Source organism: Lampris incognitus, chromosome 4 (assembly GCF_029633865.1).
Source record: "Lampris incognitus isolate fLamInc1 chromosome 4, fLamInc1.hap2, whole genome shotgun sequence".
Taxonomy (NCBI): Eukaryota; Metazoa; Chordata; class Actinopteri; order Lampriformes; family Lampridae; genus Lampris; species Lampris incognitus.
In genome coordinates this window covers 51565757-51709935 of record NC_079214.1, presented here as the reverse complement: position 1 = coordinate 51709935, position 144179 = coordinate 51565757, and the positions used below count along the sequence as shown (strand labels likewise).

At 43.4% G+C, this 144179-nt stretch overlaps 2 protein-coding genes across 2 annotated transcripts; both read right to left on the bottom strand.

The window, feature by feature from the left end:
- Positions 1 to 604: 604 nt before the first annotated feature.
- LOC130111701 (cytochrome P450 1A1) lies at positions 605 to 4768 on the bottom strand. The gene is made up of 7 exons (XM_056278965.1): positions 4682 to 4768; positions 3418 to 4312; positions 3173 to 3299; positions 2859 to 2948; positions 2299 to 2422; positions 1882 to 1968; positions 605 to 1788 (listed from the first exon to the last, which is right to left on the bottom strand). The coding sequence occupies exons 2-7, from the start codon at positions 4255 to 4257 to the stop codon at positions 1491 to 1493; spliced, it is 1566 nt and encodes a 521-aa protein (XP_056134940.1). The 5' UTR covers positions 4258 to 4312; positions 4682 to 4768; the 3' UTR covers positions 605 to 1490.
- A 61375-nt stretch (positions 4769 to 66143) lies between these two features.
- Positions 66144 to 142601, bottom strand: LOC130111878 (collagen and calcium-binding EGF domain-containing protein 1-like). Its single transcript, XM_056279174.1, has 11 exons — positions 142489 to 142601; positions 140524 to 140604; positions 79550 to 79602; positions 73804 to 73938; positions 73184 to 73321; positions 71154 to 71278; positions 70412 to 70526; positions 69545 to 69684; positions 67589 to 67624; positions 66869 to 66904; positions 66144 to 66323 (listed from the first exon to the last, which is right to left on the bottom strand). Exons 1-11 carry the CDS (start codon positions 142599 to 142601, stop codon positions 66144 to 66146), a joined length of 1152 nt encoding a protein of 383 aa, XP_056135149.1.
- Between the last annotated feature and the right edge of the window lie 1578 nt (positions 142602 to 144179).

Sequence of the window (144179 nt, the reverse complement as noted above, 5' to 3'; positions counted from 1 at the left end):
ATATCCATGCATAGGTGAATGACAGGCGCAGACAATATTTGATAGTAATTTTGCATAAATGTACAGAATGTCACTAAAAAGACAGAAAGAGAGAAAAAAACATGCCTTGGTGAATGCACAAATTTCAAGAACCTCACATCGGTGAAATATGCAGTATCACCGACTACTTGACATAAAATGCAAATAATATTCCTGAAATGTCACATTAACTATTACACGCTATTGCCAACAGCTACACCACTACCAACTGGCCTATCATAGCAACTAGCCTGTATCTAATTTATTTTATTTTATTTATTTTTAATTTGTTTTGTTTATGCCTTCCCTATCTGGAAAGTTAGGACGGAGACACCGTCATGGGATTTCAAATACAAATGGGTACGCTGTATATCTATGTATGCATTGCATATGACCGAGATGCATAACTCTACTGGTAAGAAGTACTAGCCAAGATTCAATCCCTGTTTATGTCGTGCTAACCGGATCAGAAATTATTTTGTGATTGAGTGTTTTTTTGTTTTTTGTGAGATTGCATGACAAATTGTGTGAGAATTCCCTTAATTGAGGACAAACGGGAAGAGAAAAAAAAGTGTAACATTTTCTGTTATTTTATTTCTGCGGTCAACAAAAGTCCACAAGTCCTTCATTAGCTTACGCGTTAAAAAAATCATTACAACAGGTGACAGCTATACAACTCTTTCACAGACATAATGAAAGAATCAATCAAACTCTTTTGGTATCCTGATAAGCTGTATAACTGCACTGTGAAAAATATTTCACTGTGACAAACGATATGTACAAATCGTAGGCACCTTAAAAAATGCCCGAACAAGGTAGAATTATGCATACAAAATCACATTTTGGGATACAAATATAGCTTAAGTGTCTTACATATATGTACAATTCAATGGATTACAAAAAAAAATTATCTTAAAAGTGGAAACAATGTCAATGAAATATGATTATTTGTTCGAGGCACAACGCTGTACAAACATGCCCAAGCGAGGAAGTTCTGATAACAGAAATATCATTCAGCCAAAAAACATGGATCCTGTCACAGAATCAAGCCAATTTCGGCCCTCCTTGGATTACGAGTGATATTTTACAACTTGCAAATGGATTGAGTCAAAAGGATACAATCCTGGATTACGTCTGGATGGACAGTTTAGTCTACTGATGGATAAGAAGGCAAATCAGCGCCTTGTCTCATCGAGCACAAACACCAGCTAGTTGTAGGACCTGCAACGTTTTATCTCTTGGCAAACTAAAAAAAAAGTTTGCAAAGGCATTTTAAATCAAACTTTGACAACTGACTTTGTCATCATTTGACAATCAGCAACAAGCCCTTTTCAGATACTTATTTAAATACCATTAGCTCTGCGTATCAAATTTGGCATCCGCTGCCTTCCCCCTGAGAAGGTTGAATCCTCTTTCACAATGGTTTTCAACCATATGAACACATTCACCACCTATAGTGCCCGTAAATTGCATCACTCTTGATTCCTGGCTCGCAATGTGGCTCTGATATGGCAGCGTTTGTGCTTCATGGTTAGACCGTATTCTGGTGTCATGTCCAGCGGCTCTCCGGGCACAGCATTAAAGCAAAGTCTCTGGATGAGTATCGCCAAGAAGAGGTAGACTTCATGCCTTGCAATGACCTCACCAATGCAACGCCGCTTGCCCATGCCAAAGACCAAAACCTTCTCTCCTTCCAGTTTGTTGATCTCAGTGCCATCAGCACTCAGGAAACGGTCCGGGTTAAAGGATGACGGATCTTTCCACAGTTCACTAAAATGAGGGGAGAATGGAGAAACAAGATGAGATGTAGAAACGAAGCATGATAAAAATCCAATGCTACCACTGTGCAAACAATATACTCACGGGTCATGGTTGATCTGCCACTGATTTATGAAGACGCATGTGTCTTTGGGAATGAAGTAGCCATTGAGGGAGGTGTTTTTTGTGGTGCTACATGAAGGAAAAAAAAGCCATTTGTGGAGTTGGTCAATGGTACACATGAACATCATTTACACTCTTAACACATGTGATACCTGTTTTCTCGCTTTGTGGGTGGTGTGATTCAATGAGTAGATCATAAAACTAACACTGCCAACATTAGGGGTCTCTCTTTCTGTGTAAATTAGCAACAAACACTGCCGGAGACATGGTTTTGAGCACCACCGGGGCAATTGATGCAACAAAACAAAAAAAAATACACTTTTGTACAATAAAGTGCTTCAGATTGAGGCATGCGGAAAATTGCTCATATCACGTTATTCTCCCATAAATGAATCTTACCAGTGTGGGATGGTGAATGGCAGGAATGACGAGTGACGGAAGATCTCCATAATAAAGGCCTCCAGAAGAGGTAAATTGGACTTATCACAGAGAAGGGGAGTGCGATCCAGTCCTACTTTCTCCTCTGGAAGGAAACGAACATAATGAATAAAAGCATGGCAGTTTAATGGACAATGCAGTGTCTCTTTCAGTTGGGTTGTCTAGTTCTGTGTCTGATTAAAGAAACTTGCAGATTTTGCAAGAATCAAGCAGTCCATCTTACTGACGTACCTTTAAGATTAGTTCTGAATTATTGTCCTCATATTGGTATTTCCTTTTTCAGTATGAAAAGTCACATGTGCAAAAACCCTGTTTAGGTCCGGTTTTAATTTTAGGCAATGCATCTAGGTATTACTGCCATGCTGTAATATCAGAGATGTGTTTGCGGTATTCAAGGAAGTACTCCATGAAAGTGCACATAACATGACTAACTGACCACAATTGTTGTCCAGATTGACTCTTTTGTCAGGAAAGTTGATTTATTAAGATGGAGATCTATTGATTGCAGGAGATTTACTTACTTATTTCTTTGTACAGCCTCTCCTGGATCTCTGGGTAAGCCACCAAGTACATCACAGACCATGACAAGGCTGTGCTTATGGTGTCAAAACCTGGGAAAGGAGCATAATCCCTGTCACAACTCTTGTCTTTTATTTAAAGCTTTTACATTTACATATTATTGTTCCTTAGTTGTTCCTTATCCAATGCAAGGGTCTAAGGACAGGATGTTGTGTTGCTGTAAAGCCCCATGAGGCAAATTTGTAATTTGTGAGCTATACAAATAAAATTGACTTGACTTGACATTATAATTCTCAGGTGGAGAAATTAGACTTACCAGCTCCAAACAGGTCATTGACAATGCCTACAATCTTCTCATCCGACATCTGGACATTAGAATTCTCATCCAACTTCCTGTCATTGCAGTGATCAATCAGGGAGTCAGTGATGTCACGGATATTATCCTAAAAATAAAAATTGGATGTCAGACAATTATCGGTCTCAGTGAAGTTTATTAACAAAGTAAGGGTAATTTGTAATCTTGGACAGAATATTTGGTTGGTGATTCAGTGTGCTGTGTACCTTGTCATAAGTAGTATAGTGCTCACTGACGATCTTTTGCACAAATTTAGTGAAGCGTTCATTGATGCCCAAGAACTTCTTCATGGTGGCATTTGGCAGGAAACGGAGAATTGGTATGAAGTCTGCAGGGTTGCCACTACCAACAACCTTACCGAACTCATCACTGAGATTCACCAAGCCGAGCAGCTCCTCATCGTCATGGTTGTAGCGCCGGCCAAAGCACATTCCGCAGATCACATTAGCAACAGACACAACGATGTGACGGAAGGGGTCAAAGCTGCCGTCAGCCTTCATGACACCGTTCAGCTGTTTAATTAGGTAGTCTCCCTCTTTGCAGATGTGCTCCTCCAGCATACAGGAGTACTGAGGGGTTGTACCCTCCAAGCTGGAAAAAGACCGTAAGGCGCTCAAGGCCAGCTTGCGGCGAGCACGCCACACACCAGCCTGGTCCGTGCTGAATGCCAGACTCTTGCCACCACTGATGAACTGGAAGCTGTACAGGTCTGGTCTGCCGGAAAAGTCTTCCCCTTGTTTAATCAGAGCTTGTCGCAACGTTTCAATGCCACTCAGCACAACCACGGGACGCATGCCAATCTGGATCTGATAGACCGGGCCGTAGCGCTTGCTCATGGCAGTAAGGCTAAGGTAAGGTTTGCTGCCCATTTCCAGCACATTCCCGATAATAGGCAGTGGTTTTGGTCCTGGGAGCTGACGCAGTCCCTCGGGGATCTTGGTGTGGAAAAACTTGAGGATCAGGTAGACCAGGCATAGTGTTGTCATGGCCACCAAACTCTCAGACACAGACACTGAGCCAACGAGGGGTAGTATCATGAGCGCCATGTCAATTCTCTTTTCTGGCTTCAGCACAATTTTGGAAATTAACAGGAGACGTGCTCTAGAAGTACAAGTGACAGAGAAAACAACATGTTAACCACGTGCACCATTAATTAGAAATGTTTGAGTGTAAACATGATGCTATCAATTTGACTCTGCAGTGCATACTTGAATCATGCATGATAACATTTTACAACATCATAGATGCACCGGGAATCCCTTTACCACTATGACCACCACACCGTGACAGGCAAAAAGCCCAAATGAAATGCAATAATGAGGATAAACAAATATTAATAGCACTAAATGCAAGCAATGATCTACTGAAAATAAAATAAAGTTTGCACGATAAGTTTGATTCAACAAATGCCTATGCTATAAATCCCTCACAAATTATAAATCAGTGATTGTCAGCAGGATCACTGCCTACCTGAAGTGCAGGGTGGAGGAGAAGGCTGTAGAGGTAAAAGAACTTCACAGGGGGTAAAAATGTTGCACAGTTACTGTCCAAGTTAACTTTCTTTCTGTGTCTAAAGGGGAGAATCGACACTTGTTTTATAGTGCGCTCCACAGCTTCATTGGTTGTTGATCGTGACGTAACACCCCCCCTCCTCCTCCTCCCTCTCCTCTCCTCTCCTCTCCTCTCCCTCGCTCTCGTTGCCGCTTGTCGCTCGCTGGTGTAGCGACACTTTTTTTTTTTGGAGAGGCGCAACACCGATTTGTAAGCCAATAAATTGGTAATTTATGACCTGTTTTTCAAGTATAAGATGATATACTGGAAACGATGGTTAATATACAATAAATGAAATATAACTCACTATGTCGCAACCAGTAGCCTAATTAATGTCTGCAAATATTTTTAAAAAAAGTCGCCAGATTAAAAAAAAACAACAAAAAAAACCCACGATTTTTCCTTCAGTCCTATAGTTGTTTATTAATGGCTCCAAAAACTGTTTGTCGTCTGTTTGAGATCTGCGAGTTGAAGTTCACTCGGTCATATAAGATTAATTCATGCATTTATTTATTTATTGATTGATAGTGTTGTTCCGTGTTTTGCTGCTTCTGTGTCTACTTATATAAAATCTAGGCTATATTGGTTTTCTGTCATGACATGCTGAAACTTCGAACTGAACTGAACTAGAATAAAAGCAGAAATATATTTATATCATGTATATATATATATATATATATATATATATATAGATGTAGGAAAAAACTTTTAATGCATAGCAGTACAGGCTTGTTTCGTGTGTCGTGCACTCATCAGCTGCCAATGTATATATCTATATATAGATATAGATATATATCTATATAAAGAAAATGACCACACGCCTATGGCTTTATGGAGCATAACGCGTGTCATACGTGTTATGCTCCATGCCCTCTGTACCGCATCACAGAGCCATGCCTATCTTGCCCAGCTGGAGTATTTCATCAAACCTGATTTCATCAAAGTGCAGATCAAAGAACTGGAGACCCGCTCACTTACGACTCTGACCTTTAAAGCTGTGTGTCTTTGATGAAGACTTTCAGGGCTGCCAGTGATGATGAGCTCGGTCAGGGTATTTTTATTTTTATTTATTCTAACAACCAGTTGCCTTCTGCTGGTTTACGGACTAGTGCTGGACTCTTCAGAACAAGACACGGCAGCTCAGCAAAAGGTTTGGGTGAGACCAGCAGTTTCGGGGGCGAAGCGACCGCGGGAAGATTTACATCCTGATAAAACTGTCAGATGCCATCGCGTGCTAGTACCTGTGAGTTCTCCACTCCAGTTAAACATTGACCAGTTGCGTGAGAGCGCTGGGATCACAACTGCCCTCCCCTCCTCTCCCCCTCCCTTCGGAGAGGATGCTGGGTGGATGGGTGGGGGTGGGCAAGGGTAAGATGAGTTCATGACCATTCCGCTTCTACTTTTTCTTCTTCTCTTTCGCTGTGAATGATGTGTCATTTACTACCGATTGCGAGAGACTGTCGTTAAAATAAAGCGGAACTCAAAAGTGGAATTATATGGATACGTATATATACACACACACACACACACACACACACACACACACACACACACACACACACACACACACACACACACACACACACACACATATATATATCAGACTTGATTGATTGTATGCAGGAGAGACAACAGTCTGAATGGTCTGTTAAGTCATCCCCAGGCTACTGAAGCTTTACTGTATGCAAACCTTTGGAGAGGATTATTTCTTCTTCTTTTTTTTGTTATTATTGTAAAAACGGTAATTGGATATTATGTAACACACTAAATGAACAGGTGGTGTAATGTGAAACGTGACATTTGGATTATCATCTTCTTCAGCGCACAAGATCAAATCTGTTCGCTCAAACGAGATCAACCGCTCTTCATTTCAGGAAGACTGTTATTGATATATATAGTGAGGGACAGCTTCCTCAAAGCTTTCTCACTTCTCAGCTATGATGAGGTAAACATCATGTCCCTCATTCCACAGGTGTTGTCTGCAGGACAGTCCTGTCTGTGGACAGACTCAACACCACTGTCCATTTGGTTTGATAATGTAGATTAAACATATCGCTGAGGACCAATTGGTCACTTTGTCGGATGGGAACAAATTTGACATCCTGTCTAATCAGGCTTTGGTTTGACTGAATCAGGGCTGCATTGGGCAGTGATTGGCACACACATCCAGTATTCTTACGTCAATCAGGCTGTGGAAATACAAGAATCAAAGATGTAAATTCCCTACGATCATTTAAAGTAACATTGCCTTTTATAATTTCTCGCAATCTTTAATTTCAAATTCCCCTTTTCCCCCCAAATTGCAAAATCTCATATTTTGGAGGGAAAAAAAACAACAGCCAAAAAACAAAAAAAAACATTATTCAGAATTTCTCCAACTTAAGACACCAATTGTCCTTTTTTAAAATTCAAGTCTCACTGGGATTGTTTGCTGCTTGTTGTTTCGCCTCATCTTCCTAAATTCAGATAAAGAGCCAAGTGTGTAAGTGTCTCTAGGCTGTGTAACGCTTCCTATGTGGACCAGACGTGTATACGCGCGCGCGCACGCGCGTATAATTATAAACTGTTTGTTTGTGTGTGTCTCTTCCCTTCAGACACAACATTCTCCTGTTTTTGATAAGCAGCCAGGAGGAGGGCTGTTCTCATGCCCTGGTCGTAATAAATCGTACGAAAAGTAATGCACAAAAATTCGTATGCAACCCACGTAATCGTGGGCCAGGCTGTGATCATGTGACCTAACCCCAACCCTAGGGTTCTGCAGTGCGGGGTGGGTGCGCGCAGAACAACTTCCCCCTGCTGTTCTGCGCGGCAGAGGATTGCGCAGGCGCTCTGAATCGCTCGTGTCGTGGGACATTCGGAGGATCATCCACGAAAAATGGTGCATAACTTTTCGTACAATACCGCACGAACCGTTTCGTGAGAGTACGTTGAACATAAAGCCCTCTGACGGTGAAGTGTGGTTTATGCACATTGGGCCTAAAATCTGACTTGATTCGGTTAAATTCACGAGTTGTATATTCCAGAACAAAAGGCTATCGAGACATTTCAGCAATGTGAGTCGTATCAAGTCAAACGAAGGGCTCAAAGGCCACATTATGGGGAAGCGTTTGGCTGGTAGGCTTCTCTCATAAATTTTCTTTAAAAACAACAACACACAAAACAAAACAAAACAATAGACTCGCAAAAAAGTTTTGTTTTTTGCTGGGGGGGGCAGAGACCATCTCTTTCTGTTAGACTCTGGTATTTTGTTGCGCCTATTTTAAAGGGACGTACAATGCGGAGCTTTGGCGTGGACCGTTTAATCTTACTGTCCTCCGTAAACATTCTCCAGCAGTGGATCACACGCACCGGTCCGACATCCCGCTCCTCTCGCGTCATTCACTGATTTTTTTCATTTATTTATTTTTTTGTGTCGCGGAGGATGAAGATAATGATGAAGAGGATGGTGGTTGCTCTGTGAATCCATCCTGCTTGGTTTGTGTAACAACTCCCGAGGGAGTGCGGTGCTGCTGCTCCAGTTCGCGTGAGAAAGCGGAGATCCCTCCGGGGCTGGGTGGGGGGTTTTGGGGGTGGTGGTTGTTGGGTGGGTGCAGGAGGTGGGTGGGGGTGGGGGGGGTCTGTCTTCGGGACAATCCTAAATCTGCTTGGTCAGTCACGCGAAGGCAGCAGCCTCCGGAAAAAGACACGAGGGTCTTAAACTCGCAGAACAAAGAGCGCAGAACGGGAGACTCCCCCCCTCCCCCTCTTCCCCCCCCTTTTTTTTTCCAGCCGCACATATTTGCCGCTGCACGGGTGAGGATCTTGGGCTTTGGAGTCATGCAATCTGCCACTCAGGGTTCCGTGCAGGCATGCAAAGTGAAGTCAAAGTGAAACCCAGTGAACTTTTTGTTTTATTTAACTTTTTTTCTGCGAGGGGCAGCGTTCAGCTGGTTAAAGTCTATATGCAACCTACCTAAATAACTGTAGGTAAACTGAATGATACGGCTCGATTTCATGCAGGAGTTAGTAAGCTCACTCCGCTCTGAAACGTTGTTTTTTGCACTCTGCCACTAACCGTCACACGCTCCTGCCCAGATCTTTTGCAGGTGCAATACCACCGTATGCGTCTGAAATACACTGCATATGCAGTGATATACTAGTGCATACAATGTCCTCTATGCATCACTATGTAATGCCCTGTTGTCTTCACACCATGTGTCGATGTGTACTGCAAAGCTTTCAAGTTGTATCCGAAATCACTCCGGTTTGATTCCCAGTGAACACAAACCAACTTTGAATTCTCTCTGCAGCAACGACAGCCGTGTACGTTCATGTGCATGTAGGACACATCCCACTTTAAGTGTTTTTGACTCTCATTGAGGAACATAAAATGTATTAAATCTGCGGTTCTGAGGGGGGGACAGGGGCCCCAAAAAAGGGGCTTCAGGGAGCTGCTGGGGGGCCTCGAGGAAATTAGCAAACATATCAGTCACAAATCATCAATACGTAAGTGATTATTCAGCTGGATAAATAACAAAGAAAGCAATTAATGTTATATAAATTGTAATGGCACACTCCCGTGTTTGCCACGAATATGGAAAAAAAGAAACAAAGGATTTTCGCCTCGTCAATATTTGAGGAATACTTCGATGAGGAATGCTTTTCAATCAACCTTTACGCTTTTCTCGGGGTTAAATGAAATAAGCCCAACTAACCGCATTAGAGTGTGTACAGATGGAGCTGCAACGACGCGGACAGGCAGACGGGTCATCAGGTCTCCTGTGGAGGGCCCTGCCGTATTACTTTAGACACAGGGGAGCCTTGAGGGGACAAAAGGTTTATTATAAAGTGATGCTGTTTGTGAAACTCTATAGCTGATGCCAGGCTTTATCCCTGTAAAAGTGCACGTGCCGGCTCCAGGAGTCTGTGGTGACCTGTGTCAGATCACAGTAGGTGCGCAGCACTCCCGTTTAAAGAGCAAGAAACGAGAGACCAGCAATAAATGACACACAAAAGTGCTACGCACCATACTTCAGCTCGGCTGGAGCTATTCCCTGCTTTCATTTTAGGTATCCAACCACTTGTGAGGAGTGCATGGGTCGGAGCCGTGACATCCAGAAAGTCTTCTCATATGAGAGGTAGTGACAAGAGAAAGACATGATGAAGTGGAGGAGTGGGAGGTTATATATAGTAGTAAGGGAAGGAGGAAGATGTAGAAGAAAGAAAGAAAGAAAGCCACTTTATTTTGTCAATGTACAGTTGCTCAGTTACAATGAATTTTTCTTCTACATTTAACCCATCTTATTGTGTAGGAGCGGTGGGCAGCTGCAGCACCCAGGGACCAACTCCAGTTCTTCATTCCATTGCCATGCTAAGGGGCACAGGCAGGAGTATCAACCCTGCATGTCTTTTTGATGGTGGGAGGAAACCAGAGCACCCGGAGAAAACCCACACCAGCACGGGGAGAACATGCAAACTCCACACAGAAAGGACCTGGGACCGCCTGGGGTTCGAACCCAGGACCTTTTTTGCTGTGAGGCAACAGTGCTAACCACTGGGCCACCGTGTCATCCAAGAGAGGCTATGGTTGAGGGGAGAGAGTGTGACATATGTAGGACACTTCTCAAAGACGGCAGATTTTAGCACCTAACTGAAGACGAGGAGTAAATCTGCTGTTCCCGCTGAACATCACTCCATCATCAAGGAACCAGACGGAAAAGTTTACAGTCTGGATGGAGCGATGACCAAGACAGGGGAGAGAGAGCTCAGCAGCCGTTCGTGCCAGAGCTCAGAGCGTTAATTGATTTGGAGGTTTCTTTTGCCTGTGTCCCATCATCCTTGTCCATTTCACACAGAAAAGGGGGGGGGGGGAGAAAACCCTCCAGAAAGAGGTGTTTTCCCCACAGCCATATCTCTCCTAAAGAATCCCGTTCTCTGAGATAAAAGCAGGTTTAATGACCGTGAAGGCGCTCAGGTTGTATGCACATTAAGGTCTGTCACGCACACACACCTTCAGAGCAGGTGTGCGCCTCTGTTTCTGTCTGTCTTTGCATGTGTATCTGCTTATTGTGGCTTGCCTCGCGTGTCTGTCTGTGTTTTCGTCTGTGTGTCAGCACGTACTTATTAACACTGACCAAAAAAAAAAAGAAAAAAGAAAAACAAACAAATGGAAAAAAAGCCATCATTTTGTATTTTGTACAGGAGAAACCAGGGCTGGATTTCAAAGTCAAAACTTTTCCTGACTGTCACGCCGAAACTTTAAGAGAGAAACAGAAACGGATGCTTTCAGCCGATTAAGAATTTAGAAGAAGATGGTTGTTGGACTTTTCATGGTTGCTGTTGTATCTATGGGCTTTTGCCAGCACTTCAGGCGCAGTCTTTTGAAATTGTAAAACAAAATGCAAATTTGATTTGATTACAACAAGACACCGATTATAAGAATATGAACACAGTTACAAGGGACACTTATGCAGGAGTGACAGCCAAAATGAAGATTACACTCACTGGAAAAAAACCCCAAAACAAACAAACAAGGAAAAACAAAACAAAGAACCAGCATATCTGATGGGATATTGTCTGAATTATACCTAAAAATAGGGTAGAGGAGACAGGAGAAGATATCTGTTAAGCTAAAACTTTCCTTTTGTGCTCTCTTCTTCAGTATAGTGGAGGACACAAGTAAGGATTCTCTACAAACATCCTAAAGATGGTTTTCAGTCGTTTCATCCAGAAGGTTTTCCAACAATACATTTGCTAGCAAACAAAAAACAAAAAAAAAGGATTTACATTTCACATCAAAATTGTACTGGTTATCTCTTTGGAGGCCTTGCTGCTGCTCACTTGTAATGTCAGCTGGTGTTTCTACAAGTTGTCTTAATGACAGCAGCGGTTGCTAAAGTTTCGGTCTGTTAACAGGTGCATGTGTCTGTTGTTGTCGGAGGCGATGCCTTGATCAGTAGGACGTGAGTGAACAGGCTCCTGACCTTGTGCGTGTGTCCTGATCGGGCCAGCCTTAATAGGATTATGTTGGACTGCTGGTCATGACACCTCACGCGAATGTTGCCTGTGACCTCAGAAAAACTTACATCATGCCCAATTCACAACATTATGAAAGAGACATTTGCTGGAGTTGAATGGGTTTGACTGGGTTAGACACTTCAATCCAGGACATATAGGTTTTTGTTAATCGTTTACTGAATAAGCTACACATAGTGCTTGTATGCTGAAAGTATATACACTGAGGGCTATATGAATATGTATTGTGAATGGATTGTCCTCTTGAACTGAATATGAGGTCCTGTCACTGTGCATCCATCCATATATCGGACTACTTATTTCACTAATTGTTAAGGGTACAATCCTTAACTCAAATGTAAACAAAAGGGCAGCCCTGCTACCAAAATATACAACACAGGACTGGAACATGCTCTCGCTCCCAAATTGATTGACAGGTACCTGTTACCTGTTACCAGGTACCTGTTAACAGGACGGCACAGGTGTTCATCCAGGCTCTGGTCATCTCCCGGCTAGACTGCGGCAACTCCCTCCTTGCTGGCGCCCCGGTGTCAGCCATCAGACCTCTGGAGCTTGTTCAGAAAGCTGCAGCTCGTCTGGTGTTCAACCGCCCTAAGTTCTCCCACCCAACTCCCCTTCTCATGTCCCTACACTGACTCCCAGTAGCTGCTCGCATCCAGTTTAAGACTCTGGTGTTAGCCTACAGGGCAGTGAAAGGAACAGCTCCTTCCTATCTCCAGGCCATGGTCAAACCCTTCACTCCCGCCCGACCACTTCACTCTGCTGCCTTGGGACGCCTGGTTACCCCGTTGCTCAGAGGCCCCTGCTTCCGATCGACCCGGTCACGGCTCTTTTCTGTCCTGGCCCCACAGTGGTGGAATTAACTCCCCATTGATGTCAGGGCAGTGGAGTCGCTGCCCATCTTTCGGCACAGTTTCAAAACTCACCTCTTCAAGAACTATTACCCTGTTACTTGCTTGTAGCACTTATTGTATTCACTCATTTAAAAAAAAAACTCTTTCTCGCGCTTTTACTTTAGCACTGGTTTTGTTCTTAGATGCTTGTTTAGAGAGAAGATGCACTTATGACCTCTGATGACTAGTAGTTCTCCTTATTTCCTGTGTTAAATGCACCTACTGTAAGTCGCTTTGGATAAAAGCGTCGGCTAAATGACTGTAATGTAATGTAAATGTATTCCAATACATGATCTCTATCACGTTTGAGTAGGCAAGTGGTTTCTACAGGATCATGCTTTGGTTGCATGTCGCTGACAATCCATGTGGGGAGCGAAAGAGGCGGAACACATTGGCCCCAAATGTCTGGTCTGGGCCTAAAACACCTACAAAAAGTGTTGATATTTGTGTATTGTGTGGAAAAACGTTCGACTTGTGTCGACTACTTGTGAAACAATCCAGTCGTAGACGTCGTCTCTAAACTCTTAACTCCATTCTCGAGTCTCAAGTTGCTATTCCGACTGTAAACAATGACGGGCGCACGGAAGAGGAAGTCTTCATAGGAAACGGAAGCGAACAGCTAGCGGCTACACCAGAAGCCCCGAAATATTGGCCGGCGATTTAGCGTCTGGTTTCCGAAATCAAGAAGGGCTAACAGTAAACAACTCATACCAGTCAACCCTTCCGTTTTTCTCGGGATTCACCCACATTTTAACCTTCTCTCCCGCTGTCCTTCCGTTCAAATATTTCCCCGTAGATCTCCCATATTTTTAAACTTTCTAAAAAAAAAAAAAAAAGAAAAGAAAAAAAATTGGCGGTAACGTTGACGGTAGGCATAACCCAGAGCCCTAAAAAGAGAGAGTTGCGTCAATGAGGGGTCAGAACGCGAGAGGGTCACGTGGTTCATGTAGCCGCCGAATAGTTCCAAACGAAGCTTGGCGGGTCATTTAAATGAACTGCTAAACCGCGATTTCTGGTAACTGCCAACCAATATTTTCAGATTTTTACATTTATATATATAGATATAGATATATTCCAACGTGACACATATTCTATGCGCATGTGTAGGAACATTAAAACTAATATTTTGTTTGAAATTGACGAGCTATCTCGCTTTAAATTACATCTGTGGTGCAGTACACCCCGTATCGAATCCCGCACCGGGCAAAAAAATAACCGGTTACATTGGTGGCAGCGGTGGGATCCGGAAGTGTGCAAATCCTCAGAAGTCTCTTCGAAGCGCGGGAAGAACAAAGCGCCAGGGCGCGCTTCCGGGGAGGGTGACGACTGTAAACTACTAATAAGACACGTCAGTCCCTAGCTAACAGGTCTAACCCTTTAGCCGAGCGGTTAGTGATGTCGCCTTGTGGTGCAGTACATCCGTATCGAATCCCGCACCGGGCAAGAAAATAACCGGTTACACATCGTTAATTTGGTTCAAACGTGCTTGTAAAATCGTCATCATTAAAATGTCAACTGTAGCTTCTTACCTGTAAATTAACATTTGATTAATGCGAGAAACATACCTTCGCCATAGAAATCCTATTGCCCCGGGTCGCACTGTTTGGAATTATCCGGGGCTCCCATGATCCGCCATTGCTGTTAAATAATTGGCCCATTGACGTCTACGGAGTTGACGTAACTCTCTCTTTCTAGGGCTCTGGCATAACCTATCGAATGTGTTTGCTATATTCCTCTCCGGTGCAGCAGGTGGCAGTGTGCAGCACATGAGCTGTAATATGAAGTGACGAGAAGTCATTCAACTCACGACACTCGCCAATTAAACAAGGATCAGAGAGGAAGAAGAAGGTGGAAAAAGAACGGCCGCGCGAGGATTCAACGATGGACGTGAAAGGAGTGGACAAAAAGGCGAGAAGTTTTGCGCAAGTATATCACCAAATGGGAGGAGGCTTATCGGTACTTAATGAAGAGCAACCTCCACGACAAATGTGACGGTACCCTCCATCTATTCTCTCTCTCATCCTATTGTAATGACGTTTATGTTAACAATACATATGGATGACCTGTTGGTGTCATTATAACATAGATAATATGGATAGACAGGAAGTAAGAAGTAGATAACGTGTGCAAACCGGAACTGAGACGAATGAAACGGCTAGCCGAGCTAGCAATAAGCTCCCAACACTGTGTCTCTATCAATATAGGAAAAAATAAGAATATTACATAGTACCAGGAGTGGGGTATCTCCCATCTATCGCCCATCCATTTTTGTAATCATCCATCCATCCATCGATTATCCAAGCCGCGTATCCCAATCGGGATCGCGAGGATGTAGCCTCAAAATCACAACAGAAGCATAATGTGTAAGTGATGTGTACATATCCTAATTCAAGTAATGCATAAATATATATATTAAGTGCCGAATTTATATGTCCTTTTGTGTGATTTCATTTATATCTTTTTCAGCCTTTTCACTGTTTTTCGGGGGTCGCCACAGCGGGATTTTACAGTTTCCATCAGGTCCCTGTGAGGGCACAGCACCAATGCTGGCTGTTGTTAATGCAGGCCCCAACCGATCCGGCATGGTCTTGTCAATCCGCATGCTGATTTGGCAAAAAAATTTGTTACACCGGATGCCCTTCCTGACACAACCACTAACCGTATGGACAGGGGCACAGGTAAAGCGCTGGATGCCATCCCAGTATTCATGGACTTGCGCCCATGCCTGTCGCCATACATTTTAACTGCCGAATTTATATGTGCTTTCATCTATGTAATGCAGGATATTCACAGCATTTCACTTTCAAACAGGTATTTGATGATTCTGACCACGTAATTGTAGTCTCTTACTTAATGAGGGATCTAGTTAACCCAATCCTTGTTGCTCTGATATTTTAAAGCAAGTGGTTGCCTAGTGGTAATTTTAGGATTCACTGTGTACCTTTGTCTAAATGTAAGGAGTATGTGGACAGTGGTAGGGGTGGTGGGACAGCCTGGGGCAGGGTGATGAAAAATGTCCCTTATTTTCAAATCCCAATTTTGACTAGTATGCAACAACTAAATCTTAAGTTTCTAATGTTTTGTGATGCTGTAAAAAGGTTTGTTTACATCGGTTTTGTCTGTAAACATTGTAAAACTGATCAATTACAATCAGTTGAGAAAGATACACAAAACACTTATTTTCAGTCTATAACACAAATTCTTCAATCATGTGTGTAACTATACCCCAATTTTACGTGGTCAAATAAATCACATATTGACCTTTTAATGTTTTCCTTCAAACATGTCACTGAGATAAATTCCTATACATGGTGTTAGTGAGAGAACAAATCTTATGCACTGTGTAACATTGTTTTAGAAAAGTGCTATATAAATAAAGTTATTATTATTATTATGTTTCTACTAGGTGTCAAAATACGTGAAGTCCTTTTCCTTGATATCCTCTGTAAACCATTACAGTAAGCTAATACTGAAGAACAATTGTTGTTTTTTTTTCATTTCAAATCAACAGGAAATGGATTCAAAACATCAGCAAGAAGAAAAATGAAAAAAGCTCTACAGTTCATCAGTCCAGGTAAATATGTGCACAGTAAAGGGCAAGAAGGCCTGAAAACAATGTCTACTACTACTACTTTCGGCTGCTCCCGTTAGGGGTCGCCACAGCGGATCATCCGTTTCCATTTCTTCCTGTCTTCTGCGTCTTCCTCTGTCACACCAGCCACCTGCATGTCTTCCCTCACCACATCCATAAACCTCCTCTTTGGCCTTCCTCTTCTCCTCTTCCCTGGCAGCTCCATATTCAACATCCTTCTCCCAATATACTCGGCATCTCTCCTCCACACATGTCCAAGCCATCTCAATCTTGCCTCTCTTGCTTTGTCTCCAAACCGTCCAACTTGAGCGGTCCCTCTAATATAATCGTTCCTAATCCTGTCCTTCTTCGTTACTCCCAGTGAAAATCTTAGCATCTGCAACTCTGCCACCTCCAGCTCCGCCTCCTGTCTTTTCATCAGTGCCACTGTCTCCAAACCATATAACATAGCTGGTCTCACAACCATCTTGTAAACTTTCCCTTTAACTCTTGCTGGTACCCTTCTGTCGCAAATCACTCCTGACACACTTCTCCACCCACTCCAACCTGCCTGCACTCTCTTTTTCACCTCTCTACTGCACTCCCCGTTACTTTGGACAATTGACCCCAAGTATTTAAACTCAAATGCCTTTGTCACCTCCACTCCTTGCATCCTGACCATTCCACTGTCCTCTCTCTCATTCACGCATAGGTATTCCGTCTTGCTCCTACTGACTTTCATTCCTCTTCTCTCCAGTGCATACCTCCACCTCTCCAGGCTCTCCTCAACCTGCACCCTACTCTCGCTACAGATCACAATGTCATCCGCGAACATCATCGTCCATGGAGACTCCTGCCTGATCTTGTCCGTCAACCTGTCCATCACCATTGCAAACAAGAAAGGGCTCAGAGCCGATCCTTGATGTAATCCCACCAAAACCTTGAACCCATCTGTCATTCCAACCGCACACCTCACCATTGTCACACTTCCCTCATACGTATCCTGCACCACTCCTACATACTTCTCTGCAACTCCTGACTTCCTCATACAATACCACACCTCCTCTCTCAGCACTCTGTCATAAGCTTTCTCTTAATCTACAAAGACACAATGCAACTCTTTCTGGCCTTCTCTATACTTCTCAATCAACATTCTCAAAGCAAACATCGCATCTGTGGTGCTCTTTCGTGGCATGAAACCATACTGCTGCTCGCTGATCATCACCTCTCCTCTTAACCTAGCTTCTATTACTCTTTCCCAAATCTTCATGCTGTGGCTGATCAACTTTATACCTCTGTAGTTGTTACAGTTCTGCACATCGCCCTTGTTCTTGAAAATCGGTACCAGTATGCTTCTTCTCCACTCCTCAGGCATCCTCTCACTTTCTAGGATTGTGTTAAGCAATCTAGTTAAAAACTCCACTGCCATCTCTCCTAAACTTCTCCTTGCCTCCACAGGTATGTCATCAGGACCAACTGCCTTTCCACTCTTCATCCTCTTCATAGCTGCCCTCACTTCCTCCTTGCTAATCCGCTGAACTTCCTGATTCACTATCCCTACATCATCCAACCTTCTCTCTCATTTTCTTCATTCATCAGCCCCTCAAAGTATTCCTTCCACCTTCTTAGCACACTCTCCTCGCTTGTCAGCACATTTCCATCTCTATCCTTGATCGCCCTAACTTGCTGCACATCCTTTGCAGCTTGGTCCCTCTGTCTAGCCAATCGGTACAAGTCCTTTTCTCCTTCCTTAGTGTCTAATCTGTCATACAACTCACCATACGCCTTTTCCTTTGCCTTTGCCACCTCTCTCTTTGCTTTACGCTGCATCTCCTTGTACTCCTGTCTACTTTCTTCATCTCTCTTACTATCCCACTTCTTCTTTGCCAACCTTTTCCTCTGTATAATTTGCTGTACTTCCTCATTCCACCACCAAGTCTCCTTGTCTTCCTTCCTCTGTCCTGATGACACACCAAGTACCTTCCTAGCTGTCTCCCTCACTTTCTGCAGTGGTTGTCCAGCCATCTGGCAACTCTTCACTACCACCCAGTGCCTGTCTTAACTCCTGCCTGAACTCCACACATCAGTCTTACTTCTTCAACTTCCACCATTTGATCTTCGGCTGTGTCTTCACTAGCTTCCTCTTCTTGGTCTCCAAAGTCATCCTACAGACCACCATCCGATGCTGCCTAGCTACGTTCTCCCCTGTCACCACCTTGCAGTCTCCAATCCCTTTTAGATGGTGCCTTCTACATAAGATATAGTCCACCTGTGTGCACTTTCCTCCACTCTTGTATGTCACCCTGTGTTCCTCCCTCTTCTTGAAATATGTATTCACCACAGCCATTTCCATCCCTTTTCGCAAAATCGACCACCATCTGTCCTTCCACATTTCTCTTCTTGACTCCATACCTTCCCATCACCTCCTCATCACCTCTGTTCCCTTCACCAACATGTCCATTGAAGTCCGCTCCAATCACCACTCTCTCCACCTTGGGTACCCTCTCCACCATGTCGTCCAACTCACTCCAGAATTCTTCTTTTTCATCCATCTCACACCCAACTTGCGGGGCATATGCGCTGATAACATTCAGCAATAAACCTTCAATTTCCAGCTTCATACTCATCACTCTGTCTGACACTCTCTTCACCTCCAGCATGCTCTTGACATACTCTTCCTTCAGAATTACCCCTACCCCATTACTCCTCCCATTCACACCATGGTAGAAGAGTTTGAACCCACCTCCGATACTCCTGGCCTTACTCCCCTTACACCTGGTCTCTTGCACACACACTATGCCTACCTTTCCTCTTTCCATCATGTCAGCCAGCTCTCTCCCTTTACCAATCATAGTGCCAACATTCAAAGTTCCAACTCTCACCTCCACATGCCTACCCTTCCTCCTCTCTAGCTGCCTCTGGACATGCTTTCCCCCTCTCCTTCTCCTTCGCCCAACAGTAGCATAGTTTCCACCGACACCCTGCTGGTTAACAGTACCGGTGGCGGTCGTTGGTAACCCGGGTCTCGACCGATCCGGTATGTAAGTCTTATTTATGATTCGCATATTTGATTTGGCAAAGATTTTACGCCGGATGCCCTTCCTGACGCAACCCTCCCCATTTGTCCGGGCTTGGGACCGGCACTAAGGATGCACTGGCTTGTGCATCCTCAGTGGCTGGGTTGCCTGAAAACAATGTAAAGAGGAAAAAAAAAACAATTAAAAGGAACATCATTCAAATCTGTGAACTACTTGGACTCTCATATCACACACAGGTTGTTCTTCATGTGGTCCAAATCTCCTGCACCCTGAACACAAAAGATAAAATGTTTCAAATAATATTGTCAAAATCAGTGTTTGTAAAAAAAAGGAAAAGAAAAGGTGAGAGGTGTCACCTTTTATTTTTATTTCTACATTGAAAGGAAACATCTGCTTTACTTTGGTGGAAAAGTGCAACTTCAAGATGAGAATGAAAAAAAAAAAACAGGGCTGAAATTAATTAAAAAAAGGCTTTTGCAACAGGTGAAGGGGCTGTTTTAGGAAGAAGGGTCCTATGGGAGCGTGAGAATCAATAGATAATGGGGGTCACCACAAAGGCACCAGGATCAGGCACGACCAGTGCTGCTATCTCCTTCTAACACGCAATCATGTCGGCCGGCTGCCTCCCCATTTACTCCCCCTTTGGATGATGTGGGGGGAGGGGGGTGTACAACCCCCTCTCCCCACCATCACGGGTGGTGGTTGGGAGGGGGTTGTATCACCTTCCCCTCTTGACCTGGCGAGAATAGCAGATTAGTAACTGAGCTAACGCCCCCCTCCCCCCCTCCCCAAATCCCTCTGTCATTACGCAAGCCGTGTATTCGCGCTCCGCAGCAATAACAATAGTTGCGTGCGGAAATATCTCGGTCATCCATCTTTCTGTCACCTCTCTCTATTCGGGCACAAAGTTGTCATAGCTTTTTTTTCTTTTCTTTTCTTTTCATTTCATTTATTTTCTTTCCCGCTGACTCCAACAAAACTGCCAGGGAAAAAAAAAAAAAAACAGAAAAAACAAACAAACAAAACAAAACGCCGGGAGGGGTTGGTGTTGATCATGGCGAAAGAGCAAATGAAACGCCAGTTTAAAGAAAGGCACCGGCTGAAAGTAGATACGGATAAGCTTGACACGCAAAACGAGTCATGCGTTAAACAAATTAACCTCGCGCAGCTCCCCCCCTAACTCACTCACACTCACACACACACACACAGACACACACTGCTACCTTCATTCTTTTTGCAGGGGCCCATGGACAGGCCAACCACGGGTTAATCATTGTGCCACAGCCTCAGCATTGCGTGCAGACTGTGTTTGCTTGGACCGTGCCAAGGGTCGTGAGGTTGTGTACAGAAAGAGTCGAGTGAGGTATCGGTCACCCCTTTCTATCAAAACAATCGCCAGCCAGTTTTTAGTAGGCACGCTACAATGTGCACAATAGAAAAAAAAAAAAAAGGATGGTCGTTTTTACTGTGATTTCGACAGCCTACAGTAATATCTGTGGTAGGGGTGAACTTTGTGACCTACTTCAGAGGAATAACCTGCGAGAGAAAACAAACAGGTCTGTCGGCTGTGAGGTGAAAACATTTTATCGTTTAAAGAAAATTAAAATGCAAGCACTGATTACTTAATAGGCAGATATGACTCTCAGTGTTACCCAATTGTGCGCTCGGAGATTACTCAGAGGAAATATTTCATTCAGAAAGAGATCCACAAAAAGCAAGAGGTGAAATCACACTTAAAACAAGCAAGTGAGAAAATTAAGGAAAGCTGTAAATCTAAAAATTATTTTAAAACAGATAGCGGTGGTATAATAACCGTATACAACGGCGATGACATCTAATTCCTTTACACAATTCAGTATCACTCCGTTAGTAGGTTGCATAGCAACCGCCTTGCCCAATGTGCAGGCAGCCAGGAGGGCCTGTTTCTTTGTAAGGACTATGCTTTATCAATGCTGTATGAACATGTTGATACAAATGGTCTTTCCTGTTGCCGTACTTTGTAACTGCAGCTCACAACAGACCGTGATATACAGTGCATCCGGAAAGTATTCACACCCCTTCACTTTCCCCACATTTTGTTATGTTACAGCCTTATTCCAAAATGGATTAAATTCCTTTTTTTCTCTCATCAATCTTCATACCATACCCCATAATGACAAAGTGGAAAAGGTTTTGTAGAAATTTTTGCAAATTTGTTAAAAATAAAAAAACTGAAATATTGCATGTACATAAGTATTCACACCCTTTGCTATGACACTCAAAATTGAGCTCAGGTTCATCCTGTTTCCACTGATCATCTTTGAGATGTTTCTACATCTTGACTGGAGTCCACCTGTAGTAAATTCAATGGATTGGACATGATTTGGAAAGGCACACACCTGTCTATATAAGGTCCCACTGTTGACAGTGCATGTCAGAGCAGAAACCAAGCCATGAAGTCAAAGGAATTGTCTGTGGACCTCCGAGACAGGATTGTATCGAGGCACAGATCTGGAGAAGGGTACAAAAAAAATCTACAGCTTTGACGGTCTCGAAGAGCACAGTGGTCTCCATCATTCGTAAATGGAAGAAGTTTGGATCCACCAGAACTCTTCCTAGAGCTGGCTGCCCAGCCGAACTAAGCAAACGGGGGAGAAGGGCCTTGGTCAGGGAGGTGACCAAGAACCCGATGGTCACTCTGACAGAGCTACAGCGTTCCTCTGTGGAGATGGGAGAACCTTCCAGAAGGACAACCATCTCTGCAGCACTCCACCAATCAGGCCTTTATGGTAGTGTGGCCAGACGGAAGCCTCTGCTCAGTAAAAGGCACATGACAGCCCGCTTGGAGTTTGCCAGAAAGCACCTAAAGGACTCTGACCATGAGAAACAAAATTCTCTGGTCTGATGAAACCAAGATTGAACTCTTTGGCCTGAATGCCAAACGTCACGTCTGGAGGAAACCAGGCACCTCTCATCACCTTACTAATACCATCCCTACAGTGAAGCATGGTGGTGGTAGCATCATGCTGTGGGGATGTTTTTCAGTGGCAGGAACTGGGAGACTAGTCAGGATCGAGGGAAAGATGAATGGAGCAAAGTACAGAGAGATCCTTGATGAAAACCTGCTTCAGAGCCCTCAGGACCTCAGACTGGGACGAAGGTTTACCTTTCAACACGACAACGACCCTAAGCACACAGCTAAGACAACGAAGGAGTGGCTTCGGGACAAGTCTGTGAATGTCCTTGAGTGGCCTAGCCAGAGCCCAGACTTGAACCCCATTGAACATCTCTGGAAAGACCTGAAAATAGCTGTGCAGCGATGCTCACCATCTAACCTTACAGAGCTCAAGAGGATCTGCAGAGAAGAATGGGAGAAATACCCCAAATATAGGTGTGCCAAGCTTGTAGCTTCATACCCAAGAAGACTTGAGGCTGACATCGCAGCCAAGGGTGCCTCAACCAAGTACTGAGTAAAGGGTGTGACTACTTATGTACATGCAATATTTCAGTTTTTTATTTTTAATAAATTTGCAAAAATTTCTACAAAACCTTTTTCGCTTTATCATTATGGGGTATTGCATGTAGATTGATGAGAAAAAAATGGAATTTAAGCCATTTTGGAATAAGGCTGTAACATAACAAAATGTGGGGAAAGTGAAGGGGTGTGAATACTTTCCGGATGCACTGTATATACCATGATCTATCACGGCCTGGAGTGGGATATTACTTAAACATGATAGCTGATGGTGGATAGCTCATTACTGCAGCGTATAGAGTTAAATATTTTTATATATATAGCAAAAGGTGTGAATGACTGACCTGAAATGTTCTATATCTGTCTGTGTGTGTGTGTGCGTGCGTGCGTGTGTGCGTGCGTGCGTGCGTGCGTGCATGTGTGTGTTGCATATTTCAGTATTTGTTAAATCAACATTCAAAGCCATTCGCCACAAATCTAGCCATCCACTCAGGGGCAGTTTGAGCTGGTGCTGCTTTGGCCCGGCCTCCAAGTTTCTAAACTCAAGAGAAAAAGGAAAGTTAGCTGTTTGCTTGATCAGTACATAATATGATGCGGTGCCCCTTTGTAACACAACTTACCATTTTGCACTGATAAACTTTTTACTACTTTCCTATGCTGTCATCTCCTTCCCCTTCTTCTCTCACACCTACATATGATTCTCCAACCACTCCACTTGCTCCTCCTCGTCTTGGCTTTGTCCCATACCCTCACACCCTGCAGGCCTCCTGCACCCAAAACGAGCGTGCTAGGTCAAAACCGAGCTCTTCATCAGCGCGCCAGGTGTTTGATGTGGAAATCAGAGATGTTGCTTTTACATTATAATGAATGGCGCCTGCTTGGTGATGGTCTGATGTGTCACAAGGAGCGGATGCACTGTTGCTGTCACGGTACACCGAAATCCTGAACCCGACTTACAGTGTGCCCTTCAGTGTCACACTTTCCCATCTCATCAACTGCTGTTTGTCTGTATACAGTGTGGTAAAGTGTGTTTTCATTTGAAACACTCCTGGTTGATTTTCATTGAATTGCTGAAATAATGTTCATCATTAAGCTACATAAAGGTGCAATATGAAGTGAAGTGGGAATTCATATCTGTTTTGGGTTTGTTCTCAGGAAAAATGTCAGAATGTTTTCTCAATATGTTGAATTTTTGGGGGTGGTTGTCCTGTTGAAATCGTCCAGACCCACGGTGTACCTGTACTGCACGTGCAGATACAGCAAGGCAGTGTTCAATGTGAAAGGCGGCAACAGTAGACATCCCTCTCAGGTCGTCATGACTGAGTGAGTGACCACAATTTGCCATGCATAGCCTGTGGTGGCAGCTGCGTGCGCGCTGTGGGAAAAATAGCATAATATGGTGTATAGTTCCCCACCCTACAATAGAAAATGGCAGTCTTGACCTTTTGAGGTGTTTTAAAGATCAAACGTACAGCCAGGGTTTAGATTTCATCTCATCTCATCATCAGCCGCTTCTCTGGGGTTGGGTCGTGGTGGCAGCAAGCTAAGTAGGGCGCTCCAGATGTCCCTCTCCCCAGCAGTGCCCTCCAGCTCCTCCTGGGGGATCCCAAGGCGTTCCCAGCGCAGATTGGACATGTAGTCCCTCCAGCGAGTTCTGGGTCTACCCGGGGTCTCCTCCCAGTTGGACGTGCCCAGAAAACCTTCAAAGGAAGGCGCCCAGGAGGCATCCAAATCAGATGCCCGAACCGCCTCAACTGACTCCTTTTGATTCAAAGGAGCAGTGGCTCTACTCTGAGCTCCCTCCGGATGTCCGAGCTCCTCACCCTATCTCTAAAGCTGAGCCCAGACACCCTACGGAGGAAACTCATTTCAGTCACAAAAATACCAATATGTACATTGAAACAATATGCCGCGCAATCCACTTCTGAATCATTGCCTCTGGTATTTGTAGAAAAGTATTGATAAAGTAGTCAGCCAAGGCATTTTTGAATTTAAGTCGAAATAAGTTTGAAAGGGACATAAATGATATGTATCAGAGCTCGAAAATAAGCAGTGTGGATTCTGCATTGACCTCTCATGTGCTTGTGAGACTGACAGTGCTTTTGTGTGTTGTGGCTGGGAATCTATCTCCAGTGTGCAGTGTTTCTTTTGGACGCCACAGAAGGCCTATCCACAGGGGCTTGTTGAGTAATCGACTTAACTAGGTTCAAGCACAACAATACCCCCTCACCCCGTTGAGACAGGATGTCCGACACACTGGCTACTTTGTGCGTGCGTGCGTGCGTGCGTGCGTGCGTGCGCGCGTAAGTTTCTGTACACACCCACCCGGATAGTGACCACAGGGATCACAAACAGATATGTAGGAACAATAGTTAAATGTTCCCGATGATAAAATGATTAACTGTTGAGCATCATAGGGGCCACGAAGCAAGATGTTTCACGCAGTACAGATATTCCAGTGGAGTTGTTCAGTGGCCAGCAGTGGTAGCACTGGGCAACTTCTATGTTTGGATGCTGTTCACTATATTATTTTGTGGCAGGGCTGTGTTGAACCCCCCCCCCCCATCTCCACCATATAGAGGAATTACGTTCACAATATATGGCATCTGCCATTGTTTCAGAGTCTCATGATTTCAATACAGGCGCCAAAGCTTTCCTCTCTGGATCTCCCATCAACAGCATTCAGGAAGTGACATGAATGATGTGTGGGCTTCTGCAGATGTCAGTAGTGGAGCGCATGAATGGCCTAAATCTTTAGTGGTGGGGGGAATTGTTTATGGCACACTACAGTGAATTACTTGGCCTAACAAGAGGGTTTTATGGCTACTACTTTCCTTTTATGGCCCATAACATTCCAGATGGCTCTCTGTGCCTCCCATTTTCTCTCCTGAGTTGGTCATTACTTGAATCTGATCCAAATCTACTTGTAGTGATCACAAAGTGAGTTTGTTGTTGTTCTCCTCAAAAAAAAAAAGTCAAGTTGTTAGGGGACAAACAAAGCGGAGGTCCAAACTTTGACAGACTGAACATCTAGACTTGTCTCTGTTAGCACTCTGCACTCCTTTTCTCTCTTTTGCTCCAGTACACTTGGCCGATGCAGGTAAGTAGGGTGTGTGAGACCAACAATTCCCTTGCGTGAGGAAGCTCTGGTTATGCAGGTACACGTGTAGCACCAAGGCCATTGTGTGCCAAGCTTTATCTTCTTAATCAGTTCTCTTTGCCACCAGTTAATCATTTGTGCATACCAGGGCTTAGACATATTAGATTCATTACACACAGAGAGACAGCAGTGGCAGGATGACAACACAATGGGTGATAATGCTGGCTTAGCCCCTGGACAGTGGTGTAAGTTACACTACTATCGTGTCTATTTCTTGTACCACAGGGGTTGGAGTGGATTCTTCTGTCTCAATATACTATTTTTCACAACACTATGAGTAACACAGAAGCTGTTTGTGTGTAAGTGTGTATGTCAGTGTCTTTACGAGCATGTATGTGTGTGTGTGTGTGTGTGTGTGTGTGTGTGTGTGTGTATGAGCGAGAAAGCATGCATGTAAGTGTGCATGTATGTTTGTGTGCATGTGTATGTGTGTGTACTGTGCTGATATGTGTGTGTGTGCACACCCATGCATACACAGTCCTACATACCTACATATAACCTACATTTGTGCAGTTTCATAAATATTAAATAATATGAATTATTTCTTGGACTGTAATTTAGCAAGTTAGTCAATGATAAAACATAGAGGTAAAGTCCCGTGGAAAATGCTGATAGTGATAAGTAATTGTTAGCTTTTCATGTAAGTCAGCTGGAGGAAGGTAGAAATTGCAGTTGCAAGGGAATAGTGCGAGTTGTGGTGTGCTGTGCTGGCATGTGTGATAAGACAGACAGTAATCCAATGGCCTGTGTGCTCGCAGGGCTCCAGCAGGAGATTAAAGATGGTGGTCATGACAAGAAACTGCTAAGGAGACACGGCAGACCTGAAACTGCTGAGGTCACCGCCTCACCTGTGGCACGTATGTCGCAATGCCTGTCAATCGTGTGTGCGTGCATGTTTGCCACTGCAGGTATGAGGCTAGGTATGGATGTGTTTCAGAGGGAGTGACAAGCGTGTGTGAGAGAAAGACTCACGGATCAACAAACAAGGTGAGTCTTGTTGTTTGTTGCAAATGGGTGTAACATGGCCTAAATAAACTCTGATCCCTGCAGGGCAGCAGTGCACCTTCTCCACTTTCCTCCACTTCCACAATACACCAACGACAGCAACCCCCTCACCCTTTTCCTCTTCCTACTCTTCCACCTGCAGCTCCTTCTCCTTCTCTCTCACCTGCAGAAACCAAAGGACAGAAAACTTGATTCTGTAACCATTTTACTCACTCCTCTGGTCCTGGCTCTGTTCCATATCCTCACACCCTGCGGGCTTCCTGCGCCTTAAATGTGTGTGCCCAATAAAAAGCTGTGCTCCTCATCAGTGGGTGAACGGCGGCGGACCAGTTGATTGATGTGGAAATCAGGTGTGACACTTTTGCATTAATGCAAAGACTCTGGATCGTGAAAATTTAACATTTCACAAGGGTTGGAGGAACTGCTGCTGTGGCAGTACCACATGCAGTGTAAGTACACTTGAGCCCTGGACCCAGCGTTCACACCACGCACCCTCCAGGGTTACACCAGACCAAGCCACAGGTAGATCTGCCAACAGCCCATTAGCCTGTCTGTCAGGCGTTAACGACTTGTTCCGATTTGATCACAAGCAAGTTCTCATCCTTCAGCTGCCAAAAGAGCAACTGTATTTTTTTCAATATAATTTTAATTGTAATTCTAAGTTAACATCATTTAATTATTACGCTTTAGTGCAGTGTTATGCTGATTTCTACAGTGCACCTGTTCAGTCTCAGGTGATTGTATAGTTTATTCTGGTTGTGATAAGGTACATTATGTGCTTTATTCCAGATACTTCAGTGAGTTTGTGCATCTAAATACAATTTTTCTAAACTGAAGTTACAATTAGTTGGGTTGACCTTATGCAGAAATTTTCGGAAACGGGAATGTGATAGCTGTATGTTCAGATTAACTGGGACACTAAGGCACATTAGCACCTTATACACTTTATTCTTTGTTTTCGTTGTCCGTGAACGTGCTGCTTCCATGCTATTCAGAATTATCTGCTCATTCTTTACAAGCATATTGCATTGCTTAACTTCATATATACAATGAATTTCATGAACCCTATCTTGTATCAGCCCTAACTGGGTTATGAGCTAGAATCTAGTGCTCAGCTTGCGCACACACACACCACATACACACACACACACACACACACACACACACACATATATATATATATATATATATATATATATATATATATATATAATTATTCAGTAGAAGTGAGGAGAGTGGTCATAGCAGGGACAATAAGGGGATGAAAGATGCTGTAGACATGCATGGGTGTGGGCCTGCAATAATACCCTTGTCAGGCGGACAGCCCAGTATGTTGTATGTACACAGGGGGAAGTGTGGAGATTTATTAGGTATATGGAGGGACTCTGGGACCTCCTGGAACTCCTAAACCGGCTAAACATTATACCAACCTAGCCTGGGGTTATCTTGGTTTCCTAAATGAAACGCTAATGCTACTGAAAGTCATTTTCCATGCCAAACCAAAATCATTACCCCTTATTTGATGAATAAATTGATTTGCATTATAAGGGTTTACTCATCCTAAGTCACATTTCTTCCAGCGTGACAGCCTGCATGACTCAAAACAGATGCACACAGCCAGCAATTCACAACAGGTAATTAGTGTTTGCCGTAGATTGTATAACAACACATGGATCTGTCTTGACTTATATGTGGTAAAAATTGAACCTTAAGTTTGCCATAAGGACCTGCAGGCTAATAGTTTTACCAATACCCTTGTAGCAGGACTTGAAAGGAGCAATTTACTTTTTATTTATTTTTGATTTTGATATACTTTATTAATCCCCATGGGGAAATTCATGCTCTGCATTTAACCCATCCTAGCTGTGTAGCTATGAGCAGTGGGCAGCTGCGGCCCCGGGGGACCAACTCCAGTCCGTCTTGCCATGCCTTGCTCAGGGGCACAGACAGGAGTATAAACCCTAACATGTATGTCTTTTTGATGGTGGGGGAAACCGGAGCACCCGGAGAAAACCCACCGCAGACAGGGGGAGAACATGCAAACTCCACACAGAGGACGACCTGGTATGACCCCCAAGGTTGGACGACCCTGGGGTTCGAACCCAGGACCTTCTTGCTCTGAGATGACAGTGCTAACCACTGATCCACTGTGCCACCCATATAATAGAGTGTAATTATGTGTGCACTATTTAAGACTACATTCAACCTACATAAGTGGGGAAAATTCACATAATGTTTACACATACCCAACAGTAGGGAGTTCAGGGGTCAAAGCCAGAATCAAAGGGGTATCTCTGATAAAAGATGAGCAAAATATTTCTGTGACGGTCAGAAATATTTTGCCCTGTGATAGGGCATAAGTTAATTTCCACTAACTTTTACAATAATGATACCTAAACTTTTAAAGCACCTATGTAAACACAGTTCTGCAAAGGAAAAGGAAGGTTCATGCTGTTGTTTGAATTGGTTGCAGTTTCTGGTTCCCTACGTGACATATGCAGTGACATGTGATTCCGAGTCAACACTTAAGTAACCTTTGAGACACTCCCCTGCACTGATGAATGAAACATTTTTGTGAATGACAGTGGCTGTTAGATGGAAAAAAAAAATCTACCTCTCTTTCTCTCAGCCTACCTTTCTCTTTTTTCCCTCATGTCATTCTCTGAAGTTTTTCAAAGACCCTATGCTGAGGTGAGGAAGCAGGCAACACATTAATACATACACATACATACACAGAAGATACTCATGTTTCCGCGGTTGTGTGATTCATTTTTATAAATCTAATGCATCAGCATCGGCGTCGCCAGGTCATTTTGCTGGGGCCAAGATGGTCATTATAACCGTTTTGGACTTTCAAAGTTTAATAACTTTGGGAAAAAAAGACCTGCCACTCCCTGAATTCTCCTAAAATTGCATATATTTGCATTTAAAACGAGTTTTAGATCAACTGCACAAAAAAGTTACGATAAAATCAACCTAAAATGACTACGGGTAGTCATCATGACCGCTCGTAATTTGCGCGTGATTGTGCGCGTCATGTCACTAATTATGACGTGTTTTGGTCGCATCTTTTCCTTCGCGACGTTCATTGCTCTGTCATAGAAGAAAAAAAAACTAGTGTTCTCTAGTGCAGAGAAATAGTATAAATTTGATTTTTGATTATTGCCAACATGTCTGGTTACAGATGCCGTTACAAACACATCATGACTATCACCGACGCGTTGCAGTCGGTGGTAATCGCTGTTGGTCAGCGGCCATTTTAAATTGTTTGAAAGATAGTATTAAAAGTTTTTAAAATATTAATTTTGGTGTCAGTTAGTTTCTTAACAGACATACTAACATATGTAATGCATTATTATCTCAACTAGGTATTTATCTTGACAGAATATAGAGTTTAAAAACCAGAGCGGTCAAAATGACCGCCTGCGGTCCTAGTAGTTATTTTAAGTTCCGGTCATTGTTTGGGACTGTTTCAGTATTTATTTATCAGTTCTTTTTTTACAGGCCTTGTTACATTTGTTAGATTAGCAATATGTGTTTTCCATTTTGTTTTTCCGGTAATATTTTCACTTGTTCAACTTTGCTATTGTGATGGACTGGCGGCTGTGATGGCCTGGCGGCCTGTCCAGGGTGTCTCCCCGCCTGCCGCCCAATGACTGCTGCGATGGGCTCCAGCATCCCCGCGACCCTGAGCAGGATAAGCAGTTGGAATAATGGATGGAAGTTCAACCATGTCTCTCTGAAGTTTAAATTGTTTAGAAATAGTGTTATAATTAAAATGTTAATTTTAGTGTCAGTCATTTCCTAACAGACATACTAACATATGTAATGCATTAATATCTCAATTGAGTATTTATCTTGACAGAATATAGAGTTTAAAAACCGTCATTTTAGGTAGGAGTGAAATCCCGGTCATTAAGCCCCGAACGTTTTGAGTGTAGCCCCGAATATGGGGGGATATGTGAAGCCCAACAAAAAAACGTAACGTGTGAATGTCCGATATTCTTTGAAACATAACAGCCTGTCAAAATAAATGCAGGTCTCTAAACTAACGCCGCGCGCGCGTGTGTGGGAGGGTCTGATGGTCAGCACTGAATGTGACGTGACACAAGTTCAAGCGGGAAGAGACGAGTAGATGAGAAATGGCAGAGCATGCAGGAAAAATATAACTCGATCTTTTTGGATTTTCCCAAAAGAGAAGGAAGGGTAAGAATTTAGGCTATGTAGTAACTGTCCTGTGTCTACAGGATAACTGAATTATACAACGATCAAGGTGTATCTTGGTCTTCCTCTTTTATTTGCCAGACCGTGGTAACATTACAAAACGACTGCGTTAAGCAGGCACGAAAACACATGAGTGACCCTCTTGCTCTTTCTTCTTCCAAAGGGCATGCACCAGAGTGGTGCACATACATTTATACAACATACACAACCAATAGATATCGAGGGTGAGAGGTCAAACATAAAATACATATTAATGCAAATAAAATCATTTGCTTTCGTGTGTATCTCCATACACTACACTCCTCCCCTGAAATCTGAACCCAGTACATTTACAGTACAACAGCATTTCATTTTTTTTTCTTTTACATCTTTTCAACATTACATTGTTATAACAACAACTGGGTTCTCACAGATTTAATCTATCAGGTGGCTTCACATGCCACTGCGGCCTCTGGACACCCTCTGCAACTGAGGAGGGAGCAGCCTCACTGGATCCTTGCTGCACAACCCTCAGTGGATTCTGGAACGTTTACAGGCATTGCTACACATGCATGTGATACATTTGGAACAACCCTCAGATCATCATCGGATTCATCTGACACATTACAGTTCTCAATCTCAGTATTGATCATTTGATTGACATATCTCTTGTACACCTTTCCATACACTTTCCCAAGATATGTGACAGGACCAAGTGCCTTTACAATGCACTCAGGCACCCATTTAACACCTTCCCCTCCCCTGTGGTTTCGAACCAACACCTTCTGTTTTGGTAGGAAGTGTCTGACTTGTGCCAACTTATCTGCTTGCTTTGACTGTTGGCTGTCCTGTCTCTGTTGCATGGACTCTGTGAAATTAGGTTTGGTGAGAGACAACCTGGTTTTGAATTGACATCTGAGAAACAACGCTGCAGGTGTTTTCCCTGTAGCAGACTGTGGTGTACTCCTATAACAGAATAGGAAATTGTGTATGCAGTGCTGCAACGTCATATTGCTACTCTTTCCCTTTTCAAGAGCTGTTTTCAGGTTCTGCACCAAACGCTCTACAGCCCCATTAGAAACTGGGTGGTAAGGAGAACTCTTAATGTGTTTCACCCCATTGTTTTTCAGGAATGTTTCAAACTCAGCAGATACAAATTGTGGTCCATTATCAGACACAAGTTCGTCTGGAAGACCCAAAGTGGCAAAGTATCCCCTCAAAACTTCTATGGTCTTTTCAGATGTAGTGCTACTCATCAAAGCTACTTCTGGCCAACGTGAATAGCTATCAGTGACCACTGGGAAGTTGAACTTTCCCTTCTGAGCATAATCTATGTGTATCCTCTGCCAAGGACGGTTAGGCCAGCTCCAGTTGTGAACAGGAGTTGTGACAGGTCGTTGTCTGTTTAACTGGCATGTCTGGCAACTGTTTACCAGTGACTCTATGTCAGAATCAAGGTTTGGCCACCAAAAGTGACTACGGGCTAATGCCTTCATCTTTACCATTCCCTGGTGATTTTCATGCAATTCACGTAACATCTGTGGTCTTAACACCTCTGGTATGATTACCCGGAAACCCCACATCACACAGTCAGATTGAACAGTCAGTTCAGTGTTTCTTATGAAGTATGGCCTTAACTCATCTTCATTCAAATGCTTTGGCCAACCATTCAATGGGAAGCGCTTCACTCTCTGTAGTACTGCATCAGTCTTTGCCTGTTCTGCAATCTCTTGTGAGGACACTGGCACTTTATCCAAGAATGAGACCCTAAACACAGAACTATAATCTGAGTCTGCTTCTTGAGTCTGTAGTGGTAACCGCGATAATGCATCTGCATTTGCATGTTGTAAGGATGGCTTGTAATGTATGTCATACTGGTATGCTGCTAAAATTAATGACCACCTCTGTAGCCTAGCTGCTGCCAATGTAGGCATTGCAGTCTTGGGCCCTATTATCTTGAGGAGTGGTTTGTGGTCTGTAAGCAGAGTAAACTTTCGTCCATACAGATAGTCATTAAACTTGGTCACTCCAAAGATAATACTAAGTGCTTCTTTCTCTATCTGAGAATAGATGACTTCTGTTTTAGTGAGTGTCCTAGACACGTAGGCTATAGGTTTCTCACTGTTGTCTGGAAATTGGTGTGAAATCATGGCACCTATGCCGTAAGGCGAAGCATCACATGCCAAAATTACAGGCAATTTAGGATCATAATGTGTAAACACTGGCGCAGCTACAAGCTGTGCTTTAGTACGCTCAAACGCCTCGACATTTTCTTGTCCAATCCCACTCTTTATCTTTATGTAGGAGCTCAGTCATAGGCTTAATCTCGCTGGACAGGTTTGGTATAAATTGCCATAGTAATTGAGCATGGCTAAGTACGACCTCAATTCTGTCACATTTTTCGGCACAGGAGCTTTGTCAATAGCCCCAGTTTTCTCTTTAATTGGGCGCACACCCTCGGCATCAATTACATGCCCTAGGTAGGCCACACTGTTCTGAAAGAAGGCACGTTTCTCTTTGTTAAGCCTAAGCCCATGTCCTTCCAGTCTCTGTAACTCTTGTTTAAGATTGCGCAGATGTGCGGTGGTATCTGTTCCTGTTATCAAAGTATCGTCTAAGTAGCATACCACGCCATCAAGCCCTTGTAATACTTCATCCACAGTGCGCTGGAAAATAGCGGGCGCGCTAGCGACCCCATATGGCAAGCGGTTGCATACATAGAGACCTCTGTGTGTACTGATGGTGAGAAATGGCTTACTTTTCTCATCCATGTTGAGCTGAGTGTAGGCCTACGTCAAGTCAAGTTTAGTGAAATGCTTTCCATCTGCTAAAGTGGAGAATAAATCCTGCGGTTTTGGAATTGGGTACTGATATACATCAAGCCACATGCACACTGATCCATCTTTTTTGGGAATGCACACTAGCGGCGCAGCCCATTCACTATGCTGCACAGGAGAGATAATTCCCTGTTGTTCGAGTTCAATTAACTTTTTATCCACGGCTTCACGCAGTGCATAAGGCACTGGCCTCGCTTTGCAAAATTTTGGTATAGCATCCGGTGATACACGCAAGGATGCAGTGATGCCTTTTGCACGGCCTAGCTCTGCGCTGAAAACTGCTCTGCGCTCTGAGCACACTTGCTCCACTGGGTCAGATGCGGCAACGCGATTCACTTTTGACCAATCTAAGTTGAGCACCCGAATCCAATCACGCCCCATCAGCACCGGTGCTTTACAACGGGCCACTAGCAAGGGCAGTTGTAAATGCTGCTTCCCACATTGCACATTCACTAGGATTTTACCCAACAAAGCTAACGGTTGGTCTGTGTATGTTCTCAATGTAACGTCACATGAATGCAATTTCGACCCTTTCAGTTTCGATTTGTACAGGCTCTCTGAGATAACTGACATTGCTGCCCCGGTATCTACCTCCATGTACATCCTAACACCATTGTATTTTACCATCAGTTCGCTGTTCAGAATCAGTCCCTGAGCCCGGTTCGCGAGTTGCGTCTGCCTGGTCCACAAAGTTCACCTCCGGGCCACCTTTGGTCTGAGGCGGGCGGGCAGACGAATGTCCAGCAGACCGCATCCCTTGGACCCTACCGGCGTCGATGCGCTTGTTCCAACAGGCTCGCTCCAGATGACCGTTCTTTCCACATCCGCGACACTGGGAGTCTTTGAAGCGGCATCTACCCAGTCCGTGTCCTTTCCCAAGGCACCTGTAGCATTCCTGATGGCTGTCGTTGACCTCCCTCTGGTTCCACGCAGATAATCCTTGCTGTGAAAATGGTCATCGTCGTTGGCGTCTCTCGTAGCCGAGGATCCATTCCAAGACATTAAGGTGTGTGCTTGAAACGAAGATGGTTTGACAGTCCAAGGTGAGAATAGAAGAGACTGGAACAGCGTGGACAGGGGATAGTAGGGGTGTGGACCTGTTCCTGCGGCTCTCTGTTCTTGGCGGATTTTACGACAGCGACGCTTTTTTTCCACATGTGTTCGTTTGCCAGTGTCAGCCTTGATGGAACCAGCCAGGCAGGCAGCTCTCCAGTGTTTTCGATTTTCCGCTACTTTTTCCCCGTTCTTAAGGGTCGATGTTGAAGGTGATCAGCGTTCCCTTGATACGGTCCTTGTAGCGTTGTTTGGGAAAATGGGTACCATCGACAAATTGGTATCACCATTGTACCCATAATCGCACATTAAAATCCCGAGGTGTAATTTATGCAGCAGTTACCCATTCACCCTCCACCACCACCACCACCAGTTTTTTTTTCCCCCAATACCGGCCAATTACCCCGATCTTCTGAGCCGTCCCGGTCGCTGCTCCATCCCCTCTGCCGATCCTGGGGGGGCTGCAGACTACCACATGCTTCCTCCAATACAGACAAGGCCAAGTGTGTCTGTAGAGACGCCCAGCCAAGCCGGAGGTAACACGGGAATTTGAACTGGCGATCCCTGTGTTGGTAGGCAGCGGAATAGACAGCCATACTACCTGGATGCCGCAGTTACCCATTCATGTGTAGGCCTGGAAAGTGAAGGTTTTTGACAAAGCAGTACAAACACAAGGCAAAAAACAGGAAAACAAGCAAGTGTGGAAATTGCAGGAAAGTAGAGACAGACAACTTCTCTCATTGACCACATGAATGCATGTATAATTTATTCTTCTGTACAAAATCACCATAAACAACAGCCTGAGCAACATTGCGCTGCTCCAACCAATCATCGCCGTAGCCGCACCCTGTCAACCCGGAAACACTTTTTCTTAAAGCGATCAGAACCCATTATGGTGAATTATGTCCATAGAGTCCGCTGCATACATCCCCCCAGAATTCACTATAATAGAAAAAGTCAGTGTGGAGGGGGGTGGATGGCCCGGCCGCAATGGCTTCACCGAACAGGTATGGAGGCCGGGGGGCCCACAGGAGAAGCCTGAGGGACCCTGCGGTGGCATGGGGGGTGATGGAACCTTCAGGGCCTTGTTGGGGGGTGGGGGCAGGGTAGGGGGGCGCCCCTGCCGTGGGGGCTGGGCAAGTCCAACAGGTCGGTCCAAGTCCAGGTGAGGCGGTTTTAGGCAATCCACTGAAATATGCTCTGGCTTGTTGCCGACTTCCACCACAAACTGCTTGTTTCCGGTCTCCGGGATGCGGAATGGCCCATCGTAGGGAGGTTGCAGGGGTCCATGGTGGGCCTCATGGTGGATGAAAACATATTCTGCCAACTGCAGACTTCCGTGGATGGGAGACTGTGGGAGGCCGTGTTGTGAAGTGGAGACCGGTGCGAAAGCTCTGGCGTTATCCAGGAGCGTGGTCCGTTGATGGGCTGCAGACCAGGGAACTGTGGAGTTGGGGATGAAATCCCCTGGGATCTGCGGCTGTCCGTAAACCAGTTCAGTGGACGAGGACTGGAGGTCCTTCTTAGGGGCGGTCCTGATGCCCAGCATAACCCACGGGAGCCTGTCGACCCAGCTGCTATCCTTGAGACTGACCCGGAGAGCGACCTTCATAGAACGATTAAACCGCTTGCACAACCCGTTGGCCTGTGGGTGGTACACGGTGGTGCAGTGGAGCTTCAGCAGTTATCCCACCAGTTATCACAACACATTGCATAGCAACCATCAAAGAAAAGTTAGCCATGTTTTACCACAACGAATAGAACACATGGGTACATGTTTGATTGTAAGACATAACATAAAACATAAAATAACTTAAAATACAGCCAAAACAAAACGCTTGATTACACCTCTAAATCAATTGGCACTACATTTCATCAGGTCATTTCATGTCGTCACATTCTCTGTCTTCTCTTGCTGTCTCTTTTTCGCCTTCAAGCACACACACACACACACACACACACACATCTGGTTTACAATACGCAAACCAGCTGTCATTGACAAGAATCTTAAAGACTTTTAAAGCAGCTTGTCACGACAACAGACTTCTTGTCCACCACACACACAAACCTCAGGAGACCAGATATATCATGCATGAGAAAGAGAGAGAGAGAGAGAGAGAGAGAGAGAGGTGTTTTGTGTGTGTGTGTGTGTGTGTGTGTGTGAGAGAGAGAGAGAGAGAGAGAGAGAGAGAGAGAAATTGAGAATTCACATTCAACATCTTCCATAACTGAAATCGTATAGCCTCAGTGATTTTTGTTACATTGACTGAGCACAGCACAATTGGTTTTAGACTTTGCCATTTTAGCAAATTGACTGATTGGCAGCCTTTCCCTGTGTGTGTGTGTGTGTGTGTGGGTGTGGGTGTGGGTGTGGGTGTGTGGGTGCGCCGTGTTGGGTTTTGTTGTCCAGGATTGGTTTACTGAGCACACGAGCCCAGCAACACTCTGCCAATCTCACAAACCTGGGGGTGGAGCACTCCCATAGGTCACTGAAAAGTTTCCCCAAAGCAGAAAGAAGGTAAATGCTTTGTTCAAAAACACCTACGGGACAAAGCTATTACCTTTCAGTGGTCCATTTTCCAAAACTATATTGACCTGACAGGTGTAGGGATTTGAACCAGACACCCTCTAGTCATGAGCCTCATTTCCAACCTTCAGGCTATGCCTGTCGCAATGTGTGCTAATCAATGATTAGTTCTGCTGGGGTGATTTAGATAAAAGGTGTACTTATCTCGTGGGGTACATCACTGTTTGGAAGTGATCAACCTGTTTCATTTAGCAGTTCTGTTGCATGCAAATAAATAGCAAAATGTGTGTGTGTGTATGCTTGCTTGTTTGGGTGCCTTTGTGTAACTGTTTATGAGTGGGTCTATGAACAAAATTGAGTGGGTTTAAGTGTGGGTGCAAAATCTGTCGGTATGTGACAGATAAATGTGTACACAATGAAACATGCAACCTATGCATTCTAAGAGAGGGAGCTGCAGCATGAAAAAAGATGGATGGATGGATGGATGGATGGATAGAAAGATGATTGATAGAGAGAAACAGACAGATCAGTCAATTGATCAGTCCACAGACGGGCAGAGAGACAGATACATAGAGTTGCTCATGGAATCGGCAGAACTTCCCACTCCTCCCCTGCTGCGGCAAAACGATTACCGTCGGATCAGAATGGCAGTTTGATGATTATATATATAAGTCTTTGGCACTTCAGTTTTGTCATTCAGAGTCCATAGATCAAAACACTGAGGCAATGTCACCGTGCCTGCAGGGGAAGATCTATTGGAGACACACGATGAAATGCCAACACAGACTACTTGTGTTGCCAACCTTCTGTGATGGATTGTAAATCAAAACTCCTTTCAACTGTCTGTAAAATATTTTTATAAGGAGAGAGATATCCGCCCGTGTTTCCACCCCGACAAGCTGGGTTCCATCCCCAGCCGGTGCACCTGCTGCTGATAGCACATAAATGTTGAGACCAACACACACACACACACACACACACACACACACACACACACACACACACACACACACACACACACACACACACACACACACACACACAGTTATCTTCCAGCTTCAATGGAGGATCAAATGCTGGCTCTATTTTCCCTAGAACAAAACGACCATGAGGCAGGCACACACACACTCTCACACACACACACACACACACACACACACACTTCCAGCTTCATTGGAGGATCAAATGCTGGCTCTATTTTCTCCAGAACAAAACAACCGTAAGGCTTTCGTCTGACTTGTATTTCTGTATTTTAACCCTCTGAACCCCAAATACCGCCAGTGGGTTCGAGAGGCATGCTTTCTTTAAAATAACCACCAAAACACCATTTATCATAGCCAGAAACAGTAAAAATAATAATAAAATAATAAAAATGATTGTTGAATTGTCAAATATCCGACAGTCCCTGAATGCACCATGTGCGGTGAACGGTTCTGTCGTTTAGAATAACCAGATCTAAGCTTAAAATAGTGATATTTTATCAAAACCTCTTGATTCTACATGTCTCGTTTAAAATTTCGTCATAAATAAACCGTTTGCACGAGCCAGAATTCTGTGCTCTGGGAAGCTTTGATGACTTGGCTGAGTTCAAACAGTTATGTAACAAATATTTAGCGAATCGGAGGGGAATGAACTGCAGGCTGGCTGTAAGTTTGTAGAGGTTGTAAAAATGTTAATAGTTCAATATTTACAGCATGTGGACCCCCCTTTTCCCAATATCTGTATCACTTGTGAGCACTTGGAAAAATTTTGTATACATAGATTTTTTTTTCAAAAAATGTCCCCCCTTTTTTTTCCTCCCCAATTGTACTTAGCCAACTACCCCGCTTATCCGAGCTGTCCCTGTCGCTGCTCCACCCCTCTGCTGATCCAGGGAGGGCTGCAGACTACCACATACCTCCTCCGATACTTGTGTTGCCAGCCGCTTCTTTTCACCTGACAGTGAGGAGTTTCGCCGGGGGGAGCGTAGCGCAAGGGAGGATCACATTATTCCCCCCAGTTCCCCCCCCAAACAGGCGCCCTGACCAACCAGAGGAGGCGCTAGTGCACCGACCAGGACATATACCCACATCCAGCTTCCCACCTACAGACACGGCCAATTGTGTCTGTAGGGACACCCGAACAAGCCGGCAGTAACACAGGTGTTCGAACTGGCGATCCCCGTGTTGGTAGGCAATGGAATAGACCACCACGCCAATTGGATGCCCAATTCAATTTTTGTAAAATAAATTCAATTTGCGTTTTTACTTTTTTATGATTTAGGGCATTATAGCTTTGTTATATACAAAATACATTTTTGAGAGTTTCCTTACTTATAGCCCTGATTGTGCTGTTTCCATAGAGGTGCAGGACTTCAATATTGCAGTTAAAAAGGAGCCCACAGTGAGTAAAAATATGGCAGGAGCAAAAAATGCCCAGAAACTGCTTCGGTCTCAGAGGGTTAACTGCACAAGGTCTTGGGTTCAACCTCAGGCCGTCCCAAGACCTTTCTGTGTGGAGTTTGTATGTTCTCCCTGTGTCTGCGTGGTTTTCCTCCCACCATCAAAAATAAATTAATGTTAGGGTTAATACTTCTGTGCCCCTGCCCAAGGCAATGGAAAGAAGAACTGGAGTTGGTCCCCGGGTGCTGCAGCTGCCCATGGCTCCTAGACAATAGGATGGGTTGAATGCAGAAGGCAAATTTCATTGTAACTGAACAGCTGTACAATGACAAAAATAAAGTAAGTGACTTTCTTATTAGAATATATACTTATCCATCCCCTGTAATCCCTCTTGTTGCTGCATGTTTACACTGTTTTTAAAAAATAAATCAAAATATTCATTTTGTTTATTTTAGCTTCATGTTAGCCTTGTCGTCTAAAACCCACAACTACTTCTCTACTCTGCAATTGCCAGCACAGCCTATGTGGATTTATGACTACATTCACTTGTTGCTTGGATGCAACTTCTGCCATTCAGAGATGCATGCATGTGGTCTTAAGGACGCCATGCAACTTCTGTGGAAAACCTGAGAAATCTGGGTAGGTCAGGTGAAATGAGCAATACCCTACCACATTCCAAATGATGTAATCCATATGCCACTGTAATTTTGGGATATGCTACTGCATACTACTGTATGCAAAAATATTTTTACTATCAGCCCCAGTTTTCACATTTTTTTTTCTTGCAACTTAGTAGCCAGTGATTTATTTTTAAGTTTCAGGTTAAGTAATAATGTAATATATTGTAATTTGTCAAGTTTATTGTAATTTTACTTCTTCTACACAAGGTTAAGTTAAAAGACAATATTTGCATTGTTTAAAACTTTGCTTTATTTTATTTAGAGTTCCAGTAGTGCATATACAACTGAAACATTTGGCTCAGATCAGTTATAATTTTAAGCTAAAATCAGCACATTTAGTAGCACTAAATACACTTTTTTTTTTCTTCTTTTTGTTTTGTTTGTTCTTATCTAGTGTAAAGCGTCCTTGGGTTCTTTGAAAGGCGCTATACAAAACTTAAGTTGTTGTTAGGTCCTAAGCAAACTGTGTACAATATATACTGTTTAATGTCCCCCGGCTCAAACAGAGCGATATAGTGTACGCTATTGGGTGCCGGGAGGATTGCCATGACTTTTACATCAGGGAAACCACACATACAGTGGCCAAGAGGATGGCACAACACAGAAGAGATAACGGCCTGCAATTGTCATACATGTCATACATGGCCTTGTGATGCTGTCTTAAATGCTGGAATAGATTTGTAGTGTTGCCCCGTGTTGTAGCTATGGTAACAAGGCACATTCAGCACAATACTCCGTGCAGCATCTTCTTGCTTATTCCAAAATAGGTCCAGATAACTGACATACCTGTACTGCTCCTCTTTGACACTAAAGTCACCTCTTCAGTGTTTGGTTCTGCCGAGGCCATTTTCACAAGATAGTAACGTTAATTCTCGAATCAAAGCCTAGCATGGCAAGTTGTTTTCATCATTTACTATTCTCACTCACATGTCACGTTAGTGTAGGGTAACACAAATGTACTTGAACCCCACATGGCCAGGTGTTTGTGACCTTCCAATTGGTTAGATTGTGTAACATTTAAAAAATGAATAAATAAATAAATCACAGCTTTTGCGGATGAAAATTGCGTCCTATTACATTGCAGTGTCGGTTTTAATTCGATTAATCTTTCAGCCCTATGTAACACAGACGCAGTCAGTGCCGTGTTTGTTCAGAACACAAAGTTGAATTAATGAATTGTAAAGCGCTTTGAGTGGCTGTTGCAGCTAGAAAAGTGCTATAAAAAATGCAACTTGATTGATTGATTATTGTAACCAAAGTTAGATATGTAAAATATGAACAAATGCCCATGAACTAATATCTTTACCTACACTGAATCGTACATTAAAAGAAAAAATATATATATCACCAAAGCTACAATATTCAAACATCCATGAGGACTTTTGTCTTTTCAGAGAGAAAAAAAAATAGATTGCTGTAATAAAAAAGCCGAAGAAATCAAGACATATTGCTAGCTAACACATGCTAACTAGCTCCATGTTAGCTATCACAAAAGAAGTGTAACGATCACGGATGAATAGACTCGTTAGCCCTTGGCTAATGGGTGGGACCCTTTAGTTGACTGGTTAGCGCAGTCGCCTGTGGTGTGGACGACTGGGGTTCACGTCCTGGGTGCGGCGGTTCCTGGCTGCTCTCTGAGAGCAGGATAAGCGGTTTGGATAATGGATAGGTGGATGGTGTCGAAAGTGGGATGGTGAGACCGTGAGGCCATCGGAAGCGTGTGCGCCCAGAAGCGTGAGGGAGCTGATGCTTCCCAAAGGAGGAGGGTAGTGTTAACGATCGCAGATCAATAGACTCGCTGGCCCTTGGCTAGCGGGTCGGACCCTTTAGTCGACTGGTTAATGTTGTCGCCCATGGTGCTGGGAATTCGTGTTCGCATCCTGGTTTGTGGCGGTACCCAGGCTGCCCTTCGAATTTGCTACATTGGTATCAGAAGTGGGATGGTGAGATCGTGAGGCCATCGGAAGCGTGTGCGCCCAGAAGTGTGAGGGAGTTGGTATGCTGAAGTGCGGGGACGCACTTCATGAAGGAGGGGGTAGTGTAACGTGCATGGATAAATAGACTCGCTAGCCCTTCGCTAACGGGTCGGACCCTTTAGTCGACTGGTTAACATTGTCGCCTGTGGTGCGGGAGATCCGGGTTCGCATCCTGGCTGCAGCAGTTCCCAGGCTTCCCCCTTGAATTCACTACATTGGTGTCAGAAATGGGATTGTGAGGCCATCGAAAGTGATCAATGTACCAATTTGGCAAATTTGGGGGGCAACCGGGAACTGCCACAGCTGGGACGCGAACCCGGATCTCCCACACCACAGGCGACAATGTTAACCAGTCGAGTAAGGGCCCGACCCGTTAGCCAAGGGCTAGTGAGTCTATTCATCCATGATCATTACACTATTCTCCTCCTTCAGCAAACACATCCCTGCACTTCAGCACACTGACTCTCTCACACCTCTGGGCACACGCACTTCCGATATCCTCACGGTCTCACCATCCCACTTCTTACACCAATGTAGTGAATTCAGGGGGGAAGCCAGGAACCGCCATAGCCAGGACATGAACTCAGCTCTCTCGTGGTGCGGGGGACACAGGTTCCCATCCCAGCTGTGGCGGTTCCCGCGCTGTCTCCCAAATTTGCTGCATTGGTGTTGGAGGTGGGATGGTGGGGCTGTGGGGCCATCGGAGGTGTGGGGGAACTGATGTGCTGGGGTGCAGGGCGCGCTTCCCGAGGGAGCGGGGTAGTGTGGTTTGTACGGATGGGTGGACTCGCTGGCCCTTGGCTAATTGGTCGGACCCTTTAGTCGACTGGTTAACATAGTTGCCTGTGGTGCGGGACACCCGGGTTCACGTCCCAGCTGGCCTCCGAATTCCCTCCATTGGTGTCAGAAGTGGGATGGTGAGACCCTGAGGCCATCGGAAGCATGTGTGACCAGAGGCGTGAGGGAGCTGGTATGCTGAACCGCGGGGACACATTTCCCGAGGGAGGGGTTAGTAAGCGTTCGACCCGTTAGCTAAGGGCTAGCGAGTCCAGTTATCCGTGGTCATTACATTACCCCTCCCCTTCAGGAAACGCGTCCCCGCACTTCAGCATACCAGCTCCCTCATGCCTGTAGGAGCAAACGCGAGCACGCACTTCCGATGGCCTCACTGTTTCACTATTCCACTTCTGACACCAATGTAGCAAATCTGGGGGCAGCCGGGAACTGCCACAGCCGGGACACGAACCTGGGTCGCCTGCGTCAACCACTCGACTAAAGGGTCCGACCCATTAGTCAAGGGCTAGCGAGTCTATTCATCCGTGATCGTTACAGAAGCATAACCTTTGGTAATGGAGCAAAAAAAAAAATCAAAATCAACAAAATGACTAAAATCAACAGTTGTAAAAATTAATATAATTAAAGGAATTGAAAATTTAAAGTCAATACATGTATGGGTTGCTTATTTGAGAACCATAAGAACAGTTTCAGACGCGTTTGGCTTTGTCTTTGACCAGTTTTTTATTGTTGCTCTAATGTCACTAGGAGGCAACATTCACCCTGCTGGAATAACAATGCTCGGTGTCACAGAGGCACATTGCTTACAAACTTCAAATTTATAAGCTGGTTTTGCTAGTTATCACACGTGATATCACAGTGACATGGAAGGCATCAGGTACAAATTAAACTTAACAGTATCCTTTAGCCCAGGACGATGTTGTTGTAAAACAGTAGAAATAATGGCCTGCAGTCCCAATGCTTCAAGTGATTAAGTGCCTGTGATGCGGGGACTTCTCTTGATTGGTTAAAATGGTTATGATGGCAACATTCATATGAAATTGTGATGAGGCAATTCTGCTTCTTTCAGATATCTTAGTGTGTGAGCTCTTTATTTTCAATCATTTGCAGCAATCGTTGGTTTACATCATAATCTGTCGTCCTAACTGTATTTTTACTATGTATTTACTTTTCCTTTAAATTTAGAAATACCTCGCAATTTATAAAACGATTGACAGGAGTATATCTGACATACTTCTTCTCTCATCCATTCTGTTTTCATGGAAAACTCAAATTTCAGAGCAGACATCCCTTACAAATGTTCAAATTTACATTCATTCATTCATTCATTCATTCATTCATTCATCTTCATCCGCTTCTCCGGGGTCGGGTCGCGGTGGCAGCAAGCTAAGTAGGGCACTCCAGATGTCCCTCTCCCCAGCAACACCCTCCAGCTCCTCCTGGGGGATCCCAAGGCATTCCCAGGCCAAATTAGACATGTATTCCCTCCAGCGAGTTCTGGGTCTACCCTGGGGTCTCCTCCCAGTTGGCCGTGCCTGATAAACCTCCAAAGGAAGGTACCCAGGAGGCATCCTAATCAGATGTCTGAACCACCTCAACTGGCTCCTTTCGATGCGAGGGAGCAGCAGCTCTACTCCGAGCTCCCTCCGGATGTCTGAGCTCCTCACCCTATCTCTAAGGCTGAGCCCAGACACCCTGCGGAGGAAACTCATTTCAGCTGCTTGTATCCGCGATCTCACCCTTTCGGTCCCTACCCAAAGCTTATGACCATAGGTGAGGGTTAGAACGAAGATTGACTGGTAAATTTAGAGCTTTGCTTTTCGGCTCAGCTCACTCTTCACCACAACGGTCCGGTACAATGTCCGCATTACTGCTGATGCTGCACCAATCTGCCTGTCAATCTCCCGCTCCATCCTGACCTCACTTGTGAACAAGACCCCAAGATACTTGAACTCCTTCACTTGAGGCAACAACTCATCCCCAACCCGGAGCGAGCAATCCACCATTTCCCTGCAGAGAATCATGGTCTCAGACTTGGAGTTGCTGACTCTCACCCTGGCCATTTCACACTCAGCTGCAAACTGCCCCAGTGCGTGCTGGAGGTCACATTCTGTTGAAGCCAACAAAACCACAACATCTGCAAAGAGCAGAGATGCAATTCTGAGGTTCCCCAAAACGGACACACTCCTCACCTTGGCTATGCCTTGAGATCCTGTCCATGAATATCACTAACAGAGTTGGAGACAAGGGACAACCTTGGTGGAGTCCAACACCCACCGAAAACATGTTTGACTTTGTGCCGAGAATGCGGACACAGCACTCACTTTGGTTATACAAGGACCGGATGGCTTGTAGCAACTGCCCTGGTACCCCATACTCCCGCAGTACCCCCCACAGAGTGCCCCGGGGTACATGGTCATAAGCCTTCTCCAAGTCCACAAAACACATTTAGACTGGCTGGTCAAACTCACATGCCCCCCTCAGCACTTCCACAAGGGTAAAGAGTTAAAGAGTTGGTCCGTTGTTCCACGGCCAGGACGGAATCTGCATTGTTCCTCCAGGATCCGAGGTTCAACAATTGGTCAGAGCCTCCTTTCCAGCCTCCTAGAGTAGACTTTCCCAGGGAGACTGAGCAATGTGATGCCCCGATAATTGAAGCACACACCCCAGTCCCCCTTTTTAAATATGGGAACCACCACTCCATTATACCACTCCACAGGTACTGTCCCCAACCTCCACACAACACTGAAGAGGTGTGTCAGCCAAGACAGTCCAACAATGTCCAGAGCCTTCAGCATCTCAGAGCGAATCTCATCCACACACGGCGCCTTGCCACCGAGGAGCTTCTTAACTACCTCAGAGACCTCTGCCAGGGATATGGGTGGGGCTTCCCCCAAGTCTTCAGACGCTACCTCCTCCACTGAGGATGTGTTAGCCGGGTTCAGGAGCACCTCAAAGTGTTCTTTCCACCGCTCGACAACATCCCCAGTCCTGGTCAACAGTTCCCCTCCCCGGCTGAACAGAGCCTGAGTCGAGCCCTGCTTCCCTTTCCTGAGCCGCCGGATGGTTTGCCAGAACTTCCTTGAGGCCAACCGAAAGTCTTCCACCATAGCCTCACTGAACTCCTCCCACACCTGAGTTTTTGCTTCTGTGACCACCGAAGCCACAGCCCTTCTGGCCTGCCGGTACCTGTCTGCTGCTTCAAGACACTTCTGGGCCAACCAAGCCCCAAAGGCCTCCTTCTTCAGCCTGACAGCTTCCCTCACTGCCAGTGTCCACCAGTGATTTCTTAGGTTGCCACCTCGACAGGCACCGATGACCTTATGACCACAGTTCATCCCTGCTGCATCTGCAATAGAGGCTTTGAACATGGCCCACTCAGACTCTGTGTCCTCAGCCTCCCTCGGGATACACAAAAACCTCTGCTGGAGTTGGGAGTTGAAGACCTCATGGACAGGAGCCTCCGCCAGACGTTCCCAGTTCACCCTCACTACTGTTCAAATTTACAGCAGCACTGAAATGCTTCATACCCAGGGTGCATTGCATTTCACAACATAACACGAATACAATAACTTACTGAGGGATTTTAGATTGTGAAGTTATTGAGATTGGGTATTGGAGATAATTGGCATTTAAGTAAATTCTACTTATTTACCGAGTGTCCGACTGTTTGACTTTGGTTCCGCCAAACCGCACCCAGGTATTTATGAATGATGAATGTGTGTAATAATAATAAGGTATAAAAACTATTTCTGTAAAACAGTACATATGTTCAACAAACTGCTGGCCATTAAAACCACCGTTTAATAAAATGAGACAAAGCTAAACGTCTCCATAGTTCTCTCCTGCTAGTTGGTTGGACCCCTATAATAAGTCTACTGGTGCATGCACATTGGCTGCCAGTAGCTAATTGAATTATCAACTTGTTTTGAAAACCAGATGAAGGCCTGATGCCAAAAAGCTCAGTCTGTCCATGCCACCAATAAAATGTCTGTTCCATTTGTATAAGTGTGCTTGCGTATGCATGTACATTTGTGTGTGTGTGAGAGAGAGAGAGAGTACCTGAGATAGCCATAAATGCATAATTTTCTGCAAAATTAATTAGAGCTCAAAACCATTTTTCCTGGAAAGTGACTTCTGTATGTGACTTGCATATGGCTACCTTAGAATCCAGAATTAGAATAACTTCCATGGAGAACAACACATTTTCAAAAGTTTTTCCTGGCGATGCTTGTCAATTATGCAGGACAATTTCCTGTTCCAAAATAGGCCATTTTCCAAAGGCACGCACATTTTGTTCATACCCCAATTATGTCAAAGATGTTGCCTACCTCTTACAGTCTGCCTCTTTGTCTTGGCCCATTCATCTCTGTAAGCTGTCAATATGTCTCCAATGTGACACCATTACAAATGTCTTATGCAGTTATTGTACTTGGCATTAACAATGTTTTTGATTGTGATTAAACAAACATAGGACCTAAACCTGGTTTCTGCAGGCATGTAACACAGTAATTTTATATCAGTCACATTGGCTGATCTAGTGATTCTCAGGCATGCCATTGCTGTCATCCAGCTGTGGTTTGGCTCAAAAATATCAACAGCTCGTTGGTTTCACACGACAGGTAATTGGACAGCAGGTGTGCAAGATTAACTGTCACTGCAAAGCTGTGCTGGAGCTGTGTGAGGTGCGAACACTATTGACAGGACGCGTTACAACTTGTGTTTGTTTTGAAGAATCTCAAGACTGTAAGAACAGACGTCACCAAAGTGCTTTATTTATAGTCAAACTGTTCGGGTCGTATAAATGTTCCTATTATTTCCCTGACAGGGAAGCAAGTGATGGGGTAATGTTGTGCAAGTTAATTCTTTGAGGGCCTGCTGTGGGAAAACAATCAATTTCCTAACCTGGTAAATGCTAAATCAGGACTCTTTTTGAATAAGCAGTGCCATTTAGAAATTCTTTTGGTGACTTGAGATGCAAGCTTTGTGTCTCATGTAATGGAATTTTAGGAATTTCACAATGCCCAAGTCACTGTGTTACATAGGGTAGTAGGAATTAGTATCAATCAGATTTTATTTGTATAGCACTTTTCATACAAACAAATGTAACACAAAGTGCTTCACACAATAAAACAATGAAATCAATAAAATCTCCCTCCCGCACAAAAAATAAATAAATAAAAGTACAGGCAAATTCTAGAAAAGTACAAACAAGTTTAAAACTGAGTTAGTGAAAAAAATAAGTAAAAGTGCCATAAACACTGATTAATTAAAAGTAACAACAGAGCAGAATATATAAAAATAGCAAAATATATAAAACACACACACACACACACGCACACTATGAATTCAGCTATAGGCTGTTTTGAAAAGTAAGGTTTTTAACCTGCTTTTAAATGTGTCCAGTGTGGGGGCCTCTCTCAGGTCCTCACTCACTTATCCCTCTGACACATGCATATTGACCTCTGACCCCCTATTGACCAAGGGGGTCAGAGTACAACCCTGGAGTAGGTTGATGTTCGGCGTCTTCAACATCTGCCTTCCAGGGCCTTAGCCAGGAATTCAAAGAAGGTTGAATCAGTTGATCAGGATTCCAGATTACATATCTGTTTTATCCAGATGAACTGATTCAACCTTCTTTGAATTTCTTACCTGGATTATTGAGCATGCATCAAGACACTTAGCCAAGAATGTTTTTTGTCTAGCCCCAATCTTTCTGATAGAGGAATCTATAGGCTAATAATGAAATGTAAATAATTTAATTCCTGACCACCCCCAACACTTGCTGCCTATGATACAGGGGAGTGGGAAGGATCCTCTTGTATACAAGCTCAGTCAGCCCATCTGCAGCCCTCTTTTGGCATGGACACACAGCATGCAATGCTGCCTCTGCTTGGCTGTCAGGCTCTCACAGCAGCAGTAACACTACACCAAAAAGGTAAGGTATAAACAAAAGTCCCTGCAGCCTGTACGGCCTCTAGATTTGGCTAATGTAGCTAAGCAAACCCTAAATATATATCTGAGACACTTATCCTGCTTTTAGACCACTGAACTACCAGCTTACAGTGTTTTAGTCAACATGTCTATTTTTCAATGGATTTGAGAGGGCTTTGGCTTCATATTATGTATCCAGACAATTTGAGGACCTGTTTTAATCTCCCCATGACCCATGTGAAAAACTGCTTCAGCTTGTACATGCACTAAATGGTAGTATGAATTTACCTACGAGCCTACATATAGTAGATTTTTGTTTAGTCTAAATTGGTTTGATGGGTAATCTATGAAAGTAATTGTTTGTTTATATTCATTTTATGGTTGCTCAAACACTTGGTAAAAAAAACAAAAAAAAAAAAAACAAAGCAATTTAAATTAAAATTTTAATAATTTCAACCAACCTGCATCATTGTGTTAAACAATCTTAAATAGCCTGTATTGGCCACCCACTCGATGGCAGTGTATGCACCCATTGCTTAACACAGGCTTCCTTCCCAAAGTGATCCAAAAGATATGCATGCTATATCTTGGAAATATCCCAGTACACATTATAAGATTGAATGTTTTGTAAATATGAAAAACCTGTTATGGGAACAATGTTTAAGGCAATACATAATTTGTTATGTAGGCATAGATGATGTGAGTTAAAAGATATAGGCTACTTGGGGAGTTGGTAACACAATTTGGGGAAAAGTGAGGTGGTCAAAAACCTGATATACCCTAAATGGCTGTACAAATAAATAATAATAAAATAATAATAGTACATTTTATTCATAGAGCGCTTTTCAGAGTGCTCAAAAACACTTTAAATGCAACTTGATTGATTGATTGATTGAAGTTAAAATGAACATAAAAGCAACACACCAAAAACATAAAACATAAAACATGAAAAGTAATTCTGAAAAGGTGAGTTTTAATTAATGATATGAACGTGGACAGATTGGTGCAGTCTCTGATGTGTTTGTGGAGAGTGCCAGAGGGAGGGGGCAGCTATGGAGAAGGCTCTATCCCTCCTTGTCCAGTGCTTGGTCCTGTGTGGTGGAGACAGGAGGTTAGCATTGGAGGAGTGAAGGCTGCAGGAAGGAATATGGTAGTGGAGCAGGTCAGTGAGGCAGGAGGAGGTCTAGTTATGGAGGGCTTTGTGAGTGAAGAGAAGGACTTTGAATTGGATCTGTTGTGGGACGGGGAGCCAATGGAGGTGCTGGACGACAGGGATGATGTGTTCACGGAGCAGGAGTGGGTGAGCAGGCAAGCAGCAGAGTTCTGGTTGTACTGGAGTTTGTTTAGGACTTTAGGCGATAAGCCATAAAGAGTGCTGTTGCAGTAGTCCATTCTGAATGTGATGAAGGCATGGATCAGAGTTTCAGTAAAAGAGAGGAAGAGTGGTGAGCAGAGACGAGCTATATTTTTTAGGTGAAAAAAAGGCAGTTCTGGTGAATTGATTGACGTGGTGTTCAAAGGAGACTTTGCTGTCGAAAATGACTCCGAGGTTGCAGATGTATGAGGAGGGAGACAGAGTGGAGTTATCAATGGTGAGGCAGAAGTTGTGAGTGGGACCGATGATGATCATGTCAAATTTATCATATGAAGAAGAAGAAGTTGGCTTGCATCCATAATATATTTTCAGTTGTAGTGGGGATGTAGAGCTGGCATAGCAGTGGAAGTGGAGACCATGACAATGTATGATGTTATCAAGGGGGAGCATGTGAAGGATGAACAGGAGAGGACCAAGCACTGAACCCTGGAGGACACCTTGGGAGAGAGGAGCGGTGAAGGAGGTGTAGTTGTTGATGCTGATTAACTGTTGTCTGTTTGTGAGATATTACTTTAGCCAGGAGAGGGCAGTACCGGTGATGTTGAGGGAGGATTCAAGGTGGGAGAGAAGAATTGTGTGGTTGATGGTGTCGAAAGCTGCAGTGAGGTCAAGGAGGATAAGAATGCTGAGGTGGCCAGATCTGAGGAGAGGAGGAGTTCGTTGTTGACTTTAAGGAGGGCTGTTTCTGTGCTGTGCTGTGAGTGGAGACCAGATTGAAATGGTTCAAACAGGTCGTTGGGGATGAGGTGAGCTTTGATTTGGGAGGCAACAAAACGTCCCAGTATTTTTGACAGAAATGGAAGATGGGAGATGGGCCAGAAATTGCTCATGATACTATCAGGGTTGAGACCAGGTTTTTTGAGGATGGAGGTAACCGCAGCTAGTTTAAGTATATGGGAGAATGAACCAGAGGTGAAGGAGGAGTTAATTATTTCTGTAATCAGTGAGGAGATCGCTGGGAGACAGGTCTAAACAAGATTGGATGAGATGGGATCCAGAAAACAACTCTAGCTTCTCATTCCTACCATAAAGTTAGACAGATCCATTTGGGGAAAACTTTGACAGGAGCTTAGTGGGAAAGGGGGGTGGGGAGGGGGGGGTCAAGTTGCTGTAGATGGTGTCAATTTTAGTTTGGAAAATTGAAAGGAAAGCGTTCCACAAGTTAACCGTTTGTCACTGGGTTTAGGAAGTTTTACTGTGGAAAAGAGGGCCTTGGGGTTGGTGGATCGCCACCTTGATGTGGTGGAGAAGCTTGCATGTACCAATGATCTAAAGAGCTGTGCCGTCTGGAGCTTGGCTCCTGGTAGGGTCATCCAAGGCGGATTGGTCGAGGGGGAGGTTCCAGATGAAGCGCGATCCAACAAAGACCTCAATGGCAGAACTGGCGGAAGATGTCTCGAAGTCACAACAGCAATGAAGGCAGATGAAGGCTGCAACAGAAGGTGGGCCCCAATCGTCTTGGTTCTCCATGCCATTGGACTCTGGCCAACCCATGCCAAGAACCTTGTGCTGGCTGAAGGCGTGTCAGCCACTCCACGTGAAAACCTGTCACGTGTGGGCATCCTCCCATTTTGTGGCTCCAGGGTCGGCCTCTACGCCCACCTGAGGACCTGGGAGGACGGTCATACTCGACCCCAAGTGACCACTGATGATGATGATGGAGCCAGAGTGTATGAGGTGTGAGTAGTAGGTACACCAGGCTGTGATGAGAGCATCTTTGTATTGTTGAAGGTGGTTTGTGTAGGCTTGGAGATGCATTTTTAAGACAGTTTCCTTGAAGTCTTTCGAGATGGCACTTAATGGATTTCATTTGATTGAATTAAGGAGTATACAAGGCATACCAAGGAGCCGAGTGTGTGAATAAGATTATTTTGGTTTTGATGGGGGCCAGCTGATCACAATGGGAGGAGAGTGTATCATTATAATAATTGACAAGATCAGAAGGATTGTCAGACAGCGGGGGAAGGGAGGCAGATGTTTCACTGGCAAGAGAGGCAGAAAGAACAGAGGGGGAGGTATATTTGACATTTCTGAAGGATATTATGCGTTTGACTCTTGGGATGGGGATAGGGAGGTCAGTGTTCATGGGGATTGTCAGTGGGTCAGAGACATATAGGTTGGGGCTGGAGAATTGATGCATTGTGAGACCAGTGGTGCAGACCAAGTCCAGGATGTGACCAATAGTAAACAAGTGTTTCAATTTCAATCTACTGTCATCAAGCTGCTGGTGCTTTCTATCTGTACAACACAAAGTGAAAAACATTACAGCACTCAAATGAAAATTTAAAAGCAGGATAAAGAAGTAAAGTAGCAATTAAAACCCTGGTGCTATAGGTTTGAAGGTGGATTGATCAAGGGGGATGTTCCAGATGAAATGTGATCCAACAAAGACCTCAACAGCGGAACTGGCAGAATATGTCTCCAGGTCACAATGGCAGTGACGGTGGATGAGGGCTGCAACAGAGGGTGGACCCAATCGTCTTGGTTTCCACGCCATTGGACTCTGGCCACCCCCTGCTAATAACCATGTGGTGACTGCAGGTGCATCAGCCACTCCATGTAAAAAGCTGTCACACACAGGTTTTCTCTCATTTTGTGGCTCCAGGATTGGCCTCTATGCCCACCTGAAGACCCAGAGGGACCCAAAGGGAGGACAGTCATACTTGGCCCTGAGTAACCGCCAATGATGATGGTGAAGCCAGAGTATATGAGGTGTGAGTAGTAGGTAGACCAGGCTGTGATGAGAGCATCTTTGTAATGTTGAAGGTGGTCTGTGTGGGCTTGGAGATGCATTTTTAAACCAGTTTTCTTGCAGTCTTTTGAGCTGGCACTTAGGAGATTTCATTTGATGGAATTCAGGAGTATACCAGACATACCTAGGAGCTGAGTGTGTGAATGAGACTATTTTGGTTTTGATGCGGGCCAGCTGATCAAGATAGGAGTGGAGTGTGTCATTATAATAATTGACAAGATCGGAGGGATTGTCAGACAGCGGGGGAAGGGAGGCAGATGTTTTACTGGCAAGAGAGGCAGAAAGAGCAGAAGGGTAGATAGATCTTTAGATTTCTGAAGGATTTTATGTGTTTGACTTTTGGGATGGGGATAGAGATGTGTTCATGGTGATTGTCAGGTGGTCAGAGCTATTGAGGTTGAGGCTGGATAATTGATTTATTGATGTATTGTGAGACCAGCCAGTGGAGCAGACCAAGTCCAAGATGTGACCAATAATAAATGAGTGTTTCAATTCAATCTACTGTCATCAGGCTGCTGGTGTATTTTATTTGTACAACACAAAGTGGTAAAAAAATTACAGCACTCAAATAAAAATTTAAAAACAGGATAAAAAAGTAAAGTAGCAATTAAACACTGGTGCCATAGGTTTGAAGGTGGATTGGTCAAGAGGGAGGTTCCAGACGAAGCGTGATCCAACAAAGACCTCAACAGTGGAACTGGCGGAAGATGTCTCCAGGTCACAATGGCAGTGAAGGCAGATGAAGGCTGCCACAGAGGGTGGTCCCCAATCATCTTGATTCTCTATGCCATTGGACTCTGGCCACCCCCTGCCAAGAACTGTGTGCTGGCTGCAGGCGCATCAGCCACTCCATGTAAAAAGCTGTCATGCACAGGTGTCCTCCCATTATGCGGCTCCAGGATCAGCCTCTATGCCCACCTGAGGACCCAGAGGGAGGACAGTCATACTCGACCCCACATGACCGCCGATGATGATGATGGAGCCAGAGTGTATGAGGTGTGAGTAGTAGGTAGACCAGGCTGTGATGAGAGCATCTTTGTATTGTTGAAGGTGGTCTGTGTAGGCTTGGAGATGCATTTTTAAACCAGTTTTCTTGCAGTCTTTTGAGCTGGCACTTACGGGATTTCATTTGATGGAATTCAGGCGTATACCAGATATATACCAAGGAGCTGAGTGTGGGAATGAGACTATTTTGGTTTTGATGGGGGCCAGCTGATCGATAGGAGGAGAGTGAGTCATTATGATAATTGACAAGATCGGAGGGATTATCAGACAGCGGTGTAAGGGAGGCAGATGTTTTACTGGCAAGAGAGCCAGAAAGAACGGGGGGGGGGGGTAGATTTGAGCTTTCTGAAAAATATTATGCATTTGACTTTTGGGATGAGGATGGGGAGGTCAGTGTTCATGGTGATTGCCAGGTGGTCAGAGATATTGAGGTTGAGGCTGGAGAATTAATGTATTGTGAGACCAGTCGAGCAGACCAAGTCCAGGATGTGACCAATAATAAACAAATGTTTCAATTCAATCTACTGTCATCAGGCTGCTGGTGTATTTTATTTGTTCAACACAAAGTGACAAACATTACAGCACTCAAACAAAAATATAAAAACAGGATAAAAAAATGTAAAGTAGCAATTAAACACTGGTGCCATAGGTTTAAGAATTCTCAGCTGCCCTGAAGATGTCCATTTTGTCCAGATGAGTTATCTGAACATTACTATTAAAAATTGGATTTCAAATGAAATGTAATCTTTGCAGTAGTCATACAATGCAGTAAAATTAAATGATATTTAGGCAGTATTGTTCCAGGCAGAACAGCAGGGACCACCCAAAAAAATGTTGGCACTCGCTTCCTTCCACACACACACACACACACACTCTAACCTCACCCCCAGATGGTCTCGGCTTACCCCCAGACCTTGTCAACTCTTAGAAACGTGCCTGAAAAATCAAGCCTGTGATTGCACACAACAGCTTCTTAAACCTCAAATCCACTGTGCCGCTCAGTTCACAACGCAGCAGCTGTGCTATTCATGGTGTTTGTGTCTTGCTCAAGGACGCTGCAATGGAGCTGAGTATCATCAGTATGCAAGTAGAATAGCCCCACACTCAAATCCAAATAAATTATCTTTTAATCACCAATGTTTCGGGCTTGGCCTTTTTAATCATCACCAGGCTATCCATAGATCAACTCCAACTTATGCAAAATTCAGCTGCCTGTGTATTGAACAGGACCAGAGGGAGAGCACACATTACACCTGCTTTAAGCCCTGGCTACTGGTCAGGTTTAGAAATGATTTTGAGGTTCTTTTATTGGTCTAAAAATCATTAAATGGTCTTGCTACTCGTCTGACATGGTTTTAAGTTATGTACCCACTAGATACGTCAGGTCCTCTGGTAGTTGTCTCTTGGTTGTTCCTAGGGTCCGGTCTAACACCCATGGTGAGGCTGCTTTTAACCACTATGGCCCCAGCCTGTAGAACAGCCTGCTGGAGGACCTGAGGGTGGCAGATAGTATGGATATCTTTAAAAGGACATTTTAAAACACACCTATTTAGCCTGGCTTTTATCTAGTATGTGTTTATTTTGACTTGTACTTTTACTCTGATTTCCTATTTCTTATTCTTATTTCACTCATGGCACGGTGGCCCAGTGGTTAGCATTGTTGCCTCACAGCAAGAAGGTCCAGGGTTCAAACCCCAGGCCATCCGAGGTCCTTTCTGTGTGGCGTTTGCATGTCCTCTCTGTGTCTTCGTGGGTTTCCGTTGGGGCCTCTGGTTTCCTCCCACCATCAAAAAGACATGCATGTTAGGGTTAATACGCCTACCTCTGCCCCTGAGCAAGGCAATGGAAAGAAGAACTAGAGTTGGCCCCCGTTTGCTGTAGCTGCCCACTGCTCCTATTGTATAGGAGGAAGACAAATTCATCGTAAAAATACAATGTCATGGGGCATCAAAGTGGCGTGGCAGTCCATTCTGTTACCTACCAACACTGGGATCCCGTTTCGAATCCCTTGTTACCGCCGGCTTGGTCGGGCGTCCCTACAGACAGAATTGGCTGTGTCTGCGGGTGGGAAGCCGGGTGTACGTAGATATGTGTCTTGGTCACTGCACTAACGCCTCCTCTGATCAGTCGGGGTACTTGTTCAGGGAGAAGGGGGAACTGGGGGGAATAGTGTGATCCTCCGATGTGCTATGTCCCCCTGGCAAAACTTTTCACTGTCAGGTGAAAAGAAGCAGCTAGCGACACCACATGTATTAGAGGAGGCATGTAGTAGTCTGCAGCCCTCCCCAGATCAGCAGAGGGGGTGGAGCAGCGACCGGGACAGCTTGGAAGAATGAGGCAATTGGCCGGATACAATTGGGGAGAAAAGGGGGGGGGGGGTCAAAAAAAAAAGAAGAATACAATGTCAGGCTTTCATTTTCATGTTCTTGTCGACTTACTCATTCATTTTTATGCATTTTATTCAAATGCATGTTCTTTTCTAACTTACTCTTATTTCCACGTTTTCTATTCAACACTTGGGAGTTGCATTTGATGCATGACTTGTGCAATATAAATAAAGTTTGGATGGATTGTTTTGTTTTAGCAGTGTTATTCTAAGTTAAGTACACCGAGAGAGCCACAAAACCAGAGTCAAATTCCATGTGTGCGCAAACCTACATGGCCAATAAACACGATTCTGATTCTGATTCTGATTGATCCTGCCAAACCTATATGTCGCCTTTCACAGTCATGAATGATTTCTCCATGTGATAATGAGCCCATAACTGCTGAACATATGAAGGCGGATCGGACAGTAACTTCCATATGAAATAATCTCCTTGTGTAGCTCAACGGGCAGAGCATGACAGTAACAGTGCCAGGGTCAGGGTTTCTATTGCCTGTATGGCTCATAGGCCACAGCATGGCACGAACACAGTCAGGGTCAGAGGAATCTATCACATTCAGAAATGCTGTTCTGTCATAGTCCTGTCAGGCATTTCAGGTAAAAGTACTCACTCAGTACCATAAGTGTACTTTTTACCTGTCATGGAGCCATTTACATGGCTCTAAAGAGGGTGAAAAGCAGAAGATAGTGAAATTGCATGTGTGCCACTGCCACAGGCCAGGTGAAGAGGTCAGCAAGACTAAAGAAGATAAAGTCGTTGTCAGCACGCAAGGCAACTCTGCAACCGGAGGCAATACTCTTCTTTTTCTTTTTTTCTCAAAAAAGAGTAGAAAACTGCGGACTTGCCCGTCCAGTTTTTTCACACTCCGCTCTGTCTTGTGTATATGAACAGGTTGTAAACGACAGAGGAAGCTGTGGTGTAGAGACGAAATGCCCCGGGCCAGGAGAGTTTACACAGCGCCTTACCATTAATCCACCCTCTCAAATTTATCTATCCAACCCTGCCATAATGATGCCAATGAAGCGCAGCCCTGTGAAAATAGGTAAAGGTGTTTGGCAGCGGTGACCTTTCCCTCTGATAAATGCTCTTGACAGATTAGTGATATACTGTAGAGGTGCGACGCCTGCCAAATGCTGCAGGAGGTATCTATCGTCTGCATGGCGAATTAAACATGATCTCAAACATTTTTAGAAAAGAAATGTAATTCTGTCACTTTCGTCACAAAACCGGCCAACCTTGGCTCTCGAGTGCCCTCTTCTCCGTATCTGTCTCTGCCTGGCTGCCCAAAATATTGTGGGGCGGGCGGGGGGGGGGTGGTGATTGGTTTCAAGGTGGCCTTGTAGTAAGTGAGACTGTTAAACAGCCTGAGGATGACAGGGTCAATACTTGTAGTTTCCGTGTGTCAGACACCGAGTCCTATCCTGTCTCTCCTGCAAGCCCCTGAGCATTGAAGACCTGCACTTTGTGTATCTCGAATGGATACGCAAAATTAAAAAAAACAAATAATAATCCTTTCTTTTTTTTTAATACTAGGAGGATAAATACCCAGTAAGTGTGCAGCATGCCTGTTCAAAATGTCTGCATATTAAGATTTGTTATGCAAGGCCTTTACTGAGGGAATCGGTGAAAGAGCTGTACATGTTGTCGCTCACACAGACACCCTTCAGGACAACAGATAATACATAGTGTTCATGGGATTGGTGGCATGCTTTTGGCACAGTTAATAGGTCCATTACTCATCAGCCAAGCTCAGATTCTCACAACTCTTAGCAGCCCCATTATCAACAGAATGACACAAGTTGGTCTACAATCGGAAGAGGGTGTGTCCAGAGACGGGGACTGGAAGAGGCACAGCCTTTAGAGAGTAAACTAGGTGCTTAGCTCCCAGCCTCAGGCATGTAGCTCAGATTTAAGAATGAGTTAGCGTGTCAAGATAGCGTGTCTTGCTACAGACCACGCCTGCACCTGTCAGGTGTTCAGTGGCATGCCTGTGTTTCGTGCGGGAGCCTGCATGTGTGTGTGTGTGTGTGTGTGTGTGTGTGTGTGTGTGTGTGTGTGTGTGTGTGTGTGTGTGTGTGTGTGTGTGAGTGTGAGTGTGAGTGTGTGTGAGCTTGAAAGATAGTAAGAGCCATCCTCTGTGTGTGTGTGTGTGTGTGTGTGTGTGTGTGTGTGTGTGTGTGTGTGTGTGTGTGTGTGTGTGTACTCTCTCTCCTGTTGCACGCAGCTGCATACCCCAGCGATGATGGACAGCTGTGATTTACTTTAATGCCTGCGATGGCCGTGAAGCCCTGGAAACACCTAAATATTTATCAAGCCATGATGTATGGGCTGAGAAGTTGGTTCGTGCAACTCTTCCCCCTTGCGTGAATGACTGCACGTCGACACCAGTTATGTAAACAACACGGGCTAAGATTGCAATGTCATCTCCATGCATCTCCTCTCTACTTACCCATCCTTGTGGAGTTTGATTCATTGACTATGGCTGGAGGACATTCCAAAGTTGTTTGGTAGTACTTGTACACACTTCTTTTCTCTGTGCCTTGGGTTGCCTTTCAGTCACCGCCAGGCAGGCGACTTGAGAGGGTAAATGTCCAAAGAGATGAAAGATGAACAGATTGCCAGCCATCTTAGTCTGTCATCCTTTACTTTCACAGCAAGACAATCTGCAGGTGTAATGTTTTCTAAGCTGATGTGGGATACTGATCTTGGACAAGGGTCTCTTTTTTATTTATTCATTATATTGAACATAATAGGCCACCAGACAAAAGAGTCGCCCCTACAAGACAGTTATTTTTAGAGTCTCTGCTGTACACCTATGACTGAGTGTCCTTGTCAGCAGTCTGTTAAAACTGGTCCTTGGTTCGATGCAAGCAGACTTGGAAATAAGTTTTTTGTTGATTATCTAACTGTTTGCGTGTGACTCTGGATTGGCTGGGAGAGCTTGGTCTGCTGCGTCCCATGGGCCCAGGGACCATGACCTACATGGAGCTGAGCCCAAAGAGGAAACACTGAGGGCGGTTTGATAGGATGAAGAAGTGGGGCAGGCTAAGCTAACTGCTAGCTCATGCAGACCAGCAGTTCCGATAACACCGAGGGCGATCTGGTGGCGGCCTCGCTGAGCGTTGACTGTGTTTTTGGTGTCGTGGTGTGGAGTGTGGGGAGATGTGTCAAGGGTGTCTGGCTAGGAGAGCTGTCATTGGATCATGCTGGGGGAGCCTGGTCTGCTGCATTCGGTGGGCTCAAGGACCACGACCCTGCCTGGACTTGTGCCTGAAGAGGAAACACCGAGGGCGGTCTGACAGGATGCGGAAGCGGGGCAGGCTAAGCTAACTGCTAGCCCATGCAGACCAGCAGTTCTGACAGTCATTCTGGCTGGCGTTTGTTCTCTTGGACAGTGAATTTTTTTGTTTGTTTTTTTTGTTTTTGTTTTTTTTTTGCTTAGTTTGCATATATGTGTTTATTTTGGATATATGTGTTAGTTTGAATATATGTGTTCTTAGTTTGAATATATGCATTCTTTGTTTGGATATATGTGTTCTTAGTTTGAATATACGTATGTGTTCTTAGTTTGAATATATGCATTGTTAGTTTGAATATATGTGTTCTTAGTTTGAATATATATGTTCTTAGTTTGAATATATGCGTTCTTAGTTTGAATGTATATGTTGTTAGTTTGAATATATGCGTTCTTAGTTTGAATATATGTGTTCTTAGTTTGAATATATGTGTTCTTAGTTTGAATATATGCGTTCTTAGTTTGAATGTATATGTTGTTAGTTTGAATATATGTGTTCTTAGTTTGAATATATGCATTCTTTGTTTGGATATATGTGTTCTTAGTTTGAATATACGTATGTGTTCTTAGTTTGAATATATGCATTGTTAGTTTGAATATATGTGTTCTTAGTTTGAATATATGTGTTCTTAGTTTGAATATATATGTTCTTAGTTTGAATATATATGTTCTTAGTTTGAATATATATGTTCTTAGTTTGAATATATGCATTCTTAGTTTGAATATATGTGTTCTTAGTTTGAATATATGTGTTCTTAGTTTGAATATATGCGTTCTTAGTTTGAATGTATATGTTGTTAGTTTGAATATATGTTCTTAGTTTGAATATATGCATTCTTTGTTTGGATATATGTGTTCTTAGTTTGAATATACGTATGTGTTCTTAGTTTGAATATATGCATTCTTAGTTTGAATATATATATGTTCTTAGTTTGAATATATGCGTTCTTAGTTTGGATATATGTGTTTTTGTCTTTGTGTTGCACTGCCGTGGGCTGGGGCAAACAATATTTCCTTTCAAGTGAAAGGACAAATAAAGTGTTCCCGATTCCTGAATTGACCACTCTTATGCTCTCAGTGTGCAGCCGGCCTCCTAACCGTCCCCCACCTCCACAGCAGGCCTTCAGGACTAAAGCTTACCTGTGATGTTTTTAGAAGGAAAGAAATTAAAACAAACCCCCAGTATGTTTTCATTGGGCAGAAAACAGTTGTCAGCATACAAAACAGACAATGCCATTTAATGAACTGAAATGTGCCAGGCCTTTTGAGGAACCCCACATACTGATAAAAAATACTTTGAAAGGTCCTCAGATTTTGTCATGGAAGGCAGATAAGATGAGGATTCGCTGATGTTCCTCATGGGTTTGTAATAAGGGCTGGGATTGAGAGAGTCAGTGAGCGCAGGGCCCATAGTTCACAGTGTGCACACATGTACAGTGTCCATCCCTGACTCGGTGGCGGTTGCTGGCAAGGTCTGCACCCATGTCTATGGCCTTGCTACCTGATACCACGCTTCTAGCTCAGCGCATGAACATCCCTCCGTTCACCCGGCTAATCAGCAGTTCGCTGACCTAAATAAGACATATAGGGGAATCTGCCTCCCTGTGGGAAGATTGCAAAGGCCTCCCTGTAGCCTCACAAGATTAATAACCACAATAGTTATGGACCGGTACATTTTTTTTTGTTTTTGTTTTTTTTGTATTTGTTTTTTTGTGATGTCCGGGAGGATAATGTGTGGGATGTAGATCAAGGTGACTGTGAGTGAGGAATGGGTTGCGTTGTTGCTTTAGGAAGATATCTCATGAGTTGAAGTATACGCAGGTTGTATCCCCAGCAGGGATATCCATTCTTGTTGCAGTACTGTGGAGCCAGAAATCTTATTTCCACCTGCTTCAGAGGATGCTGCACCTTGCTGCCCCTACCATGTGCTCCTTTCTGGTAAAATTTGTATATGTACTCAATTAATTAATTAAGTTTCCTTTATTAATCCCCTTGGGGAAATTCAGTTACTGCAAATTAACCCATCCTAGCTGTGATCTGTGTAGCTAGGAGCAGTGGGCTTCTGCCTTTATGCTGCGCCCGGGGACCCACTCCAGTTTTCCCATTGCTTGGTCAGGGGCACAGACATGAGTATAAACCCTAAAATGCATGTTTCTTTTGATGGTGGGGGAATCCGGCGCACCTGGAGAAAACCCACCACAAACATGGAGAGAACATGCAAACGCCACATAGAAGTAGACCTGGGATGACCCCCAAGGTTGGACAACCCTGGAGTTCGAACCCAGGATCTTCTTGCTGTGAGGCAACAGTGCTAACCACTAGGGCCACCATGCCGCCTATACCTGGGGCAAATCAAAATTATACTCAGTGTGGTATGGGGATTGAGGTACACTCTAAATTCCTTATATATCACATTTTATCACTTCAAATTCAAAGAATATCATTCGATTAGAACAAGACCTAAAACATGGTCACCAGCTGCAAAAGGGCTATTGTCAGAGTCAAGTCACTGCACCTAGCAGGTGCCAGTCACCATGGCCCACTTTTACCCTCCGTGTCAGCAAAAATTAAACCTGCAGAAATGTCACTGAGCAAGTCACTGAATCCCTACAATTTGCAGAGATGCTGTTGTGTTGTCTTTCCTGCACCTGTGCTCTGATCTCCATGCAAAAGGGGAGCAGACAAAACAACATATCTTAAATAAAGACCGAAACAGAGATTGCATTCTATTACATCAATAAATCTGAATCTGGTGGGGGGTTGAAATGCATACATTGTGCTGCCCATCGTGCAGGGCCATTGTGCTGCCCGTATGCACGGGCAGCACAACGGCCCAGTGGTTAGCGTTGTTGCCTCACAGCTCGAAGGTCCTAGGTTTGAATCCCAGGCCGTCCCAAGTCCTTTCTGTGTGGAATTTGTATGTTCTCCCCGTGTCTGTATGGGTTTCCTCTGGGTGCTTCAGTTTCCTCCCACCATCAAACACATGTATGTTAGGGTACTCCTGTCTGTGCCCCTGACCAAGGCAATAGAAAAGAAGAACTGGAGTTGGTCCAGTGGGCAGCTGCTGATAGTGCTCCAAGTAACCATCCTATGTTGTATGACATGTATTTATGGATGGCCGTCGTGTGTCAGAAAGGAAATTCCTGTCATACTAGGAAACATCTGGCACAAGTTTATCTGCTACATCTTCATTCTCATCTATAAATGCTAGCGAATAGTTTAGCCTGGGTGGCGACAACACAGATATCCACAATTCCTACAACAATGCTGTCCAACAATTTAACAAGCTGAACGAAAATGTTTCTGAAATAATTATGCAACGATAGGGTTTATGTAAAAAAGAAAAAGGCTTTTTATCGTTCAATATCATTCATCTGTTGAGGTTCTGTTCTCAGTTTGTCAGCCTGAGAATTTAAGCTATTTTGCTCTTTAAAATGCTATTTAGTGCTATCTTTTGATTTCAATTTAGACAGACCGTTCAGTTTAAAGGTATGACTTTATTTTTATACATTTGGCATTTTAATTTGAGACAGAAATCTTTGTATCAAAAACACTTCACTTCAATCTAAACAATGATAAGAAATGACAAAAATACACAAAAGCTCATCTCATTTCCTCTCCCTTCCTGTGAGCGCCATGATTTACAAAAACATGGAATTTATCTCAAATCGCAGTTCAGAGACTGACAGACAGACTGACTGACTGACTGACTGACTGACAGACAGACAGGTGTGAGTGATTACAGTTGGGAGCAGTGTTGTCAGTCCATCGTGCACTCTGTTGACCTGTCTGGCGCCCTCTACAGGCTGTGAAGAGAACACTCAATTGCATGACAAGTGGGGAGGAAATGAGCTAATCTCTCTCGCCTTTCTTTCACCGACATACTTCTTAAATTGTTTCATGTTGTTTTTCCTGATCCCGGTTGCCTGGCGACGTCTGTACTGTGAGCAGGGCTGCACGGCAGGGGGCGGAGCTGTTAGTTGAGAAGCTTGTCACTCACTCACTCACACACACAAACACACACACAGAAATGGAACCTCACCTGTGCAATTTGCAGCACAGCAGGTGAGTCGACAAGTGTACAACAGCATCCAGATCAAACATCGGAAAGCCAGACAAAGTAAATCAGACCCCAGTGGATCAAACAGGTGCTGTGCTATTTTTTTTCAGAGGGAACCAATTTCTGGATTTATCCATGCGGCAGCATTGGGTGCGAGCCTGGACAGGCCACTTTCACGAGTCCTGTGGTCTTTAATCATCTTTCCAGCTGTGTTATACTCAGGCATTTGACCTCTGACCTTCCACCTCTCATTACTATACTCCGCCACACGTCGCCACACATTGCTAAGGACTGTGGCCAGGGGCCTGCATTTTACATATAACGTCTCCGGTGATTTATGACTTCTTTTTTCAACTTGTGTGTTTCGGAGACTGCCAGTATGTTCAGATTGTAACTATAAAAGGGAATGGGGCTGTGAAAAACCTCCTGGACGTCTGAGCTGCTGTACCTGGTTTGTTGTCAAAGCAGTGTGATGACGAGAGTCTACTCTATGTGCTCATTATCTGTGAGCTAACTCCCTCTATTGGTGGAGCAGCAAAGCTCAAGAGGCAGATGTGCTAGTCAAGATGTCGCCGAACAAAGAAACACAGACGGGGGGGGGGGGGAGGGTGTAGTCATAAGGTTGTGTTGAAATCCCACATATCACCTTGGAAAAACCTGGACAGGTGAAGTAAGGAGTTTAATTCTCTCCAATTTCCAGCTAGCAGCAGTACCTTGCTGCCCAACGCTGAAGCCACATCAGGATCAGTGGAGATGGTCCAAGGTGTTATTGTGAGAATGTGTGTAGCCTTGATTCATGGAATTTTTTTTTTTTTTTACAGTCTTCATACCTGATAATGGTTAGATTGAATAATTAAAGTAACTAGGCTACTGGGAGAGCAAGGGGGATGCATATCTTTGTCATCTTCTTTGCCTCTCTGGGTCAAAGATTGTCCCCATCCCATTGCGTAAATACAATCACCTGCTTTTATTCAAAGTTTGTGGGCCCGGCAATCTCCAATATTTTTACTCAATCAAGACCAAGATTAGTTTTCCTATGCATGCCGGTGGATGTACTCAGCCGTTCTAGACACCCTATACATGAATAGGAAGGAAACAGTTGTCAAAGCGCAGTCTGATTATTTCTTAACAAACATTATAGTACTCAGAAATCAGCGGTTAATACATTTAGCACATGTAAAGTTTTACAGTATGTAAAGTTTTACAGGAGCTTTGGCTCTGCTCAAATACAAAAATATATAACAGATTGATGAGAAAATCTACTTTTCTTTACATAAAAAAACATAAAAAATATGCTACAAAGATTTTTTTTCTTTCTTTTTTTTTTTTTTTTTTTTTGGTCTTAGAACAGTGTCATTGTTTACATTCATGGGTTAGTCTCTGAGGATGCCTCAGAACGGCAAATTCAGGCTTTACTGACAGTGGAAGCTCGGCGCATGGTTCCTAGGTCCTTGTGTCGGATGGGGCCCGGCAGGCAATGGGCAAAAATATTAGCAGCAGCAGAACTTCCGTGGACAGACTCAGGAAGAGGAAGAGATGTAGACGATAAGGTCGACCGTTTGAAGTGGTTCAGCTTCACAAAGATGCATGGCCACAACCCGCCACGCCGTCCCCGTCCCTCCCTCCAACCCACGGCATAGGAAACCAGACAGTGAGACAATGCTTGCGGTGCGCTGTAGTTCACTTTTTGTTTTGCCTCGTTTAGCTTTTTCGAATCACACCCCTCTGCTTCTATCTGTTCGTCTGTTCTGCTGTCTGGGGCAGTCTAGAGGGTACTCCACTCCTGGTTGTCCTCGCTCCCCTCTCATACCAGCTGTGAGGTAAGGAGTTGTAAGCGTTTTGGCAAGTTTGATACCATTCTCCATTGCGATCAACATAACAATAACAATAATGGTGATAACAAATGTCATCCTCTCTTTGTTCTGAACACACTGATTGAGATCCATACGGTTTGACTGACAGTTGCTGTGGCTGCGGGGTCGAGGGTCAGGTATTGTGCATGAGCTCTCCTTGTCCAGAGCCCCAGTTCGCCCCTCCACTGGACTGGGGTGGGCTGTCCAGAGAGCTGCCCTGTTTCTCCCCAAACACCTTCTCCTGCAGTTCGATGATGTCATTGCGAAATTCGGCCATCATGATCAAGAGGAAGTCGAAGGAGCCAGGTGGTCCCTATAGAGAGGGATGGGAAAGGAAGTTAGCGGTAATCATGCCTTGGTATACCTTCTTGAATTGTGTTTGACCGTCAGCAAACAAATCACGTGAATTGTTTAATTAAAAAAACAACAACTATCTTTCAGTAGCCCCTGCTGATATTCGTTAGTCATGTCGTATTTCAGGAAAGTCGGAATGTTACATAATGCAACTTTATTTATTTATTTATTTATTTATTTTTATTTTTTTTACTTTTTGTACTAATCATATTGAGTTTTTGATGTCTAACCTCATTTAATCTTATCTGGCTGTGTACATGTGTATACGCTATGTGCTATGTGTAACTGAAAGCATCGTACCGAGTCAAATTCCTTCTGTGACCATACTTGGCTAATAAAAATCAACTTGGCTTTAAAGAGAGATTTTTAAAACTTATAACAATAAAGATAAACCAAAGATTGTGCAACTTCACACACTAGTAAGTGCTTGTATTTGGAACAAATAAGAGCATATTAGAAATATGCCACTCAAACTCTTTTTGTTGAATAGATAAATAGACTTACAGGTGGACCTCTGGGACCGGGCGCTCCTCTTTCTCCCTGCATATGAGACACAACCCAGACCAAATCAGTCTTTCTACCAGGGGAAGCTACCCAAAGAACTTTGCACTATGTCCAGAAAAAAAAATAAAAATAAAATACAGTGAACTGTGTTGCAAGCGGTACAAAACCAGAGCGAAGTAGTACATTTCTAGCACATGGTCACATATTTGCGAATTACCACACTGCTGGAGTTTATCACTTCGAGACATTTCAGTTTGGGTCAAGTATGTCACCAATCACACATCAGTTTAACTGTTTTGATTTGAAATGCTTTCTTGTAAGGTTTCTAGGACAAATCATGAGGAACATCTGATGGAAGTATTGCGTTCTAGTCATGCAATATGCAGGATTGTGAAGATGATAAAAATCTACGGTTTACCCATACAAACTGAATTTTAGGCATTTTTTCAGTGATAGACACAAAGTGTGACACTAATGCAGTGTGGCAGGTTCAGTGGACTTTACACCACTTCCTGGATGGCTAAGTGCCATGCAGGCAGCTCAGCTGGGACTTAGCAGTACAGTGAAACAGGGACTCTCTTCCAATGGTGTCGTTGATTGAGAATGTGAATGTGAAAGTATATTGTGTTAAACCCTTGTAGGACAGGAGTTATGTGTTCTCAGCAGCTACGCATAAGTCTAAAGTCCTCTCTAGGAAATAGAAAAGTCAAAATAACAAACCTTAAGTCCATCTCTTCCTGGTGCCCCTGGAGGTCCCTTATTAAATGAAAAGAGAATTAGAGAATCCGGCTGTCATTTAATAATAAGCCTCGAGAAAGAGCAATCAAATGAGTAGCCTGTCATGGAAGTTTTTTGTTTTTTTTAGGTGTATTTTGCTGGGGATCGAACCTGTGCCTTAGGTTCCTTCTTCCTATAGACCTACCTTCTCCATGAGGCTGGTGTAGATTTGTTCTTAGGTTTAATAGACGGTAATAAATTTCCCACCCGCTAACTTTCTACTACCACCCCTACATAATATAACTACCCTAGAGGGAACTTTCCCCCATAGCTACACTCCACTCTGTTTCTGTGCCAAGACTTGCCTGTGTGTGGAAGACGTATGTTTGATGCTGGAAGGTTTTAGGGGTGGGAGGACCCCGAGCTCCAGCAGATGAGTTATTTTATGTTGCAGAAAATGACTGTTTATGTTGAATACAGGGTACAAGAACTAATGAAAGATAAACATTTATCACTTAGAGGTTTATCTTTTCACCATTTCCTGACACCTTGTAAGAGGATTGTAGGCTGCTATATCTTAAAGTGAAAATTTTACATGTACTGTAACTTTTTAGGTGATGCTTCCCGTCTGAGCTGCAATGGCACACTTGTGCCTGTCACTTTGTATTATGACCCCCATCCCCCTTTTACCCTGAGCTCTTATGATGACGAGAGACAGATTGCATCTCTAATACATAATGCCTTGTTTAGGGTGACAATGTGCCCACAGTAAGATGCAGGACAGAGCACTCTCTCAACATTCCCTTAAAATTGCTGTTACAAGAAGTGCATCAATATAAAGACAAAAAGGAGATTAAAGGGCGTCCGGGTAGCATAGCGGTCTATTCCATTGCCTACCAACATGGGGACCCCGGTTCGAATCCCCGTGTTACCTCCGGCTTGGTCAGGCGTCCCTACAGACATAATTGGCCGTGTGTGCAGGTGGGAAGCTGGATGTGGGTATGTATCCTGGTTGCTGCACTAGCGCCTCCTTTGGTTGGTTGGGGCGCTTGTTTGAGGGGGAGGGGGAACTGGGGGGAATAGTGTGATCCTCCCACGCGCTGTGTCCCCCTGGTGAAACTCCTCACTGTCAGGTGAAAAGAAGCGGCTGGTGACTCCACATGTATCGGAGGAGGCATGTGGTAGTCTGCAGCCCTCCCCGGATCGGCAGAGGGGGTGGAGCAGCGACCAGGACAGCTCGGAAGAGTGGGGTAATTGGCCAAGTACAATCGGGGGGGGTCAAAAAATAAAAAAAAAGGAGATTAATTAGGATGCAGAGCAGGGTCGTACTGGTTTCAATTCAATAGCACTTCTGCCCTAACATATATTGTTTCATTTCCAAATGCAATATATCCAAATATATTTTGAATTAGATCATATAACATTTATGGGTAGGCCTATGACATTTCTATTAATTTAGGCCTAAATGTAGTTTTTTCATGTTCTCCGACATCAAAATCTCGTCTTTCATTAGACTAATGATATGTGCACTTCCTTCTCTTCAAAATATGAGGTTGGCCAACAGGATCTTTGGATGTATTCATGCGTACGACAAGACTCCACTGCTGTTACATTTGTGCAAACAAACAAGTTCAGGACAGCCCTCCTCCTAATACTTTTATCCATTCATTTGTTTATTTTGCGAAAAAATACTCAGTATTTTCTGTGGGATTCAGCACCCTGGCCACGATATGATCGACCACATGGAGCCAGCGTGTTTCTTTTCATGGTGTCCTAGTTGTACCAACAGACAAAATGGGGGTTGGATACACATCAGACGTATATCAATTCAACAGGACGGTGGGTCGTTCATCTGCCCTGCCGCTGTGATTCCTCTGTGTCTCTGCAGGTATACCCCAAGGCCTTCTGCATGCATTGCCCACATTGTAACTGGTTGACAGAGCCATACGAATAACTCACCACTGCCCCCCTGCGGCCTCTTTTGATGTGCCTCAGGTCAGGTTCCGGTCCCATGGGCCCCATGTCCCCTCGTGGTCCTTGAGGACCCGGTGGGCCCCTCACCCCTGGCTCCCCTCGCTCCCCCGGCTGCCCCGGGTGTCCTGGAACACACAGTAGGTACTACTATATAATGATTTATTAACACAGAAAAACTATAATAGCATAATAGGCATAATAATAATAATAATGATAGTAACAGAAAAAATATTTCTAGAGAGGGATTTTTTACAGATAGAGATGGTAGCTGTTGTTGGAAGACAGAACATTTATTGCTGAAACCTCCAATGAACAGTCAGTGGGGAATTTAATGCTATCACAAGTCCATTTCTCTGACGTAAGGCAAAAACAACAAACCAACACCGTTACCACGAAACACACGGTCCTAACCAAACCAAGCCCCTCATATCTTTACTCACAGCTTGGAAAGTCAATTGCATGACTTAGATGAGGTGAGCATTCAGGAACAATTCATTTTAGGTTAAAGGTGCAAATTCAGGCCGTAACATAAATTCAGGTAGAAATGGTTTTAAATAGCCTTTGTTTGATAATCTTTGAACAAATCAGGAACATCCTTTAAAAATCTTAATATAGAGCTCAACCCTTTATCTTGAAATGAAGGGTGTAAGTATAGGTATGTGAACTATTAAAGGTGTACTTTGTTCAGAAGAGTGCCCCCCCCCCGAATCCTCATATGTACAGTTAAATAAGGACTCTAAATCAGCTTGCCTCAGCCACAATTTCCCTTAAAAACCAATGATATTTTAAAGTTTTCATAGGGTGCAAATTAAGGCCAAGAGCGGTGTAAAATTAAGACGGTTTAATAGTTACCTGGGACCCCAGGGGCTCCTGAAGGGCCTGGGAGACCACGAAGAGATGAACTGTCAGCACCTTTCCCTGCCCTCCCTTGAGATGGCTTATCACTGCTGTTGGCTAGTCCAGGCATCTATACACACACACACACACACACACACACACACACACACACACACACACACACACACACACACACACACACACACACACACACACACACACACAGATGTTGTTGAGTTTGTAGTGGATCAAATATGTATTTCTATTTTGGTATATGTTTGGCTGGCCACATTGGCCTTTGGATGTCTTTGGGAATAATGGTAACTGCAGGGCCAAAAAGCATAAAGAGAGGCTGCTAGCGCAACTGTGGTCTGTAAGTACCCCGCCCCGGCTGATCACATAGAGTTTTATTCCTTACTGCATTCATACAGACCCCCTTTGGTTCTGCCAAGGTAACTAGTTGTCTAAGAGACAACAGCATTTTCTGGCTTTCATCTTAAGTGACAAAAACCACCTACTAGTACTAAAGCCAAATCTGTGTTTTGTTTTTGTTTTTGTTTTTTTTTACCGTTTATCTTACATGTAAACGATTTCTACAGCATTTGGCTTATCGAGAGTGGTTTAGCGCGAGTGAGCTGTTTGACTCACTGACAAGACACAGCTGCTGACAGACAGACCTATCGAAGGATAAATGCAAAAGTCCTTTTGGCTCAGATCTAGCGGCGTGTTAGACGTCTCAGCAGTGAACACTGTGTACCAGGTTGGGCGACTGCAGCCGTAGTTTGAGCTGCAGCAGGCTGCTCTTCATGTTAACGAAGTCCTGACAGGTGAAGGAGCAGGAGCCAGCGCTCATCAGGGTATTCAACTTCCCCGATGAACTCACTACAGGAAAGGCAGAAAACAAGTTTTATGTACAAGAGGTGTAAAGACAACCCCCCCCCAAAAAAAGAAAACTAAATTGAACAGTATATTTACAAGTTGGCTGCAGAATCTCTCGTGATATATATATGCCACTGTCTAAGTGTTTGACTCTAAACCATGTTTAAATACCATGACATACATACAGTATAATTCATCCAGGAGGGAGGTGAACTCCTGACCTTAGCGGTGTCTGCGTGCCTCTATGTTTTAGGATAGAATGTGCAGTTGTCAATTTTTGCTTCAACCTATACCACCCGGACCATTTCCTCATCATAATTTTTTTTGAAAGAGGCATTATTTTTAACCCCCTGAAATCACGTGAAGACATTACGTTAGTATTAACTATTTCCAGTGATGTGTTCTATGAACTTACAGCATAATCATTCATGGCAGACTAAAAACATTGCTATAATGAAGCTCTTAGCATAACTTCAAGCAGGACGGTACAAAGTAGGTGTTCATTTTAATTATCTTCATTCACTGCCTTTCTAAGGCCTGGCGATAGCAGAGTCTCGGCTGAGACACAGGGCTTTGGTGGGCACGGTGGCAACTGGAGGGGACGGGCCGGGGGCCATACCACAACCACGCTATGATAAGGCCCATGACAAGGACAGGTGCCATCTAGTCCTGGAGGAGGTGTGGGCAGGTGTCAAGGAGGAAAGGACCAGCAGAATGGTAGGCATGCGGCAGCAGGGAGCATGGACAAGGGAGGGTGCGCTGGAAAGGATGATGTCACGGGCAGATATCTGGCAGGCAGATATCTGGCAAGCAGAACTGCAGCGGATCAAGTTCATGGTACAAGCCGTGTATCATGTTCTTCCTAGCCAGCAAATCTCCATCTCTGGGGCAAAATTGATTGTCCATCATGCCCTCTGTGCCCTGGAAAAGGTTAACTCGAGCACATCCTCAGCAGCTGCCCATCTGCCCTGGTGGAGGGCCAATACCGCTGGTGACATGACCAGGTGCTGAAGATAGTCACAGAGGCCATCTCCAAAGTCATGGCCAACAACAAGCAGGCCTGCGGACAGAGGAACATTGCCTTTGTCAGGGCTGGTAAGCAGCCTCAGTCACAGCCCAGATCAACAGCTGGTCTCCTCACCTCTGCATCAGACTGGGAGCTGTGAGTCGAGTTGGGGGGGCAGCTCAGGTTACCAGACCACATCATGAGAGCTTTGTTGAGGCCAGACGTAATGCTATCATCAGCCTCTTCAAAGCAGGTGCTCCTTACAGTTCGCTGGGAGGACTGGAAGGAGGAGGCAAATGAGCAGAAGCAGTCCAAGTACCAGGAGCTGGTGAATCAGTGCTGGAGGAGAGGCTGGAAGGTGCGTTGTGAGCCCATTGAAGTGGGGTGTAAAGGCTTTGCTTGCTGCTCACTGTGCAAGGTCTACACTCTACTTGGCATCACTGGGGCTGCAAAAAGGAAAGCCATCAAGTCTACCTTGGAGGCTGCAGAGACAGCCTACAGATGGCTTTGTGTCAGAAGGAGTGGTCTATGGGCCAATGCTGCTGGGACTCAAGCCATGGCCTGATCAACCCTGGCTGGGTCACCTGAGCGAGGGTGTATGATGTTGAAAGATCCAAAATACCGGAGGACCTCAGGAAACATCACTGATGATGTGTCCCAGTGCATCCTAGGATGTATCTTTGAATCTATTATTATCCAGTGATCACTGTCAGTGAGGTGTGTGGGCTTTTCTGTCAGCCAATGGCCAGCTTGCTAATAGTATTTGAATATCCTAACTGATTCCTCTCTTTGCTGCCATTACAGTCTATGCCAAATTCATTGAGTTCTTTCCAATATTGTATCAAACATTGTTCCTACCCCCCCCCCCCAGCCGCATCCCTGGTTATCGTGCAGAGACTTACAGTTGTGTCTGGGGATGCAGGAGCGCTGGTCTGGTGCTAGGATATAACCACTATGACAACGGCACTGGAAGCTTCCCGGTGTGTTCACACACTCATGGTCACACACACTGCTGCTGGACTGCTCACACTCATCAATGTCTGTGTGTGTGTGTGTGTGTGTGTGTGTGTGTGTGTGTGTGTGTGTGTGTGTGTGTGTGTGTGTGTGTGTGTGTGTGTGTGTGTGTGTGTGTGTGTGTGTGTGTGTGTGTGTGTTTGTGAGAGAGAGAGAGAGAGAGAGAGAGAGAGAGAGAGAGAGAGAGAGTAAATCAGGGTAATGTAAATCAACACTTCCCAAGTTAACTGTGTCTAAAAATCCTAAATTAAGTTCATATCCTGTGGATCATTGTGGAATAGAAAATCTTTGCTGTGACATTTCATTTTCATCTTCCACACAAGTGTATAGATGGACCCAGAAAGACTGGAGAAGAAAAAAAAAGTAATGAGTTGTACAAGAGATCAAGCTGCTGCTCACTGAAGTACCTGATTTCATACACTTACAGACGTGTGCAATACATTTGATAAACTTGACGTTATAGTATGTTAGGTTGTTCAGGCAATAGAAGGAGAAGAAGTTAACTGACCCAGACAGTAAGGAGACTTGTGGTTGCGGTGTCTCTCCCTGTCAAAACGGTAACCGGGATAACAAGTGCAGATGACCCGCCCAAAGTTGTCGGTACACTGCTGCTCACAGGGCGATCCAGCACACACATCTACATCTACAGAGAGAGGGAGAGGGAGACTAAACTCAGACTGCTCTCAAGATTTTTGTCTATGATCATTTTGTTTATCAGTTTTTCATACAGCTTTCCACATTTGCACTTGGAAGTTGTCCAGAGTAAACATGGCTGTCATGATGAGCAGCTGCAATGGAGCTGTTGGAGGCTAAGTGCCTCCGTCACAAGCCACCTTCTCTAACCTTCTCCAAGAAGACACACTGCTGCGAACAGGAAAAACTCAATATGTGCTTCACATAAATAACTGAACATCAGAATTTGCTGGCACATTGGTTGTTATGAAACAATAATATTGTAAATCTAAAATCTAAAATAACCCAGCCACCGAGGCTGCACAAGCCAGTGCATTCTTAGTGCCGGTCCCAAGCCCGGATAAATGGGGAGAGTTGCATCAGGAAGGGCATCCGGTGTAAAATCTTTGCCAAATCAAATATACAGATGATGATAAGATTTCCATACTGGTCCAGTCGAGGCCCAGGTTATCAACGACCACCACCGATACTGTTGGCCAGCAGGGTGCCAATGGAAACTATGCTATTGTTGGTTGGGCAAAGGAGAAAGAGAGGGGAAGGCATGTCTAGAGATAGCGGGAGAGGAGGAAGGGTAGGAGTGTGGAGGTGAGAGTCAGAACTTTAAATGTTGGCACTATGACTGGTAAAGGGAGAGAGCTGGCTGATATGATGGAAAGAAGAAAGGTAGGTATACTGTGTGTGCAAGAGACCAGGTGGAAGGGGAGTAAGGCCAGGAGCATCGGAGGTGGGTTCAAACTCTTCTACCATGGTGTGAATGGGAGGAGAAAAGGGGTAGGGGTAATTCTGAAGGAGAAGTATGTCAAGAGTGCTGGAGGTGAAGAGAGTGTCAGACAGAGTGATGAGTATGAAGCTGGAAATCGAAGGTGTATTGATGAATGTTATCAGCGCATATACCCCGGAAGTTGGGTGTGAGATGGAGGAAAAATAATTCCGCAGTGAGTTGGATGAAGTGGTGGAAAGTGTACCCAAGGAGGAGGGAGTGGTGATTGGCGCAGACTTCAATGGGCATGTTGATGAAGGGAATAGAGGTGATGAGGAGGTGAGGGGTAGGTATGGTGTCAAGGAGAGAAATGTGGAAGGGAAGAAAGGGATAGGGCACTTCTCTCGCTGGATGCAGAGAAGGCCTTTGATGGAGTTGAGTGGACCTACCTTTTGACGTTATCGCTCGGTTTGGATTTGGAGATACTTTTCATAATTGGATTAAATTATTACATCTCAACCCTATAACTGAGGTACTAACAAATGAGGTGGGGCCTGAGCCCTTTAATATCACAAGAGGCTTTTCACAAGGATGACCTTTGACACTGTTTCTGTTTATTCTAGCTATAGAGCCATTAGCAATAGCAATTAGAGCTAGCAGGCAAATACAGGGGGTTTTAATTGGTAACAGAACTCACAGGATCGCGCTCCTCGCAGATGATGTAATTTTGGTCCTACAAAAATTAGACACCGCCATACCTGCACTGTTAGATCTGATCGGCCTGTTCAGTAAAATCTCTGGGTATAAAATGAATGCTTCAAAATCATCACTTATGTTGCTTAACAAAGATGAGAGACAAGATCCTGACCAACATATATCTACTTTTATGCTCCCAAACAATTTTACTTATTTGGGCCTAAAAATAAGACCTCAATTAGAAAATATAGCCTCGATAATTATGAACCTGTAATGGAGTCAGCATCTAAATCAATAGAAGGATGGATGCCTTTGCCTATTTCTCTGATAGGGAGAATAAACATATTAAATATGAACATTTTGCCTAAAATTTATATATTTGTTTCAAAATATCCTTTTAGCACCGCCTGAAGAAATGTTTGTGAGAATGACATCACTCATTACTGAATTTATATGTAATAAGAAGTGTGCTAGAGTTCACCTGTCTCTTTTATTCACCCCCCCCCTCTTTTTCTCCCCAACTGTACTTACAATTACCCTATTTTCTTCGCTGGTCGCTGCTCCACCCCCACTGCTGATCCGGGGAGGGCTGCAGAACCACATGCTTCCTTCAATACATGTGGAGTCGCCAGCTGCTTCTTTTCACCAGACAGGCGTTTCGCCAGGGGGGTGTAGCGCGTGGGAGGATCATGCTATTCCCCCCAGTTACCCCTCCACCTTGAAGCGACACCTCGACCGACCAGAGGAGGCGCTAGTGCAGTGACCAGTACACATACCCACATCCGACTTCCCACCCGCAGACACGTCCAATTGTGTCTGTAGGGATGCCTGACATAGCCGCAGTTAACATGGGGATTCAAACCAGTGATCCCCATGTTGGTAGGCAGCGGAATAGACTGCTACGCTACCTGGACATGCTTATCTCTTTTATATCTTCTATTCGGTTGAAGTGTCCACATCTTCACTGGTGCTACTGGGCAGCACGGTTGAGAACGATAATGTTCTAGTTTTCTATTGAAGATACTCCGTATGGAGGGTTACAGAGTCATGCTTCATTCAGCTACCATTACATTTGTATGTTTATTCAGCCAAGCTAAAATATCTAAGAGCGCGCACTGCCCACAATATAGTGGCTGATATGGTTAATGCATGGGATGAGGTAAAGAAATATATCAGTATATCTAAACGCCTTGTTACAACTTTAGTCCAATTTGGGGTAATGTTTCATTAAAACCAAGCAAGCTGGATTCTGGATTCCAGCTATGGATGAAGAAGGGGCTAAGTAAAATATCTAATCTTTATAAAGAAGAGGCTCTGATGACTTCTGAGGAAATCAATTTAATGTATAACATCCAAGGAAGCATTTCTTTCAATACCTGCAACTGAGGAGTTTTATCTCTGAAATGCAAAACCAGTCATCGGTAATTCTTGCACTTTCATCCTTACAAGAAATTATTACCAAGAATTGCAACAGTAATGCGTTGATTTCATTAATATACTACAACTGGCATGTTGCATCTGGCTGTAATGAAATCTCAGTATCCAAACTTGATGCATGGAGGTAGATTTAAAAGAGGACATCTCAAATAATAATCAGCTCATAGCCTGTGAGAAGGCTCACATACAAACAACCAACACCAATTTAGAGCTACTTCAATACAACTGGATGATGTGGACTTATGTAACCTCCGTCAAATTGAATGAATATAATAGTAATATACCTGACACTTGTTTTAAATGTAATGAAGCTCAGGGAACATTCATACGTTGTATTTGAGAGTGTGACAAAATTCAGAAATTCTGGAAGAGGTGATCAATAAAATCATAATCATTCTGTCTGTGAATATTCCAGTATGATATTGCTACACTCGTATCCAACAGGTCCCAATTTGAAAACCAAAGAATATAAAATTGTTGATTTTGTTATACTGCAGGCAAAATGAATGATAGCTTTTAACTGGAAGAAAACTGTGGCACCTACAATTAGGGATTGGATAAAAAAATATGGCACAATGCATGTCAATGGAGAGTATAACAATATACTTTGAAAAACAAATTGAGTGTTTATGAGGGAATCTGGAAACCATTTAATGATTTTATAAAATCAAAGAGTCAAAGTAGTGGTAAAGCCCAGAAGGGGATAGAAACATGTTTGAAAATTTGTTGCGATGGTGTAACTTTTTACTTATGTATATCCTTAGTTAGCTAGAGGTGCCATTGAATTGTATGATTGTTATTGTCATATGCTTTATACTGACTTTGGCTCTAAAAGAAAAGGAGATATCAAGAACCGGAATGAGTGGGTGTATGTACACTACCGTTCAAAAGTTTGGGATCACCCAAACAATTTTGTGTTTTCCATGAAAAGTCACACTTATTCACCACCATATGTTGTGAAATGAATAGAAAATAGAGTCAAGACATTGACAAGGTTAGAAATAATGATTTGTATTTGAAATAAGATTTTTTTTACATCAAACTTTGCTTTCGTCAAAGAATCCTCCATTTGCAGCAATTACAGCATTGCAGACCTTTGGCATTCTAGCTGTTAATTTGTTGAGGTAATCTGGAGAAATTGCACCCCACGCTTCCAGAAGCAGCTCCCACAAGTTGGATTGGTTGGATGGGCACTTCTTTGAGCAGATTGAGTTTCTGGAGCATCACATTTGTGGGGTCAATTAAACGCTCAAAATGGCCAGAAAAAGAGAACTTTCATCTGAAACTCGACAGTCTATTCTTGTTCTTAGAAATGAAGGCTATTCCATGCGAGAAATTGCTAAGAAATTGAAGATTTCCTACACCGGTGTGTACTACTCCCTTCAGAGGACAGCACAAACAGGCTCTAACCAGAGTAGAAAACGAAGTGGGAGGCCGCGTTGCACAACTGAGCAAGAAGATAAGTACATTAGAGTCTCTAGTTTGAGAAACAGACGCCTCACAGGTCCCCAACTGGCATCTTCATTAAATAGTACCTGTTAGAGCCTGTTTGTGCTGTCCTCTGAAGGGAGTAGTACACACCGGTGTAGGAAATCTTCAATTTCTTAGCAATTTCTCGCATGGAATAGCCTTCATTTCTAAGAACAAGAATAGACTGTCGAGTTTCAGATGAAAGTTCTCTTTTTCTGGCCATTTTGAGCGTTTAATTGACCCCACAAATGTGATGCTCCAGAAACTCAATCTGCTCAAAGAAGTGCCCATCCAACCAATCCAACTTGTGGGAGCTGCTTCTGGAAGCGTGGGATGCAATTTCTCCAGATTACCTCAACAAATTAACAGCTAGAATGCCAAAGGTCTGCAATGCTGTAATTGCTGCAAATGGAGGATTCTTTGACGAAAGCAAAGTTTGATGTAAAAAAAATCTTATTTCAAATACAAATCATTATTTCTAACCTTGTCAATGTCTTGACTCTATTTTCTATTCATTTCACAACATATGGTGGTGAATAAGTGTGACTTTTCATGGAAAACACGAAATTGTTTGGGTGATCCCAAACTTTTGAACGGTAGTGTATGTGTGTGTGTGTGTGTGGGGGGGGGGGTGTATTTGTTAATGTTAAAACTTGCAGTGTAATGCATAATGATGCAGAAGCTTGCATAATGAAAACTCAATAAAGACATTGTTTGAAAAAATCTGAAATTCCTACTTGCAAGTTAGGAGGAGGTAAGGCAAAAATAAAAAAAATATGTTTTTAAGCACAAAATACACAGCAAAGTGATTTATCTTTATGGGGATTCATCCCTACTATTAAACAGTATTGCTGAACTGCACAGGAGGTATACTTGCCCCCTCTAGCGGGTGATATAGCTCACTGTTGAGATTTTACGGAGGGAAAAACCCAGGATTACTCATGCAATTTGTGAATACAATCCTAAAATGCCTAGACTTTTTTTTACACGTGCAACCAGGGACAAATCTGTCTGAGTTCAATTACAGCAATGGAGCCCAAACATATTTCTCTCTGGACCTCTTTGGCTGAACAAGCAGTTTTGTGAAGGGGCCATATTTGGTCTGTGAGCCCTATCCTGGGAGGAAGTGTGTTCCAATCTACAAACTAATGACAATTAATGAGTTGTATCAGAGGTAATGTCCTTATGCATTTGCTATTTGTTATACAACTTCATCAGGGGTGAACAAGTAAGAAGAGAAATTGCAAGGTTGACTTACTTTCAGGTATGCACTGGCCCATCACAAACCTGAAGCCCTCGCAACATTTCCTCCTGGGAAAAAAAAAGACAGAGTAGCATCAGCCAGCTTTTACTCCACGTTTGCATCATCGTTGCTGCACTTTTGGTTTTTTTCCGAGCTGCTGAATGTGCTGTTTTAAGCAAAAAGGCACAGCTGTCCCACTACATTGTTGAGATGGATGTTGAGGTTGAGTGCTATTGTGTGCAATGCGGTGGACTATTATAGCGGTACAACAAGTGCTTGATTTGTAAATCGTGAGGTGCGACGGGATGGTGATCCGGCTGTACAGGGAGCATTTCCTTACATTGGTGAGGCAAACAATGCTGGACACCACGGTGGTCTTATATTGCCATGATTTAGGCATATATTTAGCGTTATTTATTGGCAGTCAAAGACCAATTAAATTTGTTTTTGCAAACCTATGCTACGGCCCCTCAAATAGTCAACTTATTACAAGCGTGCAGCAAATATGCCCAGACTGTTGGCACACTGCAAATGAAATTCCCAATATAACTGCAGTCAGAATGTGGTCTACCAGACCATTTAGATGCAAATTCGTACGTATTTGGACAGAATGAGATGAAAAGCGTTCACAATCCCAATTGCCTTTTAGCCATCACAACACTCCCAATGAATCTCAGCTGCCTCACATTCACTTTGAACCTTTGTTAACATCATGTTAGCTATTACGTATTAGCTAATATCTTTAATCTTGAAACTATTAAGCTTTATTTTATCGTTTGCCCACACTTTGGGATGGAAACATTTTGTGTTGGCGTTATCGTTGTTTGTCTAATATTGTGCGATCAATACCAGTCAGCAATCTTTCTTTTAAAGGATCCCTGGTGTGTTGGAATAAAATGTATCATCACACAACAATCCACCACATGTTACACACATCACAGTTGGGGGGGGGGGGGAGGAAATGGCTCGGAAAGTGGGGCAGCAGAAGAGTCACGCAACAAATATCACAAACACGCAAGCACGCGCGCACATGCACACACACGTACACACACCTATACACACACACAACACACACACAAACACATGTACACACACATACACACACACGCGCGCACAAATACACACAAAAACATGCACACAAGACACAACAATCACACAGGCAGGAGAAGCAGGAAGGAAGAACACGCGGCCCCGGTCCCAAAAACTGCATGCTCTTGTCAGTGGGAATTTAGCATGCCAGCTCATTCACGGCCCCTTGAAAATGACAAGTTGCTTTTATTCTCCTCCAGCCTCCATGCAACACGACCCAGAATTGCTCCGTGATGCGCCTGCCTCTCTCCTCCTTTTCTCAATGAAAAATAACCTATGAAATGATGAGGCGGGCCGGCGCCTGATGAAATCCAGATGACAGCTTTAAACCGTGGCTGGAGGTGTTGAGAGGTTTAGATCGTGCAGGGGAATGGGCTTCAGATGGAGATGGGAAGGGGACGGCTGGTCCGGCGCTACTGTGATCAGAGCTCATTTAGCTTTTGTAATTATAGCCCTATGACCCATACAGAAGACAACCAGAAACGTCGCTTTAGGCTACACAGGCTGTGGCAAAAAAAAACAAAAAAAAATTCCTCGAGAAGAATAATGAAGAATCTATCTGTCTGTCTAGATATATGCAGGACTGCCTCAGTAATGCTGGTGGAGAGATGGTGATAAAATGTAAAATAAGACAATGTATTACATGCATATCATACACCTAAAAACTGGCACAGAGACAACAGGATCTCAATTCAAGTGACATCCACAGTGACCTCACCACAGTGGAAATCAATTAACCAATTCATGAATGAATGAATCAATCAATCAATCAATCAATCAATCAATCAGTCAGTCAATCAATCAATCAATTAATCAATCTGACCAGTAAGTCAGGCTGATTATTTGCAGCTTGTGTGCACTCCCCTCTTGGGAAATGTCCTTACAAGAGCAAAATTGACTTTGATTTCAGTGCATTTTTTTAATTGAGTCCAGACTGGCGAAGGCTAAGTCGTTGTTCGCGGCGTGGTCCTGAACCTAATGTGAGGAGTCACCTCCCCTTTGATCTTCCTACAACACAGATCCCATGTTTAAGAAAATGTGCCTCAAACATCAACAGCCTGTCAGTCATTCAGGAAGCAACCTCAACTCTGCAATGATCCCCGTGGTCAGGGACCAAGCGGGTCCCTGTCAGTGTGTGTGTGTGTGTGTGTGTGTGTGGAAGTTGGGGGGGGTGAGGCTGGTTAGTTCTGACAGGTGAGAATAGGAAGAATGGGAAGGCAACGTCTGGATGAGCAGAGACGGGAGTGGTGCAGGGTGATGTGTGTGTTTGTGAGTGTGAGTGTGCGTGTGGGTTAGTTGGAGAGAGAAAAGAACAACAGACCTCCGAGCCTTTCTTTCCAGCATGTCCTCTAAACACGGCCCCAGCTGGCCTGTGTATATTTATGTGCATTTGCGCTTGTGCACATGTTTATTTATGTGTGTGTTTGTGTGCCAACCATGTGCCTAGTATGAGTGCTTTTTTGTGTGTATATGCATGTGTTTTGTGGGGTCTATTTGTGTATAGGTAGGTGTGTTTGTGTGTGTGAATGTTTGTGTGTATGTGCATATGCATGTGCGGTGGTGTGCCTAAGTGTGTGTGTGTGTGACTGCATATGTGTATGTTAATGCGTGTTTGAGTGGGCTTCAAGTATGTGTTTATGTGTGTGTGTGTGTGTGTGCGTTTTTATGTGAGGCACGAGATATCATGTAGTAATTGGGTGCAGCCCTCATGTCAGTCAGAGGCTGTTAGGGAGATGAATCCATGACGCTGGCGAGCCTCCTTTTCTCCTCGTCCCGTTCCTTTCTTCCTGTACTCCGCGTGCCCTTCATCACCGGCCCATGCTGTGAGGAGACGGTGGTTTGAAGTGTGATGATTTATATTCATGCCAATTGCTACGCCTCCTGCTTTAAAGTGCGCTCCAGAGCCTCGTAGGATGTTAACATAATCCCTCTCTTGCTCCCTCTGTCTTGCTTTAGACTGACGTATCGTTGGCCTCCTACTGCCCTCCTTTCATGAAACTCGATGAGGTGTCCATCTTTTCCATCTTTGTTTCATTCTGAGGATCATTACTCGGTTCTCATGAGGCTCCCCGAGGCCCGGAAACGTCTCCACGGACCCTCCACCATCCGCGCTGGCTCCGAGCCCCAAACAGTCACTTTCACACAGCCGTGCCGAGCGGGACTTATCAGAAACAGAACAGTGGAAATGTCTGATTGCTGGGAAGTTCTGTTTCAGGACTTCGACTCCAGAACATGATTTTGGATTCTCGTCGCCTCAGTGCTGACCCGCGATAAGTGCATCAGAAGAACACACATCAGATTCTTTAGTGGTTAACATTGCAGGTCATACAGGTAAATCATGAGTGTGAACCGTTTTTGTTTCAGTGAGAGACTTCTGATTTTGTTTGTTTGTTTTTTTATTGTTTCTGTGGTTCATGCACGTGTTACTTGATAGCAGATGTGACCTTTTTCAGATGGCAGATTGTGCATTTAGGAATGGCTCCCTCGGTGTGTTTATCTGAAATGATGAGTCAACACAGAAACCTTCTCACTGGACAACATGCGGTGCAAAGAATCCCAGAGATGTTGCTTAGCAAAACGTTTAAGCAACACAGACAACGGTGGACTCCTGACGAGTCTGGCCCCAGCGGTGATGCGTAGACATGTCCAACTCCGAAATCTCACAGGGCATCTTAAAATGTAAAATTACACTTGGGCGATGGACAGGAAATACAGAGGACCTTATGTGTAGAAGGGTCAAGAAGAGCAGGACATTTATATTTATTGTCAAATGAGCTCAAAAGAATGCATTTTATCAGCAGTTTGGTATTTTTTAGTTTTTAATAAGTGGATTAAAAAAAAGGGGGGGGAGTGTTAACATATTTTGTAAATGCAACCTGGCGCGTCTGTCTTCCTCATTTCACACTGTCTATATGAAAGTATGAAAAACAGGTGGGGGGTGGACCCCTCTACAAATGTTTGACAGTGATTGTGAGTAAAAGCCATATATGCTGCTGTAATATGTTAAAAGTTTTACATTTTCTTCTTTTAAAAAAAAAAATTCATGTTATAATCCTCACTGGTAAGAATATTGGCAAAATGTGTATTTTTTGGCACCTCCACCACTATTCTCCCCACCCCACCCCCTTTTCCTCCCCAGTTGTATTCTGCCAATTACCCCACTCTTCCGAGCCTTCCCGTTCGCTGCCCCACCCACTCTGTCAATCCGGGGAGGTCTGCAGACTACCACATGCCTCCTCCGATACATGTGGAGTCGCCAGCCGCTTCTTTTCACCTGACAGTGAGGAGTTTCGCCAGGGGGACATCGCGCATAGGAGGATCACATTACCCCCACCCCCCGAGCAGGCACTCCGACCGACCAGAGGAGGTGCTAGTGCAGTGACCAGGACACATACCCACAACCGGCTTCCCACCCAATTGTGTCTGTAGGGACGCCCAACTGGGCGGCACGGTGGCACAGTGGTTAGCGCTGTCGCCTCACAGCAAGAAGGTCCTGGGTTCAAGCCCCAGGGTAGTCCAACCTTGGTGGGTCGTCCCAGGTCATCCTCTATGTCGAGTTTACATGTTCTCCCCTTGTCTGCGTGGGTTTCCTCCGGGGTCTCCGGTTTCCTCCCAAAGTCCAAAGACATGTAAGTCAGGTGAATCGGCCGTACTAAATTGCCCCTAGGTGTGAATGTGTGTATGTGTGTGTGTGTGCGCAGGGGTGTAACTACCATACATGCAGGGTAAGCAGCTGCAAAGGGGCCCACGATGATTTGGGGCCCACCCTGCACGGCCGAATATGACCTTCCGAGACTGGTTTGAGGATGCCAAACAGACAGCGCACGCTCTTGCAGAGAAATGGGGGGTGAGCAAAACCTTCAAGGATCCTCGACGGAGGACAGTGAAAGGGCATTTTGATGAAATTTGTCAAGACGAACATTTAGCAGACGCAGAGTCCTGTTTTCGCGTGGCTGTGTTCAATGCCTCTCTCTACATTGTGATCTCTCAGCTGACACAGCGATTCACAGGTTTGAGGACAACAGCGGATACATTGAAAGTTGTGCAGCCTAAAACACTGTGCACCGCAACAGATGATGAACTTTTTCAGCAAGCAAGCAAGTTGTGTGGTATTTACAAAAATGACCCCACTTCAGCATTTCCAATGCAACTCATGTCATTCTGTGCTTGTTTAAGAGAAAATATCTCAAACGTCGAAACAATCCAACAACTAGCCAACATGTTGATCGTGGACAATGACAGCTTTGCTGCAAGCTTTGGGGAAGTCTCTACAGTTGTACTACTTTTCTTAACACTTCCACTGACTGTTGCAACTGCAGAACGATCATTTTCAAAACTGGAGCTCATCAAGTCGTATCTGAGGAGCGCAGTGGGACAGGCCCATTTGTCTGGACTCGCCACCCTCTCAACTGAGAATGCTGGTGCCCGCCAGCTGGGTCTTAATGGTTTAATTGACGACTTCACACAGCAAAAAGCCAGGAGAGTGCACCTATGATGTAAGTAGATCTTATTTATTATTTATTTGACTTGTCAATGTGCAGTGCTTATATACGTGTTGGTGCGCTGTCACCGTAATGTTTATGTAGGCCTATGTGTTGGTGTGCCATCACCGTTATGTTTTCATCTGTGTTTAGAGGTGTGCGTTATGGTGATCCAACCTATTACTATAGGGCCCGCTTTGACCATCTTGCATTAGGGCCCGATGCTGATTCGTTATGCCCCTGTGTTGTGTGTGTGTGTGGGCACTGTGATGGCCTGGCGGCCTGTTCAGGGTGTCTCCCCGCCTGCCGCCCAATGACTGCTGGGATAGGCTCCAGCATCCCCGCGACCCTGAGAGCAGGATAAGCGGTTCAGATAATGAATGGATGGATGGATGGATGAGACGCCCATCCAAGCCGGAGGTAACACAGGGATTCGAACCGGCGACCCCCCGTGTTGGTAGGCAACAGAATAGACCGCTACGCTATCCAGACCCCCCACTATTCTCTTAACCTCTCCCTCGTATGTTTTCACTGTTTTTCCCAAGTGATAGCGTACGATGCCGCCCATGTCCCAGTTGGCAGAGATGCAAGTAAGATGTGCTGCATGACTTCAGCATCCCCAAACTAATCAGTCTGGATGACAGTTTTTCAGTGTTTCTGAGCTTTTCTGGGTTGCTGGTTAAAGAGAAACACGGTTCAGATGAGCTAACTTTAGCTCTGTTGAACCGGTGCAAAATTATGTATTGTACAATGTCCGTGTCCAGTCAGAACATTTTGTAAATAATATGCAACGTTATACCTACTCAACTAAAAATGTACAGTCAATACTGGGCCCATCTCCAATTTCAAACTTAAGACAATGATCCTGTATCATTCGGTTAACAAAGAAATGTCCCATAACCGTTGAGGCTTCATATCTATGACATTACAAGTCCCTGTTTGGACAAAAAATAAAAAAGGGACCTACTGTACTATGACATCTGCTAAGATAAAACTGGGATGGGTTGGATCTTGCTATGCCTCCAACATCCCATGGCTCAGCCTGAAATGAGTTGGTGTCCAACCTCAACCAACTCCCATTCTGAGCATCTTTGAGTACCAGCCTTCTCCTTTCAGTCTCTGGTGTTGGTGCCAACTACCCCAGAAGCATCCTCACCGGTGAGAGCTGCAGAAAAGCCCATACGGGACCCCCAGACTGCAGCTGCTACTGCTGCCAAAAGCAGCAAGGCAACCTCTGGGAGACAAACTGAGACAGGACCCAGGCGAGCAGACCGGCAGGTCTGGCTCTGGATCACTTTACACTGTAGATTATGTACTCTAGCAAGGGGTCATGCTCATTGTTATTGTTTCCAATCCAGTATTGGTGTGATTTATTTGTGTGTTCAAAGGCAAGAATGCACCACAAAGAGGATATTTATTACAACGTGGTCATAGAGCCCCCTACTCTCACCCAAGCCCCCCGGGCAGATGTCTGCAGCCCTAAAAGAGCAGAGGTAGAGCGATATGTGGTAATACTTTGGATAAATAATGTGGAAGTCACTACACATTAAGAGTCTCATCCACATTGCAGAAGGTTGCATGCAAGTCAGTGGGTAGAGTTTCTAGATGTGAGGGAGACAACGCGGAGAGGCAGCAGCATCAAGTCTTCTATGATGCACCTGGACTAGAGTCACGTCTCCTGCATACTCCCTCCAACTCCTGAGAGACAGCCGATGACTTGCGCGGGGTTGTAATGGCAATACGAGAGGAAACATGGGAGAAGGACGCTGACAAGGCTCGCAGGAGGTGAAGGAGGAAGAGCAGAAAGTTAAATGAGAGGAATGAAGTTTGTTGTCAGCTGAGGGTTGGCTCTCCTCCACATGGAGCTCTGGAGGGAGCAACTCAGGAAGCAGAGTTCAACGGCCTCTTGGCACCTCAGGACAGCAGAATGACCACATGACACACACACTGTGTGTGTATGTGTGTGTGTGTGTGTGCATGTTCCTTTGTCAGTTTGATGGTTTAGTGTTATATAACCCCTCCCCCTCTCTCTCTCTCTCTCTCTCTCTCTCTCTCTCTCTCTCTCTATATATATATATATATATATATATATATATATATACCTCAATTTAAAGAGGTACATATATATTTTAATTTAAGATTTGTGTCACAACCTTTTTTTTCCTGATAGTATAATAAGTTTTCTCACTACACATGTTCAATCTACATGCTATTCCTCCCAGCGGGCTCCGATGTCATTTTTAAACAACTGTAATCTATCTTGCTCATGTTGTTGCTGGTGCAAATGATTTGTATTGGTTGTAACGGTGTTAGGGTAATATAAGATTATTCATGAGCATTAAAAAATCTTGACTATGTCCCATGAGTGGTATCTGTACAAATTGTGAATGTACAAATTGCGTTACTGTGATGTGGCCATAATAAAAAAAAAAAGGAAAAAAATTTTGTCAGGGGTCGCCACTTTCCATTTTGTCGTAGAATTTTTTATAAGTTAATGTTTTTAAACTTTGTTAAAAGAAACACTCAATGGTAGGGAACGTGCTCAACAAATAAGGAGCAAAATAATCCAGTGGGTCAAGTAAATTCTCTATGAGACAGTACAAGCCTGTTTCATGCCATAAGCAATCATCAGCTGTCATGTTACATATATATATATATATATATATATATATATGTGTATATATATATATATATATATATATATATATATATATATATTTCTTAAATTCTTATATTAGTTTATTATTTTATCATCATTATATCCCCGGAAATGAAGTGATGCCCCTACTTGTGATTGCTCATTGCACAATAGCAAACTTAAGCACCAATTGATTAAACGTGTTCTCAGATTACAGATTGTTTTTCCTCCATTAAGTTGATGAAACCCAGAGACTACAAGTATTGTTTATATCACAAGAAATATGTTCATTTTCAAGATGAAAAAGATGGCAATAAAGCTGCATAAACAACAAAATAAATCATCTTGCAACCTTTCGGGGGATGGTGACTCTCAAGCTGAGAACCACTGATCTAATCCTCGTTTGCCTGCTCATGTAAACTGGAGCAAGCACAAAAAAATAAAGAGGATGCATTGGCCTCAAGTGTGCGTCCTTCCATACAATGGAGTCGAGGTGTTGCACAAAGCAGTAGGTAAAAGTTAGAGGCATTTGTATGGGAGTGTGTCCATTTTAAGTCTGTGTGAGTATACATATGTGGAGGTGTTAGTGTGGTGAGCGTGAGTGCCTCCTCCCTCTGTTTATTTACTCTGCCAGTCCACTTCCAGGGCCCAGGCCTCTGGGGACACATCAGAGCCCTGGTCTAACAGAGGAGGCTTTGACAGGGAGCAACGGAGGTCTGCACCACTTCCACCGGCCAAGCCCCAGTTAATGCTCTCCCAAAACAAAGGCCGGTCTGGGCGCCTCCTCTGCTCCTTACCCCTCACTTTCCTTTTACCCCTCTACTCACTGTCTTCACCCCTCGTCTTACTACAGCTTCCTTTCCCAGTCCTCCATCTCAATCTTCAGCTTCTTCAAACAGACAAAAAAAGAACGAAATCCCTTTAACATGTTTGCCTAGGAACATACCGAGGATGCTGACAGGACCCAAACAAACTGATATGGAAAACCATGCCAACTTTTTTGTAAGGAAATTCACCATTGGCAGACCCAAAAGTCATTAGTTTTTTCTTGACTGCTTGCACACTATAACTTGAACCTATTAACTGAACATCCCAAACCTATAAACACTCTCCCCCTGTTTTCACACATGATTTGTTGAACCTGTTATGAAAAACTCTACATACAAACCCCTTTATATATATATATATATATATATATATATATATATATATATATAGTATGTGCTCATTTAGAAAGCACTGGCATTCAAAATCATTAACTCAAGGCATCACAGCTCGAACCCAATTAACACACAATTCCCTTTTAATTTTGCCTAAAGAAGGAGAAGGGAGAAGAATATAATTGGCCACGGGGCCGTGCCTATAGTCCCCGGGTCCTATATTCCCCGGGTCCTATGTTCCCCGATTGGGGAACATAGGACCCTTTCGAGAAAAAAAAAGGGTCCCATATTCCCCGTTTTCCCCTAAAAAGGTCCTATAATCCCGGTTGCAATAGACACCGGGGAACATAGAACCCTCTTTTGGAAAAAGGGTCCTATATTCCCCGCTGTTTCCAGGGGAACATAGGACCTTTTTCCAAATAAAGGGTCCTATATTCCCCGCTATTGCCAATCGAGGAACAAACCGGGGAACTTAGAACCCTTTTTGCAAATTATTTCCTTAACGGGTCCAAAATAATAAAAACTGGGGTCATGGCTGAGTTGTAGGCTACGACAATCTATTCCTCCACTGATTAAATTAGGCCGTATTACCATTGTTGGCTGTTGTATATCGCAGGCCACCTTGAGTGCGTATCCAAATTCGGCCTAGAGGAGGCTGTAATTTGCTTTATTGTTATTTCTTACCAATATTTACTGCAGTAGGCCTAGTTAGTTGGCTCTCCGGCTCAGCATGGACAGTCGGCAATCAACGCAAGTTTGTCTTGCAGTAGGCCCGCCTACCAGTATAACCTAGCCATTTCCACCTTCGCTCAAAGTTCAATTTGCACAGCACTGGACACTTCAGCCACTTTCTTGTTACTTTGCAGTTCGTTTTCCATATTAAATCACTTGGCAGACTTTCTTTCAAAAAGACTTTAATGATGAACTTTTTAGGCAGAGAACTTAGACCAGGACTTGGAATTTAGGACCAGCACAAAGTATCCATCAACGGGGGCCGCCTACCTTACACAATAGGCTAATTGCCTAATAATAATAATATGTGCTTCTCAAAAAACTAAAGGCTTGTGGAGGTGCTAAACCAAAAACATGAATCAAAGACGAACATCAAAGGATGTAAGGTAACACTCACCAAATGGTAAAAAAATAACAGAGGCAGTCCTCTATTTCACCATTTTATTGTTTGGCATCAGTCATTAAGGTTTCTGAAGAAGACCACCCGGCCAAGTTAATGTCTGATGCCAAACAATGAAATGGTAAAATAGAGAATTGTGTCTTTTTTTTTCATTTGATGAGTGCTACCTTACATCCTTTGATGTTCTTCTTTAATAATAATAATAATAATAATAGTAATAGTAATATTAATAATATCGATAATAATAATAATAAATAATAATAATAATAACAACAGCCTAATAATAATAATAATAATGATGATAATAATAATAATAGCCTAATTATAAAAGGGCTTGACTGAAATGGAAGTAGCATCCACTCACTTGTGCCCTTGGAAGTTCTGTTTCCAGCGCATTGATAAGCGCCTGTTCAAAGTCGCATATGACCTTTTGAGGTGCGCAGTGGTGCTGCGTAATCCTCCTGGTTTCCCATTTGATGCAATCGAGCACCTGCCGGTAGTGCCCAATTGTGCGCTGGCCCATCAGTGCATGCACCAGAGGGATAACGAAGCCATGCATGTTTCCAAGTACTGTAAAAACTTGGCTGAAGGGGCGGGGGCACGTTCTGAACGTTGCATCCATGTATTGGTTCCACAGCCTCGCAGCTTCCTGATGTTTCCCTATGTGGCAAACACAGCGATAGCCCACTCGTTGTCTTGGTGCAGGAGGAACTGTTCCCTGTCCCATGTTTCAGCCCATGCACCTTCGATGACGACATCCTCAAGTGTAGCTGGAATCGGGGGCATGACTGCTGCGCGTGCTCTGGCCATAACAGTCCTTACAGACTGGAATCCTTGTGGTGGTGGTCTGTCGCCGCCACCCTGGATTTGACGTTGCCGACGCTGCAGGACCCTTTGCGCATTATAGATCCTTCTGATTGGGACTGTTGGCTGCCTCGCAACTTCTGCAATCACCCCCTGTCGGAATTCTGCACGGTGCACCATTTCTCCGTCAGGGGGATGCACGTGTTCCCCAACATCGTGCATAATAATGTTAGCATCCACGTCCTCCACTTCAAATCTATTTGTGATCAGTGGCACTCTACAGTTCCACCTCCAGCACCTCCATCTAATGGTGTCTTGATTGGTGCGGTGCTTCTGATATCTGAAGTTCTCATGTACCAACACTTTGCCCCCTCGATCACCATCCATAACTATCGCCATTGTTTGTCTTCTTGTAGGCTAGTAAGCACATGACAGTGAGTCCACGAGTTATCACCGATAACAACCGATTGTTGCAAATTGTTGCAAGTTGGCGGGCGGTTTAGACATTGGTGAATTTTGATCATGTGGTTTAGAACGCCAGGAAACTTGCGTGCAGATGACCACACATCCACGACAAGTCTTAATATTTCCAAACTCGAAATCATGTGTGCATTTGGCTATTCATAAATTATTTTTCGAGCAATATATGTTTTGTGATTCAGCTTTAGCGTTGTTGATTAGCCTTTCATTCATATTTTGTCAAAAAGGCGTATTCATTAGCCTAGGCCTATGTCCCGTTATTTCTGTAGCATACAGCATCTTAGAATCTTAAGAGACCAGGCAGATATTGTAATTATTTTATTGTTATTACCATGCTATATTAGCCTACTTTATAATTATAAATATTTCAATTATCCAATGTTTAGCATTTCTAATATAAGGCTATATTGTTATTATTATTATCATCATCATTATTATTATTATTATTGTCATTATTATTATGTTATTATTATTATTATTATTATTATTACAATTATGATGCTTAAAGGGCCTTACTGAGCAGATGGTTTCTATCTAATATTTGTCAGATGCTTTTCCCAATAAGCTGGTGTAGTTATGATGGGAACGACGGCTTTCTAGGGAACATAGAAGAAGTGGGTCGGAATTGGCCTATTGTCGGTATCAGCCAGCTTACGCAGGAGTTTATCCCTGGTACAATGCACTAGACCTCTGGGAGATGGACTGCTGAGGACGGAACACAACACCTATCCTCAGCTCCCAGCACTTCTCGCACAATGTGCTACTCATACACTGAGTTGGCGGCACCCGGGATCGAACTCACGACCTTGCGATCCATAGGCGAGAGCTCTACCGACTGAGCTATGCCCGGATACAATTGCCCAAAGAACATAGGCTTACTATATTACATTCAGACACAGACGAGCCAGCTCACCTACTCGGCGAGGCGCATTTTCCTCGATAAGTGACACATTTTATCAGAGAACTACCGGGGACGGGTTATGCGCCCAAATATAGGCTATAGCCTAATAAATTGAAATTGGTTTAGTGTCGAAAGTTTCCACATACTTTAGCCAACCTGGACTTTGTGAATTCGTTTTTGTGATATAAAAATAGAAATCGTATGATTCATTGTCTTCTTAATAATCTGCCCTAAATAATGCATTATTGAAATGCACTTTTTTGCGCCAAACAGTGTCAAACCTGCTGACCGGGGAACATAGGACCTTTCTTTATAAATAGGGTCCTATGTTCCCCGGGGGCCCTAGGGGAACATAGGACCCTTTTTATAAAGAAAGGTCCCATGTTCCCCTGCACATACAAAACGGGGAACATAGGACCCTTTTGGGGAAAAGTGGGGAATATAGGGCCCTCTGTATACAAAAAGGTCCGATATTCCCCGGTCTCATACAAAGCAGGGAACATAGGACCCGGGGACTATAGGGAGGACCCCATTGGCCACCAGGCCATTGTGAATGTCCCTGGCGAGCGAGAAAGTAACATAATCTTCAATACTTCAATAACATGACGTAACAGCACACATGTGCTGCCGTCAGCCACCGAGGGGTCCTCCAAAGCCATGCCACCCGTGGTCCATACAACACTATGCATGCTGGCTTTCCCCAATGGTCTGCAAGATCATGTATACCAACTAGACCAGAGGGAGCCGGCACAGCCGGAGCAGCCATCCTACGATGTCATTTGGAACAATATCAGTTTCCACCGGTCTGCTCTGGGAATCTTGGGTCATTCGTGACTGGTTCACGAACAACCCAAGATTCAGCAACATCTTTCTACCTGCATGTTGTTCCTTGCTAAACCTCATAGAAGAGGGTTTTTTTTTCCAGCATGGCGGTGGAAGGTCTATGACCAAGACCCCTACATCCGTGTTCACCTCCTCCAGGCCATAAAGGAGGCTTGTTTATATATTACGGTGATGCTTGCTAGGGGTAGATAAGGTATGCAAGGGGTTTTTCCACCGCTGCTTGGCTAGGGCTAATATTGCATGTGACGTTGATGAGAATCCTGACCCAGACCACAGATGGGGCATTATTCTACTGTATTCTACATTGTTTTTCAGTTGCATATTTTTTACAGAACATTCACTTTTTGCACTCAATTTCAGCTTATTTTAATATTTTACTATTTTATTTAATAGCAAATTGAGGAATTAAAATATTTTTTTTGCAAATGCATACATGTGGTGTGTCTTTATATTGTGTTCATCATGTAAAAAGGTCATTCTGGGGGAAAACCATAAGTGCCATTATTCATTGCAGTAACAGGTTTTTATGGTAGTGTTTTGAATTGATTTCACCATTGTGTAATGGCTATTTTGTAGTGTATGTGTATTTGATGGCTTTTGTGTGACGTCTGAAGGCAAAGTTTGGTTTAGATGTAAGATTACATGGTTTTGAGTGGAGAGTTTGGTTTTGATATAGAAGTTTGAAGTTCGTGATGATAAGTGCACAGTTATGGGTTTGTGTTTAGAGTTTTGGGAAATGGGACTTAATTTGAAGAAATGTGTCTTAGCAATAAAAGAAACGAATACTTGCTAGATGACATCATCAGCTATTTGCATACAATCTGCATATAAATTATATTGCATACAAGAGAAAACGCTGCAGTGGCAAAAAAAACCGAATGAAAAAAAGTCCATTGCAAAAATTATACATCACAATGATAAACTATTTATGTATTTAGAAGAACTTTATTCACTTTGGCATTTAAGGGAGGGAGGGAGACAAAAAGTAACACCAAAGTTAATGACAACAAAACTAGCCTTCATATAGTAGCTAAAGAAAGCATAGACATCAGTCAAGATGACAACAGTCTACTACGACTTTCAGCTAGTGCCATCAGGGGATGCCACAGCGGAGCATCCGTTTCCATCTTTTCCTGTCCTCTGCATCTTCCTCTGTCACACCAGCCACCTCACCACATCCATAAACCTCCTCTTTGGCCTTCCTCTTTTCCTCTGCCTTGGCAGCTCCATATTCAGCATCCTTCTTCCCATATACCCAGCATCTCTCCTCCGCACATGTCCAAACCCTCTCAATCTTGCCTCTCTTGCATTGTCTCCAAACCATCCAACCTGCGCTGTCCCTGTAACATACTCGTTCCTAATCCTGTCCTTCTTCATCACTCCCAATGAAAATCTTAGCATCTTCAACTCTGCCACCTCCAGCTCCGCCTCCTGTCTTTTCATCAGCACCACTGTCTCCAAACCATACAACATAGCTGGTCTCACTCTCACAAATCACTCCTGACAGTCTTCTCCACCTACTCCACCCTGCCTGCACTCTCTTCTTCACTTCTCTTCCGCACTCCCCGTTACTCTGAATAGTTGAACCCAAGTATTTAAAATCATATGCCTTCATCACCTCTGCTCCTTATATTCTCACCAGTGTCCTCCCTCTCGTTCATGCATACGTATTCTGTCTTGCTCCTACTGACTTTCATTCCTCTTCTCTCCAGTGCACACCTCCACCTCTCCAGGCTCACCTTAACCTGCACCCTACTCTCGCTACAGATCACAATGTCATCCACAAACATCATAGTCCACAGAGACTCCTGCCTGATCTCGTCCATCAACCTGTCCATCACCACTGCAAACAAGAAAGGGCTCAGAGCCAATCCTTGATGTAATCTCACCTCCACCTTGAACCCATCTGTCATTCCAACCGCACACCTCACCATTGTCACACTGCCCTCATACATTTCCTGCACCACTCCTACATACTTCTCTGCCACTCCCAACTTCCTAATACAAGACCACGCCTCCTCTCTTGGCACCCTGCCATATACTTTCTCTAAATACACAATGTAACTCCTTCTTACCTTCTCTAGAAGTCAAGATGACGACCGTATTAAAGGAAATTTTACCAATGGTTTTGTGTATGTGCAATCAGTACTGATGATGAGTCCTCACTGTGTACTATATTGACGGAGAAATTTGTGTTTTTCATGTTGTTCTGCTGAGTCTTTCCCACAATGCCTGCAACCTCACGATGATATGTGATATGATATGTATTACGATACAGAGGCCACGATATGATACAATATGTTCACAATACACATTGATTTTGAATAATGACCGAGTCCTACACAGAACTTACTACAATAGCTGTTCTTTATTATTCTGTATAACGGCGAAGGCAAAGAAGCCTTAAGCATCGCACAACTTAAAACACTTAAAATTCAGGCCCACAGGGCTCTTGAAACCAAAATGAAATATTTTGTTTCTAATCCAAGTCATTAATAAATGCAAATAGAGAATAGAGAATAGAACTTTGTCATTGTACAAGTACAATGAAATTTGACAGTGCAGTTCTTATCAGTGCAAAGATCAATATGAAAAGAATTAAAAACATAAAACACACACATTCATTTCTACATTCTATTGGACATAACATTAAAATATTTTTAATTTCATGTCCAGTAGAATGTAGACATAAAAATGAAATATTCTTTCAAATTTTAACTTAAAATGGCCTTTTCTGTTGTCTCTTATGCTTTTAGTTTTTTGATGAAACAATAATATTCTGGTTTCACTTAACTCTAAGTGCACTTCTATTTGCTGTAAGAATGTCCACCGTCTTTTATAGAAAATAATAATAAGATGATATTAAAATGTGTTTTAACAAACTTAAAAGTGGCTTTCTACTTGCAGCTAAGGCTCAACATCTTTACAGATTTTTAACAAACTTAAAAGTGGCCTTGTACTTGCAGCTAAGGCTTAACATCTTTACAGATTTTTGTGCAAAAACAACAGCTGATCAACATGCTCAGGTTTCAGAGCACTTCTGAGCTGTAGCTATGTCTCCAGCAGCGGAGAACACCCTCTCTGCAGCTACATTTGTACCTGGGGGAAGAGGATATTTCTAGCTAAGTTAAACAGTGAGGGGAAAGCAGCCTGGTGCTGCCTCCATCAACTGAGTGGATCCCCAGTAAGAGCAAATGGTTCTGCCTCTTTGTATTTCTTGATTTCATCCAGTGCTTGATCATGTAGTGACATACATAAGTCCTGTCTTTTGGGAAGAGAAAATGTCTCTCCAAATAAATCTGCTTGAGCACAGGTAGAGCCCTTCTCTTGCAGGGTGGAGAAGAACCAGTTTCAGCCTTTTCTTCTTCTGTTACACAGTTCTGGCTCTTCTGAAATCAGAACATAAGATTCTACTTATAACCAAGCCCACATAACATAAATGTTAAGTGCCATAAATACACAAGACAAGTCACAGTTGTATAGTTATGCCATTATGTTACACTACACAACCTGCTGTACCAAGGTCAAGTGAAAAGGTAGTTTTGTTTTACGGGTGAAAACACATGTCGTAAACTAAACATAAACACGTTTTCTAATTAGGGCTAATTTACCCTCACCTGAGAAATCCACACTGTCTCTTCTGCCACAGTAGTGTAGGTGTCCCGTCTTTTCTCTTCTTCCAAGAAGGGTAACGCTTTAAAGCATGGATCTAGTGTTGAGGCCATTCACAGAGAGGGTTTGTCACACACATATCTCTTCCCAAGATCCCCACATATGGCATTTTAATGCCCCTTGTAACTGCCGAGCCTGTTGCTTGGACATGAGTGCTGTGACACAACTGTGCATGCAGCAGTGCTATAACAGACAGCGTAGCGGTCTTTTCTTCTGACATTACTTGTGTTGCAACCTTTAGCGGTTTCAGGGCTTTAGCCATCTCTTCGGCACAGGCTAGGTCCGCTTCAGTTAAGGTCCACAACTTTTTGGCATTCTTCTGCATCTCAGTAGAGAGTAATGCTGCGCAAATTGCAGGCTGCTGCTATAAGAAGCCCTCCAACATATCACAGGATCTGTTCCATCTTGTAGCTACATCTGTCACAAGCTTGTACTCAGACAGATTAAGTAGCTTTTTTTTTCATTCAAGGCAAGGCTTGCAATTGTGCTTTTCCTAAAAAAAAGAAAAGAAAGAAAGAACAAACAAAACAAAAAAACCAGCGAATTCTTCCTAGTAGATGAGAAACAGAGGGAGCCTTGAGTGCACATTGAGCAGCCAAATTCAAACTGTGTGCAAAGCATTTCACATACACTACTAACTTCACCAGCTGTGCAGCGGTTGTCATATCGGCGGCATTATCTGTCAGCAACGCAGGGTCCTTGTCAAGAAGCCTCCATTCATCCACAGTGTCCAGTAGCAATTTTGCACTATTTGACCCAGCGTGGCTGTCAAACATAGCTCTGGTCTGCAGAACATGAGACCATTTCCCATTCTGACGAAATATGGTAGCATGTGACATTTACATATGACTGGATTGTTCCTGGGAAGCAAGGTAAGCAGTGCTTACCCAATGAAAAAAAAATGAAAAAAAACACTGAAATATTAAAATAAAAGTGTTAATAAAAACAGTTTGTTGTCTTCATTAAAAGAGTCGTCATATTTGGTTCCAGTGCAGCAGGAGTCATTAATTTTGTCTTAGCTTTTTGGTGCCACCCGCAGTTGTAAGCACCCTCTCTCTCTCTCTGCTTTCTCTAGCGTCTATTGCAACGCATTAGAAGAATGCGTTATCCACCACGGGCGTTGAACTTGTTCCCTCAGCCCACCACTAATATGCCCTGGTTTACAAACCAATCAGTAGCGCTTTCGTTATCAACGTCATCACGTCCACGCAACGGACCTGTACGCTAGCTCCTAGCTAACCACTGTCGACTAATTTTAACGTTACAGTGAAAATGGGCAGTGGTGCTGTAAACATCAGCGACCTTCGGGGGGTTTCGCAAATTGGGTTTCACGGGAAAAACTGAGTTACTTTCTAAAGGCCGCGTTGAAAGACCTTCACACTAAAAAGGGAAGGATCGTGAGGGGATTCCACCCAGCCTGGTACGAACCTAAGAAATGGCTATGTGGCTGTGCAGCGACTAGCCGCCTCTTTTGCTGCTCCTGTACGTTGTTTTCAACGGGTGATTATAGTACGTGGACTCAGGCGGGCTACGGGGACCTTAATTACCTGACAAACGCGCTCAGTAAACACGAGAGGACCGCAGTCCACATCAGAAGCCAAGTAGCACTGAAAACATTTGGCACCAGCCGTATCGATTTAGCTGTCGATGGGCAAACGAGATTATCAATCGATCTTCACAATCGAAAAGTTTGGGAGAATAGAGATATTCTAAACAAACTGCTTGATGCGATGCCACCTGTTATTTAGCCAAGCAAGAAATAGCATTTCGGGGCGATGAGGAAGGCAAGGACTGAACCGTGGCAACTACGTGGACCTCGTTCGTCTCATTGCAAAGTATGATGCGTGTGTGGCTCATTCAGCATGATTTGGTTGAAACCGTTCCCGAGGCAACAAAGTTGCTAAAATTAGTCTTAACTTTACCAGCAACAGCGGTATCTGTTGAGAGGTCATTTTCAACGATGAAGAGAGTGAAGACCCTCAGTCGAAATCACACCGGACAAGGACGCCTTTCATCGTTGGCCCTGATTTAAATTGAGGAGATACTTTCGAAACTCAAACCGTCGTGTATTGATTACGTCATTACGTCGCGCTTTGATGCGGAATGCGGAGGAAGAATAAATATGGAGTAAAGTAAAGTGATGTGAAACGTGGCTCTCTGTGTGCGTATGATTTAATTCGGTTCTACTTGGCATAATATGCACGTTAGAAGTGTAACACAAACAAGCGGGAGACTTTTACAGTAAAGTCATGGAAGTGTTCATTCGCAAGGAGAGACGGATGGATTTCGTGTTCAAGTAAAGTAAGATAACATATTTCTATAACTTTGTTATGGCTGCTGGTTCATACTGTTCGCTAGCCCGATAAGCTGATGGCGATCTGATTTAACTGCTGTGCTGCACTGAATACTTTACTGATTGAAGATGTCTAATTTACATTTGAATGTACGCTTTGTGCTATGAAGTGGCGATCTGAGTTGAGTGCTGTGCTGGACTGGTTATACTTTATTCAAGACCGCCTTCTTTACCCTTTTGAATGTAGGCCTATGCGTTGTGCATTGATGTTGGGAACGTTGTGTTTGGAGAGAGATTAGTTAGGCCAGAGCAGATTGTCTATCAACGGCTCTGAGTTAGACTAATTGTCGCGGTCCATCCCGGTTGTTCTGAATCAATCGATGAGCGAAGGGCGACGTGTGTGGCCCTTGATTTGAAACGTATGGCGGCTGGCAATTTTTTCTTTCTTTCTTTTTTTTTTTTTTTTTTTTGGTGATCTGATCATAAAGCCCGCCACTGTAACACCCTGCTTACTGTTTTATTGGCGGGTTCTAGGGCATACATTTATCTGAATGGCATTTCCTTGACACTGCACTCACCCATAACATTTGTGCTTGGCACAATGTGTAATTAAGTGTATTAACATATTTTATGCTTACGCAATCTCAAAGCTCGCGTCACGTGCCTGGATTGTTCTGACATCCAGGCATAACATGAAATGGCAACTCTGTTTGCAGAAGATATTGCATCGGTGACTTTTTGCTTCACATCTGCATACAACTGGGGAACTGCAGTTAAAACACTGCGGTTAATGAACCGATGAGTGGGGATTATATAAGCATGGCTCGCACTCATTAAGCAGTTGTCTGAAGCCTTGGTTATTAGCAATGCTGTACAGGTGCAAGTCTTTACATATAAAGCATAAAAGTACTTTTGTGATCTTCTGAGCCCATTGAGATGTTGAGGGACATTTTGAGTTGAAAGCTTAATTCACGGTAGGTTGAGACGGCGCACGTTGGCCCTGTGTAGTACTTGTTGCTAGCGGCTGATTAGCATGGTCACTTGTCATGTGAACATGGCGGTTGGTCGTTGCAGTATTTTACTTTATTTTTGCATAGCTTGCATATTGCATGACTCATGTCCAGCTCCCAACTTCCAAATTCCTGGTGTTTGCAAAAATCAAAAATGCTCCAATATCTTTGTTTTCAGGTTTGCCGGGTGTGGGTAGAGTTTTTCATCCATATTTGAATGCTTGTTTTGAATTGAGACATACACTGTGTCACGTGGCTTGGCCTTTGCTGCCACCAATTTGCTTTATTGTGCACTGCACCATAGGTGCTGTTTTTTTCCAAACTGTTATCACAGCATTTGCTACCATATCGATACAGTAGCATCTACATCGATGCGCACATCAGTATGTCACAATATATCACCATATCGATTTTTTTAGCACATTTCTACTACGAATACCAAAATGCATTGCATGTAAGCCTCTGTATTGTTGCTCATAAAATCCTCTGCGCTAGTGCTGTGGGACATCATTTCCACCATTGGAAACATAGTTGGCTGCAACCGAAATCGCATACTAACAAACTATTTAGTACACCAAAGTAGTATATGAGTGTTTTTAGTATGTCAGAAACCATAATATGCACCAATACTATGTGAAAATACAAGGATGTCATACTACATCTGGAAAAAATAGTGTGTAAACTGATGTTATATGCAGATGATATACTTTGCTTTGTATCAGACCCAACAACATCTATTCCAACGCTTCTTAACACCATTAACCAGTTCTCAAAGCCCTCTAGCTACAGAGTTAACTGGAGCAAGTCAGAGGCTCTACCTCTGACTGCATTCTGTCCAAAAACCCTTTTCCAAGCTGGATCCTTTCAATTGCCTCCAGGAGGCATCAGGTATTCTCTACCCCCCAAAAATGAGATTGTGGAAAAGAACTTTGATCCCCTACTGAGGAAAATATGTGATGTAAATAGATGGTCATCCTTATTTCTATCACTATAGGGCAAGGTGAATTTTCTCAAAGTGTACTGTTTTCCTACACTTACCTATCTCATTCAGTCGCTTCCTATCCATATCCATAGCCCTATGAAACACTTAAAGCGTTTTGACCACATATGCAACAAATTTCTCTGTAATGGGAAACATCCAACGATGTGTTTGGAAAAATTACAACTACCAGTGGACAAAGGGGGCTTGGGACTTCCCAAACAGCTATTTTATGCATTCAGTTTGAGACATATTGCACAGTGGTCCCTACCACCAGAGAGAGCTCCCCCGTGGTCATATATGGAATGGAATGTGTGCCTCCTTCTTGCCCCTCTGGCATGTTTGACCATCAGAACGTCACCTGATACGCAGTTCCACCCAATCCTCTCTCACCTACAGAGCATATGGAAAAAGTTATTTAAGATTCATAACCTAGACCCTCACCTCAACTCAGAATCAAAACTTTTGTTGAACCCGAAGCTGTGTGTTGGTAGAACCCCCTTTTATGGAAACTATGGCTAGATAATGGGATTCGGACACTTGGAGATTTGTTTGAAAACGATTTACTGAAATCCTTTGAGGAGTTAGTCCAGGAGTTTGGTCTCCCTAGATCCAGTATGTAGCATTACTTACAACTGAGGCATTTACTGTCTACATTTCTAGGTTCTCCAACAATACTCCTTCAGCAATCGGAATTGCTCTTCCACAACATTAAAATATTTGGAACGAGTCATGAGCCATAATGGTGGGTAGACAGACTTGAATGAGAGGATGGGAAAAAAAAGAAGCTCCTTCTTATCGGGAGTGGTTCATAGAACTGGGAAAGGTGGCCTTGTATTAACAACTCTTCTATAGGAAGGCTGACAGATGTGAAGATTATATTTTAAATGGGGAAAATATAATATTATGTAATATATATTATATTTCTAGTAATACATAATGTATTTTTATCTCATAACAAAATATTGTACTCCGCACTTTTTAAAATTTTATTTCTTTTAAGGGCCTTTGCTACTTTGCACAGTATTTTTTTAGAGTGGTGTTTTTTTGTCATCTCTGGCGGGCGGTAGCCTGGAGGGGGTTATGTGTTTGGTCGTCGTGTGTGTGTGTGGCCGTGGTCTTTCTCCTGGATCGCCACCTTGCCATGGTGGTGAAGCTTGTGTGTACCAATGATGCCGAGACCTATGCTGTTTGGAGCTTGGCTCCTGGTATGGTTACCCAAGGCAGATAGGTCGGAGGCGGGGGTACTAGACGAAGTGCGATCCAACAAAGACCTCAATGGCGGAACTGGCGGAAGATGTCTCTGGGTCACAACGCCAATGAAGGTGGATGAAGGCTGCAATATAGGGTGGTCCCCAATCGTCTTTGTTCTCCATGCCATTGGACTCTGCTCACCCCTTGCCAAGGACCGTGTGGTGGCTGCAGGCGCATCAGCCTCTCCATGTAAAAATAGATGTCATGCACAGGCATCCTCCTATTATGCGGCTCCAGGATCGGCCTCTTCGCCCACCTGAAGACCCAGAAGGACCTAGGAGGAGGACAGTCATTCTGTCCAGAGTCATACTGGCCCTGAGTGAACACTGATGATGATGGTGTCCACGGCTCATCTTGCAAACTACTGGACCTATCAGCCTAAAAAGCAATTGTGCACAGTTAAGAGTGTATAATGAAGAACCTCTCGTGGTTCCAAAAACGTTTGGTCTTGCTATCACCGCTCCCTCTCCTCATTCACTCTCTAGCTTGCTCGACCAATGCTGCTTTCTGCCACTGCCCAATCTGAGTCAACCATTCGCATGCACAACTCACCGCCATACGGAGGGGCCGTAGTCTCCACTGTTAAAACTCCGCTATAAAAATATAATTTCAAGAGTAGGATTAATCACAGTCACAGCTGGAAATCATCTTAGTAGCAACAATAAAACATTTCCCACGGCTGATAAATGTTCTCTTACAATTGCCATGCCATGCGCGACTCACATCTACAGTTGAGTAGATTAGCCTGTTATGTATAATGTATTTTGAAATGAGTCTTGAAAGTAAACGAGAATTTAATCGTGTTTCGCAAGCCAGCAAATCATTCACTGCTGATCTCATCACAGGAAAACTGGATGAACCAAAAATAATTCGCCTTATCCACCTCGCCACCACGCGGAAGTGCTGTAGCCTCCTTTTTCAAAACTGCTATAAAAAAAATACAATTTCAAGAGTAGAACTAATAACAGTCACAGCTGGAAATCATCTCAGTAGCAACAATAAAACATTTCCCATGGCTGATTTTTTTTGTAATTGAACACATTTCAAGAATTACAAAATATTAGAGAAATACATCAGTCAATTTAACACAGAGTTATGGTCGGTTTTAACATCTTGTTACGTAAGACAGTAACATCAAATATATTAAAAGAAGAAAAAAAGAAAAAAAATACTGACAACATCAGACAGTACGAGGAAGATGCAAACTTAAATATATTCATTCACTCATTATCCAAACCGCTTATCCTTATTCACGGTCGCGGGGATGCTGGAGCCTATCCCCGCAGTCATTGGGCGGCAGACAGGGAGACACCTTGGACAGGCCGCCAGACCATCACAGGTCAAGTCATCAAGGTCAAGTCAAGGTTGAGGAAAGTAATTAAATCATTGAGGATACAAGACTTATTTAACATGCAAACTTATTTTATTTTAAATGCCCAGCTTAAATGTATATTATGCAGTTTATATACTTTGACTAGAAAGTATATAAGTCAAAGAGATGTTGTTTTCAACACAAAACAACCGGATATTAGGGGTGGTCTGAAACACTTTAGCCTTACGTATGTGATATTTGCCAATAAGACAGATAAGCTTGATACCATTGTTAGAGGGTGCGAGGGTCTAAGGACAGGATGCTGTGTTGCTGTAAAGCCCCTTGAGGCAAATTTGTAATTTGTGATATTGGGCTATACAAATACATTGACTTGGCTTGACTGTGAGTCTGTATTACAGTTCAGAGACAAGACCATGTCTTTTACAATTGGTGTCAATCTGTTAAAGCTTAGGAAAATTGACAGAGCAACTTCAACCCAGAATTCTTGAAAGAGCATACTGGAAAAATATCTTCTTTAAATCTATGCAATTTTTTTTATTATTAATATTATTATGTTAATAACGATTAAATAATATATTTATTTATTTATTGTTACATAACAGATTATTAAATAGCAGATATTATCATATATTATAGGAATTGTCTGACAAGACTTCCTGATATGGCGATTATTACACATGGGATCTGATAGGTCTTTCCCATCAATTAAGAGCTTGGGAATTTCTCCACTCAAGGGGCCATACACTCACTAGCCACTTTATTAGGTACACCTTGCTAGTACACCATTACACCACCACCACCAGCCTGAACCGTTGATACAAGGCAGGATGGATCCATGCTTTCATGTTGTTGACGCCGAATTCTGACCCTACCATCCGAATGTCGCAGCAGAAATCGAGACTCATCAGACCAGGCAACGTTTTTCCAATATTCTATTGTCCAATTTTGGTGAGCCTGTGCGAATTGTAGCCTCAGTCTCCTGTTCTTAGCTGACAGGAGTGGCACCCGGTGTGGTCTTCTGCTGCTGTAGCCCATCTGCCTCAAGGTTCGACGTGTTGTGCGTTCAGAGATGCTCTTCTGCATACCTTGGTTGTAATGAGTAGTTAGTTGAGTTACTGTTGCCTTTCTATCAGCTCGAACCAGTCTGGCCATTCTCCTCTGACCTCTGGCATCAACAAGGCATTTTCGCCCACAGAACTGCCGCTCACTGGATATTTTCTCTTTTTCGGGCCATTCTCTGTAAACCCTAGAGATGGTTGCGCGTGAAAATCAGATCAGAGATCAGCAGTTTCTGAAATACTCAGACCAGCCCGTCTGGCACCAACAACCATGCCATGTTCAAAGTCACTTAAATCACCTTTCTTCCCCATTCTGATGCTCGGTTTAAACTGCAGCAGATCGTCTTGACCATGTCTACATGCCTAAATGCGTTGAGTTGCTGCCATGTGATTGGCTGATTAGAAATTTGCGTTAACGAGCAGTTGGACAGGTTTGTCTAATAAAGTGGCCAGTGAATGTATATTAATGCACTTTTGATGAGAAACAGTCACTTTGGTGATATACTTTTTCTAAAATTGTTATATTCTTTTCGAGAAATATTAATATCCTTAATCTGAACAAAATCTTCATATCCGTAGAGGTTGCCTCTTTCAGTGAGTACATCTAAAACAAAGACTTCACCCTTAGCCACCCATTCTTTTATATATCTGGTCTTGTTTCTAGTCAATACATGCTGATGTTCCATATTATGTGTGAATGTGGGAAAGATTATGCTTGAAAGCAATGATCCAAGCTTCAAGAGCTTGTTTGTGAAAATTTGAGTTTGAGGGGCAATTTATTACACTTACACTCACAAGATAACAGATATCTTAGGCCACCACACTTATCAAATAATAAATTGGGAATATAAAACCACTGACAATTATTTTTACATAAACATTCCTTAATCCAACTGACCATGAAAATCTGATTGATTGTTTGAAAGTATAATGCATTAAAGCCCCCTTCAGTGTTTTTCTTTTAACATACTGTTTTGTTTTTCCATATATGTAAAGTTAAATAGGAGAGAAGCAATGGCTGCACATGTCTCTGGATCAACATAAAGTGGGATGGCAGGGTATATATTCTTGAGGTACCGTCTGCCTTTGACAGCAGTACACGGCCCTATATGGTAAGGTCTCTTTGCAACCAACAGACTTTTTTTTGCTTTTTCTATCTTAGGTGAGACATTGGCAGATACTCTATCAGATGCTGACTTATTTATTAAGCTACCAAGATATCTTACTGATTTTTTTTTTCAACTATACCGCTTATTGATGTCTTATCAGAATTATGTACTGTTAAAATTTCCCACTTACTCTGATTAATAGTAAGTCCTGAGGCCTTAGAGAATTTCTTTAAAGCCTCCAATATGACCGGCACTTGATCTTCATTCTTTAAAAAGAGACAGGTGTAATCAGCCAGTTGTACAATGTACAGTGTATAGGTTAATAAGTTCGGCAGCAATTAAAAATAAAAACAGATATCAGACACCCCTATCTGATACCTCATTTAACATCAAAATGAGGTGAAGTACCATTAACTAAAGAGACACTGCTTTGATATTTTTATAGAGCGTGAACCATTTTTCAGAAATTTTCCCCAAAGCCAAAATGAAGTAAAGCTTCACTTATGAATAGGTGTTCCACTGTGCCGAAGGCTTTGTAAAAAAAAAAATATATATATATATATATATATATATATATATATATATAACTGCTTCTTCATAATCAAATAAATCTACAGTTAAATTAATGTTAATACTTATGTGTCTATCCTTCATAAACCCAGATTGAGTTGGTGATATAATTTCGTACAGACAGGGTTTCAGTCTTTTAGCATACAGTGAAGTGAACAATTTATAATCCAAGTTTAATAATGATATGGGACACCAATTATCTAAATATAAATTATCTTGGTGTGGCTTAGGGATTAGAACAATAAGGCCTTGTTTCATTGATTTGGTTAGGTTTCCGTTCTCAATAGATTCCTCAAAGATTCCCAAAATCATACCTTTAATGTCCTCCCAGAAAGTTTTGTAAAATTCAAATGGTAACCCATCAGGTGCAGGGCTTTTGTTGGAGGGGGCATTCTTGATAACAGCATCAAGTTCATCATCAGTTAAAGGACTTTCACAAAGTTCAATACTTTCTTGAGTTACTTTACGAATAAATGAGCAAGCTTTATCAAAGTAGGAGCTGCAAGATTGAGGGTCAAATTAAGTAATTAGAAATAAAAGTAGGGATTGTTTTCTCATCAGTAGTAAGAGTGTTATTGACATATAATGAAGAAATCTTTTTAGTTTCCCCACGTCTTTTTCCGAACTAAAAAAGTACGATGAGTTTTTTTTCCCTTTTAAATACCAGCCATTTTGACCTTGATCTGATAAATGCTCCTTTTGATTTTTCAATATAAAGCATATTCAGCTCCTCTTGTAAAGAATGCAATTTTATTGTATTTTCATCATTAGGAAGTGGTATATTTAAAATATAATTTATTTCCCTTAAAATGTTAGCATTTCTTGTCATTTTAGTTTTTGAATATTGTTTGCGAATTTGAAGGAAAGTTTCCTGCTTTCAAATTTAAACCACTCCCATTTGGAAGAGATATTCCTGCTAATGAAGCTATATATATATGTGTGTGTGTGTGTGTGTGTGTGTATGTATGTATATATATATATATATATATATATATATATTTAATGCCTAAACAGTAGGACTGTTGAAGGAAATAAAATTTAAGTTTCCAGTATCCTTGAAACTTAATCTTTGTTTACTGGATTTTGCATTGCATAGGACAAGATCAATTCCAGCATGGTCCGTTAGGGGAGCAGGAGAGATATTGCTTGAGCATAAGGAGGGTGCAAGAGAACAAGAGATAAGCCAAAGATCGATGTGAGATTTCTGAGATAAGTCAGCCTTGAACCATGTAAATGAATCAGGTGAGTTTACATATGGCAGCACGGTGGCGCAGTGGTTAGCGCAGTTGCCTCACAGCAAGAAGGTCCTGGGTTCGACCTCCGGGGTAGTCCATCTTTGGCGGTCGTCCCAGGGCGTCCTCTGTGTGGAGTTTGCATGTTCTCCCCGTGTCTGCGTGGGTTTCCTCCAGGAGCTCCAGTTTCCTCCCACAGTCCAAAGACATGTAAGTCAGGTGAATCAGCCATACTAAATTGTCCGTAGGTAAGAATGGGTGTGTGTATGTTGGCCCTGTGTGATGGCCTGGCAGCCTGTCCAGGGTGTCTCCCCACCTGCCGCCCAATGACTGCTGGGATAGGCTCCAGCATCCCCGCGACCCTGAGAGCAGGATAAGCGGTTCAGATAATGATGGGTGGATGGAGTTTGCATGTACAAATCTAAAAGCATCTAATAATGATAGATGACTACAAAAATCATTAATAGCTAAGTTTAAGTTACTTTTTCTGCCTCTTGGGGGGAGATCTGTCAACATACAAATCTGGGCCCTCATTGAAGTCACCGCCAGTAATGAGTGTGGATGAAGGAAATCTATTTTTAGAGTGAATATATTGGTAGACAATTCATGAAGGAGTACGTCATTTAACCATAAACCTTGGCTAAAATAATCAATGAATCACCAATTTGAATGACCGTTAAAATCCTCAATCAATCAACAACTCATACGCCTTTGTCACCTCTACTCCTTGCATCCTCACCATTCCACTGTCCTCTCTCTCATTCACGCACATGTGTTCCGTCTTGCTTTGACCCTTTCAAATACACATGTGAAAGGAGTAACAATAATCAATGACAATACATTTAGAAAGGTCTGAGGTACTTTTTTCGAGTTCACTTCTTCACCGATGGTCATGTTCTCTTTTTTATTGGCAAATTCTGGTTTTTCACTCTTGCTGTTCTGGTTTTCAACTTTGCAGTGTTGGCACCTCTGTGTTATATCATAAAAGCCATGACGGTTAAACACATTTGAAGTCTTTTAATAGGGCCTTGAAATTATGATTGCCTGATCTGTTATTTCATTTTAGACTTGGTTGCTTTGCGAGGGTCCGCCTAGGAAGCTGCACATCCTGACTGACAGGCAAACTGACAGGCAGACTAAAAGGCAAAACATTTTTATTAGGTAGATTTTTTTAGCTTGAGAGCTGTATGTTAAACCTTGTTTTTTTCATTTTCCATTCAGTCGACGTGGGCGCTGTGCAAGTCTGATAGTGGCAGGAAAAACACCCGGTCGCCAAGTTAGAGCACCAGAGAAGGGGAGAAACACAGTGACGATTCTAGCTTGTATGATACCCTGAGCAAACCCCCCTTCAACCCCCCCAACATAAAGTTATGTGTCTACCCCCGCCCACCCCTCCCCCCTGGCGAAAAAAAAGGCTTTTGCACTAAGTTTTTATACAGACTTTTGGAAAAACAGAAGTAAATATAGCCGCAAGCGGCGATTAACGGGGTCCAAGGAGTATTGCAGCTGCCTACCAACCAACATAATTTCACAGTCTAGTCAGTTGTAGCGCCCCCTATGGACGAAATTTCACAAAATGTGGTGTGCTTCCAAAGAATGTTGTGATGATTGTGCGTGACAAGTTTCGTCAAGTTTGGATAATCATATCACTAAATATAGGAAATAGAATCACTATGGGCCACACTTAAATTTTGATTGACATGTTACTTCGAAATGGAATGACATATCAAAATTCTTTCGACAACTTTTTATCAGCATTGTCAGGAAATGACGCGTACTAAATTTCATGCGAATCGGATGAACAGCCTCAAACTAGTTCATATTACTTTCACTTTCGGTTTTTTTTAAAATTTGGCAGGTGGAAATTGGCGGGAATGTGTGTGTTAGGTCCCTTTCACACTTGAAAGTCCAAACCAAGGTCTGAACCAGAGTCTGGTTCTGGTGCTTTCACATCTGTTATTTTATAGTCATTAGGTTCAGGACTTTTGCTTTCATACCAGCGGACCTTGACTTGAACTTTTGGCTCGTTGTTGCCGCCAGGTGCGCTCGTTGTTGCCAGGTGCGCTCGTTGTTGCTAGGTGTTACTGTTTGTGTTTGTTTTATCACTTCCTATGATTGATCCGAAAGTCCGAACCTTTGATTTCACATTAGACATTCATGAACCTTGGTCTGAACCGAGACTACCTCCTGAGCTTGGACCAAAGACCGAGTCTTTGATCCCTGTACCCTGGTCCAAGAGGTTTCACACCTTGCAATCTGGTTCGGACTTTTCTGGAAAGTCTGAAAGTCCGGACTAAACAACATAAGTGTGAAAGGGCCCTTAGATTCGGGAGCTTCCAAGGAATTAGAGGAAAAAAATAATTCATGTCAAAAATCCCATACAGAGCACGAGATATGACCCAAAACTTAAATGTGCTTATTGTAGCGCCCCCTAGAGGTTTGTCGAGGTAATCTCTCTTCTGTAAGATCGTTGACAGATCTGGAACCTACCTATGAAGTTTGGTGTCTGTGCAATGTATAGTTTTTCTGCCCAGACACTTCTAGGGAAGAATTTTGCAGAAACAACAACAATAATAATCCTTAGATACGCAATAGGGTTCCAGCAGCTATCACTGCTTGGACCCCTAAATTGTCATACTATATAAATAGAAATAAAAAAACAGAATCGAATTATTATATTATTACCCTATTACTTGCAAAAACACGCAAACAAAACTAAATTGCACAAATCCTATATCACATAAATACACAAATAGGATAGCACGATTATAAAGAGGAAGACCTGATTATTACACTATTCAGGAACACTTTGTCATTTCATTTCCCCCAGCCCACAGCAGTGCAACACAAAGACAAAAACACATCCAGAACCTACAAGAACTACAAGAACAAACATATTCAAACTAACACATATATCCAAACTGAACCTGGGTAACCCCTGAATTTAGAAACCAGTTGTCTAACACTGATGTCTTTGCAAGCCTGGGCGATTTCTCGTTGCAAGAGTTAGACAATAGATGTTAGAAGAAGAAAGAAGAAAGCCGCTTTATTTTGTCATTGTACAGGTTACAACCCATCCTGTTGTATAGGAGCAGTGGGCAGCTGCAGCGCCCAGGGACCAACTCCAATTCTTCCATTGCCTAGGGGCACAGGCAGGAGAATTAACCCTAACATGCCTGTCTTTGAAGGTGGGAGGAAACCGGAGCGCCCAGAGGAAACACATGCAGACACAGGGAGAACATGCAAACTCCACACAGAAAGGACCAGGGACGGTCTGGGGTTCGAACCCGGAACCTTCTTGCTGTGAGGCAACAGTGTTATACACTGGTTCACTGTGCTGCCTAAGGGGGAAGGAATTACAAATAGCCATAAGGCTTTACTTCTGACTGTCAGACAATCTTGAGAGCTAAAAAAAAATTCTATGGTTGTATAAGGACAAATTTGTAACAGAGATGGGGAGCTGGGGACTCGAGTTTGTGACTTGGACTCGAGTCGCACGTAAGTCACACCCAGCGACTTGAGACTTGACTTGAAACTCATCCTCAAAAGACTTGAGACTCGACTCGGACTCAAGATTTGGGACTCGTGAATAATCTGTATTTATTTATTTATTTTGGAGCAAGGAAATGTCTGACGAGCTGAATGTCACTCCCTCCCTTATTATCATAACCAATCACAACCAATAACCTCACAACTATATTTAACCTCTCATGGTCCCAATCCATAGTCCCGGCATGTTTTAAGACCACCTCTATCATTCCTGTCACCAAGAAATCAACATCCACATATCTGAATGACTACCGGCCCATATCACTAACCCCCATTGCCATGAAGTGCTTTGAGGGACTGGTTCTGGCTCACATCAAAAACAATTTACAGTAGATTAGAAGCTGTCATTAGTTGGAGACCCAGTGTAATTATACAATACGGTTGTCCTCTAAACTGTTATTGAAAAATAGGTTAGTTATTATTGCATGCCTAATAATATGAGCAATATTTTCCAGTTACCCTGTAAAATCAATTTTTAGCCACCTTCTATATTCAGGAAAAAAAAAAAGATTGATATAGTCTGCAGCATTGGCTTAGAACCAGTTCTTCTCTCAGAACCCTGTGGCTCCAAATGGATTTCGCTACATCATCCAGATCTTAGTACTACGATTAGTAACCTAATTAGTTTTCCGTGTTGTTCATCTGCAGGTTTACTGAATTCATTAAAGCAAGAAAAAAAGAGTGCCAGCGCAAAGGGAAAGCAGCATTGATTCTTTCTTGATTCAGACAAAAGGTGTGCAAGTATACAATCAGGGCCATCCCAGACAGGAGGCCATTACTGAATCCATAATACAGTACCTCATCATTTGATGCAACCTGCCTCTGTCTTTGCCTAGCTTCAAGAATTGCATGTCAGTGGTAGAGGAGAGATACTACCCAGTAAGTCAAATCACCATAACCAGACATCTAAGTGAGCTAGCAATAGACAAAGAGTCCAAGATAAAATGCAAACTAGAAAATACAGACACCGTGTCTGTGACTGGCTATTTGGACTGACAGGAGCATGTGTGGCTTTTTAGGGATAACAGCCCACTTCATGGAAATGCAGAAAAACAGCCCAAGACTGCAGACTCTTAAATTGCGAACGATTCACAGGGTCACACACTGGAGAAAGAGTAAGTGAGAAATTCGAGGAGATATGTGACAACTTTAATATGAATCACAAATTAGATTACATTATCTGTGATAATGCCTCAAACATGAAGAAAGCCTTCACAGTTTGTTTCCTTTTGGCTACAACTGAGAGTGAAGATGGTGAAGATGACCTGGAAAACAGCAACTTATGGGAGGAAATAAGTGAGGATTACCAGGATGATGTAGCAACAGTGGCTACATTGCTTTGCACATTCATTGCAGCTTGTTATGTGAGATGGACTGAAGGAGACAACAATTCTCAACAATGCAATGGCAAAAGTGACAAAATTCTGCAGTTTACTTCATTCTACTTGTGGGCTGAAGGAAGCATTTGAGGCAGAGTATAGAGCCAATCGCATCATCCCCTCTGCTGTATCAACATGATGGGAGTACAACTTTCCGTCTTGTGGAGGCAATCACTGACCTGGATCCCCAAAGCCTAAATACTCTTCTGGAAGCCTAAGATCATAAAGGCCTGCGCTTATCAGTCCAGAGAATTGTGTCAGCTGCAGGAGCTTGAGGAAATTTTGGCCCCATTTCTTTAAGCAACAGACCTCACACAAGGGGAGAAAGTGGTGACTCTCAGTGCGGCTCTCCCTTACGTACTCTCACTCAACAGCCACCTCATCAGTATGCTGAATACAATTCGTCACCTGGTCGGTTTAGTGAAAGCACTGCAGAAGTCCTTCCAACACCGTTTTCAGGGGATCTTTGCAAATGTCAGAATGGATGACTCAACTCGCAGTAGATCTTCCATTTGGAGATATGGTCTACATGATGTCTGCACTACTAGACCCATCATTGTACCTCTTTTGGCTAGAGCAAGATGTCCTTGAAGTCAAGAGTGAGGTGAAGGAGATGATAATAGGTGGGTATAAATGCACACTATTTCCAAACACATTATTGTCACATTATGCATCACTAACATCGATAAAATCTTATTTAGGCTTACTTATCATTGATTCATTAACTTACACACACACACAGTGGTGATGGTTGTGTGTGTGTGTGTGTGTGTGTGTGTGTGTGTGTGTGTGTGTGTGTGTGTGTGTGTGTGTGTGTGTGTGGTGTATATCAACGTCATAATAATATTGTAACTAACCATTATTTTACCATGCTTTTTGTGGAACTTTTTCAGACCTTGTGTTGGCTGAGGTTCAGAAAGTCACCATACCCTGAGAGCAGTAGTGGGGAAGATGATCAGGAGGAGCCACCACCTGCTAAAACTCCATGCCTTTTCTCTGGCTACTGGAAGAAAAGCAACAAGAAGAATGTAGACCATGGCTCATCTGTCAAGGCTGAGCTCATTCGCTACATCCAGGTGTCCTCTGATGAAGAAGAAGTGGACTGCCTGGATTTCTGGAAAAGGTATGCAAAGGTCTTCCCAAGGCTCTATCTTGTGGCTATGCGAGTGCTCGCTGTTCCTGCCACCAGTGGAGAGGGTATTTAGTGATGGAGGCCTTGTAATGTGCCCTCACCGAGCCAGGCTTAGTGCAACGACACTGTCAAACTTGATCTTTTTGAAATGTAACCATGTTTTGTGGCCCATACCCAGTGTATTAAGAGAAGGTCAACAAGTTTGATCTTATTGCAGGCTTTATCGTTGTAATTGATTTATTTTATTTTATTAGTATTTATTATTTTTAAATATATTTTTTAGCAAATTATCTCTAATCAGTTTTTGTTGCACCATGGTTGGGCTCAGTTCACTTTCAATTCAGAATTTTGCTTCAAAATGTAAACACTGAAAAATGTTAAGCATGAGAGGTTGTGCTATCCAGCCAATAAGTAAATTACTGATAATTGATGCTCCTTGATAATTGGTGCTCAACACAGATGAACAACATCATGTATTCCGTGTGTGCAGAACAAAAAATAACAAAAATGTTGCAAAATACAATTATTAACTTTAAAGCAAAGCTCTCATTGTATGTTTTTTTTTCATACGGCATTGCAATAGCCTGTTTAAAGGGATCATATACCAAACAAACTAATTAATGCTGATACTGTATGCTAATAGGCAAAGGAGTGATAATAATGCAGTAATGCTTTGAATTCCTTAGATATAGCAATGCAGTGTTCTAAGCAGACAGGATGGCATGCAGCAGTTGATAGAACACTCATTACAACCATGAGAGACTTGAGACTTGACTTGGGCTTGTGACCAGAGACTTGAGACTTGACTTGGACATGCAAAAAAATGATGTGAGCATCTCTGTATGTACGAACAATTGAATGAGGCCGATGGTGCTTTCCTAACTTAAGATAGCAAAATTGTATTACACATCTATCCTGACTTCACAAACTCTTAAATAAACTCTCCTAACTTTAGGATAACCATTAAGCTGTCCTAACTTTGACTTTTCCACCAAGTAGTGTTAGCTAACTCGTTTAATCTGTATGGCCAGTGCTCGAAGTGGGCAGGTACTCATCAGTATGCAGTACCGGCCCCTTTACATTTTAATCTTTGGTGTACTGTGACTTTTTCTTGAGCACTGGCACTTCTCGCAAGCTACCGGTACTCTTCTCTGCCCTCTCCATATCAGGTTCTCTGGGCAATTCATAATGGCCCCAAATAAACTGCTTTACCCAGGGGACACTCACTGGTGATGCTGACCTGTTCTCGTTATCGCCTGCCTGCTTTTATTTGGCGGCAGCTAGTTTAAGTAATGTTACATTAATCTTACAATAATAGCCTGAAGGACAACTGGAGATATGCAGAGGTGCTTAGTTTGTGTGACACACCAAAAGTAGAGAAGAGAAAGTATCTGATTTCTCCGGGAATTCAAGGAACTAAGGGCATCCCGGCCTGATGACTTCACTGGATCACACACTAAAGCTAGCGTACATAGTCAAATATTTGTTATGCTAATAAGTGAAATGGTTGCGCCCTTGTAAATTTATGTTGTAAATATCAGGAATATCTCTTAGTATCTTTTATTCACTGTAGAAATCCAGAATGTAATAATGATTTGCTGATACCAGCCGATATATAATATATAATATAATATATAATTATATATGGTATATGATATATAATAAAATATATCCATCCATCCATTATCTGAACCACTTATCCTGCTCTCAGGGTCCACGGGGATGCTTGAGCATATCCCAGCAGTCTTTGGACAGCAGCTGGGGAGACACCCTGGACGGGCTGCCAGGCCATCACCGGGCCTGAGCTTATACACACACACACACACACACACACACACACACACACACATATATATATATATATATATATGTATGTATAAGCTCAGGCGCTGTGATGACTTGGTTGCCTGTCCATGGTGTCTCCCCGCCTGTCGCCAAATGACTGCTGGGATAGGCTCCAGCATCCCCGTGACCCTGAGAGCAGGATAAGCGGTTTGGATAATGGATGGATGGATGGATGATACCAGCCGATGCACACACCAACATGTGAGTATGGCGCCTCTGTAACGACCCTCACTTGTGCAGGTGTTCGTGATAGAGATTCAGACCAGGGGTTCCTAACAGTGGCTTTTATTGCCTGCATTCACAAATAAAACAACAATCCATGAGATTTCTGCTGCAACGCGACTGCATACGAGTCTCCAGCGGAGATGGTCTAGCTCTCTCGTGCATGAGCTAGCAAACAATGTTTCTCCTGGCTAACCTCATGCGTTGCATAGCATACTAAACTTACATGGAAATCAAAATGCACAACTCATTAATCTTCGTGTAAACAAAAGTACAAAACAAACCAAACAAAAGGACAGACAGCACTGGCATAGCACAATGAGTGATCGTATAGTTTTAACATAGACATTCTTGACTCTTGCAATATTCATAACCAAGTTCTTACACATTTACATTATACATAAACCACGTACCTGCATTCACAAATAAAACAACAATCCATGAGATTTCTACTGCAACGCGACTGCATACAAGTCTAAAACAGCATAAAAACCAAAATAAGAACAATGCTCTCCATAACGCACAGTGCAGCGTGGTTGCCGCCAAAATTATACTTTAACTCGGTTAAAACACTTAAAAATCACTTTCTATCGTTACTTTTCGAGAGCATTAGTTAGTACAACTTATATACATTTATATCCAACCCATAGTTTGCGAAGAAAAACATGTTCATTTATTAAAATATCAAATTATTCGCGGAGCGCTCCCAAAGCCTGCTTACCTCCAGCGGAAATGGTCTAGCTCTAAGGTATGGATAGTGCAAATGCCCAAAATGTGTCAAAATGAGAATAAATAGACAAACAGTCGCGCAGCCTCATATTTAACCTTAGTGAATGCCGTACAACATCTGGGGTTTACACAAACCATCAAAAAGCATTGGATTACAATAACATGTTAAAATACAAATTTTGGGAGAATTCACTTTATCTGAGTGAGGTCATTTTCAACTCTGTTACACCCACCCCCACTGAATTCTGGACAAAATTATACACATGTTCGCAAACTATACCTATGATTCATCTGGTGTCATGGGACTACACACAAGAAGACCGACTCTAGAAGTATCCTTTAGGGATGCGGTGGACAGAGAGCGACGTCAAAAACTCTCCAACCAACCACTGGTTATAGAATGCCTACACATTCTACACTTGCCTAAAAACTGTCAATACACATAGAAGTAGGTTTAAGTGTTCACCTAGTACCGTACTTCTAAGGACATTAGAAAGATCTGCAAAAAAAGAAAAAAAACAAAGAGACTTATGCCCTAAGAGCTTGAACTACAGCGCTGCATACAGTCTGAACATTCTGCCGCAGTCGTCTAGTGACATCTTCTCCAGCCATAGTGTAAAGGAGCCTGTTAACTGGTCGAACGACACGACCCAGACGTGTAGTGCGGTGTGGTGCAGACTCAGGCAGTTCAGTGAGTGCAACAGTATGTGCAGCGTCACTTACAGAGTCAGAAGTAACTGTAGACAAAACTGTGTGATGGCCACTAACAGTCGAGGTGTCAGCCCCAATCAACAGTGTCATCAGTGAGTGAGGCGTGAGAGAGTTCAGAGTGTGAGTCTGGGACCTTGTCAGTCAGCATGTCGTTAGTAAAGTCAGTAGAAGGCTCCCTAGCATCTCCTTCAGGAGACTGTTGACTTGGGGTGTTATTCAGGTGACTGACCCATTCTCTGGTTCTCTCCTCAGACGCAGGCAGGATATCTGAGTAATGTTTAGGTTCAGGGACGCTCACAAGACTGTGCACATCATCAACTCCACATTGAGTCTCATCCTGCTGAACGGACACTTGAGTCTGAGTGTGCTCTGACGTAGCTTGACCCGAGGCCATGGAATGGACAGAGACGGAAGACTGGACGGAGGACATTGAGAGACCAGACTGAGAAGACTGTGGCACATCTTGAATAGGAAGAAAATTCACCAGCATAAGTAGATTACGATGGACAGTCCGCTCACGCCCTGTGACAGTGTCCTGTATCTTATATGTGTGCGTTTGGGGATTCAGCTCAGTCACAGTGTAAACAATAGGCTCCCATCGGTCAGCAACTTTTCTCTTTCCTCTCTCTTTCTTATTAGCCACAAGCACTCAGTCTCCAATTTCAATTGTCGGTCCTTTCGCTTTCCTGTTATACAGTCTTACCTGTCTGTTCTGTTCCTTTGTCACATGCTCTTGAGCAATTAGCATGGCTTCCTTAAGGTCCTCAGACAGCTTCGTGACATATCTGCCAAAGTCGGTCACATCAGGGTCAGTCAAGATGTTTCCAAACAGGATATCTACTGGAAGACGGGGCACCCTTCCAAACATCAGGTAAAATGGTGCATATCCTGTTGTCTCATGGGCAGTGCAATTGTACACGAATGTGAGAGTTTGTAAACGTCTGGGCCAGTCTTGCTTTGATTCTGAGGGAAGAGCTCTGATCATATCGCCCAGCGTTCGATTAAAACGTTCGACGCTGCCATTTCCCATCGGGTGGTATGGAGTAGTATGGGACTTTCGCACACCAGATAACTGTAGAAGTTCAGCGATCAACTCGCTTTCAAAGCTTGGACCCTGGTCACTGTGGATCCTCTCAGGGAATCCATAGATGCAGAAATACTTCTCCCAGAGGACTTTCGCTACTTGTTTAGCTGATTGATCCCTGCAGGCAAAGGCGTGAGCCAGTCTGGTAAAATGGTCGGTCATTACTAAAACATCCACAGATTTGTTGTGCGAATCTTCAGCTGACCAGAAATCAATGCATACAAGTTGCAGTGGTCTGGAAGTGACAATACTTTCAAGAGGAGCTCTTCCTACAGGCTCGGCCATTTTGCTACCTATACAACGCTGACAATGACGAACGTATTCTTTCACATCTCTGTCCATGTGCAGCCAAACAAATCTCTGTCTGGCAATGCTCAGGGTTCTTGACTGACCTTGATGACCTGCACTGTCATGCACTCCTTTCAAGACTTTAGTCTTCAGACAATCAGGAACAACAAACTGATGGCATCTTGTCTTCGAAATTTGATCACGTGACACTCTATACAAGACGTCATCACTCAGAACAAACTTTTCCCAGTGTTTCAGCAGCCTCAGGACTTGACTCGACTCCTGTGCTCTTTCCCGTCTGGATGGTCTCCGAGACCTCTCCACAAAAAAACGAATGCGAGACAACGTACTATCTCTAGATTGTGCATCACGGAGATCTCCAGCAGTAAAGGCAGGCAGGCTGGGCAAACCGTCAGGAATGAGCTGGGGTAGGTGATGCACAAGGGCTGTCGCACGCGTCTTTGCTCCAGAGGCCCATTCAGTGTGTGACTGGATAACAGCAGAGACTTCCTGTGTGGATAAAGACTGAGCTGACATAGGAAGGGACTGGGTATTTGTGGCTACAAGACGTGTTTGCTTCTCTGCCATTACAGACTGGTTGGTTGACTCTCTGAAGGTCTGTTGAATAGCTGTGTCAGACAAAACAGCAGCTTCTCTGGTGAGGTCATGAAGTGGTTCACTGACCAGTCTGCGACCGACACTTTTGCAAAAAGGGACACGGCTGAGAGCGTCAGCAACAATATTTCTTGGGCCTGGCACATATTTGATGTCAAAATTGTAACTGGCTAATTTTGACACCCATCGCTGCTCACAACAGTCAAGTTTAGGTTTAGTCATAATATGAGTCAATGGATTATTGTCAGTCCACACAGTAAAGTCGTGGCCTTTCAACCAGTGGCTAAACTTGTCACAAACTGACCACTTCAGTGCAAGAAACTCTAATCGATGGGCTGGATAGTTCTTCTGTAACCGAGTTAAGGACTTGCTAGCAAATGCAATTGGTCTAGCCACTGAGTCACCTTCACGCACTTGAGATAAAACGGCCCCAAGGCCATCCAACAAGGCGTCTGTAGACAGCAAAAACGGTTGACTAAAGTCTGGGTGGGCCAAAACAACAGAATCTATGAGGGCCTGTTTGAGTTCAGCAAATGCCCTATCATGGTCAGTAGTCCAGTTGGTTGATTTTAGTTTGCGGCTCACTACAGCACACCTAGGTTTTCGGCCTTTCCTCTGTTTCTGACCAGCCAGCAGTGAGAACAGGGGCTTCGCAAGGGCTGAGTATCCTGGGATGAAGCACTGATAAAAATTTAGCATGCCAAGAAAAGATCGCACACGTTTCTCAGATGGTGTCACTCCATCCGCTTCCATCAAGTCAGTCACAGTCATACTGCTTATGCTCTCAACTTTGCCTGGGTCAGTCGAAACTCCATGCTCGTCAACAATATGGCCAAGGAATTTGACAGACTTCCTCAAAAAGTAGCATTTCTTAGGTGCCAATTTCAAGTTGTGGGCACGGAGTCTTTTGAACACCATTTCAAGACATGCAAGGGCAGAACTTTCATCAGGAGCAAAAATCAAAATATCATCTAAATAGCAAAACAGACTTAGATCATTTTGATCACCAAAAATGGAAGTCATCATTCTCATGAAACTCCCTGGACTGTTACAGAGCCCCTGTGGCAGCCTGTTGTATTCGTAAAGCCCCATAGGTGTAGTGAACGCTGAATACTTCCTGTCATCCTCATGTAAGGGCATGTTATAAAATCCTGAAGTCCAGTCCATTGTGCTGAATACTGAATTGCCACCAAGTGCTGCCAAGCAATCGGCCTGATGTGGCAGAGGGTGAGCGTCCTTCAAAGTCCTCTTGTTCAGCCACCTGAAGTCAGTACACACACGCAAATCACCATTCTTCTTCCAGATAAGGACTAATGGTGAGGCATACTCGCTTGTTGACTTTCGAATGATCTCTTTTTCTTCCATTTCACTTAAGACCTGACGTAGTTTTTGATACTGGCTCAGTGGCACACGTCTGAAAGGAAGTCTGAATGGCTTTTGGTCAATCAAGTGGATTCTGTGGACAAACTCTTCTGCTTTGCCGCAGTCAAGGTGGTTGCGTGAGAAGACATCCTGGTAGTGAACAATAAGTTTGGACAACTTGTCTTTACAGTCCGATGACGCATCACACAGGCTGATGTCCAGCTCACTCAGGCCAATGGACTCTAGATTCTCCCCAGCACATCTTGCATCAGGACAGACAGGAGTAGCAGGCACGGTGGAAGCGCTCTGATGACCACTGACTAGGTCTAAATCTTCCAAAGCGACACAGGGCACCAAGTCAGCAAGCTTAGCGTTACGTCTCAAAAACAACGGCTTTTCAGAGACATTCATCACTTTCAAGGGAACCCATCCATCTGCCCACAGAGGTGTGACAACTCTGGCGACCATCAGTCCTTTGGGTGCAGACCGTGCTGACGTAGACTGTCATCACCGCACTACCAGGAGACACGTGAGTTTTGGCAGCTTTCCCCACAGAAGGTATTCACAGCCGGGTTGAAGGCAAGTGGCCGAGTTGCAACGTACTGTGCCTATCTTGTCAGGCATTTCACCAGCGCCCCATCTATGCAAGCCAGCTAGCATGGAGAAAAAATGTTCGGTTTCAGTGTCGGTAGAGGACGGTGCAGAAACTGCTGTCCAGTACGTACTACACTTCTTTGACTCACACAGTATGTGTTTGATCACATTGGTTCCGATAATTAGGTCATCATGTTGTCCTTCAACTACAATCGTCGGCACAATCATTTTGCAGTCATTAACTTCCATGTTAATGTAAAAGGCTGACTTCAGGTGCACTCGTCGACCACCGACACCAATGAGAGTCACATCGGTGGAGAATCTCTCTGCTTCACACACTGCCCCAACAGGGACCAGGTTACGCATAGCAGTATCACTGACTGTACATGCCATTGAGCCACTATCTAGCATACCCCCAAGAGTCACTTTGCCGCCCACCTTCACTGGTACGTAAAATAAGCTGTCACTGCCACCCACAGTCTGAGTGTTTTGATACACAATGTTTTTTGACTGGAATTGAGAAAAATTGACAAAATTAAAAGTTGAATCAAAAATATCGGTTTCTAGCGAGTGGGAGGATTCTTTATGACCTGTATTGCCTCCCTCTGAATACAGGTCAGCTAGTTTCCCGAAGCTGGGCTGAGTTGGGGAGGGGCATTGTTTGGACAGTGCTGCCTTGAGTGACCAGGGGCCAGACACTTGAAACAGAGATGGTCAGATTTGCAGTGAAACAAGGTGGAGTGATTAACATCTCCACAAACTCTACATGGCGGTGCGCTGAAAGGGCTGGGGCGTTTCTGACTACGCTCAGGATTGCGCGGCTCCACCCTGGCCAAGACTCTCTCAAGCATGCTCATCATGCGGCCAAAGACTCCATCATCAGGCTGCTGAGCATTCTGTGGCGGCGGGACGTGCTGTGGGCGCTGGACATGCAGTGGCGGCTGGACATGCTGTGGCGGCGGGATGCGCTGTGGTCGCTGGACGTTCTGCTGGACACATGAAGAGTCTGAGGATGAGCTGGGAGTCTGAAATAAAGACGTGGCATGAGAACATGGTGGACAAGTTGACTGGGGGTCCATCCGATGAGAATCGGAGTGAGCGCAGGTGTTTGAATCATTGTCGAACACAGCTGCAGGGTGACTTTTCAGCTGTGGGACACTGTAAGATGTTGCAGACGCACCCCATTCCCTTTGATATTCATCTATCCTGAGCTGGATGTCTTTAGAGGTCCACTCACTGACAGGCTTGCATTTCAAAATTGAGGAAAGCTGCGGATTAGGGCAGTGCTTCGCAAACATTTGTGCCACCTCTCCACTTATGTTCTCCATTCTCCTACCCTGACGGTGCAGTCCCTCATCAGCTGTGTCTGCTGCTTTGTTTAGTCTGATCCAGTAGTCGACTGGATTTTGTTTTGGATTGGGCAGTGTGGTGTAAAAATCTTGCAATGGAAGTGATGATGAAGACTGACTGAAATATCGCTTTAGAATGTCATACATGAGATCTGGGTTCTGCTTCACATCAAGTGTGTCATCACTCCTCAGAGCTACTTTGACCACGTCTCTTGCCTTTCCTAAAAGCCTTCCTTGTATCTCATCCGCCTGTTCAGCTGTTGTGTAAGACTGTTTCCTAAGGTGAGCTTTTGTCATGGCTATCCATTCCTGAACAGAGTACTTGTCAGAACTATTTCCCCTAAAAGTCACAGGTTCACGTTCAGTCTTGACATGAACTACTACTGGCGTTGTGTTTTGTTGTGTAGGGCCTGAAGTCAGAACAGTCGCTGGTTTGTCAGTCAAAGGTGTATCATGTGTATTAGTACGATCAGTAAGTCCAGAAGAGAAAAGTCTAGCTGCAATGAAGTTACCTATTTGCTCTCCCAGTTGGCCTACCATATCAGTCAGACGTTGCATGGCAATGCTATCATTCACCGGAGTAGAAGTCTGTGCATCCACCCTTAAAAACTGTTCACTAGGAGACCAGCCCGGGCTCACACTATGCCCCCTGTCCCAAACATCACTAACATGTTCTTGAAGGCCACCTGCACTCTCAATTCCATACCCACTAGACAATGTGTTAGCATTCAGACCATTAAAATGAGCACCCCTGCCCCTATTCACAGAGAAGCCTTTAAACCCATTGACCTGACTGTTATTTCCCTCAGCCATGATACCTTTAGAAACATAAAATTAGAAAAAGAAATAATAATAAAACTAGAAATGACAAATGCAGAAAATTGCTGTCACTCCACCTGAAAAATACTGAACACTAAACTGTAGTGTGATGTGAGAAAAATATTTCTAAATATAGCAATATAGTACACTGAAATTAAAGAGAAATGGCTAGACAATGTACAGTGTAGTTACGCTTCCTCGTATTAAAACTACCATGGATATATCTTAAATGCAGTGTTAGAGTGTCCCCTAGCGGTCATATACGGAATCACCAGAAAAATCACGCTGCACATTCCAGGAAGACAGCGCAGCGCAGCACCTTCGGCGATCTGCTTGCGGAGCTGATCCAATTGATCCAGAAGAAGTCACAGCACCAGTGTAACGACCCTCACTTGTGCAGGTGTTCGTGATAGAGATTCAGACCAGGGGTTCCTAACAGTGGCTTTTATTGCCTGCATTCACAAATAAAACAACAATCCATGAGATTTCTGCTGCAACGCGACTGCATACAAGTCTCCAGCGGAGATGGTCTAGCTCTCTCGTGCATGAGCTACCAAACAATGTTTCTCCTGGCTAACCTCATGCGTTGCATAGCATACTAAACTTACATGGAAATCAAAATGCACAACTCATTAATCTTCGTGTAAACAAAAGTACAAAACAAACCAAACAAAAGGACAGACAGCACTGGCATAGCGCACTGAGTGATCGTATAGTTTTAACATAGAAATTCTTGACTCTCGCAATATTCATAACCAAGTTCTTACACATTTACATTATACATAAACCACGTACCTGCATTCACAAATAAAACAACAATCCATGAGATTTCTACTGCAACGCAACTGCATACAAGTCTAAAACAGCATAAAAACCAAAATAAGAACAATGCTCTCCATAACGCACAGTGCAGCGTGGTTGCCGCCAAAATTATACTTTAACTCGGTTAAAACACTTACAAATCACTTTCTATCGTTACTTTTCGAGAGCATTAGTTAGTACAACTTATATACATTCATATCCAACCCATAGTTTGCAAAGAAAAACATGTTCATTTATTAAAATATCAAATTATTCGCAGAGTGCTCCCAAAGCCTGCTTACCTCCAGCGGAAATGGTCTAGCTCTAAGGTACGGATAGCGCAAATGCCCAAAATGTGTCAAAGTGAGAATAAATAGACAAACAGTCGCGCAGCCTCATATTTAACCTTAGTGAATGCCGTACAACATCTGGGGTTTACACAAACCATCATAAAGCATTGGATTACAATAACATGTTAAAATACAAATTTTGGGAGAATTCACTTTATCTGAGTGAGGTCATTTTCAACTCTGTTACACCTCCGTAGCCAAATGATTACAGGACATACCACATAGCCACACGGTCATAACATCACTGGTTCAAATCCAGCCGTTGAGCTTTGTTGCATGTCATACCCCTCTTTCTCTCTCCCTCATTTTCTGTCTACTTCTCCACTGCCATTGTCTAATACAAATGTAAAAATAATCCAAAAAAAAAAACAACTTGTGAATAAGGGGTGTACTGGCACTTACTTTTTTCCCACTTCAAGCACTGCTTATGACTGCTGTTTTATTGCTTTTACACAACCAACAGGTGGAACTTATTCACTGAGAGACTTATGGCAGACCATAATGATGTGTTGTGGTTTGATGACAAAAAACTTGTTAGTAGACACAGGCTGCCCCGGGCCATGGTCCTGCATTTATTCGAGCAACTATGACCAGCTTTGTAGAGGCCAACCCGACAACATGGGGCTCTCCCGGTTGTGGTACAACTGACAAATGTGCTTCATTTTTTTTGCAAAAGGAGATTCAAAGTGAGGTGGCTGACATAGCAAACATATCTCAGCCTACTGTCATGCAATTTAACCGAGGTGGCAACAAAAGTGCTCGTCATTTTTTTTCCAAATGAGTAAGAGTAAAAATAAAAAACAGTACTGTTTTTTATTTTTACTCTTACTTATTTGGTCTTACTCATGTTGCTTTGTCTGGTTTTTATTTCTTTGTAAAGCACTTTGTAAAATTGTGTTAGAAAAGTGCTATATAACTAAAGTTATTATTATTATTATTATCATCATCATTATCATTATTATTTATGCACAAATTCACTCTTCTCAGGATTTATAATTAAGGCATATTGTGAATTGGGCCACAATGGTCTCATTTTTAAAAATTGGGTCCCTGGAAAAAGGGGAAACACTGGATTAGAGTATTAGAATCTCTGTTAGACTGCGGTTTTACCGTCCACAAACTGACATCATGGTATGTCACTTGGAGTATTGTGCTAACCTAACATGCTAGGCATTTCTTCTTTTTTTCATCCATTTTCTTATTTCTTGCCAAATATTACATTTTTATCAGCAACAGTCAGTGCTGTGGATCAGTTTCTCTGCCCATAGTCTGGAGTGCAGTCCTTTAAATGAGATTGACCCATATAAATAGTGTGGGACTGGACTCATGGCCGTCCACTTTCAGTAGACAGGACTGTCTTTAGCATGGGGGCAAAGGTGAAGTAAAGACCAGGATATCTTACATGCTTCACCATCACTTTGTCACCAAATGTATAAGGGTCAATACGATCAATCTCCTAAAGACCCCAAAGAAAATCGACGATGGTCAGCCTCCCAGCTGGAAATGATAATGTCAGTTCATGCCAGCGCGGTTTCGTCTAAACCAAGTAACAAGATCTTCAAATGTGAAATATTTAAAATTACTTATATCTTCAAAACAAGCTGGATATCTTTTAAAAAAAAACAAAAAAAAACAGCTAAGATTGTCACACCCATTGTCACACATATATGATTGTCACACACATTGTTAAACTTTTCATCATTTGTGTCAAGAGATTTTTATGAACTTCAAAATTAAATGATCAAATTACTATGGCTAAAATGGACATTTATCACTTTCTATACACACAGTGAATGCTCTTTTGACCCTGTGACCCCGGCCAAGCACAGTGTCACTGGAGGAATGTGCCATACCGACCCCTCTTAGTCGCTCTCATTGACAGACACACATGTGATTTGAGTCACATGTTAGTTAAGTCGACTGGGATCTGAGTCCACTGGGGTTTGGTATCCTAACTGGCAGCAAAAGGGAGCCAGGGACAAATGTGCAGAGGTGCGTAGATATAGGAAAAACCTGCAAGCCAGACTCAGCCATGTTTACATTGACAATAAGCATCAAAAAAGCAATTAATACATTCCTCGATGCCCCTCCAGCATAGTCCAAAAAAAAAAAAATGCTTCAGCATAAACCACTCAAAATCCAAGATATGAGCCCTGAAAAGAATATTCTGATTCAGTCGTTACTAAAACTGAACTGCCCCAATCAACCAAATGTAAAGCACTCTCAGTACAGCACCAATATTAGAATAAACCAAAGTGTGTACGTAATGGAAGTAATCATATCTTGAATAGACATAAAAAGAAACTATAACTAAATAAAGAAACTTTATGAAGAATCTAAAACTAAAGTTTAATTTGCTAGTCTTAAACAGAGAGTTTAAGAATTTGAATTGGCTAAATATATTTTTACTATCAGAGGTAGGAGCAGAAACAGATCCTTGTGTTGTGCAGGCTAATTGACCACTAATTAACTAACGAGTACAGGAGATTTCAAAAGCCATGGCAAGCTAGAAAAAGCAGCGTACGCATGTAGTTGCTGTATGACAGGTGAGGTTGAGAAGGACATTCCTATGAAATGTGAAAAGCGGCAAAAAATTGGAAAGCAATACTCTGGAAAGTTTAAAAGAGTTTTCATGATTTACTGAACTGGACTGTGAATGCTTCTGGGTGAACAAAACAGTGTGTATCAAGCTGCAATAATAAATGACAGGTGGGTGCATGTGTGTGCGTGTGTGTGTGTGTGCACATCTTGACAGTCATACATGGACAAAAGTACATTTTTTTGTATTCTAAGACAAATCTTTTCTTTTTCATCAACTGAGCGGAAAGGGAGGGAGCAGTGTAGGGGGGGAAAAGAGAAAGAGGGACAGAGAGCTGGAGAGAGATAGAGGGAGAGAGATGAGAGAGAGAGGAAAGGGGGAAAGAGAGAGAGAGGGACAGAGAGAGCTGGAGAGAGAAGGAGAGAAAGGGATAGAAAGAGAGAGGGAGAGCGAGATGAGAGAGAGAGGAAAGAGGGAAAGAGAGAGCAAGAGGGACAGAGAGCTGGAGATAGAGAACGAGAGAAAGAGAGAGAAGGGGAAAGAGAGGGGAAGAGAGAGGGAGGGAAAGCAAGTGTCTGACAGTTAGATGGAGAGAAAAGCGGAGAAAGGGGCGGCGTAGTGATGCTTAAAAGCAAGGCAAGTCAAGGCCGAATGAGAGCGGCTAAGCAGCTGGTGAAACAGGGAGGCCAAGTTAGCAACAGATCACTGCTAATGACGTGTCTGTGAGAGGTTTCACGGCAGGCAGGAAACCAGGCAATAAAAGCTACTTCAGGTAGGACCTTGCTCTGAGATCCCTACCATGGGTTTAAATCAAACCCCCAGCTAATGGAGTGATAAGACCTGGAACGTCTTCCAAATCTCTCTTGTGGATTTGTTAGGGCCTTGATGTTGGAAAATCCCCCATGGTGTTGAGAGATTTACCCCTGTTCTTAATAGATTTGACTCCCAATATATAACGCTCCAGACCTGCATTCTAAGATGGGTTTTTTTGTTTTGTTGATAGGACAGTTCTTTATACATACAACCATAAACACATATGTAGGACTGCGGGCTTCAGGCCATGCAGCTGAGAACAATTCCACTTCTGCCTGCAATTAACTGCACAGTGACTTGATCGTAGACGTTCTTCACTGACAGTGGCTGCACAGTTGTACAGTAGGGAGGACAGTCAAGAGTTAACCCAGAACAGGCGGCACATGAAAGACGAGGAGGAAAATAACCCATTGTGTTTTGTTTGTCTACAGGGCTGTTGAAGCACGTGCTGACTGAAAGAGGATAGAAAAGGTGATTGCCTCAGGTGTAGGGGAGGTCCGTCTCCACTCGACGGCTTTATGAAAATGATTAGACCGCCATTAAAAACAGGAAACATTACTCAGAGGCCTCATAAAAGCTCGCTCGGAGAAAACAAAGGGATCAGACGGCTGCGGTGGGAGCTCTAAGTAATGAAACATGGTCGTAGCGCCATTCAGAGTGGTGAAACGTTGTTGAGAGCCTTATGACAACTCAAAGTGTGAGAAAAATGAACAGGTTCCTTTTCCCACAGCTTAGAAAGTGTTGATTACCATCCAAAGTATACGGAGAGAAAATGCCAAAGGTGAAAGAAAAAACGTTATAGACGCAAGCGGATGCCCCGGTGGACTTTTAGATGCAATGCAAACAGTCTGTGAAGTATCACTTGTTCTGTGCACTCTGAGCCCGAATGGGCTCACCTTGTGCGCAGGCCTGCTATATGCTTTCCACTTGGCACGGGGAGCGCTGTCTCTAAAATCTTTGCATAATGTGAGTTTACAAGCTGGTTTTGTCTGCTCTGCTGATTTCTGTGCGGCAGTGAGGGTGATGAGGACTTGGCTGAGGACAGTGCTGTCAGAGCCTCGCTGAAAGGCGCTCTGGATGATTGCAGCAGACCGCACTTAGCAGAAACTCACTCAACTCAATTAAAACACACACAAACACACACACACATGCACACACACATGCATACACACACTACACATGCATGTACATACACATGTATACACACATTAAGTATGCACATACATGCATACACACACTATGCATGCACACACATGCATACACACACTATACGTATAGTATATCATCAGACTCAGTACTGCCAGAATTGTACATTTAAAGTATGATAGCACACACACACACGTGCCCATGTGTGTATGTGTGCACATGATATCACCTCCAACATGTATCCACGTGCATGTGTGTGTGCGTGTTTGTGTGCCTACAGTTAAATGCACAACTGTGCACACGCACACACAAACACATTCGTTCTCAGATAAAAGCATCTGGTCCTTGTTGTCGCTGTTAAGTCTGCTGTTTCAGCCCTAAATCTAATCATTCTTTTCCATTCTTTATTCGGTGGTTTCTGACGTGACTGGTTTTATCATCTCATTTCTTTTTCTTGTATCTCAATCTTCTATTCAACTCCAAATCTATTTAAGCCTTTATAGAACCAAGGTCCTATAAGACTTGGTGTTGTGTTCCCCTAAAACATCCAAGTTTTTCATGGAACAGCAGAAAAAAAAAATATATAAAAAAAGTGCATTCTCTGAATCCTGTGAAACAGAGACTATTGCGTGCATGTTCAAACAAACACAGTAGTTTTTTTTTTTTAACAGATTTCAAGGGCAACTGATTTTCACAGGCTTGAGCTTAAATACAACTGGATAGACCTTCAGTTCAAGAGGGGGGGGGAAATCAAGGTTTCAGTTCCATGGGTTATCTAAGACGAGAGCGATATTGTGGTTTGTTTTATGGCTTGTAAGAGGGGAAACACACAGTGTCCTGGATTGCACATTACAGACGGCGCTGATCATAGCTTGGCCCTCGTCTCTGGTAAATATACACTGGGGCAAGCACTTAACAACATACAACACACAGCAGAAGATACAAAAGAACATATGTGGACACGGTGTGCATGCACATGCAAACACACAAACGCTTGTATTGTACGGCACACACACACACACACACACACACACACACACACACACACACACACACACACACACTCTTTTCATCACCTACAATATGAAACAGACATGTCTTTACAACCAGAGACAGATGAAGAGGATTTCTCTGACGTGATACATTGGTCTGTCTCTTCCTCCCTCATTGTCTTTCTCCATGTCTTCACTCTTTTTCTCCGCCTATTTATCTCTCTCCAGCTGTTTCGCTCTCGCTCTCTCCCTTTTATCTGTCGGTTTTTCTCTTTGTCTCAATCTCCCCCTCCGTTTCTCCCTCAGTCTTATTGCCTGTGTGACCTTTCATTCTGTTACCTTTGCATTCTGTCCTGTCTGCCTGTCCCATCTGTCTGTCTGAGACCTTGGCTGCCTGGTTTTCCATGGAGAGCTCGAGAGGCAGGCCGTAGGGGAGAGGAACTTCCTGTGTGTGCATGTATGCCAGATCATACACAAGGCGGCCAGGTGGACTGAAGAGCACTGTTACAGATGGTGTGTGTGTGTGTGTGTGTGTGTTCATGGAGGGGTATCCTGTGTTTCATCTAATCTGGCATCAGTTCTCCATATGAATTCCTGGTGCATGCAAAATACTTGGGGAATTGGAACAAGGTAAGGAAAGAAGAGAGGAAAGAGGGAAAGAGAGAGATGGGGGGAAACAGGCATTGCTGAAGAAAGAGGAATAAAAGAAAAATGGAGAACAAGAAGAGGAGAAGAAAGAAGGGAATAAAGACAGACAGAGGGAGGAATAGGTGCAGGTGAAAAGAGGAATGAAAGGAGCGAAAGCGAAGGAAAGAAAAGAGGAAAAGAAAATGAGACAGAAGGATGAATAGTTGGGGTTGAAGAGAGGAAGCGATTAGGAACACAGGGGAGAATGAATTGAGGTGAGGGGGGAAAGGGGAAGAGAGAGAGAGAAAGGAACGAATAAAGGTCAGGGAAGGACAGACAAAAAAAGAGTGGGAGCAAGATGGACCGAGAGCGAGAAAAGTTCAATTCTGCCCATTGAACAGAGTGAACGGAGGTGCTGTTCTGGTGCTGAAGCTTTTCCGTTATTGGCACCTAAGTTAGGATTCAACCCCATCCACTCATCTACGCGGGATGGCAATTACGGCGGAGACTACCCAGCAACCAGTAAAAAGCCAGGGACCTCACCAATTCAGTTTCCCTTCGTCTTTGTTCTTTTTATAGAGCTACGTGTGCTTTTCCAGGACCCCCCCACTGAGGTGAATGCACAGCCAAGCCAACCTGTCAGGACACAGCTTTATTTTATTTGGATCAAAAAAACACCTCTCCTTCCAACCTTCGCCCACCCCCCTTCCTTTATTCCTTCCTCTATCTCCCGCACTCTGCTCGCTGTACATTTCTATATATACACTAGATAGATAGATAGATAGATAGATAGATAGATAGATAGATGGATGGATGGATGGAGCTAAAACTAATGCAGTGAATTTAGTAGGATACAAATAAAAGAGAAGAATTGAGAGAGAGAGAGCTCTCTATGCTGCAGAGTGCTGTTAATGAGTGTGCACAAGGACGACATGTTTTACATTAATCTTCATCACAGCATAAAACTTCTTCAACAGCAAAGACAGTCTCCCTGTTCTTCATCCTAAACACATACACACACACACACACACACGATGGCACTGACCCTCAGATACAAGGCATGGTAGTACTTAGGTCCAAGCTGCAGTTCAGGGAGTTGGTCAGCTAGTCAGTCAGCCAGTCAATCAATCAGGATTTCATAGATTCAGACAGTCAGTTGTTCAATCAGTAGGCCAGCTTGGTGGCCAGTGAGTTAACCAGCCAGTCAGTCAGTTTTTTTAGTCAGTCGGCTAACCAGCCAGTCAGTTCATCTGTAAGACTACTTACTGCCTGTGAGGGGAGTTGTCATTCACCTTGTAGGTCCCAGCCTCTTTGTCATCAAGCTCAGTGTGTTTTCACAACTTTAGCTGCTACTGTGCAACTCCACATACCCTGCTCTCCCAGAGGAACCACGAGGCTCCGGACTGCCCCCTTCTTCTACATTCAGGGGAACCCCTGTCCCAGGAGGGGGAATACGGTACAGTTTGAGCAGGAGCACAAAGTCTGTGGATAGGATCTGGAAAAACTGAGAAAAATACAACACCCTATGGAAAATTGCATGAGTTGTAATTTTACACAGCATTCATAATGAACATATCTAAGCAATATTTGATGATGACGATGAAGGCTGTGTGATCAACTGTTGAAGAAACACGTGATTCATTCACTTAGTTGGAGATTTTATTTCAAATCACTTGCTGTCAGCACAACAGTAAAATAGGCCTCAAACCCTTCACAACTACTATGAACAACCAATAGTAAAAAATCAGAGTCATAAACCCAAAGCATTTAAATGCACAAACAATTATTATGTCCTTTGTGTGGCATTGCCAGATAAAGACGGTGGTGAAATAAAAACAGGTAGCACAGACACCCCTGTAATCCTTGAATTATCAGATATGGTTTTATACATATATAAACAGGAATTAAAAGCCAGATTTAATTGTATAAAAAGTAAATGGAAATAGATAGAATTAGATTTGAGGTGAAAAGTAAGCATTTGGCATCCGGGTGGTGTGGCGGTCTATTGCGTTGCCTACCAACATGGAGATCCCCGGTTTGAATCCCAATGTTACCTCCGGCTTGGTCGGGCGTCCCTACAGACACAATTGGCCATGTCTGCGGGTGGGAAGCCGGATGTGGGTATGCGTCCTGGTTGCTGCGCTGGTGCCTTCTCTAGTCGGTCGGGGCGCCTGTACAAGGGGGAGGGGGAACTGAGGAGAATAATGTGATCCTCCCACGTGCTATGGCCCCCTGGCGAAACCCCTCACTGTCAGGTGAAAAGAAGCAGCTGACGACTCCACATGTATCGCAGGAAGCATGTGGTAGTCTACAGCTCTCCCCGGATCGGCAGACGGGGTGGCGCAGCAACCGGGATAACTCAGAAATGTGGGGTAGTTGGCCATGTACAGTTGGGGAGATAAAAGAGGAAGAAATCCAAAAAAGAAAATAAGTAAGCATTTGCCAAAAAGCTAGATCAGACAGAAAATCCAGCTGACCTCCACTGATCTCTGACGCCCTCACTGTCATGGCACTCCTCCTGGCTCTAACCCTGACGATGGATACTGTACTGTAAACACGTCTATCTTTCATCATACAACACTCTGAATAATTGAATGCGATTATAAATTGAATCTGAACTGACCTCAACCCAGACATGAGGCTACTAGACAGACGTCTGGCTTGTGTCACTGGAGCGAAACAGAGAGGGTGAGTCCAACTGAAAAGAAAGACGCCGTAGAGTCAAGACAGAATCCAGGCCTGGAGCTCAGTCAGTTTCAGTAATGAACACTTAAAATGCTGCTCGTAGACACACGAGGTGGGGGGCGGGGGGGGGGGGTTGGACTTGTTATTTCTGAGAGGATTAGGGACTGTCAGAAAGTATTTGAAGATGACTTACAAGCATTTTGCCCTCCTACAAGATGGTAGCATGTCCCTCGTAAGCACCAGCAACAGGCCGATGTCTGAAGTTTAACACTAACTTATTCAAATTAATGTTAATATTTCTTGGATTGGCAGAGTTAGGTTTATATGTAAAGGGCATTTGTGCGTGTTTCAGCGTTTTTGGCTGTGTGTGTTTGGGTGTGTATGCACTGGTAGGTAGGGATGAAGTTCATATCAGTTCAGAGTAACCTGTGGCCTTTTTTCAGATGGCAAGAAACGTAAACACCGAATCTGAAAAGCAAAACTGTCTGAAGGCTGCCAGCATAATGATCATATCAGGGAGCCAAGCAGAGAGACATTTTTGAGATGCAAATTCAACAACCATTGTTTTTGTGACTCAGCCCTGAGGTATTTCTGGAGGCAAAGTTATGAAACATGGAGGGCAAGCTCTCTGTTCTCTTCACCCTGTCACCCTGCTCTCACATACTACATCCCAGGTCAGCATCTATACCGAACCATACACTCTGCTCTGCAATGTTATGGGCAAATATGTGTGTGCCTGTGTGAGTGTGTTTGTGCCTGTGTGTGTGTCAGACAAAGAGAAGAAGCAAGCAAGAGAGAGAAAAATAAAGAGTCAAGGAGAAGGAGTAGGGTGGGAGAGACAGAGTCAAAGGGAGGGCAAGAGAGACTGAGGATAAGTGAGATGGGGAGAATGTGAAGGGACTGTCTCATCACTGGGACTTGGCTTCCCCTCGGAGCATGCAGCCTCACCATCTGTCCACACACGACTGCATGATAAAGAATCATGAGCATGCACAGACGATGAAACCGGCTCTTAAACCCATTTTTACTTGGCCTTCTATCTCTCTTTCACCCCTCCATCACTGTTACAATATTGTATTTTCCTCCAACACTGTCACTGGGGTTATATAAAATTTCTCTGGGGGATTCCAGCCGTGTATAATGCTGCCTGTTCCAGATACGGATTTAGCAACTCTACATCTACCAGGCAGATGGGCCAACTCTTCTGCAACTTGCTAGGTTTCTGTGAAAAGATGCAGGCAGTCATTAGCAGATGATAAATGTTGCATTACCTTCCATGATAACGTTTAAAACAGAACCTAAAAAAAAAAAATCCAATATAGCCCAAAAGATAGTCATTTAATCATCTGTTGCTTCCATTTGCTACCACAGCGGCTCTGTGACAGTGCTATAGGATATGGTGATGTGCCCAAACTTAATAAAAATAGCGTGCTGTTTTTGTGCATGAGAGCAATCAACCGTGAAGAGTATGAAAACCAGAGCAACATGCCAAATCAGAAAAAAAGGATGGTTTATTGGTTTATCGAGCCTATGAAATCCATCAGAGCTGGCCTCCCCACAAACTGAGTGTTTTGGGAGGGCAGAGAGGCAGTAAGTGAACTCCGATCATCCCAAACCTACTTTTGTTGCCAGCTGAGAGAATCCACTGTTTGAGTCAACTCTCAAACAAACGGATACATAAGCACAATCAGACACACACAAACACATACACACAGACATGAAAGCATGCCCATATGCATGTAGACACACACACACACAAATCACCGCCACCACATGCACATAAACACATGCACGAAAATCACTCAGAATCCTATAAATGTTTGGCTTGGCACTATTCAAATATGACCTCCAAAGCAGACAAAGAGAGAAAGACACAGAGAGACAGAGTGAGAAAAAGAGTGAAAGGGGGGGGGCGAGGAGAACAATAGAAATTGGGTTGATTTACCATCATTGTCGAGAAAACGACTATCAAACTGGGACAGAGACCTGTGGCTAGTTGGCTGGCTCTTTGTTTTGATGGCGAGGGCTGCGTGGGTTCTGACCGACACCGCAAACCCTTCTGTGGTGGTTCCCCCATGAGAAGCACAGACATTAGATTTTCATTTCAAGGAATTCAGCTGATGCACTTAGCCAGGATAACTCTAAAGGCATGTCACAGTACAGGAAGCCTTGATTCAAAGTTTTCAAGTTTGAGGGTCCACAGCCTCTGTGTCCAAGATAAAAGATGGGAAAAGTGAGGAGTTAATTGCTGAAATTCCATCTATCCATTTTCAGAGGGAAAATCCCTTTCTGAAATGCTTCAATATTTTGGTTGACCCTGTTTTTACTTGTGTTTTGCCAGCCAGAGACTCATGTTGCAGAATTTGCTTTGAAAAATATAATAACTTGTTTTTACTGTTGTGTTACAGAAATCACCCATATATATATATTTAGCTATCTGTTTTTAAATTGTAAATGCATCACTTTGGACCAAAACTGTGTAAATATTACTCATTTCTTAGAATATTTGTGTATGAGAAAGAAGTTTTGGGTAAAGATATGGGAAAAATAAGAGCTGGGAGTGATGGGAAAACCAAAAGCATGCCAGGATTCTGCAGAGCTCTGGGTAAGGTGCTAAGGTTAGCCGGTTGGTCTGAGCAGAGGCATTTGCAAGCAAAACTGTCACTAAAACTAGCTTTAGCAGCCTGACGCTATCCACACGCTAAACCAGACCTGGGTCAAATACTTATATGTAATTGCTTTGTTTGTTATACCTTACTCAGATGAAGGAGGTTACTACCTCGGGACAATTCAGATAGTGTCGGGTAAGTTGTCAGTCACATCCGCGTATTGTGCGGTACACCAAACTGACATGCAAATTCTTTTCGTAAAAGGCCCCCTAATTGGGGTTAAAGCAAAAAGGTAAAACGTATTTACAAAGGCTATTTTGATGCGGTCTAAATAAACTCAGGTTCATGTACAACAAGCCTGAGAAAAGTGGAGAGGACTAAGCACCACTTCCACCACAACTCCATCTTCTCCACCCGCCTCCACTGACACGTTTTTTTGTCGAATCGGGAATCGAACGAGACAAAGAGACTCTTCCTACGCTAATCTTGATGGAGAACAGATCAGTTCCTCTAGCCTCAAACCAGACCTGGAGCCTCATCATTTATAAAAGGATCATCTTACGCCGTGACCAAGCCTAAGACAAAGTTGGAATTCACTCCAAAGTCATCCAGATGACAAAATCAATTTTCTATGATAAATAAAAAAAATCCCTAGTCATTTTCAATTATATAGGTATGAATGCTACAAAAAAGTCATTTATCATTTCATACCTGTTTTTTTTGTTAAACGCTTTTGATGTCTGATGGAAACTAAGAACAAGTTGCAGAACAGTTTTATGAATTTTGGCCCCTGGAGACTGAGACTCTGAAATAAGTGCTGGTGTGGTATGCACACACACAGAGAAATAAGACACCTATTTATTCAAGAAAATACTTTTCACCCCCCTCACACTTCTTTAATCACATCCCTTGTTTCCAATTTTTTTCTTCTTGTCTACTCAAAATTTCTCAACTGAAGTGCATGAAAAACCTTTTCAATAGTTCATCATAGCATTGATATGTTTTGTTTTCCAAGTATTTTTCTGTCTTACAAAATCGTTCAAGGGTTGCAGGAAAAATTGTTGGGTCTGTTGAAAGAGCCCCTTTGCGCCTGCACTTCATTTCACACAACTGGCTGTGTTTGAAAAGAGAAAATTAGAGGATAATTCCTTTTTCTTTTTTTTCTTTTTTTTTACAACCTGTGTCTTATTTTCATAGTTATTGCCTTCATGCATATCAGTTATGATTTAACTTTATTCACCGGCTTCACTTTGGAGATTTTGGACACAGGACGAGGCATAATGTTACAGCAGTGTCTTACAAGGCATCGGAAAACAAGCCTTAAACCTGTCTTTTCAACAAAACAAAAAAAAGGAATTTTGTGCCTCTGTTAGACTGTCTATATGATTTCCTATTATCTACAGTTTCCCAGTATCTATGACTTCCCAGTTGCACTGTACAGGTAGTTATTCTAAGGTTACTACTGCTTACTCCAAGTAATACAATAGTTCAGGCAAGCTGAACCAGGCAGTAGCTCGGCAATGTAATGGACTATTGTTGCCCATGGGTCATTGTTGATAATGTTGGACATCCCAGATAATGACTTTTTAACTTGCACTTTCATTTTCACTTCCAAATAACTGGGTTGAATTGGACTTGTTGAAACATTTCTTGCACTCATGTCCTGTTGCTCTGTAAGATACTGTTGTAAAGCCGAGTCCAGCAGTGGTCCCATGTCTAAGATCTCCAAAGTGAAGTCAATGAGTCAAACAATACCATAACCAATATACATGATGGCAAAAACTATGAAAGTAAGACAAAATTGTGATTTAAAAATACAATTATGGAGGTTTGAGGAGTAAGCTACTTGCCTAGCTTGTTGAGGACATCGCAACAGAATCCAAACAAATTGACCAGGACTCAACAAGTGCCTAAAGATATTACCAGCAAGTCAATAGACTACCAAGTCAACCGACTTTCTTGGCCTACCGGCTACACAATAAATCCTGAAGATTGGGATTTTTGTTTGAGTTAATGACACCAAGGGTTATATCTACCTGTTAGTGACAAATCCAAATCCCGGAGATTCATTCAAAATGAAACTGAGTTGCCAGTGCTTTCGGGTCACCACCCTCCTCACTCCTTAACAATGAAACATGGGTGAACCTGAGTGGGGTTTAGGCTGTTGATGTTGCAGCGGCAGCAGTGGTGAAACGATATAGGAAGACCCCTAGTGTAGCAACTGCATATGGGCGGCACAGAACAACATTTTATAATCATTACGTTAGTAGGTATCTTTAAAACGTATTGGATATTCGTGGATAAGCTACTGTCTTAATTCACTAGTGAAAGAATGTTTCAAAAAGGACATTTGTGTGGATGTAAATCTGCAGGATTCTAGCTTTAATCTACTGTTACTGTAAGTGACTCAGCTCATATCCCCAACATCATTCAAATGCAAATATAAAATCTCAAATAAGCACAGGGTCAGTGATTTTGAGTTTAAGACGTTCTACTGCCTGTAAAAAGGGGGGGGTAAGCTGTTTGTAGTCCAAGACCTAGCCTGGGAACCAGACGAATCTGTGAGCTCATGTTTTACATTTGCTCTGGCATATACATCTGGCCACCCTCCTGTTCAGACAGAGTTCCAGCCGACCTGGCCCGAGTCGGGCCAATCACAACCATTTATCCAATATGGGGCAGGTTTGATGCGCAGCCTTGTTTTTTTTCCGATCCGCATTCCGAGAACTCTGCCTCTGATTGGCTAGTACTCGTTGCCCCCATTGATTAGGTTGGTTAGGGTTAGGGTGGGGTTAGGGATAGGGTTAGCAAATCAGAGATAGAGTTGGGGCGGGTTTTCCCGGAATCCAGGTGGAAAAAATAATAACGCTGACTTATAGAGGAGCGCCGTTGGCTGGCTGGTGGAATGGTCTGTTGAATCCACTATCGCGATAGTATTAAACGAACTGGACGGTAAAATTTCTCTAGAAGAATAACAAACAACTGCACTTAAAGCTTTTGTTGATAAGAAAGATGTGTTTGCCATACTTTTGACAAGATTTGGAAAAAGTTTAAGAGCTACATCACACATTTTGTTACTCTGATTAGTTGTAGGTCTATCCAATTGGAAATCGAAAATGAAATGAGAGGAGCCAGACTAATTAGCATTTGCAAATTAATCTAGTTCCCATGCTACCCAAGACCAAAAATGTGAGACCATTCAAGTTCAAGTTATCTTTTCCTGTCTTTTTTAAAGGTTTTTGGAAATTTGGTGGCAGAATGGCTTATTGGTTAGAGAGACACTACATGGAGGTGGCATCGATAAAGTCCCATAAGCCTAATGTAGAAAACAATGCCGTGTATTGTCAGAAAGCAAACGTAGACAGCAAAGATAGCTGGATATGTGCACAAAATTTCATTCAGACTTGCAGTGTGAGAGATGTATTGTTATCACATTTGTTAACTTGTGTTCTACCTATAATTATAACCCTCCCCCTCCAGAGCCATCCATCCATCCATTATCCAAACCGCTTATCCTGCTCTCAGGGTCACGGGGATGCTGGAGCCTATCCCAGCAGTCATTGGGCAGCAGGCGGGGAGACACCCTGGACAGGCCGCCAGGCCATCACAGGGCCCACCCACACACACACACCTAGGGACAATTTAGTATGGCCGATTAACCTGACCTACATGTCTTTGGACTGTGGGAGGAAACCGGAGCACCCGGAGAAAACCCACGCAAACATGGGGAAAACATTCAGACTCCACACAGAGGACGACCCCCAAGGTTGGACTACCCCAGGGCTCGAACCCAAGACCTTCTTGCTGTGAAGCGACCGCACTAACCACTGCACCACTGTGCCGCCCCTCCAGAGCCAACCAGGTTCATTTTTGGAAACCCTGGAATCCAGATGCATTTATCCATGTATCCAGGACACATAGTACACATAAAATGATATGGCCTTGGGCTATAAACCTCAGAGTCAGAATCATGTTTATTGGCCATGTAGGTTTACACCCACATGGTATTTGACTCCGGTTTCATGACTCTCTCGGTGTACTTAACATAGCATAACAACACAACAATATTCAGCTCTTCAGACCAAACCTGATTCTTAAAATGCTTTTATGCAATTGAGTATTGCACCATTCCCCAAATTTTTACTAAAATCCAATCAGTGGCATCTGAATTACACATGGAAGGTAAACACGCAAACCAACAAATGAACAGCATAGTGTTCCCTTGTGCAAATCGTTTGAAAAATGGGGAATCTAAGTTGTGAGAGACATCATTCTCCCAATTCTTATCAAACATCTGAAATATCAAACATGATACATGAATAAACAAATGATTTATGTGGCACCCCTCCTGTGGTGACCAGACAGTGTAATTTTAAAACTGCACAATGTTGAGAAACATTGTTCCCAGAATTTCAATAGCCAGAATTCCTTAGGATTTCATCAGCAGCGTCAGAGCTGTCATTTTACAAATGGACAGAGATTGAGCCGTAATCCAGAGGCTAAAAGGATATGGCTCAAGTCTGAATTAACCAGGTAGTGTCCAAAATGTAAAGGCAAAACGTAGTTGTTCATAATTAGTTTTGCTGTGGCGCATTGAAACAGAGAAAGGTCAGTAGTGACTCCCTTTGATGAGAATCCATAGTCAACCCATAGTGATTTAGGAAGCGCTGTTGTAAAGGGATAATTATTTGGAAGATAGCCCCCGTCCTACCTGAAACAGGTGCTGTTCTTCCCCCCAGCTCTGACACAGGAATACTCCACTGTTAAGATCCTGTTTTCCGGGCACGCTTTCCTGGAAAAGGAGGCGAGAGCAGGGGCAACAAATGTGAGCATCCCTACCTTTATTTACTGTTTTCTCCATCACATTAAGCAAACCGGGCGATAGGGTTACATGCCTTGCGCAGGGGCATCAGGGTAGTAGTTATGTGACAAGGAGGCATTTTTCAGTAATTTTCCTGCCTGTATTTTTCAGGCTTGTCCAGGAATTTGAACCAGCAACCTTGTGGTCAAAAGTCTACTTTTCTGTTCTTGTACTTCAACACCCTCTAGCAAGGAAATACTGTATATTTATTAATGTGTATAAGTGGTAGATATGGCTTGTTGCACATTTAAAGATAAATGTGAGCAATAAAGATAAATATTGAATAATTACAGTTCTATAAATAATAATGGGACATTAATCTATTTGCTTGCTCATCTCAAAAAGGGAGGTCAGTGCACTGTTTTGAATTCATGTCCCCTGTTTAATATGTTAGCCTCAAATCTCTGATTCTGGTATCATTGGGTTTTCTCGGTACAGCGATGCCAGAAGCCAGAAAAGGGAAATGTCTTTGTGGCCAGGTATCGACTAAGGGGCATAATTTTGCAGTCATAGCCAACATACGGTAATGCCAATCAAATGCCAATACACGTGCAGATGAGTGTTGTAATGGGAACGAAAATGAGTACAATACTCAGATCTGATCTTATTTAGGTTTTTGCATTTGATGGTCACAACCATATAGTCTAGACTTTGAAAATGTTCCACCGCTAGACAACAGATCATAACATTAACCCCTTCTTTGACGAAACTGACTGAGGCCAGACTGACTTTCAGATTAAGGTAAGACTTTTGACTACAATTGCCAGTGTAACTGACTGGTGCCACATGCTGCATAGCAGAAACCAGCTGTAGCAGAATGGCTGTTACAACATGGAAAGAGTTTTGATCTCACCCCACCCCACCCCACCCCGTTCGTTTTCAGTTATGTACATTTTACAGCCAGGCCAACCCATTAATATAATGTATGTGTATTTTTGGCATTTGTACAGAGAGTTGTTCTGACTGTAAATCCACTATGTGTATGTAACCAGAGACGCCATTAGTCACAGTAGTGGCAATTATCCCAGTAAAACAGAATGCAACGAATTTAATGTAAAGCTTGAAAACATAGCAAGTTTGACTGTGGACTGTTGGCACTCGCTCAAATAATTAATACTAAGTTAAAAAAAAAGCAAAGAAATTTTAAAGAAAATAAATGAAAAGGAAAGACTTTACTGTCAACAGGGATGCAAATGATTTGCATGTATTTTCACATCATAGTCACTTTGCATTTTAATTTCATCATTTGTTGAAAAAGAAAAAATGATAATATATCAGCGTCACTTCCCCTATTGAAATGGGCTGATTAGATGAGTCCTCAGCTGACCTTATATTTATGCAGATGTTCAGCCATGTGTATGTGCGTGCGTGTTCCTTACCTCCTGACCTACTCTCTTGGACAACCTCGATACTATCTGCCATGTTATGTCTGAGCACAAATCATATTTGCCTTCAAAACCAGTGTGTAGATCCTGTCCACCATGTGTCTATTCAGACTCACATGCGACTGGACAAGGTCTTCAAAGACGCCTCATAAAAGAACTAACGTCTTAAGAGACACACAATCCTTAGTGATTTTCACTTTTTAAAAAAAAAATGTTTTCTTAGTGACGGTTAAACGAATGTATGCACTTTAAAAGCTGGGCTGAAACAGACTTGTTCAGTTGGATTGACAGTTCACGTCGAGAGCTGGGATGAGTCCAATTTAATGACTTCATCACAACCAAACTTCTCATTCAGAATCACTCTCTTTTAGATATGTCCTCCCCTCTTACATCCCCCTGACTGAAGCTGTAGTTACGAGACTCGGCTTACCCAGAGGTGTCCACTCCAAACGTCGTCCTGATCGAGCTGGCCCCCGTCTCCCACAGGAAAACAGAGAAGAGAGCTCCGAACGGCAGTAGTGTCGCGCCGTGGAGTTGCCCCATGTCCCGTGCGCTCCGCGAGAGATGGTCCGTGTAATTTATGCTTAGAGACGCCAAAAGTCACTTTTAAAGTCTCCGTATGTTCCCCCCCACCCCCAACCCCCGGTCTGTCAGCGGCGCATCTTCACCAGACAGCCCCACGGACGTCAATCACACACGCCCCCCACCCCACCTCGCCGTCCCCGCCGCCATGCGAGCGAGTGTTCGCACTAATCCCCGATGGAGTTTTAAAAGCCCGGTTTTAGACACACACGCACGCACATACGCGCGCGCGCGTTCACCGGAATACCTCTACATGGTCCTCCTTTGGAGCAAACTCGCAGCCCTGTTATTTATCTTTCTCTCTATGTCTACTTGCTTTCCTTACAATTTTTTTAATCGCTTTAGCCTACTGCTGTTCTTCATTGCGATTTAAATCCGCTAAACCGTACCCCCCCCCCCGTCACTCATCCATCCTGCAATGAGTGCTTTGGAAAATGAGCTTAATGCACGTGTGGTGTGTATTTTTTTGGGGGGGGGGTCTTTGAGTACAAAAAAAGGAGGGGAGGGGGTTAAAATCTGCAGTTAAGATTAGTTTTCTTCTTTTAGGCAATAAACACGTTTCTCTCTATTAGTGCACGTCATTCGTCAACAAATTCAAAGAAACGACACCGTTCCTTCTGTGACATAGCTGTTCACACCGTGGTGATCAGAAGTTGAACCTCCGGAGGTCCGCAGGGTTATTTTCAACGGCCTGAGAGCGGCTCTGACCAATTGTTTCCCCTCGCTGGATATCAAAGGCCAGCAGTCAGTCGATGACCAGACAATGTGAGGTAACACTGCACTCAGTGGTCTCCTGCACCGTCTATTCTTCCCCGGTGGGTTCCTTGGCCAGGGTTCAATAGAAACAGCTGGTTTTATTCACCGCAAATGAATCATGCTGCAACACACACACACACACACACATTTTGTGTATGTATGTTGTGCATGACTTTTCTCACTCACTCACTCACATGTGCACACACATTAACGGCTATCCACACTGCATTAAACTGGTCTGGAGTCTCGTTTGGTTACATTCCCTCTAGAATCAAATAAATTTTTACAATATATATATATATATATATATATAAAGAAACATTATTAAAGAACCACAGGGAGAGGAAGTTGTTGAAATAGCAGTTTCCAATTCAGGCTTAACAGCCACACAAGCCACGTCCTCCCATGTTCCCACGGAGCTGAGCCTCCTCTCTTGGTTTGCGTTCGTTGCGGTCTTTATTTGGTGTTTGTCTATCGGCACACAAGGAGACCAGACAAAACGTGTTTCTCATTGAGGGCCGAGGCCATAACCAGCCTATTGTCATTCCTGGGGGGAGAAACTGCCCATTTCTGCAACACGTAAAGGCAAAGACAATTATCCCAAGCTTCCCAATGAGGCAAGAGAGTTTATTTTTAAGTCGTTGCACAAAATTAAAATGCCACTTTCACTAATCTCTGTGAGTCTAGTGTTTATATTTACTATCATCTGTTTAAAATGCCTGACCTTATAAAAAAAACAGGATTGTTTACACTCATTTGGAGAAATACAAGTTTGGTATGTCT

Bases quoted from the DNA above. Each gene is read 5' to 3' on its own strand.
- LOC130111701 (XM_056278965.1), bottom strand. From the start codon at position 4,257: ATGGCGCTCATGATACTACCCCTCGTTGGCTCAGTGTCTGTGTCTGAG. The intron at 3,300-3,417 runs GTACACAGCACA...TTTTATTTTTAG, and splicing joins ACTATACTACTTATGACAAG to GATAATATCCGTGACATCAC. The intron at 1,969-2,298 runs GTAAGATTCATT...TCCTTCATGTAG, and splicing joins CCATTCACCATCCCACACTG to CACCACAAAAAACACCTCCC.
- LOC130111878 (XM_056279174.1), bottom strand. From the start codon at position 142,601: ATGGGGCAACTCCACGGCGCGACACTACTGCCGTTCGGAGCTCTCTTC. The intron at 73,939-79,549 runs GTAAGTCAACCT...CTCTCTCTGTAG, and splicing joins GGGCCAGTGCATACCTGAAA to ATGTAGATGTGTGTGCTGGA. The intron at 66,905-67,588 runs GTTTGTTATTTT...TCTCATATGCAG, and splicing joins CAGGAAGAGATGGACTTAAG to GGAGAAAGAGGAGCGCCCGG.